At 37.6% G+C, this 144,179-nt stretch overlaps 3 protein-coding genes, 2 long non-coding RNA genes and 1 other non-coding gene across 9 annotated transcripts; 4 read left to right on the forward strand and 2 right to left on the reverse strand.

Annotated features, from left to right (window-relative positions):
- Window positions 1-39,704: 39,704 nt before the first annotated feature.
- LOC133801091 (LIMR family protein At5g01460) lies at window positions 39,705-47,574 on the forward strand. Its single transcript, XM_062239234.1, has 14 exons — window positions 39,705-40,445; window positions 40,555-40,640; window positions 43,543-43,655; window positions 43,800-43,910; window positions 44,255-44,353; window positions 44,458-44,580; window positions 44,911-44,973; window positions 45,060-45,124; window positions 45,758-45,867; window positions 45,959-46,073; window positions 46,173-46,238; window positions 46,714-46,824; window positions 46,917-46,983; window positions 47,092-47,574. The coding sequence occupies exons 1-14, from the start codon at window positions 40,096-40,098 to the stop codon at window positions 47,137-47,139; spliced, it is 1,527 nt and encodes a 508-aa protein (XP_062095218.1). The 5' UTR covers window positions 39,705-40,095; the 3' UTR covers window positions 47,140-47,574.
- A 114-nt stretch (window positions 47,575-47,688) lies between these two features.
- Window positions 47,689-78,296, reverse strand: LOC133801092 (GDSL esterase/lipase CPRD49-like). 4 transcript variants are annotated; one of them, XM_062239237.1, is made up of 7 exons: window positions 77,999-78,209; window positions 58,370-58,472; window positions 52,587-52,664; window positions 48,666-48,806; window positions 48,491-48,567; window positions 48,246-48,392; window positions 47,689-48,085 (listed from the first exon to the last, which is right to left on the reverse strand). In XM_062239237.1, exons 2-7 carry the CDS (start codon window positions 58,379-58,381, stop codon window positions 47,848-47,850), a joined length of 693 nt encoding a protein of 230 aa, XP_062095221.1. In that variant the 5' UTR covers window positions 58,382-58,472; window positions 77,999-78,209; the 3' UTR covers window positions 47,689-47,847. The 4 variants fall into 4 exon arrangements, with proteins under 4 accessions (XP_062095221.1, XP_062095222.1, XP_062095219.1 ...); XM_062239238.1 differs by lacking the exon at window positions 77,999-78,209 and adding an exon at window positions 62,133-63,526; XM_062239235.1 differs by lacking the exon at window positions 58,370-58,472 and having other exon boundaries at window positions 77,999-78,290.
- Window positions 78,297-78,508: 212 nt separating this feature from the next.
- Window positions 78,509-81,410, forward strand: LOC133801093 (uncharacterized). The gene is made up of 2 exons (XR_009876728.1): window positions 78,509-78,861; window positions 79,662-81,410. It is a non-coding gene; the product is annotated as an uncharacterized LOC133801093 (long non-coding RNA).
- A 28,269-nt stretch (window positions 81,411-109,679) lies between these two features.
- Window positions 109,680-111,095, forward strand: LOC133802454 (uncharacterized). Its single transcript, XR_009877348.1, has 2 exons — window positions 109,680-110,689; window positions 110,865-111,095. It is a non-coding gene; the product is annotated as an uncharacterized LOC133802454 (long non-coding RNA).
- Window positions 111,096-128,477: 17,382 nt separating this feature from the next.
- LOC133800301 (uncharacterized) lies at window positions 128,478-128,960 on the reverse strand. Its single transcript, XM_062238257.1, has one exon. It carries the CDS (start codon window positions 128,958-128,960, stop codon window positions 128,478-128,480), a length of 483 nt encoding a protein of 160 aa, XP_062094241.1.
- Window positions 128,961-133,227: 4,267 nt separating this feature from the next.
- Window positions 133,228-133,334, forward strand: LOC133803023 (small nucleolar RNA R71). Its single transcript, XR_009877757.1, has one exon. It is a non-coding gene; the product is annotated as a small nucleolar RNA R71 (small nucleolar RNA).
- Window positions 133,335-144,179: the final 10,845 nt, after the last annotated feature.

The following is a 144,179-nucleotide window of genomic DNA, read 5'->3' on the forward strand; positions in this document are numbered from 1 at the left end:
GACCTCCTTAAGCCCTCTTGCAGTACTAAGTTTCCTTCACGCAGCCATCCAGCACTCAAGAAACTCTAGTACTATTCTGACCACTGCGCGTGGTCTACTCGGCCCTGTTGGCCTTTGATGCATATATTCTGTTAGGAAAATATTGTTTTGCCTCAATGGAAATGATTATAATATTACAACTCTATGCAATAATATTACAAGTAAATATAGATTGATTAAATAAGGTTACAACTCTATAACTGAAAATACAAATAAACTAAAGAAAGGAAGAAGGTGATGATGAAGGAGAGAATAGTGAGAATACAACTCTAAGTAAAAGATTACAAGTAAAATAAAGTGTTTAGACCAAATGAAAAGATTACAACTCTTAAACAAAATATACAAGTAAATAGAACAAGAGAATAAGAAGAAAAGCAATAGAATAAAAAGAAGAACAGAAACACAATCAAACTCTCACTTACACAACCTAAGTGAAGAGGATTAGGGATCACCAACTTGAACAAGGTTTAAAACCTTTGTCCAAAAGCTTATTTCCCCCTAACTCAAGCACTAAGGGATCTCTCTCAGATATTGGAAAAGCTTTATGTAATTATCAAGCCTCAAGGTGTTTCTAGCCAAGTGCTCTAGTGGATAGAAAAGTTATGTCTTACAAGTAAGCTATAGGCTCTTATTTATAGTGTTTAGAGACACCCTTTGAATTTCAAATTCCACCAACCCCCATGGTTGTTACCAATGTTTAATTGGATTAATATGGAATTAAAAAAGAGAATTGGGAGTTATTTGGGTTTTTTGAGCCGTTCAACAAATATTGAAAAAACTGAAAATTTGTCCGTTTTTTGGCCTGTGGCCGCGGCCAGAGACAATGGTGGCCGCAGCCACTGGTCTCTGACCCACAGGCCGCGGCCACTGACTAATTTCAGCACAAAAAATTGTGCTGTTATCCAAACGGTTCCAAACCCTCCCAAATGATTTTGTAACTCCCAAAACACATTATTGGGGTTAAAATCATATCTCTTACAGTCATATCACATATGGCTTTATGAAATTCATCTCAATATTGTGTAACAACAATTTTACACAATAAAGGGTAATATTTGGAAGTTACAAATTTGTAACACAAAATATGTTACATTATTTGGATATATCTCATATATCTAAATATTGTAACTCTCTATTATATGTTACAATATGTGACACACTTTGTCACATTTATTTAATCTAAAACATTATATTATAATATAATATAATTTAACATTATATTATAAAATAATATAACATATTCCACAACTTAGCATCTCCTACAATGCCTTAGTGTTGCTCACACAAGCTAACATCTCTGTGCGACAACATGTCCCACTCCATTGTCTCGGCGCCTCCCTTCTAGGTCAGAACAAGACAACATGAAAACACTTCCAAGTACGACTATCCTATGACAATCGCAGCCACTGCCACCTTGGTCTCCATGTGATGCTATTTTGGCACACAAGTAGCAGCTGAAGCATTCCATGCTCATCTTAATTTGATTCCTCAAAGTTGTCCACTCTCGACCATTGTCATGACTAACAAGCATCTAACGGCCACTATCATGCTTCTACAGAAGTTCCCTTTTCAACATCAGCATTCCGTACGACTTACATTGTCACTCAGGCAAACCTGAACTATTGAACCAAGCATACAACCTTGACCTCTCGATCAAACCTTGTCTCTTGTCAATGAGTCCCAACTCTAATGCAGCACATTTCCATAATTTCCTATGGTTTTTGTCTTTCTAGCATCACTAAACTTTGATTCGAAGCAACTATAACTTGCCCCCTCTCTAGGATGTCCAGTATTCCCACGAAGAAGAACAACTAAGTCTCATCCCGTCTCAGCTTACTGATCCTTTCTAGGTGACTAAACGACTCAATGAAATATGTTCAAGCATCCAGACTTTTCTGGTCCTTCTGTATGCCTACATCTCTTCTAGGATGGGCCAACCAGGTTCATCCCCCATTTGAGATGAACCTGGCTCTGATACCAACTGTAATGAGCTGACATTTTGACAACGGAAATGCCTGTGCGACACCTTGACTCCTCTGATCCAAAGTCAGCCTTCCAACCATTTGAATAATAATGGGCACATTTTTTGCGCGACCATGTGCCTCTGCACACTTCCGTCTCTCGAACAACTCCCGCTGAGTCATGCTCTCAAGCATTTATGAGAGCAACCATGCATCAAGGCTATCTAGCTGAGACACTCACACTGTCCATAAGTTCTCACTATGGCAAGAAAAATCCCAACATCGATGCTCACCCAGACATTCGTAAGCCAAGGTAGCATGTGTGGCCAACACCTCCCATCATGCCCCATTTGATACTATCATAATAGCTCACATCACAGACCAAGGACTCTCATACATCCATGGTCCAATCCTCAAGGCATCATGCCTTCACTCATGTTGGCAAGCCCTCGAGACTAGCTGCCAGACTAGTAGCACACACTGGGCCTCTGTTATACTCAAGCATAGTGCACCCTCCAATGCTTGCATGCTAAAAAGTCCCACGATGTCTCTCAAAGGTTTGGGCCACGTTCCATCCAAGCGGCATCCCGGCAAGCCAAGGGAATCGTACCCATAAACCTCTAGTAGCACACTTCGACACACTACCGAAGCGACCCGATAATGTCCATGAGTACTCCTACTCATTGAGACATATGAGTCCCCCCGTGGTCCTTATATGCCTGCCCTACTAGTCTTCCCAACTAGTAGTAGCTCACTTGATGCACCTGCGCCAATGGGTGGTGGAGAGCTGACACCAGGTGCTCTCCCTACAAAGAGCCTTCTGAGCTTTTAGCCTTCTACGAGGAACATATATAATTTTTTATTGGGAGACATATTTGGCTCTCAGCTCGCCAATTCTCTGAATATTCCAAATCTGATCACACCATTGCGTTCATTGACCCTTCAATATAGGACCTACCAAGTCCCATCCATTTCCAGGCAATAGATATTTACGAAAATGCCACTGTTGTACAAACTAGGCATCAGCATGCTTACCAGCCTTTACCCTCGCATGCGCATCTGACCGAGCATCAACCTAGCTTGTAACATGCCCTAAAGGCTGGCATGTTACATTCAGGACCTTGTCTATTATGTCAGCAAAAGACTCCTCGGGGCAGAGTCTAGGTACCCGCTGATGGAAAAGTGAACCTTTTACTTAATAGTTGCCTCTCGAAAGCTAAGACCCTACTTCCAGGCACATCCGATTAAGGTCCTCACAAACCATCCCTTCAGACAAATCCTTCAGAAGCCTAAGTCGTTGGGAAGGCTCTTGAAGTGGTCGGTGGAGCTGAGTTAGTTTAACATCAACTATCATCTGAGGACTGCCATAAAAGGTCAGACACTCATTGATTTCATTACCGAGTGTAACGGGAACTGTGAGAGAACTGAGTGCACCTCAGTGGTTGGACCAACCTAGAATTTGTTCGTGGATGGGTCTTCGAATGAAAATGGCACCAACGTAAGACTTATTTTGGTTTCCCCCGAGGGGCATAGGGTGCATAGTGCCCCCCAATTTGGGTTTAGTGCCTATAACAATGAAGCAGAATATGAAGCCTTAATCGCTAAGCCCCGAGTGGCGCTGGAGCTCAACGCCGAAGGACTCAAGATCTTTAGCGACTCCCAACTCGTGGTGAACCAAGTTCACAGAGAGTACCAGGCTCGAGGAACAAAGATGGCAGCATACCTAGCAAAGGTCCATGAAATGCTACATAACTTCCGAGGACTCACTATTAGGCAGGTACCGCGAGAGCAAAATTCCAATACTGACACCCTAGCCAAGCTTGCCACGACCAAAAATGATAAGTTAATCAATGTGGTCCCAATTAATTACTTGGAGTCTCTGAGCATCTCGGCTCCAGACGAGGTGGAATCTATACAACCCCAAGATGCGTGGATGGAGCCAATAGTAAGATACCTCATCTCTGGGGAGTTGCACCGAGATAAGAAGGCAACTCGAAAGTTGTTGTATCAAGTACCAAGGTATATAATCATGGATAATAGGCTTTACAGGCGAGGTTATTCTTTGCCCTTGCTTCGGTTCGTGTCCAAGAAAGAAGTGAGTTTAATACTACGAGAGGTACATGAAGGTTTCTGCGGAGATCACGTTGGGGGGGCAGAGCCTCTCCAAGAATATCTTAAGGCAGAGGTATTTTTGGCCTACCATGAATGGAGACGTGATGGATTACATCAAGAAATGCGAAAAATGCCAACGCTTTGCCAATATCCCCCGAGCGCCTCCAAATGAGCTTACGCAGATGACCAGCCCATGGCCTTTTGTTGTCTGGGGCATCGACCTTATCAGGTCCCTGCCTACAGGGAAGGGAGGGGTGAAATATGCCATAATGGTCGTCGAATACTTCACGAAGTGGGTTGAGGCCGAACCACTCACTACAATCACCTCCAAAAAGGTTTTGGATTTCGTCATAAAAAACATCGCTTGCCGGCATGGGCTTCTGAGGAAGATAGTCTCCGACAATGGATTGCAGTTTGACAGTTGTTGACCGCGTTTTTGGACAACGAGGTGAGAACGTCAAAAACGATAGAACCTTCAAGAGAGATTAAACGACACTGACGGGTTTCAAAAGAAAATAAATAACACGCGCAATTTTTATAGTGGTTCAGCCCCAATATGTTGGTAATAGCCTAATCCACTTAGAGTTATGATTATAGATCTGTACTCAAGATCAGATGAACTGAGCCAACTGAGTTTCTTCAGTACAAATTACAAGAATACAAGAATTTTTCTAGATACAAGCACTTTGTCTCTCTAGAAAACTCAGACCCAAAATTTCCCAAAAGTCTCCAAAGAAGAAGAAGCCCCCTTCTGATCCCATCAGCCATATATTTATAGGCTTAGGATCATCATCTGATATCCCCTAGAATCGGGATATTTTATTATATTTATTACATTTAAATTACAAAAAACATTCAAAATGTAACAAAAACCCCCAATTTGTGGGAAGAATGAGAGATTCCCGCGCGTGCCAAGACCAGTTCTTGTTGAAGCCGTTTTTGGGAATCTTGACTTAGTCCTCCTCTATCTGGTCGACCCATATCTCCTACTGATCACCCATGCAAGTGCTAGTCGGACACATGCATGCTGGACATATGCAAGTGTTGGTAGGACATACACTTGCTGGTAGGACATGCAAGTGTTGGTAGGATATGTGCATGCTGGTAGGACATGCACTCCTCTCCTCTAACATGGCACTATGGTCTAGCATGCCATGTCTCTCCTCTAACATGGCACTCTCCTCTAGCATGCCATGTCTCTCATCTAACATGGCAATCTCCTCTAGCATGCCATGTCTCTCGTCTAACATGGCACTCTCCTCTAGCATGCCAGTGCTGGTAGGACATGTGCATGCTGGTAGGACAATGTCACTCCTGGGTAGCAATGTCACTCCTGGGCAGACAAACACGTGACTGGTCGGACAAGGTCATGCCTGGTCGGTCATGACACTTCTCAAGCAGTCAAAACTCTTCATCAGTCTACCGGGTCACTTTATCACAACTCTGAGGAGTCAATGTATTTATTGACTATTTAATGTGTCTTTTACAGACCATGTACTGCCACTTGTCACCTCTATTGTCACGTCATCGATCTCCAATTTTTGAGGATAACAACAGTGAAGTGTTCACAGACTTCTGCCAATGGCATTGTAACGCCCTACTACCCAGGGACCGTTACATTGTGCATTTTAAATAGTGTTAAACTCGTTAATCGAGCCATTTGGCCATAATCATGTAACTAAATGTGATTAACGGTTTAGGGTTAAAAATTTTGGTTAAAGATATAACGTTTCACTAAAATGTTTACTGTATACATTGGGATCGAAAAATATATTTTAAAGGTTAATTACAATAAAATATTTACAACCAACCGACCTAAGCGACAAAATAAGGTTTAATCCTAGTTCCTCTTTAAACCCTCAGCCGTGGTAGTCGAGCAGCCGCATATGTACACTTCGTCATCTAAGCTCTCCAACTTAAGGATGGTCTAGCTTTCTTTTGCTTTTACCTGCACGACATAACACTTGTGAGTCGAGGCTCAGCAAGAAAACTCAATATGCTTATGAACAGGTAATAACATGCCACTAAATCATAATAAGCATGCCTAGCAATAATAGCCCTATTCATGCATGCAAGCAAGTCCAAGTAAATGATTGTGGACCCTGGCCTCCTGTATGGATGACTATCAAGTTAATCCTAAGTGAATATCAATAAAGTAACGTCCCACGTCACTATGGCTGCTTCCTGGAATGACGATTGGCCCTACAAACCAACACGAGTCTTTCCAGCGTGATTTATCCTCACTCGCACGCTTCCTGGGAAATCTTTCCAGGAGGTCACCCATCTTGAGATTACTCCAGGTCAAGCACGCTTAACTTTGGAGTTCTTAAGTGATAGGCTACAGAAAAGAAGATGCATCTTGTTGATATAGGTAGTACCCATCAATCCATTTAAGCCCTCTTCAACTGTGTAGTCCCATACCTACATAGTCTTAGAATCATCACACTTGGCCTTCCCCAGGCAATGTGGGATTGTACAGCTTTACCCGATCTTTCCCCCTACGGATCACGGAATACTGACTATCATAATCACCCGCCTCAAGAGTCCAACGTCCCCGTCGACCACACTTCCGACTGGGTCAAGGCTCTGATACCATTTGTAACTCCCCACGTCACTATGGATGCTTCCTGGAATGACGACTAGTCCTACAAACCAACACGAGTCTTTCCAGCGTGCTTTGTCCTCACTCGCACGCTTCCTAGGAAAACTTCTCAGGAGGTCACCCATCTTGAGATTACTCCAGGTCAAGCACGCTTAACTTTGGAGTTCTCTAGTGATGGGCTACCAAAAAGAAGATGCATCTTGTTGATATAGGTAGTACCCATAAATCCATTTAAACCTTCTTCAACTGTGTAGTCCCATACCTACACAGTCTTAGAATCATCACACTTGACCTTCCCCAGGCAGTGTGGATCACACAACTTTACCTGGCCTTTCCCCCTATGAATCACGGGATACTGACTGTCACAAATAATGATTCTAGTAATCATGTTGAGGCTTGCAGCCAAATCAGATAAGTGAATATCAATAATGATTATGATAATCATGCTGGGGCTTGCAGCCCAATCAGATAAGTGACTATTAACTCATTCTCTGAATAGATGACTAATAAGTCTATCTCTAGGGCTCTACACCCTAATCAGATAAATGACTATTGAGTCACGAACTTGGGCTTCGCACCCTAAGCCATGTGACATGTCAGTCACCTTAGCCTTTTGGCTCTGGCTCTAAATAACTAGCCTTTAGACTAGACAAACGCTTTTGTTTTCATCGAACTTAAGGACGGTCAAGCATGTTATGCATATGTTAATAATGCTTATGTCGATTAGTTCTAATCTTTTTGGCTTGCATTAAACACGCTAACACCGTTCTTGACTCATAAGCCATTACCATACAACCAATGCTTAGTACTACTGCCGAACTTGACTAATAAGTCACAGCTTCACAATCAATACTGACACCATTATCGTTTCTGACTATGGAGTCAGTTCCACTCACAAGCAATGCACCCAGGTGTATATCATATGTCAATATCCAAATATAAGGCATTCAACATGCTTACTCAACATTCACTAGCATAATTATGATCATGCACATTTACAGAGACTCGAGCTCTGATCAATCTCATATTCATTATTTATGTCATACCCTAATCACATGTGATGCTATGCATTTACAATGCAATCAATGTCCATATATAGAGCATTCAACATGCCTCATCAATAACCATGCATGTCATATACCAGGTGCAGTTTTCTTACCTTTGGTCCAAGCACATGTTACCAATAAACGAGCCATAAGCACGATCCTATTTCCAAGCCCCTAGTGATAACCTAGTCACAACCATAATATAAAACCTCATAAAAATGAGTAAATAAATACTTCCAGACCCAACCCAAGCCTCCGGGACGTCGAATCCTACTCGACTGGGTAGTAGGATCGATCTCAGGCCCTTAGAGTTTAGTTCCCATGACTAAAAACCAAATCTGGGCAAAACTGCCCTTAAGCGTCGCAGCCCCCAAACTCTAAGCCACGGCCCACCTCCAGACAGAAGCCAGACCACCTCTCTGCCTACACCTCGCACCGCGGAGCACCAACGTTGCGCCGCAGCCCTACTTGCCCATCAGCCAACCTCATCCTCTTCATCAAGCCTGGGCCGCGGCACCCTAGAACAGGGTCGCGGCCCAACCGCGAACCAGCCAAAAACCTTCGTTTTCTTCATTTAAAAACTTTCCAAAAGCCTATCTAAACATCTCCAAATCCCAAAATCAAAGTTCCCAAACATCCTAATTAACCAAAACCATTAAAATCCAAGCTTCAAATCATCCAAAAACTCATTAAAATATAAAATCCAATTCAAGCTTAAAAACTCAAAACTTAAAACTTGGATTACCTCCGATTGAGTCGTTTCCCAACTAAACCCCCCAACTAAAAGCTTCTAATCTTCCCTAGAATCACTATGCCTCGATCCTTGTCTGAATCCGAGTCCTAAAACTCAAGTTTCCTTCATAAAATGTGATCAGTGTCAAAAAGGAAACGGGAGGGAGAGAGAACGTTCTGAACGTTCTTTTTATGTTTCTGACAGGTTACTTCAAGCTTAAGTAACCTCAAGAAAATCCTAATGCTTGGGGTCCCAAAAATGCCCCCGGGGGTAAGATAGTCAAAATTCCCATAATTCTCTCCTGATCTCACTAACTCCCAATTAATCATCAAATATTTATTCCCATTACCCAATATCCCGGTAATGTGCTAAATACCCCTTGACTCACTCTGAGTCAAGTATGAATCCCATTGTGACTTTCCCACTAGCTTGCCTCCTAGGATCGTCTCGTGCTATGTAACCCAAGCATAACCAAATAATAATGAAGTACGACACACATACCACATATATGCCAAATATACCCAAAATGGGAAAAAATATGAAACTTTCCCAATTAATCATAAATGGGCTCACATGCATATTTAATATGTAACGTCCTGCGTTTCAAGTACCTTTAAACGACTCGGGTCGAGATTTTTTTCCCCGAGTTAAGAATATTATTTTAAATAATATTATATTTGTTTGGAATTTATTTCCATGAGTTATGGCTAGCCAAATTATGAATTTTGTGATTTAAAAGTCAAGAAAAGATTTTCGGTCTTGGACCGACATGAAAACCCTGATCGGGTAAAAATCTCGGAAAAAAAAATGAAAAACTATGGCAAATATATTTTGGGCATAAAATTCATTCATAAAAATTAAAGTTTGGTCAAAAATAATAAACCTAAGAGAAAATGGAAATTTTAGGGCATTTTGTGTTAAATGCTTAATTTTACCAAAATGGGGAATTTTATTCCATGAATGGACCTTAGGTTAAATTTTATTGTGTGATTAATTAAATTAAATGTGAGAGACATTTAATTTAATTATTATGTGTTAATTTTTGTTTTTAAAACTTAATAAGAGTGAAAAAGGTTATAGAAAGTCAATTTGGATTTTTTTTCTTAGGAAATATTGATTCACCTTTATTAAAAAAATTAAAATTAAATAAAAAATAATAATATAAATGCATATATAGGAAGAGGTGGCCGGCCATGTGGGGTTTTAAATGGTGTGAACAAAATTAATTAAGTTTTAAATATTAGGGATAAGGGCAAGTGGATAGTAAAAATACTCAAGTGTTTTAGGATATTTTAGAGTAGTCTAAACCCTTCTAACCCCCCCCCCCCCCCCCCCTTCAAAATCTGACCCTCCTCTCTCTCACAATCACTCTCATGTTATTTGAAAACTCTCTATCAAGTTTTCTCTCCATCTTCGACCTCAAGAACACTAGGAAGGCTTGGAAGCTAACCCTTGGTCTAGAAAGGGTTTCCCTAAGGTGAATAAAAAAACTAGACTCTTGTAAAGTTTTAACCATAGATTTTTCAATAGCTGATTATATATGTTGTTGGGGGAGTTGGTTAAGGTTTTGAAAGGGTTTTGAAGGAGCCAAAGCTAATAGGAAGATCCAAACCTTAAGCAAGAACAACAAGAGGTAAAAAGTTTACTTTTATGGTTGTTATTGTATGGTTTTTAGTTTTAAGCATTATTTTGTATAGTTAATGTTTAAAGTTTCTTATTGGTGATGTAATAAGATTATGGCAGTTGTTTTATAATTTTTATGATGCTTGTGTGTTGATTTTTGAAAATAGGAACCAAAACCCCCAAGGGTTTTGTAGGAAACCCTAAAACAAAATACATGTTTTGAGCTGTGACTTCCAAGGGGTCAAGCATCCACTATATATTAATTTTGTAAAATTTAATTATACTTTGATTTTTTTGAGATTGAGTACATAAAATTGAGCTTTTGAAACACTCAAAAATGTTTAAAAATGAGTAAGTTATGCTATTTCAAAGTTTTGGTAAAAAAACTGTTTTTTCGTATTCTTAATTTCGGGACCAAGTTTTGACAGCCACTGTATAGGGAAAATGAACCCAGTATTTTCTAAAATTTGGTGGACATATTATTGGCATAATCTAGTATTCCACTGTAAAATTTGGTAAGAAAATACTGAACGGTTTGAAAGTTATTAAGTGTCAAAATTTGGAAAAAATAAGGACTTGAAAATAAGGTCATTTTTACCTCATTGTTGGAAAATAATTTCACCAATCAAAAATGTTCCTTTTGACCTAAGATTTTACAAAGACCTAAAAGGCATACCAAAAATGGAATTGGAAAATTTTGGTAACAATTGGGTAAGTAAATTTCAAGTTATGAACTAACAAAGTATGTAGTTAAAAATGTGAAAAATATGGTTTTCACACTTAGTGCAAAAATGAGATTTTGGAACTTAAGGTAAAAAGTTAAATTTTGCTTATTCCAAGATAAAAGCTTGACAAGTCTTGAAAACATATTTTGACCTAAAATACCACTTTGAGTTTAGTGGGAATTATTTTTTATTAAAGAATTTTTATTCTTTCAAAAAATAAAAGAATTTATTTATTAATAAGTTAATAAATTAAAAGAGGGTTTAAAACCCTATCTTTTGAAAAAATAATTGAGTGAACTATTTTTCTAGTAAGTAAACTTGATTAATTGACTTCGGAAAGATTAACTAGTCAAGATGGGAAAATTTTAACGGTTTTCCTAATTAAGATAAATTAGGCAATTTTCTTAAAACGGTTTTTAGAGATTAAAACTTTAAGAAAAATAAAAGGAAAATTAAGAGTTTATTTTCTTGAAAAATAATTAAAGAATTTAATTAGTATTTTCAGGATATAATACCGGCTAAAATCTTTTATATATTTTACTGACTCTTGAAAGTACGGGTTAATAGCAGAACTTTTAAAGAAAAATATTTTTAGCGGATTGTGGGAAACTACAATTGTGATACCCGAGCCTAGGTCTTAAGACCATAGGGTAGGTATTCCCGAGACTTATGGTTTAGTCTCAAATATTTTTGTATGAATTTCCTTAATGAGTTTAAAATCAAATAAGGATCTTTAATCCTTACTAATGATTTTGAAAATGACCAAGCTACCCAAAATATTAATAATGAATTATGAAGTGCCATAATTAATCCGAGTATACTGTATGGATAATTACAGTATTGGCTAAAGCATAATTGGACTATATATTAGAAGGTGAAATCCTGCTGAGAGAGAAGGACTCCAAGTAAGTCAACTTATATTGCGTGGCTGCAACATGAAACGACTATTGTATTGTATGTTAGTATAGGACACATGCACATATATACATTGTCGTAAAAAGTTGCTTAGAGACGTTAGTCTAGTGAGTGCTGATTTAGAAAATATGATCGGTAGATATTCGTCATATCCTAGACGGTTGATCCCCGTCACACTGCTTGATTTTATTATGTCCAGTTCATTACCGCGACGAGTGGGCAAGAGGTGAGGATTGCTTGTTAAACCTAGGGGCGCCAAAATGAATGGGACCTAGGGGCCCTCATGCTTACTTAATCAGTGAATGGTTAGAACCCAAGCAAGTGCTCTGATAAGTTATTCTCGGATAGCAGCCATGAATATTGGCCATTCAGTGAGAGTGCCTAAAGATATTAGGGGTTTCCAAGTTTGAGTGAGGCTGAACACCCTAGGGGCAACTGCTCACCAGCACCACTGATTAACATAGAAGTCTCCCTAAAACTGTGTAAATTCGATTACACTCTTGGATATGTAGTGATTCCCTAGGTAACTTGATGGTTACCCTTGTGAGGGATTTACTCTTAGATAAGTAGCTATGCCCTAGATAAAACGATGGTTACCCTTGATGGGGATATTTATTGGCTAGATCTTAGTGTTGAGACTCGGTTCTCTCTTACAGATTAGCATTTATGCTAGAGGGCGTGTTAAGCCCGAATTGTTGAAATTGTCGAGCGTTGGTCTTGTATTATATTGTGATATATTATATCTGCTTGCTCTGGGATTTTCTGAGTGCAGGGATATATTATTGATACGATATAGTTGTGATATAATATATCTACTTGTTCTGGGATTTTTTTAGTGCAGGTTTTATCTGTTTATATGAAATAATTTGTCATTGGTTATCAGGCATGACCATAGGTTTTCCAGGATGCTTTTGCGTTCTTGAAATTGATTGTGTAGGGTCTGTATGGATCCGGAACCCTAATTCTCTGCATGCTTTTGTTTTAAGGTTGAACTTACTAAGCGTTTTCACTTACCTAGTTGCTTTCTGTTGTAGGTAAGAACAAGGGCAAGGCAGAACAGTGGGCGCTGAAGTCAACCTTGCAAATGTACATGTGGACCGACCTTTTGGGAAGTCGTTTTATTTTGGGAAATGTTGTGTAATTTTCCTAAACTAGGCTCACTCTACTCTTTATAAAATATGTTTGTAATTAAATGTTAAGTATGGCCATACGACTTTTTAGAAAGTTTTTTTTTATATGGGTTTTTGAGACATTTTGTCGAATGAAAACATTTATATTTTTGCATTATCGAGTCTTAAAAATCCGGGTCGTTACATAATACACCTAAACATGCATATCAAGTCACATTATAATATTGTTCACATATTTGCATAATAATGCACACAAATATCATATAATCATATAATTCCATAATTTGTCATCCTGGCCCCCTAATCAAGGCCCTAAGCCTTATTATGAAATTTGGGCCATTACAGGCATGGTGTCATCAAGAGCTTCTCTTCCGTATCCCATCCGCAGGCCAATGGCCAATTGGAAGCAGTTAACAAGACACTCAAGTCCACTTTGAAGAAAAGGCTAGAGCAGGAAAAATGAGCTTGGCTCGAGGAGCTACCTAAGGCATTATGGAACTACCATACCACTTCCCGGACCTCCACCGACCATTCTCCCTTCTCGATGGCCTATGGGTATGAGTCCATGCTCCCAGTTGAAGCTGCAATCTCCACACAATGACGGGATACTTATGATCCGACCATGAACCATGCTTTACTTCGGGAGTCCTTGGACCTTGTGGAGGAGCAACGCAAAGCTTCTTAGCTACGAGTAGAGTCCTACCAACAGAAGGTGGCCAGATATTTTAACTCCAAAGTGAAAGATAGAAAATTTGGGGTCGGAGATCTGGTGTTGTGAAGAGTCACCTGAGACCCCGGTGCATGAGTGCTAAGACCCAACTAGGAGGGCCCATACCAAGTCAAGAGCATTGTATGTCTGGGAGCATACAAATTAGCCCAACTTAGGGGGGAGCTAATTCCTCACGCCTGGAATGCCGAGCATCTTCGCCGGTATTACCAGTATTATGAGCAGCAAACAATGTCTATTTCTGTAATACACCCTGTAGCCTTCAGGCACATGTAATGGAAACCATGTATATAAAACTATTAGGGTTTTATGCCTTAATTAAAACCAAATTTCTTTGTAATCTCATTTTATTATCAATAATAGAATAAAAATCATTTTTTTACTTGGTCAATCACTTTGCTCACATGTTTTATTTTCATGATTATTTGTTTAATATAAACTTCTATTAAATCTCGAGCATATAGCTAATCATATTTATAGAGCCGTAATCACAGTGGAATATAAATATGATTATATGTTCAAAATAAGTTAGTCCTAAGATTAGTTAGTGCACAAGATTTACACCGACTTGCCAATCTACGATATGATCTACTTACACATTGTGGTGTTATGTTCTTTCCAGAACATTAGCAAAGTAGATATGATAGGATGTATTGGTTACATCGGACTGGACCGATATTGACAATTGATAGGATAAGTAAACATATCGTTATTATCTATTCTAATAATATCATATAGTTGACCATAGGTCAATTCAATCTCAATTCTGAGTGGTTCGTATTCTAACTGATTGTATTATTTGAGTTCTTTGACTTGTTCGTTACTAGCTTATCCTACGGACTAGCTCATACTTACATCTTGGGAACTCGGTAGTATAATTGAGTGGGAGTGTTAATCATAGATATGAACATCTATAGCTTCTGATGAAAAATTGAAACGATGGTTTCCTTTTAGTTTGGTTCAAGGTGTTAAATGATAGAGATCTCATTTCCGTAAATAAATTAGTTTACTGAAATATTATTTACAATGAACTAAGTGTTTTAACGATAAAATACAATGAGGGTAAAACGGTATTTTAGTCCCATCTCATTGTAGACTGTCTATAGAGGATTGAGTGACAATTATGGTTGTAACAATGGATAATTAATAGTGTAGCTATATTTGTTATAAAGCATTCTATGAATTCAATAGTGCAATTCTGAGTCTTTAGTGGAGTCACGAGGAATTAATAAGTTAGTAAATTTATTTGTTAGATTTATGATAATTTATTGGAGCTTGATTTCATAGGCCCATGGTCCCCACTGTACCTTGGATAAAATCATCTTGATAGTCTCAATAAATTGATTTAATTATCAATTAGAATTATCAAAGTTGACCACGTCAATTTTGGATAGTTTCACAGAGTTATGTAATTTAGAGAAGAAAAGATAAATTATGACATATTTATTAATTAAGATAAATTGTTATCTAAATTAATAAATAATTTTAAATCAAGGTTCAAATTATAAATAATTAATTTGATAAAGGATTTAAATAATTATTTAATTAATTAAATCAATAGAAAATAATGCAGGCATTGATTTTAAGTTCAATGGGCTTATAATCAAATGGGAAATTTCACGGGCCTAAAGCCCATGATAATTTCGACCTAGGGCTGTTAATTGGCTATTATTTTATTGATTTTTTAATTAAATTAAATGACCTAATTGAGTCTATAAAAGGAGTGCTAAGTGAGAGATGAAATCAGAAGTCACAAGATGACAGACACTGGTTTTCTGATAGTTTTTTAGATTCTCTCCAAACACAAGTCTTTTTCTAAGCCTTATTGTTCTTTTCTCTTCTTCTCTCTGTAACTATCTCATGTGTTGAGAATTTCCCACTATAGTCTGGGTGATTCCATGGATACTTTGGAAGGTTGTGAAGAAAATTGAAGATTGGTTCAGTTTCTTGGTAATACTCTGCGACAGAAAGGATACAAGAGTTAGAGAAATTGAAAGAATGAATCATTCATTCCGCTGCGTATAATGTAAGTATTCTTATCATTATTTCTCTTTGAATTCAATTTTAGAAACATGTTCTAGGTTGTCTCATATTAATTTGTATAATATTAGATCTACATGAAAATAAATAAAGATCCTGTCTAAGTTTTCCCAACAAAAACATGGTAAGAAATTTATTGTTTGCTTATATTCTTTGGTTTCCTTTATATTCTATTAATGTTGTATACAGAGAACCCCCTCACTTGGGGGGCATGGAGTTAGGGCAGCACTACGCCTCACAGGGAACAACCTAGGAAACTAAACTTGTTAATTGTCAAGAGTAAGCCTAGTGTCGTCATCCCGAGAATAGAAAATCCTAGGAAACTCATTAGGTCTAGCCTAGAAGGCAGCTTGTTCCAGGAAGAACTAAGCTTATCACCTAGAAGCTAGATAACCCAAGTAGCGTGAGAATAAACTATTGTCACCTCCCGTGGACACCGAGCCCGAGGAGCTCTAACCAAGTCTCTTGGTCTCGAGATGCGAACGGAAGACTGAGTACCCCATACTTTGCCTCTAGAAATCCATGGCATAGGGAACTTGGCTAGTCGACAAGCGAAGTTCCCCTAATGTTACTTTATCCCATAGCTAGAAAACCCAGTATACTGCAGACTTAAGAACTCAGGTTACCTCCCAAGGACAGCGCGCACCTAGAGAGTAATAACCAAATCCTAATCTGCGAGATACGGGTGAATGTCCGAGCTGTTTATGCTTGGGAACCTTGTTAACATCATCTCTCGAAGAGATGTGAGATGATCTACAAGTGACGAGATATGCATTCAGATAGCGATCTTGAAACCCTTGGTCGACCTCCCGAGTAGGCACTACTCGGGGGGCAGGCAGTTTCACATGCAATGACTCCCAAAAGCCTGAATCTTTGGATTACAAGGGCATAGGACTATGAGCCTAAAATGGACTAACTGGCTAAAATGGTTTGAGTACTTGTTCTCATGACATTCATGTTACGTTGAATTTACAGCACCAACTGGTTAAAATGATTTGAGTTCTTGTTCTCATGACATTTGTGTTACGTTGAATTTACGAAACCAACTGGTTAAAACGATTTGAGTTCTTGTTCTCGTGACATTCGTGTTATGTTGAATTTACAGAACCAACTGGCTAAAACAGTTTGAGTTCTTGTTCTCATGGCATTCGTGTTACGTTGAATTTACAGAACCGACTGGTTAAAATTGTTTGAGTTCTTGTTCTCGTGACATTCGTGTTACGTTGAATTTACAGAACCAACTGGTCAAAACGATTTGAGTTCTTGTTCTCGTGACATTCGTGTTATGTTGAATTTATAGAACCAATTGGCTAAAACGGTTTGAGTTCTTGTTCTCATGACATTCATGTTACGTTGAATTTACAGAACCAACTGGATAAAACAATTTGAGTTCTTGTTCTCGTGACATTTGTTTTACATTGAATTTATAGAACCAAAAGCTTTTAAAATAGTTTGAGTTCTTATTCTCATGACAGTTGAGTTAACGTTGAATTTATGGAACCAATCGCCTAATTTTCGTGGTCATGAAGTTATGTTGAATTCAGAGATCCAAATCAAGTGAAAGTATGGAAAGATGCATTGAAGATAATTACAAGTGTGCTCGAGGGCTTGAGCATTAAGTGTTTGGATTATTTTAACCATCACTAAAACTTGGGAATCAATATACTTATAAATATTATTGAACCTATATTTTGTGGATTCTAATCCTTAATAATTTTATTTTACCATCTTGTTTGCAATTATTAATTTTGTAATATATATGGTCTTTAATTTCTTTATTATTGTCTTTTATCTTATTTTCATTATACAAAAAATATCATCAATCTTTGGAACTAGGTTAGAATTTATTAATTTTGGTTTAAAATAGTTTTCTTTTCGATTTTAGACAACTCCTTTGGGTTCGACATCCTTGCTTACACGATCACTATTCTATATGAACGATTCGTGCGCTTGCGATTTATAAATATTTAAACATACCCGTTTTGGGTCCATCAAGTTTTTGGCACCGTTGCCGGGGAGTTGCAAGAAAAAAGAAACGAAACTTATCTCAAGGTTAGTGAATTCTTCTACTAGTTATTTTAATTTTTTGCACTTAAAAAAAAACTAAAAAAATATATATCTATAAAAACTAAAAAAAAAAAGATAAAAAGAAAATTTGGGACGGTTCTACCACCCATAAAAAAAAACTTACTTATATATATTTATATTTATTGTTTTATTTTTTTAGTTGACGGCACTTGTGCCTCCTATCTATCTTTTTATTTATTTTTAGTCGATGGCACTTGTGCCTCCTAATTTTGTTGTAATTTTTATTTTTTTATTTTTGCAAGTTACTAGTTGATGGCAATTTTGCCTCCTAGTCTTTTATTTTATGTGTTAGTTGATGGCACTTGTGCCTCTTAATTTTTACCTTAATTTTGTTATGGTTGATGGCATGCTATGCCTCCCTACTATTGCCTAAATTTGGATAGTCTTATTTAATTTTGCCGTCTTTCTCTTTATCCTTTATCATATTGTTGTGAAAAAAAAACTTGAAAAAAATATACTTGAAAAGAAAAAAAAAAAAAAAACTTAAATCTTGTCCTAGCTCTTGTTTTCATTTCTTAACATTATTTTTGTTCTCTGTATTTTTTTTTCTTAGTTATCATCTTTAAAAAAAAATAGTTTGTCATTTAGTTTTTACCATATGGATCATTTTAATTATAGTTGGAATTCTGAGTACAACTATTATGAGCACTCAAATTTAAATTATGGAAAAACTAATGATATATACGATATTCATGAACCTTTTGGTATCCATTTTACCCCTACCTATAATCCAAATTTTTCATGGAGCCATACCCAATCTCCAATGAGTCAAGAGCATGAATTCAACATACCTAATCAAAATCATGCCCAATCCGACCTATCATATCCCATTGAACAAGAAACGAGCTCATCTTTAGAGGATACCCTACAACAGTTTATGCAATCAACCTACCAAATCTTACTAGCCCAATCTCAGTCAATCTCAAAAATTGAGACAATAGTAAGACACCTTGCAACTATTATAGAGTCAGAAAAACAAGTTTATCCCAACCAACCCATTCTCAATCCAAATAGTCAAATTCAAAGTGAAAAAGAGAATGAAGTAGTTGAAGAACTTGTAATATGCATCCAACCCCCTAATGAAACAAAAGAGTTGGATGAAATAATTTTCGAGGCTCATGAGGAAAATGAAAATGATATAATTATATCTCAAGAGCCCATAATTGAACAAATTTGTATATTTACTCAAAATGAAAAGGAGTCTAATATAGATATGCAATTTTCTTATTTTATTGATATTCCATTAAAATTGCACATTTCTAACTTTCTTGTAGGTGTGATGTTATCAATTCTTATTTATGGGATTTGCATCAAAGTTATAACTCATCCTACTAATGAAATTCTACACCATCGATTGGGTGTAGGTTAAAAGAAAAAAAATTATAGTCGAGCTAAAGACTATAAACTAAAGCGCTTTGTGGGAGGCAACCCATACTTTAATGTTTCATTTTATATTTCACTTTTTGTTGTGTGTTTTGTTTCATGTTTGTCAAAAAGCTTGAAGGAAACTTCTTGCCAAAAAAGAAAAGAAGAGAAGAAAACAAAGAGCCAAATCAAGGAAGCATACCTCAAAGGAAGTAATTCTTAATTTTTTCCATTTTATTAAACATTGAGGACAATGTTTCATTTAAGTTTGGGGGTAGTGTGTATGTGTTTTTCTTAGTGTTTATGTGTGTTTTCTTTGTATTTATGCATGTTTTTCATTTGTTGTAAAATTAAAAAAAAAAAATTATTTGTTTTTTTTTTTTTTGTGATTTTCATTTGTTATATAATGTTAAAAAAATATATATTTTATTCGTTTTGTTTGAAAAAAAAAAAAAGAATATTGGTGATTTTTCATTTTCCAATGATAATAATTATGATTGAAATTGTTTTTAGTTCTTAGAAAAATATAAATAATTATTAAGCTTTACTTTTAATTTTTAAAGTAAGTGTTGTTTAAATATATATTTTTCATAATATGCCATTTTTCTATTCTATTCAAATTTGTGATATTTGGATATAGTTTATTTAAACATTAAATTCTTTAAATCTCTAAAAAAAAAATTGAAAAATCTTAGAATTTGCTTGATTATCTCTTGAGATTTAATATATTTTTGTTTGTATAAGTTTGTCTAAATATTCACATGATGATTTGATGTTTTTGTGTTAAATATCTATTTTGAAAGTAATTTTAACTTTTTAATTAATTACATAAGCTTTACTTTTATTTATGATTTTCTTTGAACTATTTCCATTATGTAATTTTTGAGCTAAATATTTGACATCACCAATTAAAAAAAAAATGTGTTTTTAATTTTTCTTTTGCTTGAGGACTAGCAAAATATTAAGTTTTGGGGTGTGATAACTCTACAAAATAGAGTTATTTGACCACTTTTTATGTGCTAATTGTTGCTTAATTCTTGAGTTTTTAAGTAATTTATTAAGTTTTTAAGTAATTTTCAATTTATTAGGCTTATTTTAATTTTATAGATTTTTGTGTGTTTTCATAGTTATTTTGTTGTAAAATGTTATAGTTAATTATTTGAATTATTATTGTTAAGTTAGTGGTAAAAAAATTTTGTATTATTGAGCTTAAATGTTAAATATAAATTAAGTTATAATTAATATTTTCAAAAGAATTAATTGATTTATTTTATAGTTGAAAATATTTTATTTTGATTTAATTTATGTTTATTTTGTAGGGAAGTTATTTTAATTTTGGGCTTTGAAAAGCAAGGAAAAGAATGAAGAAAAGTGGCATTTTTGAGAAAAAAGAATTGAAAAGCTTGCATTTTTGAAGAACCAGCCCAAGCCCAACCTTGGGCCCGCTCCAGCAAGGCCCACCAACCCAAGCACACTCCCTCCAACTCTCCAACACCCTCTTCAGCACATCACCTTCAGCAAAACGTAGAATTCCTTCAGCACCATCATTTGGGCCCAAGCCCAACATCAGACCAAGTATCAGCTGCCATCTTTCCCTTGCTCAGCCAGCAGTCCACGCCTCTCTCCAGCTGCATTTCCTCCTTCAGCAATCAAAGCACGCCGCCTAACATTTACCAAAGCCACCCATTTGCATGCTATATTATTCTTGAGCCCATAAATTACTCAAGTGTACCATTTGTCTCCTATGACAAAAATATCACTTTTTACCTCACTTTCTACACATTTTACCCCAAAACATTATTATTACACCCTATATTTTACCCTTATTTGCCATATTCTAATTAATTAAATTAATTTAATCAATTTACTTAATTTAAATTGATTATTTTAATCATCATTTTTTGCTATAAATAAAGGATTTGGGGTGTCCATTTTAGGGGAGGTTACTATACCATAATTTCTACACATTCAAAACCTCTCAATTCTCTTCTTCTTCTTCTTCTTCTTCTTCTTCTTCTTTTTGGTTATTTTCTATGTATTTTTAGAGGAAAATTTGGGGGTTTCTCCTCCAAATTTTCCTATTTATGTTTATAATTTTTAGTTTGTATTTGTTATTCTAGTTATGTGTTTCTAATCTTTTTAAGATTATTAAGGTGATGATGAAACAATATGTAGCTAGATAGTATTTATTTTGTATGTTGATTTCCCATTTTGTGCAACAAAGTTTATGGAATTTTCTTCTTCAAATATCTTCTTTCATCTTAAATATCATGTATTTTGGATTGTTAGCACATATTTAAACTTTGTTCTTCATTAGTGCAAATACATAATATTCTTTGTGTAAGATGTGTCATTAAATTGTACATATCCATGCTTAGAACAAAAATATTATGTTTTGCCTTATAAATAATGTTCATTGATTTATTTGTTATTTCATTAGATTGATTTACACTAAATGCTTTGAAATTATAATTTTGAAAAGTAAAGAAAAATCCTATCTTTTTAGAAGTAATTTGTGCTTAAAATTATAAATCTATTTGGAAAATGGTAGTTTGGATTATTTTAACTATCACTAAAACTTGGGAATCAATATACTTATAAATATTATTGAACCTATATTTTGTGGATTCTAATCCTTAATAATTTTATTTTACCATCTTGTTTGCAATTATTAATTTAGTAATATATATTGTCTTTAATTTCTTTATTATTGTCTTTTATCTTATTTTCATTATACAAAAAATATCATCAATCTTTGGAACTAGGTTAGAATTTATTAATTTTGGTTTAAAATAGTTTTCTTTTCGATTTTAGACAACTCCTTTGGGTTCGACATCCTTGCTTACACGATCACTATTCTATATGAACGATTCGTGCGCTTGCGATTTATAAATATTTAAACATACCCGTTTTGGGTCCATCAGGCAGCGTGACAGCTAGTTGCTACCAGCGCCACCTCATTGTCACCACCGCAATGGGTGAAGCTGCCTGCGGTCATCTCACACAAAGATGTCGTTAGTCCCTATAAGAGTTCCATGTTGAGTGGTATGACCCTCTCTCCTATTCTCCCCATGAGGAGAGGTTCAAGTTCTTTGCGGCGAGGAGAAGAGATAGGTTCCTTCAGCTAGTCCTCGCGCTGAAACTCGGTCAACAGTCGAACACTCGTTATTGTAATGATCCAAATTTCCTAATAAGGCTTAGGGCCTTGATTAGGGGGTCAGGATGGCAAATTTTGGAATTATGTGATTATATGATATATGTGATTATGTGAGTTATATCATAATATGACTTGATATGCATGTTTAGGTGTATTAAATATGCATGTGGACCCATTTTCGTTTAATTGGGTAATTTTCATAATTTAGCCCGTTATGGGTATATTTGGCATAGACGTGGTATGTGTGTGGTACTTCATTATTATTTGGTTATGCTTGGATTACTAAGCACGAGACGATCCTAGGAGGCAAGCCAGTGGGAAAGTCACAATGGGATTCATACTTGACTCGGAGTGAGTCAAGGGGTATTTAGCACATTACCGGGATATTGGGTAATGGAAATAAATATTTGATGATAAATTGGGAGTTAGTAAGATCAGGGGAAAATTCTAGGAATTTTGACTATTTTACCCCCAGGGGGGCATTTTTGGGACCCCGAGCATTAGGATTTGCTTGAGGTTACTTAAGCTTGAAATAACCTGTTAGAATTATAAAAAGAACGTTCAGAACATTCTCTCTCCCTCCCTTTACCTTTTCGACACACGTTCACATTTTTTAAGGAAACTTGAGTTTTAGGACTTGGATTTAAGCAATGATTGAGGCATAGTGATTCTAGGGAAGATTAGAAGCTTATTAGCCGGAGGATTTAGTTAGGAAATGACTTAATCGGAGGTAATCCAAGTTTTAAGTTCTAAGTTTTTAAAGTTTTTAAGCTTTGATTGGATTTTATGTTTTGATGAGTTTTTGGATGGTTTGAGACTTGGTTTTATTGGTTTTGGATAATTGGGATGTTTGGAAACTTTGATTTTGGGATTTGGATATGTTTGGATAGGTTTTTGGAAGGTTTTAAGTGGGAGATACTGTAGAAAATGGCTGGTTTCGTGGTCAAGTTGCGACCTTGTTCTAGCAAGTCGCAACCGAGATGAACCAGGAGCCAAGGAGGCTCTGCCTGGGGGGCGTGCCGCGACCCAAGAGGGGCCAAGTCGCGGCCTGCACCTTGAAGCCCAGGCAAATGCTCTCTGACTTGGGGGCAAGTCGCGACCCTCAAGGCTAGGTCGCCACCGACTTGGGCATTTTTTCCTAGATTGTGTTTTTAATCGTGGGAACTTAACTTTAAGCACCTGGGATCGATCCTACCACCCTGTTGAGTAGGATTCGACGCCCCAGAGGCTAGTTTTAGGTTTGGAAGTATTTATTTACTCATTTTGATGAAGTTTTATATTACAGATGTGACTAGGTTATCGCTAGGGGCTTGGAAACAGGATCGTGCTTGCAGATCATTTATTGGTAACCTGTGCTTGAACCAAAGGTAAGAAAACTGCACCCAGTATGTGATGCATGCGATACATGTGATTAGGGCATGACATGAATATTGAATATGGAATTGATTAGAGCTTGAGTCTCTGTAAATGTGCATGATCATAACTATGCTAGTGATTGTTGAGTAAGCATGTTGAATGCCCTATATTTGGATATTTGACATATGATATATGCCTGGTTGCATTGCTTACTTGTGAGTGGCACTGATTCATTAGTCAGAAACGACAATGGTGTTAGCACTGGTCGTATGGTATTGGCTTATGAGTCAAGAGCGGTATTAGCATGTTTAACGCAAACCAGAATGAATAGATCTAATCAACATGAGCATTAAATGCTTGACCAACCCCAAGGTCGAAGAAAACTAAAAGCATTGGTCTAGTCTAAAGGCTAGTTACTTAAAGCCAGGGCCAAAAGGCTTAGGTGACTGAAACATCACATGGCTTAGGGTGCAGAGCCCCAGAGTGTGACTCATTAGTCATCTATCCAGAGTGTGACTCATTAGTCACCTATCCAGAGTATGACTCATTAGTCACCTATACAGAGTGTGACCCATTAGTCACCTATACAGAGTGTGACTCATTAGTCACCTATTCAGAGTTAAGGTGCAGAGCCCCAGAGTGTGACTCACTAGTCACCTATCTAGAGAGTGACTCATTAGTCACCTACCCAGAGATTGACTCATTAGTCATCTATTCAGGGAGTAGATCCCTAGAGATTGACTTAATAGTCATATATTCAAGAAGTAGGTCCCCAGAGATAGACTCATTAGTCATCTATTCAGACGCAGGACCCCATAATCATTTATTTGTACTTGCTTGCATGCATGAATAGGGTTATTACTGCTAGGCATGCTTATTATGATTTGGTGACATGTTATTATCTGCTTATAAGCATGTGTTTGAGTTTTCTTACTGAGCTTTGGCTCACGGGTGCTACGTGGTGCAGGTAAAGGCAAAAGAAAGTTGGACCATCCATGAGTTGGAGAGCTTAGGTGACGATGTGTACATATGCGGCTGCTCGACGATCACGATCGAGGGTTTAAAGAGGAACTAGGGTTAAACCCCATTTTGTGGCTTAGTTTGGTAGGTTGTAAATCTTTTATTGTAATTAACCTTTAAAATATATTTTGGGATCCCAATGTATACATTAAACGTTTTAGTGAAATGTGTTAGGAAAATATTGTTTTGCCTCAATGGAAATGATTATAATATTACAACTCTATGAAATAATATTATAAGTAAATATAGATTGATTAAATAAGGTTACAACTCTATAACTGAAAATACAAATAAATTAAAGAAAGGAAGAAGATGATGATGAAGAAGGGAATAGTGAGAATACAACTCTAAGCAAAAGATTACAAGTAAAATAAAGTGTTTAGACCAAATGAAAAGATTACAACTCTTAAACAAAATATACAAGTAAATAGAACAAGAGAATAAGAAGAAAAACAATACAATAAAAAGAAGTATAGAAACACAATCAAACTCTCACTTACACAACCTAAGTGAAGAGGATTGGGAATCACCAACTTGAACAAAGTTTAAAACCTTTGTCCAAAAGCTTATTTCCCCCTAACTCAAGCACTAAGGGATCTCTCTCAGATATTGGAAAAGCTTTATGGAATTATCAAGCCTCAAGGTGTTTCTAGCCAAGTGCTCTAGTGAATAGAAAAGTTGTGTCTTACAAGTGAGATATAGGCTCCTATTTATAGAGTTTAGAGACACTCTTTGAATTTCAAATTCCACCAACCCCCATGGCTGTTACCAATGTTTAATTGGATTAATATGGAATTAAAAAAGAGATTTGGGAGTTATTTGGGTTTTTTGAGCCATTCAACAAAGATTGAAAAAACTGAAAATTTGGTCAGTTTTGGCCTGTGGCCGCGGCCACTGAATGCTGGTGGCCGCGGCCGCTGACCAAATTCAGCACAAAAATTGTGCTGTTTTTCCAAACGGTTCCAAACCCTCCCAAATGATTTTGTAACTCCCAAAACACATTATTGGGGTTAAAATCATATCTCTAACAGCCATATCACATATGGCTTTTATGAAATTCATCTCAATATTGTGTAACAACAATTTACACAATAAAGGGTAATATTTGGAGGTTACAAATTTGTAACACCAAATATGTTACATTATTTGGATATATCTCATATATCTAAATATTGTAACTCTCTATTATATGTTACAATATGTGACACACTTTGTCACATTTATTTAATCTAAAACATTATATTATAAAATAATACAACAAAATGTTGTATCTTTAACAAAAAAATTTAACCCTAAACTGTTAATCACATTTAGTTACACAATTATGGCCAAATGACTAGGTTAGCAAGTTTAGCACTGTTTAAAATGCACAACGTAACGGTCCCTGGGTAGTATGGCATTACAGTTTCCTTCATCGATGCGAGCATTGTAGGACTTGGTGACCTCTCTTTGTAGACCTGAGCCATCGTCATCATAATGCTCCGAAAAGATGACCAACCGGGGATCCTTGGCTTGAGGGGGATCGGGAGGAATTTCTTTGTCTTTCCCGAAGAATCCATCATCTCGGGGAGAGGATGCCTCAAGGTCTATGACCTCGCTGGCAACTACTATGTTCAAGGTAAGGGTTATTAGAGTAACAACTGAGGGTGCTAGAACAGACGAAGGGGGCGAGGGCACTGTTGTCGGGGCAGTCGAGAGGTCGATCTCAGAAGGGCCCGAAAACCTTTGGCATTTCGAGCGCACCAGGTCTAAAAGGCCCATGTTATCTGCACAAAGGAAACACCCTGGTTAGTCCTGATAAATGAAAGGAAAACCGTAATAGAATAATACGTGCAGAAAAGAAAGAAAAACTCCTCGGGAGCCCCACCACGATCAGGCTCCTCGGAATGGAGGATGGTACTAGCAAATTTGCATACAAGATGATCCATCTCTTGTGTTAAATTGGTTTCGTACGAACAAAACCAAGAGGCATGCATGGCTATCGACTCGTCAAGAGGCACAAAGCCATGAAGGTGCCTTTTTCTCTTCGTGTTGTGGAGGAACACGTCCATGAGATCCTGGTAATCTTAGAACTCTTCCAGAGACCAGCGATGCTCCAAAACTTGGCCACATTCGAGAAGGGAGGGAGAAAACAAGATATGGTCAGAATTAGCTCCCTCCCCTACACGCCTAACATAGTGAAGAATGATCGAAGATTTACCTTGACGCGTGGAGGACGATTCGATCCCCTCTTCTAGCTCTGCCTCAAGCTCTTCATCTTCTTTTGCCTCCGTGACAGCTTTGATAGTAAGAACACTCTATGCGTGCTCTTTGCGAAGACATTGCTGGTATTGTTGGAGCGCCTTGGCCGCCATGAAATTCTTGTGTAGCTTCGCTTCCATCCGAGATCTCTTTGAGTCCCAAAACTGGGTAAGGACCACCGGATTTACGCTTTGCCCCGCCTGTAGCAACCCATACTATCAAAGACGGGCACTAGTGATGAGGAGGGAGAGCTCTAGTGCCTCGTTGGAGAGAGAGTTTATCACCCGAAGCCTCTCATCGAAGGAATCAACGAAAGGGGTACAGCGATACGGACCTGATTAGGAAAATATGAATAATGATAAGTAACGAGCTAAGTACCATCGAGCTAACTTACGCGAGTTCGATACTTACCAACAGTGGTGAAGTCCAGGAGGAAGGTGGGATTAGTCCTCGTTGGGAAATCGTCCGCTCAAAAGAACTGATCTTTATAAGCCCGAGCATGGTTCTCGTTGTCGCACAGAGCTTTATAGCCTTTCCCCGGACTTGTGTGTTTCATCAGGCTATAATATCCCCCCTTTTTCCCTTTCTTCGAGCATTGCCGAAAACTGTAGATATACAGTATTTTAGCGGGGGACGGAGTGGGCTAGTTCTTGATCTTGTATAGGATGTAGAGTCCAGCCAGTATCCGATAGCGATTCAGAGACAGTTGAAATGGGGCTATGCCGACGAATTTGAGGAAGTCGACATAATATTGGTGCAGCGGCAGGGCTGCACCCACTTAAAGATGTGAGGTGATCCAAGGTCTGAGCCCATGAATACTTTCGTGCACTCTCTCATCCACCCTAGCCAGGCGCACTAATATCTCATTGTCCTCTACCCCGTAATTGGTGAGTATTTTAGTCAAGGCACCCTGATGTCGTAGCTCACTCGGAATGTCTTCTGGTTTGAATCCTATGGTAGGATTCGGGGTATCTGATAGCATTGGACTAGCATTGGCCTTTTCCTCCGAGAGGCCTCACCGCTGCCGGCTCCAAGCTTTCTCGTTGTAGAGTCCAAGAAATTTACTTAGCTAGTTAGATGGTAGTAGTAATAGTAATAGCTAGTAGTAGTTATAGTATGTTTATTACTGTGGATTTTGGTTCAAGTCGGGACTTAGTTGGAAACTCCTAACAATAGTTATGGATTTTATAAGTTTAACCTATAGTTTAAGAATATTAATTATAACATAAGGTTTGATTAATATTGCTGGTTATTAATATGATAATTATTATAACCTAAGGTTTAGATAGAGTCGATAAGAATATGACACTTGTCATGAGCATAGTTATTCATAAGGTTTAGATAGAGCTAATAGGATTATGACACTTGTCATATGCATGATTATTAAGGAATTATTATTTTAATGATAAAATAAGAGAAATATAAGACTTAGTCTTCACTAGAATCTTTTAAGAGCATGACATTTGTCACAATTTTATTTATTTGTGGATTAGGTTGTATTTAGATAATTAAATAGATTTTTCGTAACTTTAGGGTACTGTAACTTCTTACCTATTTTTTACCTAGTTATGTTATGAATTTCGAAAAATATTATTTCTAAAAAGTTGTAGATAATTGAATTATCTTTCTAACGGTATAAATATGGTCTAAATCGGAGTCTTATAGCTTCAGTTATGTTAATTTTACTGCAGGTAAGTTTAGAGTTACGAGATTTAGGGAGTTAGTAGTTAGGATTCTATTTGTTTTTATTATTTTTGTTTTTAAAAATCAAGCTTTGACTCCTTAAACCTCTTTTTGAAAAATTTGACCAAGTCCTAAGCCTTTGACTGAAGAATATTCAAATATTTTCAATTAAATTCATTATTTTTATTCATAGTCAAAAAGAAGATTTTTATTCCTATAACTCTATAAATAGGACCTAGCACTAAGTCTTTTCATTCATTCTTCAAGCATTGATCAGAGCCTTCCAGGTGCTAGTGAGACTATAGAGTGATAAACACTTGGGTTGGGGTTATAAGTGTACGCCCTGGTTTTCCCACGGGCTGGTTAGCAGGTCGGGCCTCGGACTAATCAAGGTTAGTCCGTAAGCCTCCCCAGGTCAGAGATCTGGTTTTCCAGGTCGTACCCACTTAGCTCGAGGTATCCTCAAGAACTCGCCAATGCTGCCTAACACTGGGGGGAGGAGTCCTTCAGGCCGAAGGTTGGGTCAGTGAAGCAGCTCGTTGTGCGAGCTGATGCTCGTGGATTCCTGATCCTTTGTGAAGTCAACACACGCAAGATAAACATGCCTATATCTGACATCACGTGTCCGATATCTCCCTGACTTTCTGGGCACGCATCAGGAACGTGCGCATTCAGACACCCACGGCTGGGTTGGGCCGTGCGGCCCATTATCTCCTTACATACTGATTAGACCACACTTATGTGTCAGGTTTAGGAATTAATCATAAATGTTACAGAGTTGATATGACCAATTGTAAGGTCACGTGATGACCTCCCTACCAACTTTCAAGTGCCTTCTCCTATAAATATGGGGACCCTGGGAGTTGATAGGGGTTGGAAAAAATAGTCTCTGAAGAGCCATATACTTTGTAAACCAAATACCCAGAATACATCAATAATATTGACTAGTGGAGTAGAAGGATTTTAACCTTTGAACCACTTAAAAAACGTGTCTTGAGTCACATAGTTCATTCTCTAAGATTTCATATCTGTGACGGTTCTACTTTCAGCACTAATCCCTTTCTCTTCTTCTCTTAATTACCTGTTGGCGAAGAACTGCGTCAACAATAAGCTTTATCATTCTAAGCTTATTAGACACTTGGGAAGTAAGGTTCATAGTGTGTATTTCGGTTTCGAGGTGTAGTTCGGTCATAGCAATTTCAAAGGTATTACTATTCTTAGTTCCTTTTATGTATTGTTTCATTAGTTCTTATAGTTTTTCTCTACTCAATTCCTAACTCAGTCTTCTCTATTCTTGGTTAGGCATCTAAGTTCTTAGAACTTGAGATTTCTTGTTGGTAAGTATCTTCTCGATGGTTTAGTTCATTCCTTTTTCTTTTAGAATACTCACCTTTCTATTAATGGTTTTTAGGAGTGTTCCAAAATCCCGACCTTGTTCTCATCATCCCGGTATTTTGGTAAGGAAAATAGGATAGTTCTTATGTGATATGTGCTATGTTTATGTAAGATGTTATGATTATGATATAGTATGATTTTATGTGTATGATATATGTATGTTTGGGGCTTATAGTTGTTATATAGAAAACCCTATCACATTTATGTTTTGGGGCTTATAGTTGCTATATAGCAAACCCTAATAGTTATATATTTTTGGGGGTTATAGTTGCTTAACTAGCAAACCTCATTATAGTTTGAGGCTTATACTTGCTTAGTTAGCAAACCCCAATAGTCACCATGTACATGGGTTAGAATTATGATATATGTTATAGTATATGATATATGTTCATAGTTTATGTGTATGATTATGTTTCATGCTTGTAGTAGAATTTCCTTGTTGGGCATTAGGCTCATTCCTTTATGTTTTATATGTGCAGGAAAATAGTTATGGCGGCGGGAAGATTCTTGGCATCTTGGGAATGTGTATTGAGGGAGAATAAAATCGGTGGACTACGCGAACAATTCGAGGATGGAGTTGTTTAAGTCTTTTAAATTATGATTTTTTATGTATTTTCGCACTTGATATTGTAACCATTTTATTTAAGATTTAAGTTATGCTCTATTTTATTTTCAAAATAATGGGATCCCATATCCTACTATGAATCTTATGTATTTTAACTCTTTACAGTTTTAATAAAGTTATGGTTATTTCATATATATGTTTTCTTTAGATTAGTGTCTGTGTATAGTAGTTATTAATGGTCCAAAGTCTAGAATAGTTGGGTCATTACACTCGTACGGTAAGAGCTTGGCTGCTTCCAGCCACTTGTTTCCCCTTCTTGGGGTGTTATTCTGCCTCTCATGCCATCTGGAGGATTTCGTTGTCGAAGGTGTAGAACCCTTGTTGGTGGAGCTGATAAAGCTCCTCGGACATCTGAAAAAAAATCCCAAGCAGTTAGCGCCTTGACCCAAAGGAAGTTGGGCCAAAAACGTGAGCCCCTAAGACAACTGCTCAGGGAGGAGAAAGAAATAGACTAATGGCTCTTGGGTGTTCTCGGAGCCAAATACTTGACACCGGAGACACCGCTGGAAAAGATGAACACCATCAAAGATGATGAACATCGCCGAAATCTGGAAATTTTCCAGATTCCGGCTGAAGACACAGATTACTAAAAAATGCCCCAGAACACTACATAATGCTTAAATGAGCCTTTTAAACCCTTTATGACCGCAAATAAGGCAAAAACAGCCTCTGAAAGGCTCGAAAAACAACTCCTAAGCATACATCTTAAACTCTCAAACACGCTTGAAAATAGAAAATCACAGTTCAGGGATACTTACTCAAAATGTAGCATTGAGAACAGTTTGTCATTCACCCAGAAATACGAAGCTTCGCACCAGTCGTCCAGAGTGACAAATGGGCTGGAGAGAAGGCAATGCCGGAAAGAGGTTTGAGAGGTTAAGAGAAGTTGAGAGAATTTGAAGAGTTTGAAGTCATGAGAAAGTTGAAATGGGATAAAGTAACATTGGGGATTTGACTCTCAACCTTTAATACACCCAGTGCTTAGGAGCGAAGTAAGTTCACCCCAACCGCCGGATTATCTAGGACATTGGTACTCGAGAATGATCCAAGGGCCTAAGATCATAGAGGTGCAGATCATGATCATTGGAATTAGAAAAGGAAATCTCGAGTATAAGCTGAAAGGACGCCTAGGGTACGAAAAAGACATTTTGGGCCGTGGAATTGACATTTCATTAATGGCACGGATTGGTGGGCCCAATAATGGGGTTCCAGCACGTAGCAGTAAATCTTGTAGTGACATCAACATAAGTCCAAATGTTTACTATCCGAGGACTTTTTAGAGTCTTCCTCAATTTTAAGTCTCCACTATCTGAGGACGAGTAGAGACTTGGGGGGCAAACGTTGTCTGTATTTTTGCCCAAGGACACGTGATCGTCTGAATAGAACATGTGGCAGCCTGAGCAGGACATGTGCTTCTTTTCATGAGGCCACACCCCGAGGATAATTCCTCATGAGGTCGGCTCTATAGTCGGAGATAATTCCCCTCAGATAGAGGGAGGACTTCGACTTCTCCCAAGGAACATGTCCCGAGAGCTACGAGCGCCTTCCTAAGGCTATGTCCCAAGGGTGCTTGGTATTCCACGGGTTGGTTCCTGTCTTCAGTTATATTCCAGGGTGAGGACTTTGTCCTCAGGATCTAGAGGATAAGCCAGATGTCAGCTAATGTGGGTTAGCAGCATCAGAGGAAGACCTGACAAACCTTTATGGCTGATCCGTCAACAGTGTTGTCGAGTGTACGACTCGAAAATTCGCATACCCATTGCGCCGTCTGACATGGAAGTACTTGCAGCACGACCTGACAGTACCTTGGGCATGTTCCCTATAAAGTAGGTACCTTTATACAGTGGACCCCGCAAATCTCGCTTGGGCCATGGTCTCTATTCAATGCAGCCCAATGCATTGAAGTGGTATTAATCCCCCAATAATGGGAATAATCTATTAATTACTGATGATTAGTATTAATGACCCCAGCCTCTATAAATAGGGTTAGGATTCTCATTGTAAAGGGTTGGTTTTTTTAGAGAGAAAACACCTTGTACTCAGAGCAATCTAAACACTGCTTGAGAATACTCCATTGAAGCTTAGCCTCACAAGCTTCCAAACCTTTTAATACCAAAGACTCGTGGATTAAGGTTCTTTTATAACCTGAACCACATAAAAATCCATATTCACTTATTTCTTGAATCTCTCTTCTTAGGGTTGATTGCGAAAAAAGCAGTTAACAAATATAATTAATTAAACAAATTACAAACTATTAAATTAATTGAAATATAATTTATCAAACAAAATTCAATTTTAAACAATTAATTTAAAGTAGGTTGTTAAGTTGTTAGGAATGATAAGAAATTTAAAAAAATATATTTTAACTAATTTTAAAATATAAAAATATCTTAACCAACTAAAAAAAATTCCAAAAATATCTTAATATATCTAGATTTATCAGATAACCAATGTTAGACATCTTAAACAATAAAAATATCTTGAATAATCAGATAAGCAATTTTAAAATTTTAATGATAACAAAATAAAAAAAATATCGTAAAATATCATGAATTATGAAATAACCAATTCAAAATATTTTTAATAGTTAAAATATTTAGAATAATCAAATAATCAATTTTTAAATATTTTGAATTTAACTGCACAAAATCTCCAACTTAAAAAAATTAAGGTGTGAATAGTGCCATCCGTACGACCCTGAGCCCCGGCAGCCTCCTGTGTGCGCATGTCACCAGCCACCCTCGCGGTGCACCGAAACAGACCAATTTTTTTTTTTAAATATGTGCAATTTTTCAATCTCATAAGCCAAAAACAACCAAATTATTGCTAAATATACATTAAAAAAAAACATAAACATGCATCAAATAACATGTGTCATTCAATTAACACACTAACATATCAATCAATTTCATACATATTCAATCATGAAAATAAACTAGCAACCTGTGGCTCTGAGGCCAGTTGTAGCATATACATATTACATGATCTTTGTTTATTTTTCATGTAATTCACATATTATCAAACAAGCATGCAAATTCCAAGAACATGCTTCTATGAAATTGACATAAACACAAAGTAAAGTTATTAAAAACTTACAGTGCACAACAGAATTGGAACAACTCCTTTCTTCAGATTCTCTAACCCTTGAATCCTAGTAGTAGCAGAGTATAATCAAGAATTTGAACTGGATCAGCAACACAGTCTTCCTCACCAAATATTTGATCAACCTAGAACTAGTGTGGGCTTATTCTCAACATATGAGATAATAAATAGATAAGAAAAGAAGACAAAGTGAAAGGCTATGAATGGATGCTCTAGGGAATGGTTCTTCTGAATTAAACTTACCCAATTCAATTTTGTACCAAACCTTAAAGTTAAGTATCCTTTTATAGACTTCACTTAATCATTACTTAAATAATTAATTAATTAAATTTTGTACCAAACCCTAAAGTTAATTGAGACATTCTAGATGATTTACTCAAAGGTGATGCGGGGACCATAAATCCATGAAATCAAGCTCCAATAAGTTACCGTGAATTTATTTGCGAATAATTTCACTACTTTATTAGTTCCTTGTGACTCCACTATAGACTCAAAATTGCCCTCTTGAATTCATAGAACACTTTACACCAGATGTAAATATGTTATCCATTGTTACAACTATTACTGTCATTCAACCCTCTATAGATGATCTACTAATGAGACGGGTGCTAATTACTGTTTTATCCCTCATTTGTATTTTATCCTTAAATACCACTAAGTTCATTGTAAATGATATTTTCGTAATGAGATCTCTATCATTTAATGCTTGAACTAAGCTATAAGGAAATCATCATTTTACTTCTTAGGCAGAAGTTATAGATTTCATATCTATGATGAATACTCCCACTCAATTATACTACCAAGTCCCCAATATGCAAGTATGGGCTAGTTCGTACGGTAAGCTGGTAACGAACAAATCTAAGGACTTGAATAATATATTCAGTAGTATATTAATCACTCAAAATTGGGATTGAATTGACCTATGGTCAACTTTATGATATGACTAGATTAGATAATAACGTTACTTTTCTTATCTATCTATAATCTATATCGATCCAGTCTGATGTAACAAAATACATCAGATCTTATTTACTTGGTCAATGTCCTGGATAGAACATCACACCAGATTGTGTAAGTAGATCATATCATAAATTAACAAGTCAATGTAAATCTTGTCCACTAACTTAATCTTAGGACTAATGCTTTACAACATATAACAACAATTATAATCAACTGTGACCAAGTCACTATAACTGTGACTATCCATATGTTCAGGATTTAATAGATGTTTATATTAAATAAATAATCATGTAAATAAACCAGTGAGAAATGTGTTTGACAAGCCAAAATTGATTTCTATTCTTTATTGATAATGAAATGAGATTACATAGAAAATTGGTTTTACACGGGGCATAAAACCCCAAAAGCCTTATCATCAATATATAATCTGTATGTTCATCAAAGTGGATTTCAAAATGACATTCTTAAATGGAAATCTCGATAAAGATATATATATATATATATGGAACAACCGGAGAGTTTTGTTCTAAGGGGAAATGAACATAAAGTATGCAGGCTTGTTAAATCATTGTATGGATTAAAACAAGCACCGAAACAATGACATGAGAAATTTGATAAAGACATAGTTTCAGATGGCTTTAGACACAATAATGCAGACAAGTGCTTATACTCTAAGACCTGTGATGACTATGTCTTCTTGGTGTGTCTATATGTTGATTTTGAGTAATGAGATTAGAGGCATAATAGAAACGAAAAGGTTTCTATCTTCCACTTGAGTATGAAAGTGCATTAGGGAGTTTAATGTATGCCACTTATTGTACAAGAGCGGAAATTACATATGTGGTTAGTACACTAAGTAGGTTTACTTGCAATCCAAGTATCGAACACTAGAAGGAAATTAATAGAGTTCTAGGGTACCTTGAGAGGAACAAGAAGCTAAACCTCCAATATTCAAAGTTTTCTAAGATACTATGTTGAGAAAGTGCTTGACAAGTTTATTCATCTTAAAATCAAAGAGGCAAATATACCATTTGATTCAAGCATCAAGCTCAAAGAGAATAATGGTAGAGTAGTGGCTCAACTTGAGTATTCAAGTGCATTAGGGAGTTTAATGTACGCCACTTATTATACAATAGTGGATGTTACTTATGCAGTTAATAAACTAAGTAGGTTTACTAGCAATCCAAGTATCGAACATTAGAAGGAAATTAATAGAGTTCTAGGGTACTTTGAGAGGAACAAGAAGCTAAACCTCCAATATTCAAAGTTTTCTAAGATACTTGAGGGCTATTCCGATGCAAGTTGAATATCGAGTGTGAGAGATAATCTCTCCACAACTGGTTGTGTGTTTATGCTCGTAGGAGGAGTTGTATCTTGGGGTTCAAAGAAACAAATATATTTCACACTTAACCATGGATGCTGAGTTTATAACTCTAGCATCAACCGACAAAGAGGCTGGGTGGCTTAGGGATCTCATGTTGGATATCCTAATTTCTACAGATGAGGTATTGATAATCTCGATACATTGTGATAGTCAAGCCACAATAGCTAGAGCCTATAATGGCATATATAATGGGAAGTTAGACATATAAGTATAAGACATGAGTATGTGAGACAATTGATTCAAGATGGAATCATATCGATCTTATATGTTAAGACAAGTGAGAACTTAACATATCCATTTACAAAACCTCTTGAGAGAAAGAGGTTATAAGTTCCACTTCAAAATGGATGAGACTGAAACTCCTAGAATATGAGATTCACCAATGATGGCAGCCCAACTCCAAACTTGTGAACATCAAGGTCAAGAGTTCAATGGGTAAGAACAAGTCATTGATAAGTGAATGGTTTCAACACGAACATAATCGTGAGTTCCATCCAAGGATGGTTAGTTTTGGTTGCTACAGAGTGAGGGACAAGCCTAGGGCTTTTAATGAAGTTTTGTTGTGTGCAACAAGCATCTCTAAAGGTAGCAAATATACTATAAGAACTTCACCTATGTGAACTTAGAGATGGTGTCACCTCTCATGAGAGTTGGAGTTTCTACCCGGAAAGTTCATGAAATGGATGAGCACGTGGCCATATGAGTGCTAAGCAAGAAAAGTGGGAAAATGAATGGGCAAGTGGAAGTGTGTGAGGTGTTACCGGTTTTATCACTAAGGAGTACTTAGTTCAATCTTTAATACACCAATAACTTCGATAGGGCTTTGTAATGCTTTCACTAATGTATAAAGTTCAAATCAAAATATACTTTATTTTATGTACCAATACTATCTGAGCTAAGAAGATAGGATTATATTTAACCAAGTCGAGGAATGTTGAGATTGGTTAAATATAATGGTTAAGTTATTTACACAGTGTGGTGCAATCCTGACTAAGCATTTTACATAATCTTGGGTTTGGAGTTAATATTAGTCACCACCCCTGGTCGCGATTTTGAGTTTAGGTCGTAAAGGTAATGAATTTCTGCATGGCTAGGAGTACCCCACTGATGAAAATGATAAAATAAATTAATGCATGCAAGATCCTATATTTATTCGACATGAGTTGGAAAGGTATAATCCAGAAGTAATCGCAAAAATATTTGAAATAAACATTCAAAGGAATGATCACTCCAACTTGGCAATGACAAGTCGACCAGGCACTAAAAGCACCTCATGAAGCATGGGTGAGTTACTCTTTATTTGGTCACAACATACAAATATTGGACCTAACAACTTGTGTCTTATGGTGACATTGTTTAAAGCCTTGTTCTTAATAGTCGAGGCTTCTGCGACAAAGTCCAGTTCAAGAGGTCTGTGTCAATCTCTGGTCGAGCCTCATTGAATTTTGGTGATCGTGAGGATTCTAACGCTTATTGTTCCAGGTCATTGTCAATTGGATGAGACTTTAAACTAGTCGTCTTATGAGCAACTCATTTTGTTAATGTCATAGTTGGATGAGCTAAAGGTGGGATGGCAATGTTGACATGAGGAGTAGCTTTTGGGAAATTAGTTTAGGAACTTTTTGGAAGAGGGTATTGGTTTGATTGTGTACTGCCATGGTTTAGTTCAAAGGTAGAGAATACATGCAACCTTCTCAAAGTTTCTCGATGTGCCTAATGTAAGTGTCCTAGGTGAAAACATCTTCGTATTCTCTTTGTTGTTGTTGGAGTTTGGTCGCTAGGTTTAGGGATGATGGTTTAGGTTTTGGTTCTATGTTGAACATCAATTGTAAAAGGTCATCTAGAACTAGTCACTCACCTCCCCAGTGGTTGTCATAATTGAAGGATATTTAAGAAGAAAACATGGGCGGTGAGGACGTGTGTGAGCATAAGCTGCGTGCCTAAATATTTGCTCATGTATAAACAAATAAAGTAATGTGACCGAAGCAGTACTAATATCAAAAATGGGATTTTTTTAAGAGAAAGCTTCTTAAAGAATCTTTGGTGTTCTTCATGCTCTTGAAGAACACAATTTTTTTTTTTTGGTTTTCCAAAATTTTATAGAGGGTGCTTTAGCTTAAATTTTTCAGAAATCAACATGTAAACTTTCAAAATCGAGGTACCGATAACCTAAAATCTACATTTAAACTAGCCCTAAAACATGCATATTTGACAAAAAATTAAGAAATATCAAGATTTTACATTCAACAGTTTGAAGTTTAAAGGTTCTACCTAGATCATACATTACCCAAAAATCAAGAAAAATAAAGGGGATTAACTCATAAAATACGAAGTTGAGAAATAGATGCGAGAATTTTGGAACTGATGGGAAGAATTTGTCTTCAAGAAAAAAAAACAGGCTTTGAGTTATTTGGGTTTTGTTTGTGAGTTCTTTGTCTAAAAATGTCGACGATAAAATTTAGAAAAGTGAGGGCTTTGATAATTATAAGCCTCTACTTCTTGGATATTGTCTAACTGTTGGTACGATTAGGGTAATGATCTGTGTTACTTTTTTAAAAAGGTGAAAGAATCCTAAGAGACTTTTTGGGTTTGTGTGCTGCGAAATTAAAAAAAAAATTTCTTTTCTAGGAAGCACTAAGGAGCTACCATGTGTCACTTATAGTCGAAAGATGAATGTATTGCTCGAGTAAGTTGCTGCTTGTTTAAGTCCACTATAGTGCGAGCACCAAATGGATTTGGGGGAATATGTTATCCTTGATTATGATGATGTGTCACAATTTAGGAAGCTGACTTGGTAACATATGTAATACAAACGTGTTGACATGAATGAGATTGAACTTGGTTGGTGTGCAACGAAGAGATGGATCTGGTCAAACATTAAGAAGATTTTTTTAATACTCATAATAGGTTATTGCACGAACAAGATAATGAAATACTTGAGGTTTGGTTGTGTAATTACAGTATTAGATGCATAGTCGAGTAGGAAAAGCCTAAACTTGCTTATTTAGATAGTATTTGAATTCAAATGTAATACAAGTGAGCCTATAAATGAGAGATTTCAATGTACTTAATTTTTATGAGTGATTTACATGTTGAAAAGGCTATAAAATTATAGATAGAGAATTTTGTGCTTAAGAAAACTCACTTGGCCAAAATTGATTGATTCTTGGTATTTGAGTTGCAAGATCAATAAGAGTATTTCATGAATGTAGGTCAATTTTTCAGACTAAAGCACATAAAAGACTTAAAAGTGTTGTATTTTATTTCTTTAGTTTATTAGCTTAAACCATCCTCGTTTCTTCTAAATATTGTCGTAACACAGTCAACAAATATAATAACAAAAATATAAGTTTACTTTTCGTGTTTGTTTATTTAATTATTATCTACTTAGGTATTGCGCAAATATTTTATGAAATTTATTGTATTAATAAATTAGTAACAATAAGATTATATGTACTTAATTAATTTATGTTCTCAATTTAATTTGTCAACGCTTAAGAAATGTTTAGGAAAAAACACTTTATTACTAATTTATTAATCAATGAAAACTTTTAATTGTTTTTTTTTACAAAATAATAACTAAAAAAAAGTTTAGAACACCAATTATAAATATATATATTTTTTTAAAAAAAAATCTAAAGAGACCAAACGCCGCGGAGCTTACGAGCGAGAGCCGTTCTTACAAGGTCAAGGCCTCCTCTCCAGCGCGTTTGAAAACAAACTATTGTCTCAACAGGCTGTTCGAGCTTTTTGTCCTGAATTTACATTCAAACCCCCAAAACACTTTTTCTCTTTCCACTACTAAATTCTCCCGCAAATAAACCATTTGACCAAGGGTATTACCGTAATTTTCTCCCACATGTCAAAACAAACCCACCTCACCGGAAAATCCTTGTCCAAAGCTCCAATCTCTCTTTTCCTCTCCATCCCAAATCGATCTCTCCCCGCCATAGACAGATCCACGAAACCCTAATTATAATTTGGGGGAAGTTGAAGGAGACCCTAGTATTGTTGATCTAGGTTAGGTGTTTCCGATTCGAGGTGATTCGAATCGAGGGAGCTCAGGATGGGCGATTTCAATCTCGCGCTCGTAATCGTCGCCATTGTTGTGTGCGTTATTGTGTTCCTCTTCAATGTTTACCTTCTCGTTAATTATCAGCACCCTGATGACGCTAACCAGGCGTATTTTCCCAAATTCGTCGTCGTTTTGGGGCTCTCCGTCGCCGCCATTTCCATACTGATGTTACCGGCGGACGTGGCGAATCGGCAGGCTTGTCGTCACGCGATATACAATGGTGCCTGTAATCTCACCTTGCCGATGAAAGATCTGTGGCTTGCTATTTATATTCTTGATGCGGTGCTTGTGTTCTTCGTGATTCCCTTTGCAATGTTCTACTATGAAGGGGACCAGGACAAGTAGGTGCTTTGGCTTTTTTTTGGTACATATATATATTTTTTGTAGAATAGGGAAAATGTAAGGCGTGTGTTTATGGTTTTGAATGCTGATGGTGGTGTTTGTGAGCAGGACCGTTGGAAAGAGGATTAAAAGTGCGTTGATATGGGTGGTGACGACCGCCATTGTTTGTGCTCTCGTGCTGGGAATCTTATATGGTTAGTTGATTTATGGCTTTTAGTTTCATTTCGGTGATTTGTTTTTGAATTTTTATGGTGGTATAGTAGTTTGAAAAAAACCCGACATTGAGTCTTAGGTAGATAGAGAGTCTTGACTTGGAACTTCTTTAAGATTGAGGTTACAAATTAGTAGTTTATAAATATTGCATTTAGTTAGATGCGTTTTATTTGCGCTTGATCATTGTCGATTGAACATTTGTAACACTGAATTTTCCTGGCTAAAGTCTCTAGCCTTTTCCTTCATGGTTATGTTCACGAACGTTTTCACTATCGCGAGTATTTGACAGTATTAAAATGGTGTAGCTTGTGTGCTTTTCCTGTGGGCTGCCTTTTGTTTCTAGTCGAGGGTGGCTAAAATTTCCTACTTTGTTTACGAATTAAATGTTTGAAATAGGGATAAACTCAATTATATACAATTATACATCACAAGCCAACATTAATTAAACTCTGGCCACTCTCGAAGCTTGGTTTCCTTTGTCTGATTGGTGTTTTGCACCTTCATTTTATGGTCAGTTTATGGAAGCAATAGTGCATTATTTTTTTTAAATAATCTTGTAGAGAAGTTGAGAAATTTTTTTCTCTACTTCCATTATTTGCAGTCATGTTCATTTCTACTAGAATTTGTATAAACGTCTTTCAAGTTGAACAAGTTCTCTACAATTGCATGATTTTGTAACCATTTAGTTTGGTTCCATTGTATTGTTATTCGTCATGGACACTCACGGTGGCTGATATTTGGTGTACTAATAAAGAAGTTGTTCATGATTTCAAGGCACTCAGTGATTGGCTTGTGTGCAGTTGAGTTATTTCTCTTATTTTCTTGTCATTAGAGAAGCAGTCTCCATTTTTGCTGAAGGATTTCTTTTTAAAATTGGTTTCTGGTTTTGTGGACATACTTTGCTATGGTGTGTTCTAGAGGTTAATGTTTTTGAGAGAGTATGTTGTGGATATATGCATGGTTTTAAAAAACGGTTGAGGCGTACGCCTCGAGGCGCGCCTTGAGGCGAGGCGGTAAAAAAACGCCTCTGAGGCGCCGCCTCATGGAGTGGCAGTGAGGCGCACGCCTCACATGAGTGAGGCGGACTGAGGCGGACGATTTTGAGGCGAGGCGGGCTGAGGCGGACTGAGGCGTATGCCTCATGTTTCTGCACTTTTTGGCTGTTTTATTGCCTCACACGTGGGGCTTTCTTTAAATAGTGTTTTGGGCTTTTCTTTTAACTAAATGGGCTTAAAGTTTGGGCTTATTTTATCAGATTTTAAGTTAAAAAAAACCCTAATTTCTTCCTAACCTTCTCAGGGCAATCCCTCTTTTCTTCTCTACCATCATCTCACAGCAGCATCTCCCCTAATTTCTCCCCTCTCTCCATCATCTCACAGCAGCATCTCTCCATCATCTCATCTCAGCTCTCCCTCACACTCTTCATTTCTCTCCTTTTCACGCAAGAAGCTCTCTCCTCACTCATTTTATGCATTTTATGCTCTCTCCCTCACACTTTTCTTCTCCACCATCATCTCACAGCAGCATCTACCGATTAGTGCATTTTATCTATATGATTTTAAGACTTATATAACTAGTACTTTTATGACTTTGATATGGACTAATGTGTTCTTTGTTATGAATTCTATGAATTTTATAAAATTTCATGAATTTTAGGATATTTTATGAATTTTATTATATTTTTAAAATTTTATTTGTTCTTATAGTTGAGGCGTACGCCTCGTTGCGTCTCGAGGCTTACGCCTCGCGGTACTAAGAGAAAACGCCTCGCCTCGCGATTTCGCCTTTTAAAACCTTGGATATATGGTTATATTGAGATCTTGCCTGGTTTCAAATATTCTTCAGAAGCATTCTTGGTAAATTTGTTTCATCTGCATTTTTTGAATTCTGTTTCCTCCACCCAGATTTTTACTCTATTTTATCAATCTTCAATGTTTGTGCCTTAACAAAATGGTTCAAATCTTTGATGTAAAATGTATTTTATTTGATTAGTCACAAGTTCTTTTGTTAAAAATAGATTAACATTTATTTTCATTTGTGTTTTATTTTTTGAAGGGAAATTTGCAACAAAAATAATTAAGCAGTTCAAAAGATTGCACTTCAATCACTAAGTAGTTTTTTTTGTGGTAAAAGTCAGGAAGTTGTCTGAAAGATTGCACTTAAGTCATTAAGTAATTTTTTTGGCGACAAAAGTAAATAAGTAGTCTAAAATGTTTCACTTAAGTCACTAAGTAGTTGTTTTTGTTGCAAAAGTCACATTTTACACAAATTTTATCTTAATTTTAATTAATCAATAAATGTCTAAAAATATATATATTCATAACATCAATATAATAAATTGAATCTCTTTTAAAAATAAAAAATGATTTAAAAATTTTTAATATAAAAATATCATTCAATATTAGTTAAATTAAGTTTTAGAAAATAATACAACTTAAATTAACTTAAAACTTAGTTTATTTAAAATTAAATAATTTTTCATGTTATAACTTTTGAATTTTTTTTATTTGTAAAATAAATTTCAAATAAATTTTCAATGTTAGAATTATATATTTTTATTAATTAATTAAAAGTGAGATAAAATTAGTATAAAATATGACTTTTGCAACTAAAAAAATACTTAGTGACTTAAGTGTAATATTTCAAATTACTTACTAACTTTTGCCACCAAAAAATAAATTTAATGGTTTAAGTGAAACCTTTCAGCCTACTTATTAACTATTGCCGCTAAAAAAACTACTAAGTTACTTAAGTGCAACTTTTCAGACTATTTAATGATTTTCGCTGCAAATTTCCCTCTTTTGAATTAAGGTTTTCTGTTCTGACTTGTTCGATGTTCTGTTAATTTCTTGCTTTTTTCTTTTGTTATGGTCTGTTGATTAGGGCTTATTGGAGAGGTGGACTTTACTGTTAGGCACCTTTCTTCTACCACAGCTTCCTTTCCTAATACTTGGCAATTCTCTAGTACTCAACCATGTATAGGTTCTGCACGCCAGGTTTGATCTTAGACTAAAATTGAGACATTTTTTTATTTGTTCTTCTTTTAATACATTTTTTATTTTTTGTGATGCTATATGCTATTATTTGGCATGTTTTCCCTTTAGTTATCATTTTACCCACTATTTTCCTCCATACTACAGTGTTCTGCATATTCTGCTGATGCTGCATCAGAGAGGACATGGACCATGCGTACAACCTTCCCAGAATATGTTGTTGCTCTTGCTACCATTGTTGGATCAGTACTTTTCTCTGTAAGTTCTTTATTGTATGTTTTATTACTTTCTCCCCAGCCCCCTCCTCCTCCTTTCTCTCTCTCTCTCTCTCTCTCTCTCTCTCTCTCAATAGATGTGATAAATTATGATTTTTTCAAATGGTAACTTTGAATTTTTAGAGATAAGATTCATTTACATGTAGGGGCCATGAAAGTTATTTTTTCTTTGGCATGTGAATATCGTGTGTGCGATATGTAAAGCAATGTGATATTATTTCTGGTCTTTTGGAGCAAAATGTTCTGTCAATCTGATTATGAATATAAACAACCTTTTCTTTCCGCTTGCTAAATTTTTTTCATTCACCATGTTTCTCTATCTTTCAGATATTTGGTGGGGTTGGTATTGCATCTCTACCACTGGGGCTCATTTTTTCCTTCATTCGGCGTCCAAAGGCTGTTATTACTCGGTCACAATATATAAAGGTACTTCATTTTTCTCAATGTACATAAGCAGAGATTTTGAATGACTGCTCATATTATTTGCATCTTGTGAATACTTTTTTATATTTGGTCTGCATATACTCTAGGAAGCAACTGAACTAGGTAAGAAAGCGAAAGAATTGAAGAAAGCAGCTGATGCCCTCCATCAAGAAGAAAGAAGTGGGTCTAAGGGTAGAAAATGGCGTAAAAATGTGAAGGCCGTAGAGAAGGTATATCCATAAATTTTTAACTATACTTAACATTCAGGCATAAGCTTTTCTTTGTGCGCCATTGTCTAATGCAACACTTGTCATTCACATGGAGAATGTGAATGACATATGGGTTCTTGTAGAATACCATATATCATATGGGTTCTTGTAGAATACCATATATCATATGGGTTCTTGTAGAATACCAACTATTGCTATGGCACTTTGGATAGTTGGATGAGTACTGTTATTAAGAGTTTGGACTTTGGAGATTGCTTGCTGTGACTTTTGAGGGATGCTTTTGTCCTGTATGATTATTGAAATCTAAGTGTTGCTTGCTTAATTTGACAGGAATTACTTCAGTTGGAAGAAGATGTAAAACTTCTGGAAGAAATGTATCCACAAGGAGAGAAGGTAATGTAATGTCGACTTGTGGCCAGTGTTCCCACCTTTTTCTCAATACTTTTTCTTCATTTGCTGATTTTCTTCTTCAAATTCAGGCTGAGACTTCTTGGGCTCTGACTGTTCTTGGTTACTTGGCAAAACTTGTCTTGGGGATTTTGGGGTGAGTGCTGATTCTGTATTTGGTGTTTTGAATGGTTCTGCTGTTCTTGGCTTTCCTTTTATATTTTTCAGGGTTTACTTTTCATACATTTTCAGGTATTTTACAAAAGCTAGCGATTTATAGCCACGTAAAGCATGCTAAATCATATTGCATATTAAGTTCATATGAGAGCTTTTAGTTAGAAGCTTATAGTTGATGGTATTGATTATTGGAATTTAATTGAAAATCACAGTAACAGAATTAAGAGAGAATAAAAAAAAATGAGAGAGAGAATACGAAAAATCATTGTAGGAGAGGGGTAGAGGGAGGAAAGGAAGGAATATTTTTGTTCTAAACTTTGGTTTCTGAGTATTGTAGAGATTTTATAATTATGTGGGATGGTACTATTTTATTTATAGTAGGTAATATAATGTTGAAGCAGCATTTGATACAGTATGCATATGTATCCTTTTGGACATTAACAACACCATGCCAAATAAATGAGTGAAAGTTATTCCAATAAAAAAAGGAAAAACAGGATGTAGTGACATGATTATCATTTCTTTTTATTTTGTACTACAAGTATACCACTGCGGTCAATTTCTTTCTCCTTTGATGCAGCTCTATGATTAATCTTCTGTTGTCACTTGTCAGGTTGATTGTTTCTATTGCTTGGATTGCTCACATAATCATCTATTTGTTGATTGACCCTCCTCTTTCTGCTTTCCTGAATGAGGTTTTCATCAAGCTGGATGATGTTTGGGGTACATAATATACATCCCCATTCTTAATTTTATTGCTTATTTATTGAGTTTATTCATCCTTATGTTTGGCATGATGATACTTTTCAACCAGGTCTTTTGGGAACTGCGGCATTTGCATTTTTCTGCTTCTATCTCTTGCTGGCTGTTATTGCTGGAGCAATGATGCTTGGCCTCAGACTGGTTTTCATTACAATTCATCCCATGAAGTAACGAGATTTTCTGTTCTTTTCTAATTTAATTTATATTTGTTACCAGAGTTTATTCAAGTTTCTTTGCTAATAATTCTGGTTTCTTATTTTTCCCAGGTGGGGAGCTACACTTATGAACTCATTTTTATTTAATGTGGCACTAATTCTCCTATGCTCGATCAGGTAGGCATGTTAATCTATTTTTACTTTCATTCATATTAAGCTCTGCTGGCATATTGTCATAGATTTTCATTATATATGCTGGACTGGGTAGTCTTGTTCTAAACTTTTGCTGTAAAAGTCAACTACAACAGGACAAGTATGAGTATGAATACTCCTTTGCTACTCGAGGTTAGCTCAAGATAATAATAATGATAATAATGTCTATCATGTTAAATTTGTAATATTCAGGTATCATGAGTTTCATATTGCCAATTTATTTAACTGTCCAAGGATGCCTTTCCCTGATTAAACAGAAGGCATGTTTTTTATAATGCCAGGGTATTTGATTGTATGCCATGGTTTTTAGAAGATATAATCAGTGGGTTTAGAGAGTTAATTTTGTGTAGTGGATGGAGGCAGTTGTTCTTCAGTCATTACGTAGCTATTTTTTTTTACCAGAAGTATGATTGCTTATCTTGCTGCCTCTCTTTTTCAGTGTGATCCAGTTCTGTTCTACAGCATTTGCTTACTATGCTCAAGCAACAGCTGCTCAGGAAATATTTGGTCACACTTTGCAATCTCTTCGTGGAATTAAATATTTGTACAAGTGAGTTACAATAACTGTGATGCAGTATAAACCCTTCTTGTCGGGTTTGTATGATTTACTGATTTGAATGGACATTTTTGTTAATTTCACAGGTACAATGTATTTCAAATTGCATTTATCGTCCTGGCGGGTCTGACCTTTGTGTATTATGCTGCCTTCGTAAGATTTTAACATTTTCCTTCTTTCATATGCATTCAACATGCCTCCCCCAGTTTTTAGTTAATGGCCTTATGTTGCTGATTTTATTTAATTCTCCATGAAATGCAGGGATGGAGAAGAAGAAAACCCAGCGGCAGGTTCCAACTTTCCTCTTAAGCTATGTTTTGGCTAGAAAACCATGCACCCATATGAAGGACCCATCAGAATTTTCAGTTTTAACATATCTTTTTGAGTGGTTTGCATTGTCGGATGGCATCGTCTAGTTTTGTTCTTTGATGAGAGATTTAACGAAGTGGGCAGATTTCATCTGATTCTGAGTCGGGTTAGTGCAGTGGGAAAGGCATTTGATACCACTGTTTTTTCTTCTTTTTTCATATGCTTTACTCTTTCTTGTATCTATTATTCCTTTGTTTGATTCGTGTTGACATTGGCTTTGGTCATGTAATTTAGTTATCCTCTTCACACATGCAAACTGGGTTTATTGGAAATATCCTTGATGTAATATAACCATGAAGAACAACTAGCTGTACTTTCACTAGTTTCATGTAGTTGTAACCATTATTTTATCCAAGTTTAATTTGTTTGTTCAAATATCAGACTTTTTTTTTTGCATCTAAAGGAAACTTGTGTGTATGATGTATCTTTCTCATTTGGATTGTCATAGCTTATTACATTGATTAGATTTATATGAAGAACAAAAGTATCTTGAGTATTGAATGATCACCTTATCAATTAAGATTCTCAAATTTTAAACAGGAACTTTGGGAGTACACTTATTCCAGCCAAATGTGTGTATCATCTTTTGGCTTAGTCACCTCTTTCTTGGGTATTATCAACTCACAAGAGCTTTAACAATCTGTATCCTTAATTCTCATCATCATCATATAATTTTAGCCGTTGGATGATTACGTCAGAGTGATTATCGGATATGTTAATAGTCGTCTTTCCATCAGCACTGATAGGATCATAGGGTGAATCTTCTCCAAATTGAGCTGGCAATGAGCGAAAGTGTAAGCTTGGTTCCCAGTCTGCCTCTTTGAGCACCTTCAATATCTCCTTCAGTATAATCTTACTAGCCTCAAATGTAAAGTGTATTCCATCTCTGAACAAGCATCCAATCCAGGTATTAGAAACCAAAAAAAACCAAATTGGAAAGGTGGGAATAATTTTTTCCCAGAGAATTATGAATGAGTAGGATACTATTAGATTGAATTAGTTATATATGATTAGTAAAAACCCAACACTCAATGAAGTGAACTCACGTGAAGCAAGTAGTTCGCCAATTCTTCTTTTTCTGGATTGAAGTAAACATATCAATGGCCTTGATATCCATCTCTTTGCATAGCTCTAGGCAAGCATCTGAGTACTCTCGGCACAGCTCATTTGTTCGACCCATATCTTCAAATTCACTATATTTTGGTTATAACAAAAAGAGGACAAAAAAAAAAAAAACTTAAGATTGTGACTTTAGTAATAAATAGAAATAAAAAAAAGAGAGCATAAGAACCTATAGAATTCAAGAATTTGTTCCTCGTTTACAGGAGGAGCAGTAAGAAAGATTAAGCGAGTTTTTTCTGAAAGGCCCTAGAAATTTTGAAAAAAAGAAGAGTAATAAAGTGTTAGAAAATGAAGACAATGGTGAGAAAATACTAAATAAGAAAGTTTAAAAAGAAAAAGAAAACCTTGAGATGGGTAGCAATTTTTTTCATATTATCAACATATTCAGGAAGTGGGACATGAGGGCCTAGTCCAGATGGATGTGGACGCAACGAGTCATTACCTCCAAAGTAGACTATCACCAAAGAAGGTTGAATTGCTGCATCCTATATATATATATATATATATATATATATGTTCATGTTCCATTGCAACATATAATACACAGGTTCTAAGCAATGACATTTTAAATAAATATTTACATTATTATTCTTTACGATTGATGACTAGAAGATGAATCTATATGTCATTAGTTATAACAAATTCAATAATTATAATTTGTTTTAAATAATATAAATTCTCATGTATACATATATATATAAAAATTATAACATTAGGTATATAAAAATATTTATTTGTTATGGAACAAAACCCAAAGTCTAAGGCCTTTTCCTCACACGAATTCTAAGGAGTTCCGATGCAAGAGAGGTTAGGCGTCCTAGATCTCGTTTCCATTTTGAGATGGCTTGAGCAAATGAAGTGGAATGCCATGAGGTGGTGGAAATGATGTGGGGTCATGAGACTGCTCCAACTGTGATGGCCCTGAGTGATAAGTTGCATGGCCTGACTAGTAAACTCAATGCATGGAACCACTCATCTTTCAAGCGTACCAGAGTTGCAATTAAAAAATAGAAAGAAGAGCTGTTAGCTATGGATAATACTTTGGATGCGACTTCTTGGGGCAAGTATAAAGAGGTGGAAAAAGAACTAGATGTCCTTATGTATAAAGATGAGAAGTATTGGGCTGCTAGAGAAAAGGATCCTTGGCTCAAGTTGGGGGATAAGAATTCATTTTTCTTTCACCAAAATGCATCGCAGTGGAAAAAGAAAAACATGATTGAAGGCATCTTCAATAGGAATAATGTTTAGGATCTGAATGAGATAGCTAATATCTTTGAAGATTACTTTGGCAGATTTTCACTTCGCACCAACCGTTACATGAGAGTTTGGACAAGGTGCTCAGTACTGTTCCTAAACGTGTGACCACTGCTGTGAATACCAAACTTACGCGTGTTTTCACTGATGATGATGTTAGAGTGGCCTTGTTTCAGATGAACCCTCGAAAAAGCCTAGGTAAGGATGGGGTGGGGGCTGGGTTCTACCAGAAATTTTGGGATGTTGTGGGAGTAGATGTGTGCAGGGCCTGTTTGGAGTTCATTCATGGCACATGTTCTGTGGAGTGCATCAATGATACCATCATTACACTGATCCCGAAAGTAAAGAATCCTACTAGTACTATTGAATATCGTCCATAAGCCTGTGCAATGTATTGTACAAGATTATTGCAAAAACACTTACTAATTGGTTAAGGGAGCGCTTGGGTAACATCATTTCAGAGGAACAAAGTGTTTTCATTCCTGGGAGGTTGATTACTGATAACGCCATGGTGGGTTTTCAACACTATCAAACGAGATAAAAAGGGCAAGATTGGGTACTGCGCATTCAAAGCTGATATGGCAAAGGAATATGATAGAGCTAACTGGAACTTTTTGTGGGGTATGATGGAGAAATTAAGTTTTGACCCTGGATGGATTTTCTTGATATGCAAGCGCGTCTCTTCTGTAAAATATGCTATCAACGTGAACATGGAAGTTATTGGAAATATCACTCCTACACTAGGCCTGAGACAAGGTGATCCTCTATCACATTTCCTTTTCCTTATCTGCGCTAAGGGTCTCTCTGCTTCGCTAAAAATGAGTTAGATGGCGAAAACATAGCAGGATTGACATGGGGTCAGAATAGTCCTATGGTGTCTCACCTCTTCTTTGCAGATGATAACTTCTTTTTCCTAGAGGCTAGTGTATAGGGTTGTGCTAGATTCAAAGAGGTGCTTGCTAGCTATGAGAATGCTTCTGGCCAACTGGTAAATTTTAATAAATCTACAGTTCGTTTCTCACCTTAATTGAGCTCCCAGCTTTGTGATGACCTCACTGCCACACTTGGGGTTCCCCTTGTCCCTTGCCATGAGAAGTATTTGGGGCTTCCTTGTTTTGCTGGGAAAAGTAAGAGTGGGCTATTTCAATCAATCAAAGACAAGGTGTGGAGTAAGTTATTTGGCTGGAAATCAAAATTCTTTTCAGTACGTGGTAGAGAGGTTATTCTAAAATCAATTATTCAGGTGATTCTAACCTATGCAATGAACTTATTCAGATTGCCAGCATCTTTGATCAATGAGCTTCATAGACTGTGTGCTCAGTTTTGGTGGGGAGGCAATGATAAACAATGGAAGATACATTGGTGTAAATGGGATAGGTTGTGTTGGCATAAGTCTGATGGCAGATTGGGGTTTCGTAACCTGTTTCTCTTCAACCAAGCGCTCCTCACTAAACAAGCAGCTAGATTATACAACTCAACCCAATCTTTCGCTGCTAGAGTAATGGATGGCTTGTACTTCCCCACTACATCATTTCTCAATGCGAAAGTTTCTCAAAGGTCCTCTTTTATGTGGCGTAGCATCATGTGGGGAAGAAAACTCTTTTTGAAAGGTTCTAGATGGATTGTGTGTGATGGTCAGTCTATAAATATTACTCAAGACTGCTGGATCCCCAAACAAGGTGGTGGCAAGGCTCTATCTTTCTCTGGTACAGTAGACATGGTTAATGTTAGCTCATTGAAGATGCCATCATGGGAGTGGATTATAGATTTGATTCACCACTCTTTTGGCACTGAGGAAGCTTGAGTTATTCTTTCTATACTAGTTTCGATCTCTCATGGTCATGACTACCTTGCATGGCATCACAATTAATCAGGTATTTACACTGTTAAGAGTGGTTATTGGTTTGCTGTGAGGGAGTAAGTTCTCGGGAAAACTTCTCCTTGACAAACTTGTCTAAATGGTGGCAATTTCTGTGGGTCGGGCCTTGTCCATTCCGCCTAAAGTCAAAACTTTGAATGGAAAGGATCCCTAGATTTTATTCCCACCTATGTCAACTTGTCCAGACATGGAATTCCTTATGATATTATCTGCCCTCTTTGTAGGAGAAAACTTGAGACAACTCTACATGCTCTTTGGGGATGTTCCTCCCTTAAGAGTGTCAGGAATTCTTGGCCAATTCTTGGTTTGGAGAGATACATAAAGGGCTTAGACTTCTATGTGATAATGCTAGAGTGTATGGAGAGCCTTACTAAACTTGAGATGGAACAAACACTCACTCTTTGTTCAAGAATTTGGTACAAGCGGAATAAGGTCATCCATGATAATATATGACTCACTGACCCTAATGTGTCCTCATGGGCGTTGGATTTCCTCAACAAATTTCACGATGCCCAAGTGAAGACCACGAGTGGTGAGGCTGAGGAGGTGAGACCAGGATCAATAGACCTAAATGATGAACCAATGGAAGAAGGCACTGTCATGTTGCATGTGGATGTTGGCACGGATGAAAAAAGTATGAAGATAGGGATGGGTGCTGTTATTTTTGGGACATCTCAACGAGTCATTGCATCTGAGGCTACTCCCTTTGTCTTAACAATGGCACCTCATATGGCGGAAGATTCATCTGTGATACAAGGCCTCACTCTCTGTCTCAGACTGGGATACAGGAAGGTCCACCTCAGAACATATTATTTAAGGGTGCGCCCGACAATTCTTTATAACCCAGTTTCTGTCTCAGAGTTTGTTTTGTTGATTCAGGACATTATTAGTTTGGGTAATAAGCTTGATATTGTGTCAATCAAACATTGTATTCACTCAAACAATAGTGTAGCTCATTCTCTAGCCCAGTTAGCCCTCTCTATGGAGGTGGGCAAAGTTTTGTGGCCAATCCTTCTTGTTTGTCTCTGGCCTTAATCCTTGATGATTCTCTATTGTTTGATTGACAAACTTTGCCTTAATGAAATCTCTTTTTCACTAAAAAAAATGATTATCGTGTCATTTTATCTAATACCTTAGGAAAAACTTGATCCAAGACAAGAAGAGCACGTCTTGAGTTCCAGCCAGAGTAGCCTCGCAATATGATGTCAGCCTATATATAGCAAACAAGGAAAATTAAGTAAATTACCAATCTTATTAATTACACTCTTTTATTTTTATTTTTTTTTATGTGCTTTAAGAAACAAAGATGTATTTTTTTTTTTTAAAAAATTATTAGCTAAATTTGTTATTTGTTACGAGATATTTTCACTTCATGTAGTGAGAACGACCTTGCCATTATCAAAGGAGTATAATCAAGTAAGATGCGACCAACTCGTTTCAACAAGCAAGTAGCATATAAATCGCGACTAGACATAAAATCATTTTTTAATTGTTATTAATGGTTGTAATTTAATGTTATTTTGTAATAAATATAAGCATTTTATATATCATAATAGTTGTTAGAGGAATTATAGTAAATGGCCAAAAACAGTGACATCAAGAAGCTAATGTTTATATTTTAAAAGTTGTAGAGAAATGACCTTTTTACATTGTTAATTACCTAAATTGCTCTTGTCATCTAAGTCTCTCATTTTGCATCTCATTAAAGCAATACCCATAACAAATGACCTCTTATTTTTTAGGATGATAATTAATAAGTGTCATTTATTTTTAAGTTGGAAAAAAATATTTTAATTTTATTATATATTTATTTTTCCAATTTTCTCTTTTCTATCATTTATTTATTTATTTAGAAGTGTATGACTTTAATATAATAGTATATATATATATATATAGTTTTGTTCAGTTAGTTTTTATTTTAAAGTTATATTGATTTTTTTTATAATTTTTATGGGCCAATGTATATTTTCCAACTAATGTATATGTTTTTTGTGGTATGGTACATCATTTTTTTTTTTTTATGATATTTAGTTTCTATCTTGTTATACATAATGGTAGTATATAATTTATATCATGGGATATACATTTAAATGGTAGTATATAGTTTTGTTAGCATAATATATACATTTTTTGAGTAATAATTTTGTAAAGTTTTGTTGGTATATTATTTTTCAACTCAATATATGTATTTTGTGGTATGTTATATCATTATTTTTTAGATAATATTTAGGTTCTACCTTGTTATATATACTGATGATATATCATTTTGTTAGCATGGTATATACATTTTAATGGTGGTATATAATTTTGTTAGCATGTTATATACATTTTTTTAGTAATAATTTTTTAAGTGTTGTTGGTATATTATTCTCCAACTCAGTATATATGTTTTTTGTGGTATAGTATATTATTTTTGTTTTTGTAAATGATGTTTACTTTTTTTTATATATATAATGGTGGTATATAATTTTGTTAGCATTGTATATACAATTTAATAGTGATATATAATTTTGTTAGCATTATATATACATTTTAATGGTGATATATAATTTTTTTAGCATGTTATATATATATATATATAGTTTGAGTAATATTTATTTTTCTTTTCATTGTTTAAGTATTGGTATATTATTTTTCAACTTAGTATATATGTTTTTTTTGTGGTATTATATATTATTTTTTTATATCTTGTAATATATAATTATGATATATAATTTTATTAGTATAATATATTAATTTTAATGGTGATATATATTTTTGTTTGCATGATAGATACATTTTTTTGAGTAATAATATACCAATTTTAATTTTGTTAAAAAAAATTATAGTGTATATAATTTTATTATCATGGTATATTGATTTTTTTTTTATGGTATATAAAATTCTATCGTACATATGGTATATATGTTTAATAGCATGATATATCTATTTTTTGTATTATGATATATCAAATTAATATACCATGCTAGTAAACTTATATACCATATTTAAAAAAAAAAACAAAAATCAATTATATAAAATAACAATAACAAAGTTTAATATATTGTAGCATCAATAATACATATATTGTGTCAAAAATAGTTTAAAAAACATGCAATCTTTATATAATATTAACCATACAACTTTGATACACCATCCCACAAAAAACATATACATTAGTTGAAAAATGATATACCAACAACCCATAAAAAATGAAAAAAAAATCAAATAACTTCAAAATAAAAACTAATTAAACAAAACTAATATACATATATCATAATATTAAAATATTTAGAATGTAATAATATCAATGTAATTTGCTAAATGACATATTTGGTAATATGTAATATTAAGAAGGTGGTTAGACTATTTTACTCTAAAATTGATAAAGTATGGATATTTACTTACTTTCACAAATGCTAAAAATTGTAATGTTTCCTATGACCTAAGTGACCTAATTCTAAGAAATGCAAACAACAAAAAATACTCTCAATGGACATAAACTTTATTGGCTGAACACTTAAGATTTTGATGTTTGCATGATCAAATAAGTTTATCGCAATACTCGCATAAATTGTTTTAAATATTGTTAGTTATTTGAGTCATCATAATAATCTTATATACTCGAATACTCACAATATTTGTGTTGTTACCAAAATCCCCCAACAACAATTGACACTAGAAACAAGGTTGTTCTAGCAAAAATCCCTTCAAACTTGTAGTAATTTTTTTTTACAATTGGCAATGGTGGAAATGGAAGAAATTAGATTGTGCATGGAGGAGTGAATTCCCTCAAATTTTTTCCTTGGTTTTAGGGAGTGGCTCTGACGCCCCTAGAGATTTAATTGCTAGCCACATAATTCAAGACTCTGTAGATAACATTGAACTCGATGAATGAGGTTTTGAGATGGCACAAAATCCACCTTAGGCACATAATTTTCTTATGGTACCACTAAATTAGCGTGTTGCACCGTCTAACCTAACACAAGTGTAGTCATACCAGGGGAATGCCAAGGTTTTCCTCGAGGAAGCCAATAGAATGTGTAATAACACCAACAATATCGAGGAGGATCTTGTGACAATGCTCAACGTTCTCCCAATACTACTATGAATGTGAACTCACAAACTACTCATATGGATGGTCTTTCACATGCTTGTGGCTGACAACTTTGAGAGAGAAATAAAATCACGGGAACGATCAGTCCTGTGCTTGTGGTTGGGTTTAGTCAATTCAGGGAGAAACAAGTCAAAAAATACTATAAAAAAAATGAGAGAACGACTAGATAGAAGAAGGAGGTCACCAAAAAGTTTGGCCACCTTAGAGGCACAAGAATGAAGGCATGGTAACATTAACTTAAACAGATATTCGAAGAGCTCTTAGAATGGTTGAAGAGCAAAAGAATGAAATCTTCAAAGGAGACGTGTCCATATTGTTTATCACTGAAATACGCAAGGACAAATTGCTCAAAAGATTCCACATGCCAACAAATTTCCATTATGATGGAGTAAACAACTTACTTGATGATCCATCTCAACGATTTGATGGAAATGGACCAAGTCTTAACTCCTACAAAGTACAAATGCCTCACAATTACTTTAACTAAAAAAAAAAGTTCAAAAAGTTTTCACGGGCCTCTATTATTTCTTGGGACTAGTTCGTGGCTGCATTTTTAAAGCGATTCCAAGTGACAATGGTTTACCCAACACCGATCACTAATCTAGCAAATATTTGTCTGAAAAAAACAAGACCTTGAGATCCTACTTGTAAAGTTCAACACTGAAATATTAAAGGTGAGTAAGGCGTCTAGTGATGTGATTATGCTCTTCTTCATCTCTGGAGTTTACCCAAGGATAGATTTATGGAAGGAACTGCAAACCAAGGAACTTAGCAGAATTTTACGTGAAGGCAGAGCCCCACAAAAAGATTAAGAACTCGGTAGAGGTATTAACAAGGGCCATGGAGCCTAAACTGCAACACGTCAAATGACAAAGCAACACGTTACAAACCCTTGATCCTTGTGAGGTTTTCTAGCTACACATACTTGAATGCTCCCTAAGATCATATCTTCCCAGTCACTAAAGACATGAGTATTTAAAATGCCACTCCTATTTAGAGTAGATCATACAAAGCAAAGCCCTAAGGAGTACTACAAATTCCACAAGGAGATAGGCCATAACACAATAGATTGTTACATGTTGAACTAAGAAATTTTGAATCTCATTCGATGTGGATTCCTTGTAGAATATGTGGAGCAGTGAAAGAATCAAGTGAACAACAAACCTGCAGAAGAGCAAGAAAAAGATAGGCTACTGCAAGTGATGTTTGAAAAAATTTATCAACCATTTTTTGTGGGCTAGAGATTAAAAGCAAGCACATGATTGGTATGTTAAGGAGGAAAATGCGCGATCACTCACCAACGTTAACCACTTAAATGAGCAACCATTTAAGCTATTCAAAAGAGAAAGTGTGGATATAACTTTCATCGAAGTACATGCTCAATAGGTTCATCACCCACACAATGATGCCCTAGTTGTAATCGCTAGGATATGAGTTATTAATGTTCATCATATCTTAGTAGATGATTGGAGTCCTATCAACCTCTTCCCATATTCATTTCTTACCAATATGGGTCTCCATGATAAGAATTTGAAGCCGGTGATTTCCTCACAGTATAGATTCACATAAGACTCCATGATGCCAAAGTGTTTTATGAAGTTGTCAATCACAGTAGGAATGGCTTATTCCTATATAAGTCCAGAAATGCTGTAGTTTTCTTTAAAGTTCGTAGAAATGAAAGAAATTTGCAATATGATTAGGTCAGATGAAGTGGCAAGCTCAGGGATATTAATGATCAAGGAAGTCCCTTGCAAAGAGAGTTTGAACTTGGGACCTCACTTGGTTGATGAGACAAACAAAGTCAATATAAGAAACCATAATGGTGCTTTGGAACGTTGGATCCTCCGAATTAGGTTCAATTATAACAACTTTAGTTTCGCCAGTCTTAGGCATCACCACAGTTTTTTCAATGACCATAATTCTTATCGCTTCATTCATCACAATCAGGTTGGTCTGCATAAGAGTTTCCTTCTCACTATAATTTAGATGTCGTGTTTATGCAATTTGAGCTGCATCATCGTCGAAAATGGAGTGGTTAAAGTCCATCAACTTCAGGAACATCAAGTACAAATATTCCTCAACCTCTTGGTCGTATGGTTGCTTCCTTATTCTCTTTCTTCGCCACCTTAAGGTTTTTTCCAAGGGTTTGGTTGATGACCTTTAGTTTAGTGACCTTATCTGACAGCTTCCAAATTTGAGTCGCCTTTTCCATTGTCTTGTCATTCTTTTAGGCAGCAACGAGCTTTGCTTTTCAATTGATTTGTTTTATGAAAGGGGCTTCCTCGATAGTAGTAGAATTTTGATTTTAAGTTGAAAAGAATTAGTGGGCATAACAAACAAAGGCAGGAGTTGGCAATTTTAAGCACTACGACCAACTATCAAATGGGGAGAGAACTTCGATCCTGTCCTAATCATCGTCACTAAGAAACATGTTCATTAGGTTGGTAGGAACTTGAATGCTAGTTGGTGGATAAACCAAGCTCATGCTACCATTTTTTTTTTGTTTATGAGTAGCTTGCTAAACTCACCTTAGAATTTCAAAAAGATTCACAAGTCTCACTTCAGTAATCTTAGCCAGGGGAAACTTCCTCTTTTTAGAATTGGGGTTGGAGCTAGAAGGTTAGATAGTTGGAGTTTTAGATGAAGTCTTTGTTGGGGCCAGTGATAGGCTTCTATGACGTGGTAAGTTTCTTTCATCCATTCTTGAGAGCCTTGTTTCTAAAGGGGAGGGTCATGTCTGCAAATAGAGAAAATGAGCTCATTGGAATTTTAAAGGTCATGATAGAATATAAAGCGACAATCTTGAGCAAGTAGTTTACCTTTGGAGGCATTGGTGTTTTTCCTTAGTTTTATGGTGGATGGTTAAAAAGCTCATGGCTCTCGTGGAAGCATTCTTGGTAAGACTAAAGCGAGCTAGAGTTTCTGCAAAAGAAAACCAAATAATTAGCAAAGAAGAGAATAATTGCAAGGGGTTGAAAATGAAAAGTAAAGATGAACACACAACATCGACCATACTTGCTATCTTAAATTCCCTAGCAATTCAAGACATAGAAGAATTTTTTCTTCCACTCGTCCATATTGTTTTTCCTTCTAATGGCACTAAGGCCAAGGTTGTTCCATTTGCTCTTGTAGTAAAATTCATGATCATCAATGTTTACATTTTAAAATATAAAAGTGCACAAATTCCTCGTTTGTTGGGTCAAGGTAATTGCTTAATTTGTAAGAGCCTGAGCATATCACGATAAGAGTCAAGAGTTAGTTAAAAGAGTGAGACATTGTAGTATTGGAAGATGCTCGAAATACAAAGGTGAAAAAAAGGGATCGTGATTCCACAATGCATTGCATTAAGGTGTTGGAGAAGGTAAAGGCTTTTGGCTGAGCAAATGAGCTTGCTGGTTGGTGAAGTTATTGGCAAGTGTGTTAATCTCGCCATGTTTTATAGTCGAAACAAGGTCTCAACGCATGGGGATTCATAGAAGCAAAGTTGTAATGTCCCAAAAGCCCTAATGTGGTTTAAAGCTTGGATTAGGAGGCCAGGAGGGCCATAATTGATTTATTATGCAATTAAATGATTATATGCATGATTATGGGAGTTATATTGTTATATGATAATAAATGCACGCATGCAGGTCCACTTTTCATTGTAAGGGTATTTTGGTAATTTGGCCCGTTGAGGGCATATTTGTATATTGTCATGCATGTTTATGACTTATGGATAAGACCACATTATAATGTGGATTTTTTCAAGCTATTCGGCATGAGACGATCTTAGAATGTAAATTAGCGGTTTGGTCATAACGGGATTAATTTCCGGGCTCGGCGTGAGTCTCGAGGTAATTTGATGATTAGTACATTATCGAGAATTAAAGGGTAATGGGATTTGATTTATTAATTATTGGAGAATATTGGAAATAACGAGAATTGAAGGACGTTAATTATGATTAACGGTATTAGAGGAGAAATGACACTTTTGCCCTTGGTGGCTGTTAAGCAAATAAGTTTGGCTTAGGGGTATTTTGGTCATTTGACCTTAGGATATATTTAAACTAAATAGATGGCTATAGAATGGTAAAAGCTGAAGCAAAATAGAGACTCTTCTCTTCTCCCACGATCATCTCTTCTTCTTCTTCTAGGTTGGAAATTTTTAAGCTAAGATTGAGGGAATCAAGGCTTGTGAGCTTAGGATATCAGTTCAGCTTTGGAAGGGGTTCAATTCAGGTCAGGGGTAAGAATTCTAAGCTTTATTTTTCTAGTTTTGCTCTGTTTTGAAGTTAGTTTTTGAGCTAGAATTTTTTTATTATAGAAATGGTTATTTGAGGTGGTCTTAAATGGTTTAAAGCTTGGATTTTATTGGTTGAATGATGGGTAGGATGTGGTAATGCTTGGGGGTGATTTCTGGGTTGTTTGGTGAAGGTTTTTGGCTGGTTTTAATAGAGAAAATGGCAGGGGTGTTGTGTTCGTGGGGTCAAGTTGCGACCCGCCCCTGGTAACCAGGCAGAGTGCTCTTTGACTTGGGGGCGCACAACGACTCACTAGGCTAAGTTGCAGCCCACCCCTTCCTTTTGTGCCAGGGAGGAGTTTTCAAGGGTTTTAGGCTCGGGGTTTCAATTCTTAAGGCTCGGGATCGAATCTACTAACCGTGTTAGTAGGATTCGAGGTCCCGGGAGTGAGGTTTAGACCATGAACCTTTTTTGATTTATTTTATTGATAGAATTCCATATTTGGTTATGACTAGGCGACCACTAAGGGACCAAAGGATTGATCGTTCTCAAAGGGTCGTTCCTTTATTATTTCACGCTCAAAATAGAGGTAAGAAAATTGCACCCAGTATGTGACATGCATGGTTATTGATGAAGCATGTTTAGTGCTCTACATATTGACATTGATTGCATAGTATAGTAGCTTTGCTTATCTGTGTATGGCATTGACCTATGAGTCAGGAAATGGAAATGGTGTCAGTATTAATTGTGAAATTGTGACTTATTAGTCAAGTTTGGTAGTAATATTGAGCATTGGTCGTATGGTATTGGCTTATGAGTCAAGAACGGTATTAGCGTGTTTAACGCAAACCAAAAAGATTAGATCTAATCGACATAAGCATTATCAACATAAGCATGAAATGCTTGACCAACCTTAAGTTCGATGAAAATAAAAGCGCTTGTCTAGTCTAAAGGCTAGTTACTTAGAGCCAGAGCCAAAAGGCTAAGGTGACTGATATGTCACATGGCTTAGGGAGCGGATCCCCAGAAATTGACTTATTAGCCATCTATTTAAGGAGCAAAACCCTAGAGATGGACTTATTAGAGATCCTTAGAGGTTGACTTATAGTCACCTGCACAGTGTGTGACTCAATAGTCACTTATCTGATTGGGTTGCAAGCCCCAGCATGATTACCAGAATCATTATTGATATTCACTTATCAGATTGGTCTGCAAGCTCCAGAATGATTACCATAATCATTAATTGATATTACATACATGCTGTAATAAGTTATCTTTTTGAGCCTTAGCTCACAGGTGCTATGTAGTGCAGGTAAATGGAAAGAAAAGCTCACCCAGCATTGAGTGAAGAGCTTAGGTGGCGATGTGTACATATACGACCGCTTGACCATCACGACCAAGGTGGTCCTCAGAGGAACTAGGGGTTAACCCTATTTTTGCCGCTTAGGTCGACGGGTTGAAATTTTTACACTGTAATGACCATTTTAGATTGTAAATAACTTTGTAAACACTTTTATGGGCCCAGGTACAATTTTATATTTTAAATAAAATATATCCATTAATTTTGATCAATATTTTTCACCTTAGCCTATTAATAACACCTATATGCACATTTATAATCAAACAACTCGTTTAACGAGTTAAGCACTGTTTAAAGTCTACAATAACGGTCTTGGAGTAATCAGGGCGTTACAAAAGTCATTATCGTCTAAAAGAGAAACCTTTTCTTCAATTTGATCCCTCATTCTATCTATGTGCTAAGATTAATTTCCTTGAGAAGCGGCCTTGCCATTTGCTTTGAACTTCTCAGTTTCTTGCAATTATCTAGCAGGCTCCTTGATGATTCAATCTAGCTACTCGTCCCCAAGTATATAGTCACCAAATCTGCTCGAGGTGTAAAAGTTCCTAACTTATTCCTCCCTGATTTGAGAAGGGCCATTGTCAAAGGCCTCTTCCTCTGGAGCAATGCTTTGATTATCTTTACTCGACATCGGAATCAATGAGCAAAGTTTAGTGTGTGCTTACAAGGTGTTAAGTGTTGCAAAAATTTAAATTTAAGTTTTAGGACTCGTGTGAAGCCTGAGGTCATTCTTTAAGTTGTGGAAATAAAGGAAACATATGAGCGTTCAAATTATTCTAGTGTTAGAGTGCGAACATTCAAAGAGTTGATACTATAAAGGTGGGAGCATTCAAGGAGTTCTAACATAATCACGTGAGTATACAACACATATAAACAATATATAAAAAAAAAAATGCACAAAATTACCTAAACTTTCTAATTTTCTATCACACATCTTCAAGCATGCAACAAAGAGTAGCGAAAATGCAAGAAATGGCACTAAGAACAAAGAAAAATACATACCTTAAAATGTAGAAAAAAAAAAGGTTGCGGCGTTTGACAGTACCAAAAAAGTGGTTCCAAGCTTCTGAATGCTTTTGATTCTGCACAGAGAGATTGATTCTCTACTCTAGGTTCGGGAGCTTAATTTTAAAGGAGATTGGAGTAAAAAGCATAGGGGATTATTTGGGATTTTAGAAAATAAAAATTGGAAAGTGCATTAGTATTTTGGGAGAAATGAAATGAATAGATTTTTTTTTCTTTCAAAATGTTTACTTATACTCGAAGGCGGCCCATTGATCACTAGACATATGGAATGGAAAGACTACTAGTTTCTTTATCCAATCCAATGGGTCAACACAGGGCCAACCATGAGCTAAGGCGGACTCCCTTAGTCCAATGGCCCATTTTTTCAAAATACTTTTGAAAAATACCATAAACGTTTAGAAACTTTATACAAAAGGACCCTTAATCTTTAATATTTCCTAAGACCCAATCTTATTCAGGACTGACCCTGCATCAACATTTAGGCAGGAAAATTTACAATAAGAAGACGAACAATGATCTCGTTAGAGTGAAAGGATGATTGAGAATCAATTAATGCAATAATTGTAGATTTTTATGGTCCTTCTTGCTCAAGTAGTTCGTGCTGGGTGCTTGAGCAACTTTGAAAAACTCAGGGCAATTGTTATGTAGCAAGAAGAGAAAGAATGAGTTTTCCATTCTCGAATAAGTGTTCTCACATAACCGGGGGCCGGGGCACTATCTTACAAGAAGATCGATGCGATCTACTCATTTCAAGAAGATGTATTTTCTATATCGTTCCTAGTAATTGTTCAACTAATGGACAAAAAATTGTAACAACCTTATCAATTCCCTATAAATAGGGGAACCTAACTTTAGCAAAAAAAATACTCTCACAAGTTATCAATTCCCTATATAAGACCTTGCAATGGGAAAATTTGATAACTACCCATTTTTAAAAGTAGTTAACTAAAATTAGACACTAAATATATTTAGTTGAATTTTACCCATTATTATCATGAGACTTCCAAAATTACCCTTATTTGAACACATGGTTCTAAGTGTTGTTGTAATGTGTATTATATGTGTCATATTATAATTAAATTGGAAATGCATTCTAATTGTAGGGTGTTTAAGGAGAAAAAAAAGTATGTAATTGAAGGGGTATAATGGGTACATTAATTGAAAATTTGGGTATTAAAATAAGAGTTAAAAATAATGAATAAAAATTAAAGTTCATCATTTAAAATAGGTACTAAGTCTAATTTCCACCCTTGCAATCTTATACTAGTGCACTCGCAATATGTGTTGTTACCAAAACTTCCAACAATAATAGTAAAATAGTTTAAAAAAAGTACAATTAACTATTAACTTGTGACACGTTCTAATTAAAGTTTTTACTTTATGAAATTATTATTTTTAGTTAGATTGTTTAACATGTAGAGGGTAAAAAACAAGTAAATATAAAAATAGTGATAATAGATAAAAAAAATTATTTTTAACTATTTTAATTATTATAATTTAGAGTTTGTTTTATGTAGTCTAAAAATGAGAGGTTCTTGTAATTATTATTAATTAATACCTTCATACGTTTTTTTTTTCAATTATAATGTTTTTTAAACACTTATTTTATTATACTAACATATAACATAAACATACATTATTAATTATTTTCAATAAAGTTATCGTTGCTGAAAAAAAAACTTATAACATAGACATCAATTGGCACACATTTAGTTTTGGTAACCCCTCTTTTTCTATTAAAAACCATTTATAAGGCTTATAAGTGAATATTTAACTCTTAATATTTTTTAAAATTATAATATTTTATCAATATTAATATTATTTTTAATTAACAATAAATTTATCAACTAAAGGGTGGTCATTTATTTCTTAATTTATCCATCTTATTATGATTTATTTGGTTTATCGTCATTTAAGTGGAAACTCTATTAGTAGGATATAATTGAGCTCAAATAGTTTGACGCTTTTTTGTCTTTTCAGGAGTACTATATATATATATATTATATATATCTCATATTGATTGTACGCCCTGGTTTTCCCACAGGCTGATTAGCAGGTCGAGCCTCGGACTAATCAATGTTAGTCCGTAAACTTCCCCAGGTCGGACCCACTTAGCTCGAGGTATCCTCAAGAACTCGCCAAGGCTGCCCAACACTGGGGGAAGGAGTCCTTAAGGCCGAAGGTTGGGTCAGGGAAGCAGCTCGTGGTGCGAGCTGCTGCTCGTGGATCTCTGACCCTTTGTAAAGTCAACACACGCAAGATAAACGTGCCTATATCTGACATCACGTGTCCGATATCTCCCTGACTTCCCGGACACGCAGCAGGAACGTGCGCATTCAGACACCCACGACTGGGTTGGGCCGTGCGGCCCATTATCTCCTTACATACTGATTAGACCACACTTATGTGTCAGGTTTAGGAATTAATCATAAATGTTACAGAGTTGATATGACAAATGGTAAGGTCACGTGATGACCTCCCTACCAACTTCCAGGTGCCTTCTCCTATAAATATGGGGACCTTGGGAGTTGATAGGGGTTGGAAAAAATAGTCTCTGAAGAGCCATATACTTTGTAAACCAAATACCCAGAATATATCAATAATATTGACTAGTGGAGTAGAAGGATTTTAACCTTTGAACCACTTAAAAAACGTGTCTTGAGTCACCTAGTTCATTCTCTAAGATTTCATATCTGTGACGGTTCTACTTTCAGTACTAGTCCCTTTCTCTCCTTCTCTTAATTACCTGTTGGCGAATAACCGCGTCAACAGTTTGGTGCTTTCATTGAGAGCAAGTTCAACTAGTGCTGCCACAAACATCCAACTATGGTGACCACTCGATCCAGGCATGGAAACGAAACAGAACAGCATGATGGGCAGGAGGCCCACCATGTTGCCATCCCTGATGAGAAAATTCCTGAAGTCCAGCAGAGGTCAGGAAAGCAGCCGGTGGGCCAGGACGACACTGGTAGCTCAGCACCCCAGCCACCTAATCTGAACCCGTGTTATTATACTGCGGTGGAGATGGAAAATGCTCAACTGAGAAGCCAGTTAGCAACAGCCAGTCGGCAAATCCAGGATATTCTGGCCCGACTACCCCTTCTCACAACCAACGTTAACGTTGGAGAGAGGCAAAGTGAGGCTCCTAAGTCTTGCCGGGGTAATCGGTCCAGACATAGCCGTTCGGATATACTTCCTGCAGCCAACTCTATCCCTTCATCACACCATCAAGAGGCAAACTTTAGGGAAATGCCTGGGGTCGGACAACAACAATACAGCCGTTCGGTTAAGACGTCAACCCCTAGCTCTCAACCTTCCTCGAGGGCACCTAGGAGAGCTCAAGGAAACTCCCGAAGGAGATCCGGGGCGGGCCAGCAGCGCCAGTCCGTCCCAGAAGACCGTACTGCGCCTCGTCCAGCTCGTCCAGCGCAGGACCAGCAAGCTGGCAGGGCCAAAGACCCCCGCCAATTTGATCCGTCCAGACGGAACTAGGATCGCCTCCCCAGTCAGGCATCCTCCTTCTCCAATCAGATACCCATCTCCTCAGCCCGTTCGGGACATCCCGGTCTACGGGAGTAGTAGGAGAGACCCGCTGTCGGCTGGGCCTTCCTGGCGCAGCAGGGTGCCAGGGGAAGGATCAGATCGTAATCGCCAAAGACACACTCCAAGCCTATCCAGCAAGAGCCACTGGACCGGTAGTCGCCGGAGTGATCTCTCGGGAGGAGACCTGCGTCAGCGACTGAGTTCGGCACAAAGTCACCAGACTACACAGGGAGGCGACCTCCGAGATCGCCTCAACTCTCACAGAGACGATAGAACCGGGGATGGTAGGCAGGCCCGCTCGGCGGGAGACCGATCCGAAGTACGTAACGGAAGGAATTTCCCAAATAACCTATCTCAAGATAGGAGGGGCAACAACCCACCTAATATGTACAATGGGTCCGGAGCTGTGGAACAGCCCCGGAATAACCCAGGATCTCAGGACAAAACCCTCGAGTGCCTGACTCAGATGGAGGAGCTGATGAGAAAGCTCCTAACAGAAAAAGAAAAAGACGAGTATGATTCGGGCGACGAAATGGAACTCTTCGCCCCCAATATAGCAGCAATGGCCTACCCATCTGGTTTCCGTATGCCCCATTTGTCAAAGTTCAACAGGGACGGGGACCTGTCGGCTCATTTGGGGATGTTCAACACCCAAATGATGGCTCATAACATTGGCCCAGAGCTGCGTTGCTTGATCTTCCCTTCCACACTGATCGGACCTGCCATGCAGTGGTTTAAGCAAAGTAAAAGACAGTCAATCAGCTCCTGGAAGACTTTTTCAGCTGACTTCAAAAGGGCATTCCGCGCCTCCCAGGCCGCCCGAGTCCAGGCCGACTCCCTAGCTAATGTGAGACAGCAGCCCGGTGAAACGCTAAAAGCCTACTTGAGCAGATTCGCGAATGTCGCTGTTCGAGCCCGAGACGCTGACGATAGCTCTAAGCTCATGGCCATGAGAACCGGAATCCTGGTCGGAGGAGACCTGTGGAAAGATATTCAGAGGAAGGGAGTCAACTCGGTTAACGAATTCCTTAACAGAGCCCAAGAGTGGATAAACTTAGAAGAAGCTGAAGCTTCAGCTGCGGGGACCGGCCAGGTTCTCGAGAAGCCCGCTGGAGCGGGGACAGAGATCGTAGTGGCGATTCCCGACGTCGCGCAGAACAACCAGCCCGGCGGTGGCAAAAGAAAGGGAAACGGTGAAAACAGCCAGCACGGTCAAAAGAAGAATAAGTCTGTGAATAAATTCAAGCCCGTGTTCACAACATATACCGAGCTCACCCAATCCAGGGAAAATATTTTCCTGGCCAACGCTGCTCGGGTCCCTTGGAAGAGGCCAGAGCCATTGAAACACCACAAGGGAAAGAGAGATACTTCAAAATTCAGCCGTTTCCATAACGACGTCGGCCACAATACCGACGATTGCAGGCATCTAAAAGATGAAATCGAGACTCTCATCCGAGCAGGCCCCTTGGCGCAATATTCACGAAACGAGGTCCCAGCGGGTCGACCAACTCCAGAAGTCCCAGCCAATCAGCCCGGGCCTCAGGTAGATCAGGACGTCCCTCCTCCCGTGATCGAGGGAGAGATATCCACCATCTCTGGAGGACCGCATATGGCTGGCACGAGTAGAGGCGCCCAGAAGAGATATGTGAATAAGTTAAAGGCCCACAACGGAGCGGAGTTCATCCCGGAGCAACGTCAGTCAAAACAACAACGGTTAGAGAAACAACCGATAACTTTCACGGAGGAAGACGCAAGCCATGTCCAATTCCCTCAGTCAAAACAGCAACGGTTAGAGAAACAACCGATCCCTTGGTCGTAGCAGTCCAGCTCGCCAACCGGAAAGTAAGGAGAGTGTTGGTGGACAATGGGAGCTCGGTGAACCTCCTATTCCGATCCACCTTAGAAAAGATGGGTCTGACTGTCGCCGAGCTAAAGGCAACCTCGATGATGCTATATGGCTTTTCGGGAGAAGGATCAGCAGCGATAGGGACGATCGAGCTGGTGATCACCCTAGGAGAAGAGTCTCGGACAGTCTCCAAGCTACTTGAGTTCGTGGTCATTGACTGCTCCGCTGCCTACAACGCCATTTTGGGCCGACCTGCGCTCATAGCTTTCGAGGCCATCACTTCCGTTCGACACCTCGCCATGAAGTTCCCTACTTCAACAGGAATCTGTACCATCAAGGGCGATCAGCTTGCTGCCAGGGAATGCTACAGCATTTCCATGAAGGGAAAGTCTAAACTCGGGCAGCTGGCAATGGCCATTCAGGGCGAGGAGGAATCTCAGGGACCCTTGGCGGCTCCTGAGATTGTAAAACCTCAGATTTCCGAAGAGGAAAAGCTCACCTTAAGTGAAGACATTGACCCCCATGTAGGCGAGGAAAGACCCGAGCTCCAGGCTATTGAAGAGCTCGAGGAGGTGAACATTGATAAACAAAACCCATCACAGACGGTTAAGCTTGGGAAGAACCTCTGTGACCAAAGAAAGGCGGAGCTGACTACTTTTCTACAGAAAAACCTGGATGTGTTCGCATGGTCGCACAAGGACATGATAGGGATCAGCCCGAGTGTCATTATGCACACACTCCCCCTGGATAAAAGTGTTCCTGCCAAATCCCAAAAGCAGAGGCGTTTAGGAACGACCCGAGCCGAAGCCCTTGAAGAAGAAGTGGCCCGGCTCAAAAAGTGTGGCTTTATCCGCGAAGCCAAATTTCCAATTTGGGTCACTAATCCCGTGCTGGTTCCAAAGCCCAACGGGAAGTGGCGGACCTGTATTGACTTCTCCGACCTGAATAAAGCCTACCCCAAGGATTGCTTTCCATTGCCAAGGATCGATCAGCTGGTGGATGCCACGGCGGGACACGAGCTCATGTCCTTCATGGACGCATACTCAGGCTATAATCAGATCGCGATGAACCTGGTGGACCAGGAGCATACCAGCTTCATGACCCCAACAAATGTCTATTGCTATAAGGTCATGCCATTTGGTCTGAAGAATGCCGGAGCTACCTATCAGAGGCTAGTAAACAGAATGTTCGCGAACTAGATCGGAAAGAACATGGAGGTGTATGTTGATGACATGCTTGTAAAATCAAAGACTGCCGACAACCATGTTTCCGACCTGGAAGAATGTTTTAAAATACTACGGGAATACGGCATGAGGCTCAATCCTCAGAAATGCACGTTCGGTGTCGCATTAGGTAAATTCCTGGGGTTCATAGTCAATACCCGAGGAATCGAGGCAAACCCCGACAAAATCTAGTCACTGCTCGAGCTTCCTTCCCCCAGGTCGCGGAAAGACGTCCAAGGCCTCACAGGAAGAGTGTCAGCACTCAACCAGTTCATTTCCAAATCAACCGACAAGTGTTTGCCCTTCTACAACCTGCTCCGGGGAAACAAGAAGTTTGAGTGGACAGTAGAATGCGAAAGCGCATTCCTCGACTTGAAGGCGCATCTGGCTGAACCGCTCGTGCTGTCCAAGCCTAGGGCAGGAGAACCTCTTTTCCTCTACATGGCCGTCACTGAGGATGCAGCAAGCGCCGTGATAGTATGAGAAGAGGACCAAGTTCAAAAGCCAGTCTACTACATCAGCAAGAGACTCCTCAGAGCAGAGTCACGGTACCCACTGATGGAAAAATTGATGTTTTGCCTAATCACAGCCTCGCGAAAGCTCAGACCATATTTCCAGTCCCACTCGGTACACGTCATGACCGATCAGCCTCTAAGACAGGTTTTGCAAAAGCCTGAAGCATTGGGACGTTTGTTAAAGTGGGCGGTCGAGCTCAGTCAGTTCAAGATTTTCTATACTCCACGAACTGTCATAAAAAGTCAGGCCTTGGCCGACTTCGTGGCGGAGTGCACGGGATTCCAGGAGAATCCATCAGAAGGCTTGCCTTAGGTCGCTTCCCCACATTCATCGTGGAAGATCTTCGTTGATGGTTCATCTAACGAGAACGGCTCCGGGGCCAGAATCATCCTGATATCCCCCGAGGGACATAGATTCCACTCGGCGCTGAGGTTCGGGTTCAAGGTGTCTAACAACGAGACAGAGTACGAGGCTTTGTTGGCTGGGCTGAGGGTAGCTAGTGAGCTAAAGGTGAGCTCCGTCCAGTGCTTCAGTGACTCCCAGCTCGTGGTGAACCAGGTTCTGGGAGAGTATCAGGCGCGGGGACCCAAGATGGCTGCCTATTTGGAAAAAGTAAAAGCCGAGCTGTCCGCATTTGGGCGAGGGTCGGTCGAACAGATACCTCGGGAGCAGAACGCCAACGCAGATGCTCTCGCCAAACTCGCCACCTCGGGAGAGACAGAAACCCTGGGGTTGGTGCCAATAGAATTCTTGGAAAAACCAAGTATAGAAGGAGATCGGGCAGAGATCGAGATGATTGATATTAGGCCGACCTGGATGACTCCCATTCTTGAGTATCTCGTCGAGGGCAGGTTGCCCGAAGAACGTAATGACGCACGGTGAATCCTTTATCAAGCTCCTAGATATACGCTAGTCGAAGGAGTGTTGTATCGACGTGGGCACTCCCTACCTCTCCTCTGGTGAGTTCTTCCAAGTGAAGCGAAGGCCATCCTGCAAGAAGTTCACGAAGGATTCTGCGGAGACCACACTGGGGGGCAAAGCCTGGCCTTAAAGGTTCTCAGGCAAGGTTATTATTGGCCGACTCTGTCCAAAGACTCAATCTCGTATGTGAAAAGGTGCGACAAGTGTCAGCGATTCGCTGTGGTTGCCCGAGCTCCTCCGGTCGAGCTAAAAATGATCTCGGCTCCTTGGCCATTTGCCGTTTGGGGAATAGATCTGGTGGGCGCCCTGCCCACCGGAAAGGGCGGGGTCCGTTACACCGTGGTAGCCATTGACTACTTCACCAAGTGGGCCGAAGCAGAGCCATTGGCGACAATAACATCGAAGAAAGTACTCGACTTTGTGGTGAAAAGCATCATCTGTCGATTTGGCCTTCCTAAGAAGATCGTCTCCGGCAACGGCACCCAATTTGACAGCGATCTGCTCACCGAATTTTGTGAAAGGCACGAAATTGTGAAAAGCTTCTCGTCCGTGGCCTATCCCCAGGCGAACGGCCAGGTTGAGGCTGTGAACAAAACTCTAAAGGCAAGCCTCAAGAAGAGGCTAGATGAGGCAAAGGGGGTCTGACCAGACCAGCTCCCCCAGGTCCTGTGGGCATACCGGACCTCGCATCGAACTCCCACGGGTCGCACTCCTTTCTCCCTAACCTTTGGGAGTGAAACAGTCCTCCCCGTGGAGGTTAAAGTTCTGTCGCATAGAGTCCAGTCCTACGACCAAGATCGGAACCACGAACTCCTATGCCATTCCCTAGACCTAGTTGATGAAAGGCGGGAGGATTCACAACTCCAACTCGCCCATTATCAGCAGAAGATCACTCGCTACTTCAACACTAAGGTAAAAAAACGTGCCTTTAGCGTTGGCGATTTGGTCCTAAGGAGAGTTTTCCTGGCCGGAAAAGATCCCAAAGATGGGGTTTTGGGACCAAACTGGGAAGGACCATACCAGGTCATCGAAGTCATCAAGGAGGGAACTTATAAGTTAGCTCGACTTGATGGAGGGGCGATCCCGCGGACTTGGAATGCCATCCACTTAAAGAAATACTATCAGTGATCCACTTGTAAGGCCTGGAAGGCCACTTTCTATGTATAAATAAGAATCAAATGTTTCTTTTTATTTGCAAGTGTGATTTTAAAGTAACCACGAAAGACCCTTTCCCAGTTACTTGGGGGGCACATGGTACCTGGATATAACCAGGTCTCCTTAACGACTTAGATGTTGACTCTTATCTATGGATAAGGGTTAACGCGAACTAAGTCCTATCCTGGTTTTAACCGAGTCATAAAACTTAGAAGTTAACTTAAATTTATTGATCATGGTTCTTCTTAAAGAGCTCGGGATATGGATAAAAGTTAACACGAACTAAGTTTTCAAAATAAGTTCCTAGTTTTAACCGGGTCATAAAACTTAGAAGTTAACTTAAATTTATTGATCGTGGTTCTTCTTAAAGAGCTCGGGATATGGATAAAAGTTAACACGAACTAAGTTTTCAAAATAAGTTCCTGGTTTTAACCGGGTCATAAAACTTGGAAGTTAACTTAAGTTTATTGGTCGTGGCTCTTTCTTAAAGAGCTCGGGATATAAATAACGGTTAGCATGAACTAAGCTTATATAAAAAAAATAAAAATAAATATATATATATAAGTTAAAATGGCCAAGTAAATCGTCTCGAGGTGAAAACACCTCATGAAAAGGTTACAAAGACAAAATAAAAATAATTAAAAATGCATAAGGAGAAGTGCCCTAAGCCCCATCAGCTGGTTTTTTGGAGGTCGCAATCTCGCCCTGCTCTGCTGTGCCAGAGGCTTCCCCAGTCTCCGAGGGCAGTACCTCTTTGTTTAGGCGGGCTTGGAGCTTCGGCAGCAAAAGAGCCCAGAGGTCCGGTGGCATAAAAGAGAAGTCAGCATCCGGGTTATGGGCCCAGCAGTGATAGAACAGGTCCTGCATGGATTGCTCCGAGATGGCCCGCTCGGCTTCCAAGGTGGCCTCCAGGGCGGCCTGGGCCTCGGTCTTTGCTGCCTCGAGATCTGTTCGCGAAGTGGCAAGGGAGGTTTCAAGTTCTTGGTTCTTTGAGCGGCTCCTCTCTAGCTCGGCCTTCGAAGCCGCCAAAGCATCTTTCGCCGCCTGAGCTTCCTGAAGGGCGGCCTGGCGCTCAGCCTCCATCTCCTCGAGCTTAGCCTTGGTCCTGGCGATACCTTGATGTACGGCAACAATGCCTTGCAAGAAAGGAAGGATAAGTTGGCTAAGTGGAAAAACAAGGCGTTGTGTAAATGTTAAAGCTTTAAAAGAGTGGGGCAGATTACCGTTAGGGTCATGTCCATCGAAGACTCTATGACTCGGACCGGGCTCGTTGCTTCGATAGCCCGGAGATCCTTCTCTTTGAGCTTGTAGAAGCGGCCGACGGCATAGCTCGCCGACTCATACACCGTCCCCCGGAATGCTTCCGGGATCTTTCCCAGATCCTGGGGGTCGACCGGGATGCGTACGTCTGGGGCTGCCACAGCCGGAGTCCCGACCTCCAGTACCACGTCCTGGGTGGCTGATGGAGATCGCTGAGGCGGCGGGGGCATGTGTCCTGCTCCGGCAGCAGGAAGGATTGCCCCCTCGACCTGGGATGGCGGGGTTTTTTCCTTCTCCTTAGCCGGGGATTTGGTGGAGGCCCCGGCCGCGCTCTTGGACTCTCGGAGCCTTTTCAACCTTGGCCCTGCTGGGGGATTCCCGCCGAAGACTACACCCCGCAGATTACCCCCGAGCTGAGACATCTCTTCTGCCAAAAACAAAAACATGGTTATTACAAGTTAGCAAACATGCAGAGGTTAAAAGAAAAAAAGTATACAAATATTAAGGGAGCCCTACCCCCCGAGCTGGAAGAGCCTAGGACAATTATCTCACGAACTGGTGCTGGTTCTAGGTCCGGTTCTGACTCGGGGCTGGACTCTTCTACATACTGTCTAAACCCAGGAGCATAGGCACCCCTCTGAAGTGATGGCCATGTGCGTAAGTTGGTCCCATACTCCTAAAAAAGGATCGACCTAAAAGCTATGGTGTTATCTACTACTACAGTACCCCTAGGCCGGCTCTCTTGGTGATCTAGCACGAGCCGGTCAACACAATGGAGCAGGAGTGTATTCAGGTCCGGGTCCCTCCCGTGACGATGGAAGATCTGCCTAGGATTGAACCTAACCAGCCGGGGGTCTGCAGTGGCCCTATCTACATTCTTAAACAAATAAGGGTTACCTTGGCCGGAAGGACCCGCGGCTGCTCTGGTTTGGGTCCTCTCCTCGTCCATCCCCCGAGCGACCTCCAAGGTCCTCTTTCTATTCCTCACGAGCGGAACTTCAGCTGTTTCGTCCTCCTCATCCTCCTCTTCCGCGACCTCCTCCACGGTGATAGGTCTGTTTACGCGAGCTGGGGGCGGCCCCCGAAGCCTCTTCAGGTTCAGAGTCTGATTTGGAAAAATCAGTTTGCAGAACACCATCGTCTCGTCCGTCACGAGCACGTGGTAGTCCTTTTCACTGGGGGGCAAGCCCGCCAGTGTTTCATATTGACCCCCGAGGGTCGCAGACTTCTCGGTCCTCGCGTAGATGGCTGCAAGATTGGGTTGGAATCAGAATGAAATACGGGAGGAGCTAAAATTAAACAACACTTAAAAGGCGAGCTAGGGTCAGGGTTCACTTACGAGGACGATTGAAGTAGTGGTGCTCACAGTTCCGGAACCCAGTTGACATGAAGAACTGGTCCTTGAAGTCATTTGGATGGCTCGGCAGCTCGATGACCGCCGCCGTATTAGGAAAACGGGTTAAATAGTAAAACCCATCACCTCGCCCCCGCTGATCCGGGCTGGCTTTGAGGCAAAAGAAATATAAAATATCAGCAGAAGTAGGGACCTCCCACTCCTGCTTCTTGAACAAGTACCTCAACCCTGCCAGCAGACGATAGGAGTTGGGGGGGAGCTGAAATGGGGCCAACCCCACGTAGTTCATAAAGTCAGCGAAGTACTGGTCCAGGGGGAGGAAGGCCCCTGCCTTGAAGTGCTCACCGCTACAGGCCGCGAACGATTCGTCTAGCGGCGTGCAGCTCCGCTCGCCCTCCGCAGCAGGTCGGGCTATGACTGAGGCTTTCCCCAATGGGATCTTGTGGGTGAGGAAGATCTTGTTGATCTTCACCTGATCGGTTACCTTTGAGACGATTCTCTCCGCCTCAAAGAATGCGTCGGGGGCCACCTCGACCTGCTTCTCCACGGCCGGCCCGAAGTGGGGGATCGGCGAGCTTGGCATCACCGCCTTTCCTTTCTCTTGCTGGGAGATCGAGCTTCCCACGTTCTTCTGAGGCAGATTCCTTTTTGGAGCCATTTGGTCGCCTATCAAACAAAAGAAAACACTTTAGAAAAGGTGACCCAAGCAGAAGGACGAAGCAATTATTATTTACACGAGCTGAGGTAAGCCCAGCCCGTGGAGAGTGGAACCACGCGGTTCAATGAACACGCGCATATGCTCCAAATAGATCCCAGATTACTCGGAATTTGTGTGTCAGGGGGTTCAGAGTAAAAAGTTGCCTTGGGGGGGAAGTTTTAGCAGGCAGAACGTTGCAAAACCGCTTTTGAAGCGTATCCCCTAAGCTACCCGGTTTTGCACCCAAAATTCCTGAAGATCCTAACCAGAAATTGTTCCTGAAGAAGCATCTTGAAACCCATACTCTAAGGCGATTTCCTACAACAAGTGTGCCCTAGCCTAAAAGGGGTTGTCACCCTCCTACCCACGCAACCCAGAAAACCCTTGCATGCGGCTACAGTAAATTTTTTTACCTAAGCTACAGTGGCATGTTTTCAAAATGAGCAGGGTCAGAAAACTTACAGTATATGGCTGGATGGTAAACGAGAGTGTTGCGTTGATAGGAGCCTCGTCAGTGCAGTAGCTTCCAAAGCTTTGGAGGAACTCGTGCGCCTAAGCTTCGTGAACTAGGAAAATGGTGGCAGTAGAGTCGAGGGTTTCGTTCTTCTGAAAGTCAGAGAAGGAAGAAGGAAAGAGATTTGGGAAATTTTTGAATGAAGGGGTGGTCCGTGCGTAGGATGGCCACCCCCCTTTTATATAAGGGAAGGATCACGTGAAGAAGGCTCTTGGATGACCCTAGTGAGGGATCCGAGGCCTTCCACTCGAAATATGAAACGACGGCTGGGCAATAGGCTAGGCCATTAAATGCGATTCTCGTAAAACGTACCGTTACCACCCACGGCGTTCCACGTATCAGACGCCTGCACAAAAAGTGGAATGTGAAAAGTTGTGGGGGAGTCTAAAAGCCCCTACTGTGGTCTTCTATATATGACGGCATATACCACGAGCAGGAGCTTGGGGGGCAGATGTACGCCTTGGTTTTCCCACGGGCTGATAGCAGGTCGAGCCTCAGACTAATCAAGGTTAGTCCGTAAACTTCCCCAGGTCGGAGATCTTGTTTTCCAGGTCGGACCCACTTAGCTCGAGGTATCCTCAAGAACTCGCCAAGGCTGCCCAACACTGGGGGAAGGAGTCCTTAAGGCCGAAGGTTGGGTCAGGGAAGCAGCTCGTGGTGCGAGCTGCTGCTCGTGGATCTCTGACCCTTTGTAAAGTCAACACACGCAAGATAAACGTGCCTATATCTGACATCACGTGTCCGATATCTCCCTGACTTCCCGGACACGCAGCAGGAACGTGCGCATTCAGACACCCACGACTGGGTTGGGCCGTGCGGCCCATTATCTCCTTACATACTGATTAGACCACACTTATGTGTCAGGTTTAGGAATTAATCATAAATGTTACAGAGTTGATATGACAAATGGTAAGGTCACGTGATGACCTCCCTACCAACTTCCAGGTGCCTTCTCCTATAAATATGGGGACCCTGGGAGTTGATAGGGGTTGGAAAAAATAGTATCTGAAGAGCCATATACTTTGTAAACCAAATACCCAAAATATATTAATAATATTGACTAGTGGAGTAGAAGGATTTTAACCTTTGAACCACTTAAAAAACGTGTCTTGAGTCACCTAGTTCATTCTCTAAGATTTCATATCTGTGACGGTTCTACTTTCAGTACTAGTCCATTTCTCTCATTCTCTTAATTACCTGTTGGCGAAGAACCGCGTCAACATTGATAATTGAGATTATATATTTTTTGGCAAAATAATAAAGTTATTTGGATATATTTCATTTTTCTGTAATTTTTCATTTTAATTGTACAGCGATACAATCACTATATCAGATATATATGTATATATATATATAAATATTCATTGTAGATTTGCAGGTTCATATTCATGTTTATTAATGATATACCTACACTCACATACTACACTAACATTTATATTTACTGACATAACGAATCCTACTTCAATAACATTTATATTGAATATAAAAATAAGAAATTTATGTCGATTATGATATTTATAGAAAAATATACACTATATATATTTTTGTTTGAAAAAAAAAATCATTATTACTATGTTTGATGAATATATTTGGTATATATGTTCAATATATATTTTGTATTATAACTAGAAAATGTATATTTAAAAATAAAAATATTGAAAAATATATATTTTTTAAATCTAAAAAAAAAACCAGTGTTGGACCACCGAGATAGTCATAAAAAAAAAAAAAAAAAAAAAGACATGATGAGTTTGGGGCCTACTAATTAAGTACTAACTTATGTTTATTAACGATATTATCCAAACGTACTACTAACTTTATTTTGGTTTCTTATTAGACTCTAAATTTAATCATTTTGTTCCTTAAAAAGAAAAAAGAAAAAAGAAAAAAAAATACTCCATTTCTTCACCACTTGGCTAAAAAGGATTGAAGATAATTCCAACTTATAATTTATCATATATTTCATGGAATAACAACAAAACCCCAAATAGTTTTCATGGCTTCTCTTTTGGTTAATTGCAAATCACTTTATTCTCATTTTCTTTTCTTTTGGGGAGTATAAAACAATATTATATTTGAAAAGAACATGGTTAATATATATGATTAAATTAAAAAAAAATATACACATGTGAATATCTTTTTAGAATTTGAAACTTCATGCAAATGCAACTAACCCCAAGTTGTGTATTATTATTATTATTATTATATATATATATATATATATTAGTAAGGACTGACACTTATAGGTTATAGTGTGAGGGTAATGGTATATACATATTTATATTTATATGAATGTATATACAACTGTTAAAGTAGTGTATTTTGAATCATTTGTTTATCTTGTTTCCTAGTTATGGATAACACTTAATTTTATCCATTAAAAAAAAGAAATTCGAAAAAGAAAAATTGAATAAAAACAAAGTTGGCACATTTTTCATTTAATAAGAAGTTTAAAGCAAGAAAACGATATGACATTAATAATATTAAAGAGATGTGGAAACCCACCACTACACGTATTAGTTGGAAATAATTCATTGAGTAATGTTTAAAAATTCTAATGAATAATAACAATAATTTTGCATCCATAATTAATGGAAAATATATCATATCATTTTGAATAGCAGCACCATCACCATCACCACAATACACAACAACAACCACACAAAAATAACAAACCCTAGAAGATAATTATAAGTGGAACATATATAGATTATAATATATGAATATGTATATATATATATATATATAAAACCTAGAAGAGAAAACAGTATCTAGAATTTTAAGAAGAAGTGGCTATAGTAGATTAGAGGTACCTTTCTAGAGTATAAATCAGCAAGAATGGAACCCCAACCTTCACAACCGAAGCTGAGCTGAACGATAGATGAACCAAACAGAACAAACTGAGGCCTCACTGGTCCTACCATCTCTCTCTCTCTCTCTATTCTATTCTGCTAGTTTATAAGAAGACTATATATATATATATGTGTGTTTATATATATATATATGTATATATTACAGGGGTAGATGAGCTCTTCTGTTTGGAGCCTTTGCAAGAAACCACTAGCACTACTACTACAACTCTCTCACTCAGTTGAAATTTGGAACCGAGGAAAGGGAATCTAAAGCTTTTATAAAAAGAGAATTTTATTGTTTTTAATCCAAAAAGAAAAATAAGTTACTCATTATACTTGGTGGGGTTATGGAAAGGTTTTGTAATTTGCGAAGTAAAGACTATATATACAAGTAATTGGTATAAATAGTACTATATATATGTAGGTATACCAACAACTAAATTTTGGGTGTTATTTTTATGTGTCTAGCATTATTAATATTGATATAATAAATGATTTATCTTTATCCATACAAAAAGACAATCAAATTATATTGGGAAATTTCAACTTAATGAGGGGTGTTAAGTGAACAAAAAATATTAGGTTCTTTAATCATTTCAAAAAAATGCCAAAACTTTTGACAGTACCCAAAATATTAGATTCTCCTCTCTCTCTATCTCTCTCCACTCTCTTGGTTCATCTTTCTCCCGCCCAAAACCCATTGAGAACCATCGAACCCAATCAGAGAAGCTCGTCTCGCCACCATCGAACCACCGTTTGGCCTCCGTTGACCTTCGTTGAAGCCTCCCTTTCTCCATTTCTCCATCGATCTGCCATGTACAAAGGTAAGTTCTTGACATATTTTTTATTTGATTTGTTAGTGTTAAAGTATATGATTGTTTGTGTATTTTTTTTGGTTTTGTGTATGGATTGTTGTTTGTGGTTGGGATTTTTGTATGGATTGTAGTGGGAATCGTAGAATGAATTACTGGGCATTTCTTTGGGTTTCATGAGGTTGCACGATAGGGGTTTGATGCTAGTTCGATGGGGGGGATTAGTTTAGCATTTAAGGGATCTAGGTGCATGCTCGATGGTGATTTGATACAAGCTCGATATTCATTCGATGGGGTGGCATTAAGGGGTTCCAGATGCATGGTTGATGGGGTTCGATGTATGCTCCATTTGGGTTTGATGGGGTAGGCATTTAGGGGTTCTAGGAGTGGGTTCGATGGTGATTCGATGCATGGTTCGATAGGGTGGACCTTAGGGGTTCTAGGTGCATGGTCGTTAGTGTTCAATTCATTCTCGATATAGGCTTGATAGGGTAGGCATTTAGGGGGTTCGATGCATACTCGATGGGACTTTGATGGGGGTGTTGTCTAGGTTCGATAGGGTAGGCCATTTTGGGTTATAGGATAATGCTGTAGTGGTTTGATGCAAGCTCAATAGGGGTTCGATGGATATTGTAGGCTGGTTCAACGGGGTTGTTTTTTTGATGGAAATGGCCAGTTTTCCGGTTCGATGGGTACTCGATAGGGGTTCGATGGTTGCATGTATGTTTATTGATGGATTTTTCATGTGATTCTGTTTAACTGTATTATATATATATTTTTGCAGATGTCGAAGTTTCTTTTTCCCTTGACAGATCACTTTCCCGGTCGAGTCACATATAGGGGTAATGATTATTTTAAAGCAATCAAGGACAAGTTTGAGGAGCTTGAGTTGATAGAAAGGGTGAATGAATCCCCTTTCAAACAATTTTTTGTGGCTGAGAAGTCCGACTTCTTTGCATCTCCCATACCTTAATTAATGTTGCGCAAGATCCAATGCAACAAAGGGGATGAGTTGCATTTCCATTTGGGATCTATAGCCTATAGATTTGGTAGAGGCAAGTTTGCTCTGGTTACGGGGTTGAACTTTAGTGCTGGGCCATCTGAGACTGATTTGAAGAATCACCTGACTAGTGACCACTTAATCAAGGGGTACTTTAATGATGAAGAAATGGTGAAGATAATGCATTTTGAGGCTGCTTTAAAAAACTGCACTATTGTTGAAGATGCCTACAAGTTGGGCCTATGTTTCTTTGTTGAAGGGGTTTTACTTGCACGAGAGGACAAGTTAAATGTCTGGATAGATTCGCCGAAGATGGTGGATTACACTGAGTACTTCTTTACTTACCCATGGGGGAAGGTGTCTTTTAACAAGCTTTTGGATGCATGTCAAAAAGACATGCATCATCAGAAGATGAACTATGAGAAGAAGAAGGAAGTTAAGGGGAAACAAAAAGAAGCAAAATATAGTTTGTATGTGTTATACCCAAAAATTAGAGATCAATAACGTGGCAATAAAGGTGACAAGTGGCATTGCATGATCAGTAAAAGACACATTAATAGTCAATAAATACATTGACTCCTCAAAGTTGTGATAAAGGGACCCGGTAGACTGTCGAAGAATTTGGACTGCTTGAAAGATGTCATAACCAAGCCAAGTGCACCTTGGTCCGAGGAAAGCTAAGGAAAATGCATCCTAGGAGAGCTAAGGAGAGTGCATCCTAGGAGGCTAAGGAGAATGCATCCTAGGAGGCTAAGGAGAATGCATCCTAGGAGAGCTAAGGAGAGTGCATCCTAGGAGAGCTAAGGAGAGTGCATCCGAGGAGAACTCAAGAGAGTGGTCCTAGGAGACCCCAAGAGAGTGGTCCTAGGAGACCCCATGCATCCGAGGAGAACTCAAGAAAGTGGTCCTAGGAGACCCCAAGAGAGTGGTCCTAGGAGACCCCAAGGATTTGGTCCGAGGAGAAACATGGCATGCTAGAGGAGAGTGCCATGTTAGAGGAGAGAGGTTCATGTCCTATCACCATGCATGTCCTACCACCATGCACATCCGACCAACAAATGTTTGTCCTACCACCATGCACATGTTCGACCAGCACTTGCATGGGTGGTCAGTAGGAGGTGGATCAACTAGCTAGAGGAGACTAAGTCAAGATTCCCAGAAACAACTTCAACAAGATATGCGGGAATCTCTCATTCTTCACACAAATGGGGGGTTTGTTACATTTTGAATTTTGAATGTTTCTTTGTAATTTAAATGTAATAAATATAATAAAATATCCCGATTCTAAGGGATATCAGTTGTATGAACCTAAGCCTATAAATAGAGGGCTTATGGGATTAGAAAGGGTTTCTTCTGCTTCTTCTTTCTAGAGAGAGAAATTTGGGTCTGAGTATTCTAGAGAGAGAAAGTGCTGATATTTGAGAGAATTCTTGTAATTTTGCAATCTGTACTGAAGAAACTCAGTTGGCTCAGTCCATCTGATCTTGAGTACTGATCTATAAATCACAACTCTAAGTGGATTAGGCTATTACCGACAATCGGGGCTGAACCACTATAAAAATCTTGTGTGTTCTTTATTTTCTTTATTAAAACTGTCTGTTGTCATTTACATTCTCTTGAAGGCTTGTCGTTATTGACGTTCTCACGTCCTTGGCTAAAAACGCAGTCAACAGTATGGTTATGTCCATGCACTGCAGTATTGGGAATATGAGGTCATTCAACAATTTGCATGTGAGTATGGTATTAACTATGAAAACTAGGTTCCGAGGATGCTCAGTTGGTCAAGCAATAAGGAGCGTCCTATTTTGAAGGCCGACCTTGACCCGATGTTCAAGAAGACAAGTGTAAGCTCTTTTATATTATGTCAAAATATAGTATGCTTTGGTGGTTTCAAACTAACTTAATGCTTTGTGTTTGATGCAGTTGATTGTGTTGTCCATGTTGAAGCCCCGACCTTCGGAGAAAGATTATTATAGCACTTTGACTGAGGGTGATGCTCCATTGTATCCTAGGTTGGGCCACGATGAAGAGGATGAAACTCCCACTGATTTTGAGAAGGTGGCAGAGATAGCTGCTGAGGTTGCAAATGCAGCCAATATATCTTTGAGTTTTCCCTTTCTTTCACCCACTGTATATAAGTGCAAACATCATGACCTACCTTTATGGATATTTAATTATGTCAAAAGTAATGATTTTTGTTTCTTAAAATTTAAGTTATTAAAAAAATATATGTACATGGGGGGAATCGAGCATGTATCGAGCATGCATCGAACTTACATTGAGCATGAGAACATCAAGTATCATCGAGCATACTGTTGGAAAAACATTCAGAGTATGCATGGGATTAGGCGTGGCGGGCCCATTGTGTAGAATAACAATAAAAAATTTCATCACTCATATAAACAATTTATATGAACAAGAAAACATCCAGACAGAAACGTTAACATACAATATTACTAATCATGCAGCATATATATAAATATACAATATATTTATATATAACATAAAATCACATAAATATTCAAGAACATGAACAATTACCTTTTGAAGCCTATCAAGTGTCCTTGAGTCTTTTCGTATATTTATCGATCTTCCTATCCAATGCTTTGAGTACTCAAACCACGATCTTCCGGAGTGTTCTCTACACCTCAAGATGTGTATGGGCACATAGAGAACATATGTTTGTACTTTAGGAATCACAAGTATTTCTCAACACATGAGAACTTGGATTATGGTCTGGGAATGGTTAGAATAAAGAAGAAGATGATAAACTTTTTGTCTGACAAAAAATTCTGAGAACTATTCTGAATTGTGTTTTTTTTCTATGTTTTGTATGTTGTATATCTTCTCTTTATTCTATATCATATATATATAGATAATTCTATTATCTTATTATTCCTAATAATAATAGTAATATAATAATAATATCATAATGAGGATAAGGATTGATTTAGGTAAATATCTAACTTACCAAATTTGAAAAGCTATTTTTGAATTATTAATAAATTAAATAAATTAAAATAAAAACAATATGGATACAATATCAGTGCAATGGAACACGCATGGCACAGTCTCTGGACTGTTGTCATGCGTGGACTGCTATTCCCTTTTCAGGGATTTTACATTATTCTTTTATTTATTTATTTAACTAAAATCAATCTTCCACAAAATAAGATATTTATCTTTTTAAGGAAAAGATGACAACTATATTTCAAAATTTAAATTTTAAAATTCAAAATTCATATCGATGATCATCATTATCATTATATTTTAAAATTCAATAAATAAAAAACTATTTTTGACTTACCAATTTTATTTTCTCCCACTCAAATAAAATAATTAATTTAAAAAATTGATTAATTTATTTATATATATGAATTTCAAAAATTATATATTTAAATTAATAAATCTATTTTTGAAAATTAATAATTGATTCTAAATTAATTATTCAACATCAATTATCATATAATTGTATGCTTGACCCAAAGAATAAAATTCATCTCAAATTTCCAAATTATAGTTATACCCTTGTATCAATTCTTACATTGATATGGTGTTGATAGTGTTGGCAATTGTGCCCTGAAAGGATATGTAGTAGACATTGTTTTTAAGAAAGAAATAAATAAATAAATTGAATTTGGTATGCATATATTTTATGGACTATATTATTTTGTGATAATATTAAGTAAATATCAGAAAAATTCCTATGTTCATATATGTGATCTCAACCACGTATTGGTATGGGAGGATTGTGATTGAGATAAATGAACTTGAATAGTTCGCAGTAAAATAAAGTTAAGGAATCTTTAGATTAATTACTGCAAGTACGGTCCACTAGTATTATGAATACATGTGATCTAGATCCGAATTACTAGTGTAGCAGGACACTTTAGTGGAGGTGCTTTATATATTAGAGAATATATAGAACTGGAACAGATATGTTTATTAATACTTAGTTAAATATTGTTTCGAAGTATTAACACTACTATAAAAAAAAGTCATTTGCATCAGTTTCTAACTGCCACAATTGAGTTTTTGCGTCAGTTTTATATGTGACGCCGAATCTCATGACGCAAACCAGGCTGACATTTGCGTCAGTGGGGAACTGTCACAAAACCGACATTTGTGACAGTGCCCCACTGACGCAAATGTTATATTAAAAAAAATGCTATGAACCCCGACCAGTGTTCCCAACCCCCAGCCACCCTATGCGACCCCAGCCCCCTTGTACCCAGTCCCCAGCCAGCCACCTCACCACCCCCCACGACACGTCCACGACCCTAGCCACATACATGACCCCTGCGAACCCAGTCAGAGAAAAAATCAAGAGGAGGGCTTTTAGAGTTTTGGTTTTTCAAACAATATAATCTTCAAAATCAGAAATCTATACAAAAAATAAAAAAAAACTATGAATAAGGTTCATAAACATATTATATTCATCAATTTAACCTTAGAATAAAAAAATGAAAAAAAAAACTCACCAAAATGGGTCTAGGAAGTCGGAGGCGTCGCTGGTTCTTGAGAGAAAACCTAAGTTTTGAATTTGGCAGAATGAGGGGCTCGGGGTCAATGGCTGGGATTTAATACTGGGCGCACCGTTTGCGCACATTTTTCTTAACCATTTGCGCCAGTGCCCCACTGATGCAAACACACCATTAGCGTCAGTTGCCCACTGACGCAAACGGTGCATTAACGACGTCAGTTGGCCACTGATGCAAACTTTGCCAATTAACAGCGTCAGTGTTATCACAAACGCAAATCGCCCATGCATTTGTGGCAGTGCTCAACTGCTACAAATGCTGATTCTCAGTCAACGGCGTCAGTCAACTGCGTTGACTGACGCGTTTGAATGACACAAAAGGGGTATTTTGGTGTAGTGTAATAATTAAATATATCAACGGATGATCATATACAAATAGATCTTAATCCTGAAGTTACTATGAACTCTTGTTTATGTTATATGAGTTCTTTGATTCACTCGTTAGGGTTTGTCAGAATGATCAGGCTAGAAACTTTTATTTTGGGAACTCATTAATGTAAGTGGTTGGGGACATAGTATAAAGATAAGAAATCTATACTTTCCCGTAAGAGATTGAATAATGGTTCTCTTAAGGGTTGGCTTTTGGGACTGAAAGGTTATTGAGCTCAAATTCATAATGTGGTTATGAATTAACCTTCACTAGTAAAGTCGATGGTACTTAAGGAAACAAGATATAATTTGTTATCCCCAAAAATTGGAGATCGATGACGTGGAAATAGAGGTGACAAGTGGCAGTACATGGTCCGTAAAAGACACATTAATAAGTCAATAAATATATTGGCTCTTCAGAGTTGTGATAAAGTGACTTGGCTTAGGAGTAGCTCAGTATGCCATGTTAGACCAGATATGCCATGTTAGACCAGAGATATGTCATGCTAGACCAGTGTGCCATGTTAGACCAGAAAGGTACATGACCGACCAGGAATGACTTGTCTGCCCAGGAGTGACTTTGCTGCCCAGGAGTGACTTTGCTGCCCAGGAATGACTTTGCTGCCCAGGGATGACTTTGCTGCCCAGGAATGACTTTGCTACCGATCGGTCATGCACATGTCTGACCAGCTATCCCCAAAAATTGGAGATCGATGACGTGGAAATAGAGGTGACAAGTGGCAGTACATGGTCCGTAAAAGACACATTAATAAGTCAATAAATATATTGGCTCTTCAGAGTTGTGATAAAGTGACTTGGCTTAGGAGTAGCTCACTATTCCATGTTAGACCAGATATGCCATGTTAGACCAGAGATATGTCATGCTAGACCAGTGTGCCATGTTAGACCAGAAAGGTACATGACCGACCAGGAATGACTTGTCTGCCCAGGAGTGACTTTGCTGCCCAGGAGTGACTTTGCTGCCCAGGAATGACTTTGCTGCCCAGGGATGACTTTGCTACCCAGGAATGACTTTGCTGCCGATCGGTCATGCACATGTCCGACCAGCTAGGTGCATGTCGACCAGCCAAGTGCATGTCCTACCAGCCAAGTGCATGTGCTACTAGCCAAGTGCATGACTACCCAGTCAAGTGCATGACTGCCTAGTAGAGGTATGGCCGACCAGAAGGTGATATTCATCAACCAGATAGAACAGACTACGTCAAGGTTCCCAGAAACGGCTTCAACAAGAATCGGTCTTGGCATACGCGGGAATCTCTCATTCTTCCCACAAATTGGGTGTTCTGTTACATTTTGAATATTTTTGTAATTTAAATATAATAAATATAATGAAATATCTCGATTCCAGGGGAGAACAGATGTATGATCCTAAGCCTATAAATATATGGCTTATGGGATTAGAAAGGGACTTTTGGGGGAAAGTTTCGGTCTGAATTTTCTAGAGAGAGAAAATGCTTGTATCTGAAAGAATTCTTATATTCTTGTAATCTGTACTGAAGAAACTCAGTTGACTCAGTTCATCTGATCTTGAGTACAGATCTATAATCACAACTCTAAGTGGATTAGGCTATTACCAACATATTGGGGCTGAATCACTATAAAAATTGCGTGTGTTATTTACTTTATGTTCAAAATTGTCTGTGTCGTTTAATTTCTCTTGAAGGCTTTATCATTTTTTACGTTCTCACGTCGTTGGCCAAAAACGCGGTCAACATAATTAAAAGGGTAAAACGATAATTTTATTCCCGGTTAATTATGAACCATTATTAGATGGTTAATTTGTATGTAATGATTATATCAATGAATGCTTTATTGTTATAAAGGACTCAGTAAATGAAATGTCTATAATTACAAGAGTGCAATCTCATATTTATAGTGGAGTAATCATGAGATTAATAAATTAAGATTATTTAATTAAAGAGTTTAATTACTAATCACAAATTTATTGGAGCTTGGAATTATAGGTCCATATGTCCCCACAGCGGCTCTATCAACACTATTCAAGGCAAGAGTTGATATAAAGGGTAAAATGGTAAAAAGACATATTTAAGAAGAATTTTGTTCTTTGGGCCAAATATGTAATTATGTGATAATAGTGATTAATTAATTCATTAATTACATATTAGTTGTAATTATCAAAATTAATTAATAATTAATTATTGTATAATTTGCGAAATTATATAAATAATTAATTTATTATAATTTTCGAAATTATAATAAAATGAATATTAAAATTTTGAAATTAATATTTAATTAAAATTTATTTTATTTAGTTAGTAGAATTAATTAAATATCTTTATTTGAGTGGAGATAATAATCTGACAAGTTCAAATTTGATTTGAATTTAAAAAGATTAATATTTATTCAAATAAGTAATTATATGTGATAATTAGTTAAAAAGATAATAGATTCAAATTTAAATTAATTATCAAGTTGTTGGATTTTATCTAATAAGGTAGTTTGAATAAGTAATTAAATAATTGTGGAAAAATCACATTCCCTTATTTTATAGGGTGCTGCACGACACACACAGTCCTTGGACTGTGTGGCGTGCAGCTATAGAAATCAGGAAATGGATTTTTCACTTTTAGTTATTTAATTTATTAATTAATTAATGAAAAATTCAAAAAGACAGTTTTGATATTGTCATTAATAAGATAATAAATTAATTAAAAGATAAATTATAATTGGTTACATACTTATTTTTTAAATTTAAATATTTTCTATATAAGTTAGACTTATAAAAAAATAACAGATATACTCAATACTCAATTATTCGCTCTAAGAAAAGAATGATACTTATCTCAGCCCTATTCTCTTTATCTCATGTGTTGAGTACATCAAGTTGAATCAGAAATATACCATTCTTTATTCTCTAAGTGCCCACACACTTCTTGATGTGTAGAGAATGCTGTGGAAGATCTTGGTGTGAGTACGTGGGAGCAGCTTGGATAGGAAAATCGTTTATTTTATGAAAAGATATCAAGGACACTTGATAGGCATCAAGATGTATGTTCTTTATTCTTTTCTTGTTTATGATTAATGTATGTATATTAATGGATCCGCATATTTAAAAGTAGTTTAAATATGTTACAAAATTTTTGTTGTACACTGGGCCAACCCATCACACAATTCCGCTGCGTATTAGGAAACTTGTTCCTAACAGATAGAGCCACCATGGGGACCTATGGACCTATAATATCAAGCTCCAATAAATATTAGATTATTAATCAAAGCTCTTTGATTAAATAATCATATTTATTAATCTCATGATTACTCCACTATAAATATGAGATTGAACTCTTGATAATTATAAACATATATTTACTGAGTACTTTATTAAAGAATAAATTGTCATTTGATATAATCATTACATACAACATTAATCCTCTATTAATGGTTCATAATTAAAAGGGAATAAAATTACCGTTTTACCTTTTTAGTTATATCTTGTTCCTAGAGTACCATTGACTTTACTAGTGAATGTTGTATCACAACAAGTTTGCCACGTGAGTGCTCATAACCTTTTTAGTTCCAAAAGTCAACCCAATAGGGTACCAATATTCAATCTATAAGAAGGTATAGATTCCATATCTATTAAACTATGTCCCCAGCCATATATATCATTGAGTCCCCAAAACAATTGTTCTTAGCCTGATTATTTTGACAAACCTTAACACATGAATCAAATGATCATATGACATATATAGGAGTTCATAGCAACCTCAAGATTAAGATTATTGTGTATATGATCATCGTTTGATGTGTTTGATTAATACTATGAAATGGTGTTTAAATAAGTATTAACAAATCACATCTGGTCCAGTTCTATATATCACTATATACAAAGTACCTTCACTAAAGTGTCCTACTACACTAGCGACTCGGATCTAGGTCACTTGCATTAATAATACTAGCGAACCGTGCTATCAGTAATTAATCTAAAGATTCTATAACTTTATTTTACTGCGAACTGTTTTAAGTTTATTATCTTAATCTCAATCTTCTCATACCAATATGAGATTAAGACCACATAGATAAACTTTGGAATTTTATGATATTTACTTAATATTATCAACATAATATCGAACATAGTTTATATATATGATAATTCAATTCAACTATTTATTTCATTTAAAACCTTTTTCAACTACAATTGCTTTAAGGGCACTATTCCCCACACATACATCGAGCATGAAAATCATTAATGACAGTTAGTACTAAAAATCCAAGCGTCGAGTAGCCGTCAAGCATGCATCGAGTTTTATTCATTAATTTAGCTAGTAACAGAATTATTAGGCATCAGGAAATACACATGGACAGTCATCGAGCATGCTTTGGTGGCCATCAAGCATGCCTTGGTTGACTATTTGCAATTGGATATAAATGACCATTCGCATCCAACGCAACGACACATAGCATATGGCCATCGTACTTGTTCTTCAAGAACATGCCATCCATACATATCACAGGACGACAAAATATGAATCCCCTTCTACGAACTCCAGGGAAAATAAGCAATATAGGAAACTTCCATCTTCAGTGACAAAATTAGTAATTGTACCTGGATTCTTTTGCTGCAACATGTGCAAGTAGGATGGTAACTTACAATAAGAATCTTCATATGCCCCCCTAACATACGTAAGTGCCTTCTCTCTACATCTCCATGCCTTTTCATAACTCATATCAATACCGAAATTTTTCTTCATATCCTCCTTTATGTTATTTTCCATGTAGCTGGTCCCATCAACTGCGTATTTGTTCTTTATGAGGTGCCCAACGACCCACGGTGTGGCTTGACGATGACCTTTTTGTCACACTTCTAGTGAGCATGTGTGTACGCTCTTGTACACCGTGATCTCAAACATGAGGGACATTGGTAGTTTTTTCCCTCTCAATCTCCAACAACAGTCAGGATATTTGCATGTGATATACCACACCGCAGTACCATAATTTTTCACCACATACTCAAAGTTATTCATCATTGAAAATAGAGCAGTTTTGGTTTTTAAATCAATCTTGTCCTCAAAAGTCTTCCCAATATATATTTCTCCCATTGGTGCACCAGATGATGAGGTATGGGTTTTAGCAGATGCCTCAATATCTTCTTTTGTAAACATTGGGGCAATCCATCTAGTGTGATCCTCTCTTGATACAATTGTCTCCCTCTACCTAGTTATCTTTTGCCCTAGCAGGACGATTATTGCTTCTGGCAGGTGTTCGGCGTCCTTGAGTTGGGAGGTGTGCCTATGTAAGAGGCATTTCTGGCTCTTCTTTTACTTGTTGGGCTTGGGAAATGTCTAACTCCTCATTTGAAACATCTGCACTATAATACAAGTCATCCTCAGAACCATCATCATTATCTTCAAAGAAATTACCAACTGGATCGTCATTCACATAGGGATCGTACTCATATGACTCAAGCACACCAGTGGGACCTCCATGTGGTGTATTAAGTTGAACAGTAGCCATCGGATCGGTAACTAGAACAAAAGTGCCCACCTCACTAAGATGCTTGTAACCGCTACCTGCAAGAGATGGATCAACACTGGTCGTGTCTTTTTTGTTCACACTAGGAGAAGGATCTGATATGACATTCTTCTTAGCTGGTGCCACACATAAGGCTATCCGTTCTTTCGAGCTTATTCCTAAGAATACATGAACTTGACGATCATTCCTCAATTGAACTGGTGCAAATGGTTGATCGCAACATACATACATCACCTTGAGTTTCAATTCATACACCTCTCTATCCACCTGAAATGTCTCGTGCAGTATGTCAAGTAGTTGCAAGTAAGTGGATCATTCTCTATTGGTATCACTTAACCTTCAACATCCTTAAAAAACCATTTCCTACCATGTGTTTCCCAAACACCGTTGTAAGAAAAAAATACGTAAACAGTAGAACCTGAAATAAAAAAAAAATACAATTAGCTGAAAAACTAGAAAAAAATATTAACAAGCATGCATCAAGGATGCCATCGAGCAAGAAACAATACCCATCGAGCATACCAAAACCAAAATGAAAATACACACCATCGAGCCTGCATCGAGAAAACATCGAGCATGCATGAAAACATGCAAAATCACACTACCATCGATCTTATATCGAGCAGGCATCGGGTAACAATCGAGCATGTATGCAATTGTGAGAATGTACATGACCATCGAGCCAGCATTGAGCATGCATCGAGTAACCATCGAGCATGCATGAAATCATGAGAATGCACATTTCCATTGAGCATGCATGTAACCATACAAAATTAATGTGCGATCGAGCTTGCATCAAGCAACCATCAAGCACAACTCAAACCCAGAAAAAGTGTAGAAAATGCAAATCGACAAAAAACAAAATATATGTGCAAATATTGCTTAGATATGTTTGAAATTCCCAAAAATTTTAAAGGAAACATCACTAATCCAAGTATTTAAGAAAAAAATTCTTACCCATAAGTTTTTACTCCAAGATTCCTCAAAATTTACTTTGGAAATTGTCTTGATCTCTACAAATATGTGAATTTAGGGAGGAGCTCGGCTTTTGGTAGTACCAAGGTTGTCGACCGTGGTGCTCTTAGTGGTGCCGTGGGGTGAGGTGAGTGAGAGAGAGTGAACCAAGAGAGAGAGAGAGGGGGGGGGGGATGAGAAGAGGGAAGATAAGATGGTAGGGGAATTATGAGAGGGGCATTTTGGGTATTGTCAAAAGTTTTGGCATTTTTTTTAAATGATTAAAGAGCCTAGTATTTTTTTGACTTAATACCCCTCATTAAGCATCATAAAATTTCAAATTTCCCATTATAAATGGTGAGATGATTATAGATTATTTTAGAGAATATACAAATTTTGGGAGTAGATTTGCATTGTTTCCTCAAGTGTTAAGTAGTACTTATCTTTGTGTTGACCCTAGTTTTGGTCAACTGACACGGAGTCAAAACGCTTGATGTGGATAGATGTGCTGGAATGAATATAATGAAAAAAACAATAAAGGACACTAGAAATTATAGTGGTTCGGCCCCAGGAACTGGTAATGACCTACGTCCACTTAAGTTATTATTGATAGAAGATCTCAAACGACTGATCAAAGAACTAGGGTTCTCTGAGTTTCACAAACCTGAGAGAGATAAATAGTACAATCGTAATACAATCGTAATACAATCGTTCTAATTCTCTCGTAAATGTGTAATTTTAATTAAGCAAAAGCCAAAAGTCCCTTCCTTGAGCTATCTTTTTCTATTTATAGGCTCAAGGAGGATTACATGAATTTGTTACATATATTCTCTCCTAATTAATCGGATAGTCAGGAATTATTGGAGATAATCTCATAATTGATTATGATCTCCACAAGATCATCTTGAAATATGCGGAGTATACGACCATGCTGGTCGTAAGGAAAACTCAATCGCTACGCGAAGAAGGCCTTACTGGTCGATGTTCGAACAGAACTCTGCCAGGTGTCAGCCATGTGTTTAAAAACGCCTGCCACATCACCCGTGCCTGTTCTTTGGATAACATTTGCCCCCCAAGTTTATTTATTATGACCAAAAATAAATAAACTTTAAGGGAAACGACTCTTCGATTAACCCACCAGATCTGCCAGAGTAGTTCGTGCATCCTTGGGAAAAGTAACCTACCCCTGTCTAATCATGGCTTTTCGGTTCCCAAGTAACCGATTGGTGGCTATCACCCTTCCCCATGCTTCGAAAAGAGGAAACTGATGATTACTTCTTCTTTCATGCCACAAAAAATATATATAGCCTTCTCAGAGTCTTCTTTTCCTTTTTACGCAAGTTATTTCTCCTTTAAGAAACCCTAAAATCAGAACCTTCATTCTCTCTGAAGACCATCTTTTAGCATTTCAAGAACCAGCCGTCCGTTCGTCTACACTTGAAACTCCTTCAAACCTCCACGATCTTTGCTTTGGTAAGTTTCAGAACTTTTCTGCTTTTTATTTTTGTCGTGCATGCCTCTGTGAGTTAACTGTTAAGTTCTGGTGTTGTCTGTGTTCCTGGGTTGAGATGCATGAAAGTAGGGGATTTATCGGGTGATACTAGATAGGATGATGTTTTCTTTTCCATTTAGGAGTTACGAGTTAGTTTGATAACCGAGATCATAAATTTAGGACGTAAAGCCGAAGTAAAAATTAGATTTTTATGCTAGTTGAAAAACTGAGTTTTTCACGCCCTTAAAGGAGTTGAAAAAGCTTTTCCAAAAACTTTTTATTTTCACTTTTTGATCTGCCTTTCAAACTGTTCTTATGAAAAAATTAGTTTTTTGTTAGAATGCTGTTGTATAAAAGTTTGACTTTTATACACGACCAGTGTTATTCTAACCGACTTTCTAGATTCTCCATCCTCACCTCCCCATTTTTATGTTCGCTGATTTTAATGCCAGATTTGTGGGGAGGTGAGCGGCCAATCGAAGATGATCTTCTTGCGCAACTGCTTGAGGGTGAAGAACAGCCGGCTCTGCATGTTCACGAGATTCCATTCTCAAGACTTTCTTTTTCTAGACCTCAACCATCACCACCTAAAATGGCCCGCTCTAAATCTCCAGGCAAAAAGAAACCAAACCCTGAAAACAATCCAAATCCTCCTACCCAGCTTGATTCGCAGGCTAGGGTTCCCTCGACCAGTGGTCGAGAAAACGTTGTCCCGGACCCTCGCATTCAGGTCAGGGCTTGCCCTCGGCATTCAAACCTTCCTGATGTCGAGTGGTATCTTTCTCCCCTCAACCAGGTGACTCCCAGGATGCTTTCCAATTACCTTAGGAAGTATCCTCTCACTGGGTTCAATCTCAAGATCCCTGCTGCTGACTAGAGGGCTAACTTGCCTGGGGGCGTCTACAGCGCCTGGTCGAGGTACCATATAGAGGCGGGGGCTACCCTTCCTCTACATCCGTTCTATTAGGGGTGGCAAACTACTTCAGTGTTGCCCCTTTTATAATTACTCCAAACGGATATAGAATGCTTGCTGCACTCTATATCCTTAATAAACTCAAAAAATGGCCAGAGCCTACTCCTCACGAGGTCAACTTCCTTTTTGACCTTAAGTCCAACCCTCAACAGTCCGGGACGGGCTTTTTTCATTTTTGTCATCAGGAAACAAACCGAACATTCCTGAGTGACACCACCCATATCTACAACGTGGGGAAATACAACCAGGAGTATTTCCTCACGCCCGACATGACTACGAAAAACTTGGCCTTCGCTCGAGGAGGTAAATGTCCTTTTCCACTGGTCGCTACTTTTTCTTAGCAAATTTCTTTGTACTTCTCTAAAGTATCTTGTGCCTTTCAGGACCATGGCTATGTCCAAACCCAACACCCATGGTGTTGAGGTCCAACGCACTGGCCAGGATGACTGACGCTGAAAAAAGCGTTAAGTCTCTGGTCACTGATGAAAACTTGAGGTTGTCTGGCCTCCTGACCCCTCATCAGGAAATGAGGGAACCCGTGGTGGCAGATGCCATTGCCGAGGGGCATTCGGAGTAGCAACCCCCAGCGTCCCCTCCTTGAAGGAGACCGACTGGGGTTACGATCAGGGAATCGACTGGCGCCCCCTCAGCAGAAAGGCCTTCTGCCCCCCAAGGGAAGGGGAAACAAAAGGCAGCAGAAGTTGTCGTATACTTGGATGAGTCTTTGGATGAAAATGGTACTGTTATTTCGCTTTTAAATAGCTTTCCAATTCCCTGTCACTTATTTGATGGGGACAAAAATTTTACGTATACTCCAAATCTAGGGCCAGACTTCTTTGTGCCAGAGAGTGAGTGTATGACTAGTCGAGTCAGTAGTGTAGCGACAAGTAGTAGTAGCTCGGGTATTGGACTTTGTGATTTTCCTTACTTCTTTTCTGATGTACTGTAATTTGTCATCTATTTTTTTCTTACTATCTGCATGCTTATCTTTTTCTGCAGAAATGGCCTCCCCCAACGTTTTCGACTTGTACCAGACTCAGGAGGAGGAGGAAGTTCCCCTGGTCTGACTGAGGAAATTGGCCAGGAGACAAGATGGCGAGTCCAGCCAAGCACCTTCAACTAAGAAGGGTCGAGCAGTTGATCCTTCAAAGGATGGGCCCTCTGGCCAACCTTCTACTCAACCATCTGCTCCTGCTGAGAAGGAGGTCCCGCCTGCCACCACAAATCCTTCGCCTGCAGTTCAAAAAGAACAGGCCCAGAAAACCGAACTTCCTGGGGCCAGACTCTCGAGCCGCTCCCTGCGATCAGCTAAGGATCGTCTTGCTCGTATCCTGAAGCATGACCGTTGCAGGGAGGCAATGGCTAAGGCTGAGAACATAGGGGTCGATCAGATCCTCAACAAGGCTCTTAATGAAGTGGCCAGTGTAAGCACTCTTTCTCTTTTTGCAATCTTGGTTTTTATTTTTCCTTCTCGTAATATAGCCTAACTCTTTTTCCTTGACTGCAGGCCATGCTGACAATGACCGCTGTTCATACTCGCGCTGGTGCCGGCATCGAGTAGTCTCGGCCGAAGGTCATCGAGGAGCTTCAAGCCGCAGAGGCTAGGCATGCTGGGGAGTTGGAGGTGGTCACCCAGTAGAAGGATGCTTTGGTGGCAGAGCTGGCAGAGAAGCAAGCTTATGTGGAAACTCTCAGGAAGCAGAGGGATGATTACCGGGATTCCACCCGAATCCAATGGCGTGAAGTCAAAAAACTTAGGGAGGAGCATCTCGCTAAGGGCGCGACCATTGCTGTTCTTAAAAGCCAGGTGGAGCAGCTTAAGCTCACCAATGCCAAGGACCTGTAGAGGTATAAGAACGCGACACTTTAGTGTTTCTACGATTTTTGGAAACACAACCAAAGTGCCGATTTCAGTTACCTCCCAGAGGACGCTAGGAAGGACGAGCTAGCCCGTTGTACTACTCGGCTAGCTGCCGAAGAGAGAGCTAAGGTCCCTGCTTCCCCAAGCATTCAGCCAGCCGCCGGAGTGGAGGGAGGAGAAGCTGGAGGGGATGTGGTCGATCAAAATGCTCCAACGGATCCTCCTGCTCCTCAAGCTCCTTAGAGTTTTTTGTTCTTTTGCTTTTCTTTAATTACACGACCTACGGGTCGTGATGTAAAGATAGATTTATTTTTAATTTTGCTGCATGGGCAGCATATTTTCCTTTTACTTTTGAACAATTACATCCAAGCAGTATTGCTTGCGGTGTAAAAGAATTCCCTTTGATATTATAATATTTCTGATTATTATAGCATCTGTTCGCATGACCGAACTTAGCATAGTACTTTGGCTTGATTTAACAAAATATAAATTTTGAAAAATACTCTAAGTACCGTAGCATGCTTTCACTTATTTTGTTCATGTGTTTACATACCTCTTGGTATGCTTTGCTATCGATGTATCTTATATGCCCCCCAAGTGACTGAGGAGCTTTAGGTCCTTGGTCACTTGCCTTGACCACGACCTGTACGAACATTACTGCTCGGTATAAAATGCAACACTTATAATACAACAAAACAACACACGTAATGAACAAATACCTGTAAATTTTTTTTACAAAGGTTGGCAAGAATGACTGGCTGCGCACAGTCCCTTATAATTCTCGTATTAAAATGGACTAAACATGTCTTACAAGTGATCTTTTAAAAAGATCTTATACTTATAAGCGATTAGCCATATAACATGACTAACCCTTTTTCAAAACTTGTAAAAAGTAAAAATTAATACAAGCCAGTCCTTTAAGAAGGACTGTTTATTGATAATACTTGCACAGGTGTTCTCCATTCCAATAGCGCGGAACGAGATATCCATTTAAGCGTGCAAGTTTGTATGTGCCTGGGTGAAGGACTTCTTCAATCTGGTAAGGTCCTTCCCAGTTTGGTTCGAGTACTCCAGCAGCTGAGTCGCGAGTGTTTAAGAAAACTCGTCGAAGTACTAGGTCTCTGACGTTGAACTTTCTTTCTTTTACTTTCGAGTTAAAATACCGGGCGACTTTTTTCTGGTACGCAACTACTCGGAGTTGGGCTTTTTCTCGTTTCTCCTCAAGCGAGTCTAGGGACTCCATCAACAGTTGGCTATTCTGGTCTTGGTCGTATGTGATTCTTCGATGTAAGGGTGGATCTAACTCGACTGGCAGCATAGCCTCATACCCGTATGCTAAGGAAAATGAGGTATGACCTGTTGCTATTCGATGAGAAGTTCTATATGACCAGAGTACTTCGGGCAGCTGTTCCGGCCATGCTCCTTTAGCTTCTTCGAGCCTTTTCTTCAGGGTATCCTTAAGTGTTTTATTCACTGCTTCAACTTGCCCATTTGCTTGTGGATGTGTGACTGAAGAAAAGCTTTTGACGATTCCATGCCTTTCGCAGAAGTCTGTGAATAGGTCGCTGTCAATCTGGGTGTCGTTGTCTGAGACAATCTTCCGAGGCAATCCATATCGGCAAACAATGTTCTTGATGACAAAGTCAAGAACTTTCTTTATCGTTATGGTAGCGAGTGGCTCAGCTTCGGCCCATTTGGTGAAGTAGTCGACTGCTACAACTGCGTATTTTACTCCACCTTTTCCCGTTGTCAAGGATCCAATTAAATCGATACCCCATATTGCGAAGGGCCATGGACTTTGCATTTGCTTTAATTTGTTAAGAGCTGCACGTGGGATCTTGGAAAATCTCTGACACTTATCACATTTTTGCACAAACTCCATTGAGTCTTCGTTCATAGTGGGCCAGAAATAACCATGCCTCAGAATCTTTTTCGATAAGCTCTGCCCCCCAGCGTGATCCCCACAGAAGCCTTCATGTACTTCCTTCATCAGCTCTTTAGCCTTCTTTGGTGTAATACATCTGAGCAGTGGCATCGAGTATCCTCTTCGGTATAGAATACCATCGACCAATATGTACCTAGCAGCCTGCCTCTGAAGAGTTCTGGCTTTGTTTCTATCTGCTGGTAGTACACCATTCGTGAGATACTCCAAGTAGGATGCCATCCATGTATCTTCTATCCGAATTTCCATACTGGTTTCATCTGCTCGTATGCTCGGCTCGCGTAGTCATTCCACTGGCACTATATTTAAAGCGTCAGCATCTTTCGCACTTGCGAGTTTGGCTAAGGCATCTGTGTTTGAATTCTGATCCCGAGGAATTTGCTGGAGGGTATACTTCTCAAATTGCGCCAACAGATCTTTGGTTTTGTTCAAGTAGGCCACCATTTTCAGGTCCCGTGCTTGATACTCTCCTAAGACCTGATTCACTACCAGCTGTGAATCACTGTAAATATCCAGCACTTTTATACTCATGTCTTTGGCCAACCTTAGCCCAGCGAGGAGTGCTTCATACTCGACTTCATTGTTTGACGCGGTGAAATCGAACCTAATAGCGCAGTGAAATCGATGCCCTTTTGGCGTTATCAATATCGCTCCTTCTCCTGCGTCAGATTCGTTAGACGATCCATCTGTGAATAACTTCCACGAAGGAGCTTCAACTTGGGGCTCAGGCGCACTAGGTTTTTCACACTGCTCGTTGTCTGGGAGCTCAATGAATTCGGCGATAAGATCAGCCAAGACTTGTCCCTTTAATGCTGCTCGCGGTGAATATGTGATATCGAATTGCCCAAGTTCGACTGCCCATTTTAACAAACGTCCAGCCGCCTTCGATTTTTGCAGAACTTGTCGAAGGGGCTGGTCAGTTAAGTGTGATGGGATGGGCTTGGAAGTAAGGACGTAACTTCCTTGAGGCCAAAATTAAGCAATAGGCTAATCTTTCGATGGGAGGATACCTCAATTCGACACCGATTAACCTCTTGCTAACATAATAAACTGCCTTTTGTACGCCTTCTTCCTCTCGTACTAGCACCGCACTAGTAGCATATTCGGTGATCGCTAGGTAAATGAACAAATTTTCTCCATCTATAGGCTTTGATAAAACAGGAGGCTGTGCCATGTGGGCTTTTAAGGCTTGGAAAGCCTATTCGCAGTCTCCAGTCCACTCGAACTTCTTGTTGCCTCTAAGTAGATTAAAGAAAGGGACGCATTTATCTGTCAACTTTGAAATAAATCTACTGAGTGCGGCAATCCTTCCAGTTAAACTTTGCACATCCTTGATTTTCACTGGAGATTTCATGTTGATCAGGGCTTTGATCTTCTCGGGGTTGGCCTCGATTCCTCTTGAATTAACAATGAACCCCAAAAATTTCCCTGATCCTACTCCGAAGGAACATTTGAGAGGATTTAGCTTCATCTGATATTTGTTCAAAACATCAAAACACTCCTGTAAATCCTTCACATGTCCTTCTACCTTTATTAACTTTACCAGCATGTCGTCCACGTACACCTCCATGTTTACTCCAATTAACTCCTTAAACATGTGGTTAACCAATCGCTGGTAAGTCGTACCGACGTTTTTCAATCTGAAAGGCATTACTTTATAACAGTATAACCCTGTATCAGTCTGAAAGCTAGTGTGATCCTCATCAGGGGGATGCATGCTGATCTAATTGTATCCCGAGTATGCATCCATGAAAGAGAGGATCTCATGTCTTGCAGTTGCATCGACCAACTGGTCGATCCTTGGGAGTGGGAAGCAATCTTTTGGGCAGGCTTTATTAAGGTCTGTGAAATCCACACAGGTTCACCATTTTCCGTTAGGCTTGGGAACGAGTACTGGATTAGAGAGCCATGATGGATAAAACGCCACCCTGATGAACCCTGAACCCATTCTCCTTCAATCTTTCAACTTCCTCTTTTAAGGCTTTCGATCTATCCTTATCGAGCAGCCTTCTTTTCTGTTGCACAGGTGGAAAACTCTTGTCAACGTTCAGGACATGGATGATCACTGCAGGATCTATCCCAGCCATGTCTTTATGTGACCAGGAAAAAACTTCCTAGTTCTTTCTAAAAAATTCCACCAGTGCGTGCTTTTTTTACCGACCTTTACAACTCTGGTCGGGTCTTTTTCATCAAGTAGGACCTCTTCAAGGTCCTCGACGGGTCCAACATCTTCCTCAAAATCCCCAAAGTGAGGATCTAAATCTCTATCCTCACTTTGGGCAACACCCTATTTGGTGAATCCATCACCGGATTGGGCTTGTGTATCAATGGCCATCTGCAACCTCTCTGGGGGAGTGCTCTTCAACGTTCCCTTCTTTGCCTTTGTGATCGAGGCATTGGAGCACTCCCTTGCTTCCCTCTGATTTCCCAACATACGTCCTACCCCTGCGTCTGTCGGGAATTTCATGGCCAAGTGCCATACTGAGGTGACGGCCCGAAGGTCAACCAGTATGGGCCTTCCGATTACAACATTGTACGTTGAAGGACAACCAACTACTATAAAAGTAGCGAGTAATGTCCTGGTAGCAGGCGCTGTACCTGCTGTTACCGGAAGTCTAATTGACCTTATTGGGGCAAGTCCCTCTCCAGAGAAGCCGTAAATTGTTTGGTTGCAGGGCTCCAAATCCTTGACGGACAACTTCATGCGTTCAAGCGAAGACTTGTACAGGATATTTACTGAACTTCCTGTATCGACTAGCAGTCTCTTCACCATCATGTTGGCAATTTGAACATCCACGACCAGCGGATCGGAATGTGGGAACCGGACATGCTAGGCGTTGCTATCAGAGAAGGTTATTTCACCATCCTCTGACCGAGCCTTCTTTGATGCCCTGTCCTCCACAGTCATCATCTCGATGTCCTGGTCGTGGCGTAGGTTCCGAGCATATCGTTCCCTTGCCTTTCCGCTGCTTCCCGCAAGGTGCAGGCCTCCACAGATGGTGAGTAAAGTGCCAGCTACGGGGTCAGGCTGCAAAGGTGGCGAGCGTTGGCGTGCGGGCGCCTGGTCGTTGCCACCTGGAGCCTCTCGTTGGGAAGTTCCCGAGGCCCGTACGTATCTCCTCAAGTGTCCTTGTCTGATAAGGAACTTGATTTCATCCTTTAGCTGGCTGCACTCATTTGTATCGTGTCCATAGTCGTTATGATAACGACAGAACTTGGTAGTATCTCTTTTCGAAATATCCTTTCGAATGGGAGCGGGTCTTTTGTAAGGCACACTAGAACTCGTGGCCTGATACACCTCTCCTCGAGACTCGACAAGGGCAGTGTAGTTAGTGAACCACGGTTCATAACGATTGCCCTTAGCGCGTTTGTTTTCAGAGGTGGAAGGTTCATTATGGGACTGCTTCCCCCCATTCTTTCCATTGCCATTACCGTTACCGTTGCCTTTTCCGTTGTCGTTGGGTTTTGACCCATTGGCGGTTTTGGCGGGCTCTGCAGTCTCCTTATCTTTGCCTGGGGGCTTTCCCTCGCTGGCGATGGCATCCTCGAGCTTGATGTACTAATCAGCTCGATCTAAGAATTCTTGAGTAGTCTTAACTCCATGCTTTCTAAGGCTACTCCACAAAGTCGTGCGACACCTAACTCCTGCAGTTAGGGCCATCATCTTGCCCTCATCTCCCACTGTTTTAGCTCCAGCCATTGCTCGCATGAAGCGCTGGACATAATCCTTCAGTGGCTCTCCTTCTTGCTGGCGTATCTCCACTAGCTGATTCACCTTAATTGGGTGCACATGACCCGCATAGAATTGTCCGTAAAATTTCTTTACGAACATCTCCCAAGAAACAATACTTGCAGGAGGGGATTTGAAAAACCACTCCTATGCAGCATCAGAAAGTGTTGCAGGAAAGATATTGCACCGAGCATCTTCAGACACTTTCTGAATGTCCATCTATATCTCAAACTTGTTGACAGGAGATACCGGGTCACCATACCCGTCAAAGTTCGGAAGCGTGGGAATCTTAAACTTGCTGGGAGTTTCTGCCACAACTATCCTTTGAACGAAAAGAGTGTCCCTTCTCCTGTCGTACTCGATATGAGACGTCCTTCCCCCGACTAGCTGTTGTACTGCCTGGTTTAGGACATCTATTTGGGCTTGCACGGCGTCAGGAATCGTTGGGGCCTCTGCTGCTGAGGGAATGTACTCATCATGTTGTTCCCGGTGGTCGTTGAGTACATCTCTTAAGTCTTTGTCTCTTCACCGCTGCTCGCTTGATCCGAGCCGGTTAAAGACGTTATTTTGTCTGGGCTGCCCCTCAGCGTTACGCCTCTCGGGTTGGTCTTCCCTAGGTGGTGGGTTTCTGCCCCCACCTCTCTCTTCATTTCTTCAACCGGCATTTCCTCTGCCTGAGTCAGCCTCATTGTACCCATGGCCATCTCTAAACTTCGATTGGCTATGGTGGGATCGAATGTCTCGTCGATTGCCTCCTCGGGCTGGAACTTCCCGAGCGTTATAGGGTGGCCTGCGGTGGTCGGTAGGTCCCCGTGCATTATCATGCTGTGGGGGGCCCTGGACCGCAGAGCTTATCTCTGAGTTCCTTCTTGCCAGAAGGACGCTGCCCCCTTCTCGGTGGGTTCGGCACTTCACCTCTATGGCGTCTAGGACTACGGGGCTACTGCCCGGCCCTATTCTGCCTTGGCTGCGGGGGATTGCCTCGACCAGCCTAGGATGGAGGCTGCGCTTCAGGATCCCTTGGTGGGACATCATCCTGAGGCATTGGTGGCTGCTCGGGCCTTTGGGGGCTCGAGGGTTGGATCAGCGGGCTAGGATTGGGACCCCTTCGGGGTGGCCCATTTGCGGGTTGATCAGGCTGTGAGACAGGTGCAGCCTGATTCCTAGCCAACTGCAGGGCTGCTTCGAGGGCTGCCATGGCCTCCCTCTGACGACGGTCCATCTCCTCCTGTCTTTCACTCAGCTCCTGGCGCTGTCGCTCTATCTCTTGTTGCTGTCGCGCCATAATCTCCGCAGCACTTTCTTGGCTGCCCTCAGATTGGCCAGTTCATCCTGCAATACCCCTAGGGTATTTTTCAGCATCTCGGAATCCTGTTCTTCCTCATCAAATTCCAAATGTGGCTCATTTTCAGCCATGTTTGGAGGAGGAGGCGGTTGAGATGGTGCAGCGCCAGCTGTCTGCCTAGTTTTCTTTGTTGTTTTCGCCATTACTGCTTCAATAATTTCGTATCAAGCTCTCAATGAAATCACCAGAATGTTGACCCTAGTTTTGGTCAACTGACACAGAGTCAAAACGCTTGATGTGGATAGATGTGTTGGAATGAATATAATGACAAAAACAGTAAAGGACACTAGAAATTATAGTGGTTCAGCCCCATGAACTGGTAATGACCTACGTCCACTTAAGCTATTATTAATAGAAGATCTCAAAGGAGTGATCAAAGAACTAGGGTTCTCTGAGTTTCACAAACCTGAGAGAGATAAATAGTACAATCGTAATACAATTGCTCTAATTCTCTCGTAAGTGTGTAATTTTAATTAAGCAAAAGCCAAATGTCCCTTCCTTGAGCTATCTTATTCTATTTATAGGCTCAAGGAGGATTACATGAATTTGTTACAGATATTCTCTCCTAATTAATCGGATAGTCAGGAATTATTGGAGATAATCTCGGAATTGATTATGATCTCCACAAGATCATCTTGAAATATGCGGAGTATACGACCATGCTGGTCGTAAGGAAAACTCAACCGCTACGCGAAGAAGGCCTTACTGGTCGATGTTCGAATAGAACTCTGCCAGGTGTCAGCCACATGTTTAAAAACGCCTGCCACGTCACCCATGCCTGTTCTTTGGATAGCCACTACACCAAATACCCCATTCCATAAAAAATAAATATAAGTTTATTAAAAAAGTGTCATACTATCTAATGTAAAAATAAAAGTGGTAAATAATAAATAGTTAAAAAAAGGCGGGTTAGGAAATTGTTATACTTTCCTTTTCCCTCTTCCCGTTGTATTCTCTAGACCTAAACCCAAAGCTCTCGTTTTTTTTCCTCTAATCTAAAAACCCTGTCTCTAAGCCGGTCTCCTCACTTACTCTTCCCCAATCCCTCTCCTTCTCTCTCTCTCTCTCCTGCTCCCTCAACTACGACGGTGAGGGGATATACGAGGCTTCAACCACGGTGGAGGTCGACGGGGCTGACAGAGGCTCAGCGGGACTGCCAGAGGCTTGACGACGTGGACTCGGAGACTTGTTGGTGCAGGTAAAGATCTCTCTCTCTCTCTCTCGTTCTGTTGGTGGGTGCAAGATTAATATTAATATATAATAATATTACATGATTCAACAATGGCGGAGATCACATGCGAGTGCGACAATGTCCCACCTTCTAAATACCAGTGCCAAGCTCTACTTTGCCCCCAGAGCCCATCTCTTTACCTCTTCTTCTAGCTTTACTCGTAACCCTTTTCTCCGAATCCCTTCTTCCATTCCAAAGTCCCTTTCTCCTCTCATTGCTAGGGTCTCTCTTTCTTCTAAAGCTTCCAATCCCACCATGGGAGACTCTGCCGACGCTGGAATGGACGCTGTCCAGAGACGCCTTATGTTTGAGGATGAGTGCATTTCTGATTACCCTTTTTCCCATTTCTTCTTCTTTTTTTTTTTGTCTTCTGGTGTGCTTTGTTTGGTTGCTTGGATTTTGAATAGGAAAAATTGTATTATTGATTTTTTGGGTTATATACTTCGTGAGTTTATTAATTTTTTGTTCTTCATTGCTTTATTTCAATTATTGTACTTTGTTTGTTTGATGTTCTTCTTCTTCTTCCTTTTTTTTTTTTCCACTGTTGAGGTAACGAAGTATATATATCATGGGGCTTCATTTTCTTCCTTAATCTTGCTTCATTACCATGATTTGTTTTATTTTGTGTTTGCTTAATTTTTTTTTGGTGCTACAACATTGCTATTATCAGTATCCCCTTTAAAATTTCAGCCAACCGAACTGAACAATTGTTGTGGTTAGAAAGCATCAAGATATTGATTTTAAATCTTATATCTACAAATATGTATTGTGTTTGTTTGTTTTTGGACAGAAAAGTGAATTATTGGATTTTTTTTTTCATTGCTTTGATCTCTTATTGTTCTTGATATTATAATATTCCTTTTCTTGCTCTCTTTGCCTGTTCAAAGTATGAGAAAATGAAAACTTGGGTTTCATTTCTTTGTTGTTTGTTTTTGGTAAGAAATAAAAATTCAGTGACTGAGGTGATACTTTAATTGAGTATTAACTATAATCAAATGAGTTGAGGTCTATTTTGAGGAAAATATTCATGTGGTTTTGAGATTGGAGAACATTCAAACTAGTTCAGTTTTTTTTTTGGTTGTAGTGATTTAATTTAGGAATATTTGGTTTTGATGTTCCTGTACTACTATTAACATCTTGTGCCTTATGTCACAGAAAGCAACCAAGTGGTCAGAACGGAAAGAGGCTGTTGCAGAGCTAACCAAGCTTGCTTCAACAAAAAGAATAGCACCCGATGATTTCTCAGAAATCTATCGGACACTAAAAAAGGTACATTGTCTTTTTATGTTTGGGTATTTCGTTTGCATCGTTTATACCTCTATCTATTGCCAAGGATCTTTTCAATATTGCATAGTTAAGTGTTCAATCTGCTCCATTAAGTTTTAACTTCATGCTTTATATTCTTACTTTTGTTATAAGTTTATACTTGCTTTTTGAGTTGATGAATAAAAATCATTTAATTCTTTTTCTGTACAGCTCATAACAGATGTTAATATCGCTGTAGCAGTCGAGGCAATTCAAGCTATTGGCAATCTTGCTCGGGGTTTAAGAACTAATTTCTCTGCAAGTTCACGCTTCCTATTGCCAGTTTTGCTGGTATGTTCATTTTTTGCTAGCTAAAAAAATAATATTATATCAACTTAAAATGCAAACAGACTGTTTGAATGTAACCAAGCTGTTCAAGTGTTCATTTACTTTTTTCCAGTTACTTACAACTGAGCATGGTGGTATTTTTTTTTTTGGATTTTGACTTGTACATTCATTTTTCTTATTAATAAAAGTGCACTTAGTCATACGAGTAGATTCTTTTTTAGAAGTTCAAATGATGTTGATCGTAGCTTTGATTTGTATATAAAGTGATTTTTTTTATTCAATTTTACTTTTAATATATATTTTGATCTGGTTTATCTCAGATTTTTCTTAGAAATAATTTAATAAAGATTGAAGAAGGGATATTGGTTTATTGCATTTATCTAACTCCTTTGATTTATCTCTCTCTCTCTCTCTCTTATTTTTTTTTATAAAGGAAAAATTGAAAGAGAAAAAACCTGCCTCTACTGAGGCACTAAATCAAAGTCTTCAGGCAATGCATACAGCAGGGTGCTTAAGTCTAGCTAGCATTGTGGAAGGCATGTATATCTTTATCCTACGATGTAGTTCTTTAATTTAGAATATAGTATTGTCATAGGATTCCTTACTATGTTTTTGGTTTAAGTTTTTTTTTATTAGAGATTAGATGACATAAATTCTTTGCATTTGAGTGTTTGTAATCGCTTTGATAGGTGGTAATTTTGATTTTTCCCAAACTGTAATGGATGTTGTTTATTGCAGATATTAAGACAGCTGTAAAAAATAAAGTTCCTCTTGTACGGTCATCAACTCTTAACTGGGTAACATTCTGTATTGAAACAAGTAACAAGGCTGTTATTTTAAAGGTGCACAAGGACTATGTGCCTATCCTTATGGAGGTAAGTGCATTTATGTTTGTAGTTGTAATATATTTCATATTTTTGAACAAGCAGTTGAGTAAATGCATTGTTTACCTATTTATGTAGTTTCTGCTTTAATAGTTGGTGTAATTTGTTTTTGTCTTTTCTGTATATATACTCTTTTGTATCATTACTTCTTTAATGAGAATTGATTCTATTAATTCAGTCACTAAGTTTGTCACTAAGTTTGATTCTATCTGCTTTTCTGAATTCCATTGAGCAAGGAAGTTGTCTCGTTTTGCTTACCTTTATGTACATGTTTCTCTTGAAACTTTACACAAAAGTATTGTTTTCAAATTTTTTTTTTCAGCTGGTCTGTGTTTTTTGCATAATAAAAGAAAGGGAAGACATAAAGCATAGTAAGAAGAATAGCATTAGAAAAGGTAATATTTCATCTTTGATTTTTTATTTGTAAGCTGTAAAGTTGATTTTACTGTATTTTCCTTTTTAATGTTAGTGGGTTTTACAAATGGTAGTATCCTTTGCCCTGTGATGGAAAAACTCAAATGTTGGAAACAATGCCTTGGCCTGATGATTACTTTCCTTTTTTTTCCACGGTTCTTTAGTTTGTTTCTAGATTACTTTGTGCCTGGTGATGAAAACTTTTATTTTTGTATTGATATGTGCATTGATTTCATTTTGAGCCTCCATCTTTTCTGCTCTCACCATCTTTGGTACTCACCATGATCCATTATTTTATTTTATTTATTACTATTTTCTCATGTTGGCTGTGGTGATGATGATCTGTGTTTGCTGTCGGTGGTGGTGAATGCCAAAGGTGATGGTTGAAGTGGTGGTGTTTAAACCTTGAAGATGTGATTGGTTCTTAATGAATTTTCAATGTTCATGAAATTTCTAGCATTAATCTCTGAAGGCATTTATATATTAAAATGGTCTCTTTTTACAGCTACAAAATATATATTTTATTGCCTTATGTAATAATATGAAGATATTGTCTTTTTTTTTTGGTAGTTTTCACTTTCTTTGCATGCTTATTTGCCCTGTGATGGAAAATCTAATTTTCAGAAGCAGTTTCATGGTTTTGCATTATAAGCCTTGTCTCTCTCTCTCTCTCTCTCTATACATACATATATATTGCTCTCTCTCTCTCTCTCTCTACTTTTTCACCAGAAAAAGTCTATTTTACAGAATCTATTGTGAGTGCTCTTAAGGCTTATAATGAAAATTCTCATGTACACTGTTAATGACCATATTAGCTTATGAGATCTGAGGGCTTTTGAATATCTAAGTTTGTTATTCTCTGTTTTATAATGCTTTATTTGCTTTATCACCTGTTAATAGATTAGAGGAAGAATTATTTAAAGATTACCTTTATTATTAATCTGTTTTATAATGCATGTTTTTGAACACTACTTGACAATGCCTTTGATGCTTTTGTATCAAGTAACTTGGACCTGTTTGCAGTGCATTCTTGTTTACATTGGATTTGATTTTGTCGATATCTATTTTGGCCCATCTTTGCTTCTTAGATTATGAACTTTTTTTTTGGCTTGATGATGATATTTGTCCTCTGTTTTTGCTAGTCTACTTAGTTTTGTTTCCTCAACTGAATATATGAGTACTGCCCTGTTTTTGTTTCTCAGGCAAGTAAAAAAGCCTTGGATCCAGTTGCTCCAGTTTATAAGTACTGCCTTATATCAGTATCTAACATATTAACTTCAACATGCCAAAATGAGGTTAGCTGTCTCCATTTTCAGCGTTCAAGTCTAGCGCTAATCCATATTGCATTTTTTTTTTCTACTTTTGGGTATAAACTTATATATTAAGCTCTTTGAGGGCTCATTTTAACTAAAATCTTAACTGGAACTTGTTCACTTTCTTTCAGTTTTTCATAAATTTTAGGTAGCATAATATCTCTGTTTTTTTTTTAATTCCATTTGCAGCTTAAAAGTCATCCTGGTTTCTCTGAATTGTTAGCCCAATATTCATAGAGCGGTTATAGGTATTAAATTCATTTTTGTTGTAAATCAAAGCATATTGATTCATGATACCATTATTGAACTTCTGAAAAAGTTTTGGAGCTTATTTGTTTAATGGTCATTAACTACATGAGGTGTTCCTCTTATTTAGTATTTTAATTTATATTAGACTGAGCATAAACTTCTTAGTTGCATGAGTGATCTTTTTGAAAGTTTTTTTAAGTTATGATAGGTTTCTTACATTTTGTGGTGTATCTCTCTGTTTAGAAATAGAGTTCATCTCTTAAATTAACATAATTTTCCTTTAGATTAGATTGTATTAGTGTTGATAATCCAAAAGTATGTTAGTAAAAGCTTTGTCTTAATTTGTTATTGCTTTGTTTGTCTTTATTTTGTTATTTTATTTTATCTTGTCTATAATTCTCTGGTTGTGTAGTTCCCTCAAGCCTTGTTCACTTATATGACCCATCCTTTGGTGCCATAGTTGCATCTCATTTTCTTGAAGTTTAATAGCATCAGCTTCAGCAATAGATACAGTTTACCCATCTAACACATACAATCCATTTACTTTATTCCATTTCATAACTAGCAGTGAACCTTTAGTAATCTTTATGATGCCAGGTTGTACTGTTATGGTTCATCTTCATGGCTGCCAGATTATTGTTTAGCCGTATCCATACATAGATATATATATACATAATTTTAGACCTTATGTTATAAGCTACTGCATTCATACATATATATTTGGATATAATTGTAGATTTTCTATCTGTTATAAGCTACTGAATTCATACTTATATAGGTAGGTCTCTGTGGTTTTCTTTAGTGGACTTGTAAAATGTTTTTTGATTTCTTATGGCAGACATGTCAATTTTTTTTTTAAAGTGCTTTTTTTCTGTATAAATTGGCTGCGTTTTATTTTCCTGTTACTAGCACAAGTTCTCTGTTTTGTATGCTTGATTCTATGAGCACATTCTAGAATTTCCTATATGTATTGAATCTGATTCAAAGTATTGTATTGCAATGTTTATTGGTTTGAAACTTTGTTTGTTTATTTGTTCCATGGCTTAAACACAAACCTTTTCTCAAGCAGAATTTGGTAGCTTTCATCAAGTTTGGTGAGGACTGCATACTTTTCTGGGGTGTAAATGATCACAGTGAAAATGGTGTTGAAAAAAAACTTCTGGGTTATTTTTGTTCTACTCCTTTTAGGATTTGCAGCTAATTTGCACACTGCAAAACGCGCTCCTCGGCCTAGGGCTCGCCGGATTCTCTTGGATACAGATGTTGATACAGATGATGTCTTTGCTCTGCTCTACCTCTTAAAGCTTAACAGATCAAAGTTTGAGTTAGAGGTAATTTAAGTCTTCTTTTGGTAACAATAATCTTTTCAGTCTTCATGATTTGTCCATTACAAAGTTGAATATAGTATATCCAACTCAATTTAGCCACTTAAAGGTTGGACAGCAGCACAAATATGAAAAAGTACATCTTTTTTCCCTTTCTATATTGATTCAATGAGTAAATTACGAGTAGATTATTTCATATTGTCAGTTACGTATTTTAATCCTTGATAGCAAGTCATTGAGTTTTCTTTCTTTTCTTTTTTTTTTTCTTTTTCTTTTTCTTTTCTTCTGGTATTGATGATGATAAGTAGTAAAATAAAAAACCCTGCTTTTTTCTGGACCTTAATCTATCAAATATTTGGTCCTACTAATATTTATGTATATATGGTCAAAGGATAAAAGAACTCTTGGCCTTAGGACCATAATGTCGGATCAAATAATTCAATGCTGGCAGTTAACTTGGTCCTAGTGTTTTACCAATTACTATAATAACATCTTTTACTTTTAAAAGCTTCTTGCTTTGCTTTTTCTGACTTTAGCTCCCAAAGTCTCCAATTTTTTGAGCTCTCTTAATTCTCATTAAAAAATCTCTCTCCTCAAAAGCTAATTTATTTTCGAACCATATATAGTACATAACCAACTTACAACATAGTGACACATAAGAATTTTCTTTTTCTTTTTTATTAGGGTGTGACTATCATCACAAATGCCTGGACTGATGCTAGACATTCTGTGAATCAAATCTATGACATCCTTTACATGATGGGGCGCGATGATATCGCTGTTAGAGTTGGCGGCGAAGGTGGAATACTAAAAGATGGTACCATTCTTCCTAATGTTGGTGGATATCTTCCCATAATAGAACAGACATGAGCTCATTGATTGCCTTCTACATGTTTGATTTTTGTTTTTCCTCATAAAAAAACCTAGTACATTGCCATAACATGTATATCATACAATCTCAGTTAAAAGCCACTCTAATTTGTGTTTAGTTTATGTATGTCAGGGTGTTACAACCACTGGGGGATGTAGATATAGACAAGCTATCCCAGTAGGTATTGGAGGTCGTCTGGATGTTGATACAAATTTTGGCATTAGAAAAGCTTTTCTTCCTCAGGTATATATAAACTTTTATTTCCACTGATCTGTTATGCTTATTCTATGTATGATAAAAGAGATGTTTGCTTGAGTTGAGTTGAGTTGCTTATTTAAACTTTATATGCTTACAGGTGGAAACTAGCTTAAGTCTTATGTTCTTAATAATAAAAGGACTTTTTTTTTACAATGTGCAGGTATATTGAGATGATTTCTTTGGAGCAATTCTTGACAACATTTGTAGTTGAGGCCTTTAGAATGGAAGAATGTATTTCACTAATTTTTGTATACATTTCTTGTTTTGTATTTAGTGATAAAGGAATCTGAATTGGGCATAAATTATGTTGTAATATGATTTCTTAAGCCTAGACTAGTAGACTAAATATTGTAATTACATTTGAGTAATTAATAAAAATCTATTTATGTTACCTTATTTGGCTTCAACTTTCATATTTGTTTTCCTAGTTTTGTATAAGTATCTAAGCTAATATAACACATGTGTTATACTAAAGTGTAGCATAACACAAAAAATGTGTTATACTAAAGTGTAGCATAACACAAAAAATGTGTTATACTAAAGTGTAGTATAACACAAAAAAAGTGTTATACTAAAGTGTAGTATAACACAAAAAAAGTGTTATATAATCGACTATAAATAACATAATTAAACACTTATCTATATATATTAAAATAACACAGAAATTGTGTTATCGTTGACAGTACAATAACACATATGTATAACACTGATAAAGTGTTATGTAAAGTACCCTGACCTACGATAACATAGTCGGTCTTAACACATCAGAAAGTCTTATCGTATGTTTTGATAACACATTTTCGGTGTTATTAAAAGCATTTTTTCTTGTAGTGAACACTTTGAAAGAGTCTTATCAATGTAGACAACACCAAATGAGAATTAATGGATGTAAAGACTCATCTATATTAGTGTATAGTGATAGAGACTAATTATATATATATATTTTTTAAAATATTTTTTCCTTTTAAATGGTTATATAAAATTCTTATACAAAAAGAAAAATTATATATGTGCACATAATTATTAATGCATTATTTTATTATATTATATTGCAGTGAAATCATCTCACAATGAATCAAATTCCTAATAAGAGATTGTGAATAATGATTACGTTTTATTATTTTGATTGATCATGTTTGTAGACTATCATGACAACACATTTGTAAATGGTAACAAAATTATGAGTTATAAATGGGAGAGAATATTATAATTCAAAAATCAAATAATATTTAATTAATAATTCCTATACTACTACAATGTGCATACGTACCTAATTGGTAAAAATTTTGTGGTGAACAAGCATATATCCTTTAGAGTGGACATCTCTATCTATCTATATTCAAATTTAACGATTTTTTTTATAAAAAAAAAACCAATTTATTAGAAAATTAAAGAAAGGAATAAGCCACAATTGGGGGCTCCTACCCTCTATTTATTGGAATTTCAAAAGCAGGTGGTCCTTGTACAAGTAGACCACTTGGCTATGGCATCAAGGCCATTAACTAGCATTGTTTTGACATGTGGGATTTAAAAAAAAAAAAAACTAATTATACATGTATTTTTATTTTTAAAAGAAAGAATAAAGTTTATTAATTAATGAGAAATATCATCAACCACCTAATGGACAATATGACCAGAAATTATTGTTTTTAGAAGTTATTTTCAAAAATATAATTTTGATCGAGTTTTTAAAAATTGAGATTTTTTTTTAAATTGTAAAAATACTGTTTCCAAATTTAATATTAAAATATATACAATATATACTAAAATTATAAAATATAATACTAAAAAATCAAATATTAAAAGAACTCGTTAAGAACACATAAATACACAATCTGTCACAAAATTAAAAATCATAATTTTATCACAATCACTATTTTTTTTCATTATTTTATCATGAAAATAACTAACTAATAAGTTTTTTTATATAAAAAAAATAATTTTAGGGGAATTTTTTATAAACTGGTACGATTGTTGTGCGTATTCTTTGCAAGCGAAAATTAATAAAGCATACAATATATGAGAAGTTATACTTGCTTGAATAGTATGGAGTTTGATTCCTTATGAGCATCTTCAAGAGTACCATTTGGGTGCAAAAAAACTAAAATAGTATGAAATCTTTGCTTTAAAATTATCAAGTTAGGTCCAAGGAATATAATATGTGCATTAGGCTATGCATCAAACAACAAAACTTATAGATTATTAAACTTGGAATCTAATATGATAATTGAATCAAGAGATGTTGAGTAAAGAACCTATTCAAATTAGAGAGTCTCAAGAGTAGACTCCTAAAATGGCTGACGAGCAACCTTTATTGCCTAGAAAATGTCAAAGGCTTAAAGACTTAGGATCAAGTGAAAAATGTTTTCAAGTAGAGATTATATCTAGTAGAATGAAATAATGAAGAAATTACATGAAAATAATTAATAGTACTTCAAATAAAAGATGATCCCAAAACTTTTAAAGAAGCTATGTCCTTAAGAGACTCCGCTTTTTGGAATGATGCAATAAATGATGAAATAGATTCAATTATATCTAACCACACTTGGGAATTGGTTGACATTCTACAAGGGTCTAAACCAATTAGGTGCAAATGGTTATTTAGAAGAAAATATCATACCGATGGCACCATACAAACCTTTAAGGCTAGATTAGTAGCCAAGAGATTTAAACAAAATGAGGGAATATATTACGTTGACATATATGCATTGGTAGCAAGGACAACTTCTATTAGATTATTATTTGCCTTATCATTTATATATAACATTTATGTTCACCAAATGTACGTCAAAACTGTTGGTATTAGTTTAGAAAATTAGGGACGCAATAGAAGGGGTGATGGTTTTAAAAATCATTAATATCGAGCTAGGATTAATACATATACTTATATATTGAATCAATACATGAAATAAGAATAGAAGAACATCTCTTGTAGCCTATCAAGAATCTTTGAGTCTTTTCGTACAATCAAACAATCTTCCTATCCACGCAAAAACCCACACCAAAGTCTTCCAAGTTGTTCCTCAAACACACAAGGACGTGTGTGGGCACATGAGATTCACTGGTTTGATTATTTAGGCTCTCTAGATGTTCTCAACATATAAGATCTAAAGAGTTTGGAGAAGAGAAGACTTTAGAGAGTTCTAAAAAAAAAATTCAGGCTTAGAAAATTTTATTGACTTCTTGCGTCTGATTAAAGATTGCTTTTTTTTTTTAAAAAAATATTATAAAACAATGGTAAATGCTTATTTGATACCCTATGTTTTATTGAAATACAAACTTGGTATCCTATATTTTCAATAATGCTCATTATATATCTTGTAATTGCAAATTGTACTTATTTGGTACCCTAAATTTAAATTTGGTCAACTCATTTTTTAAAAATAACCAAACTACCCTAAGTTATATTTGTTGGTTTTAAATATGAAAATCAGAATAGGCAGTGGAATGAGATCTTTTAAAAAATTATTAATACCAGCCAGGATCATACATATATAGATATATTAAATCACATAAAAATAGATAAAATATTACATCTTGAAGCCTATCAAGTATCCTTGAATCTTTTTGTATAAATCAACGATCTTTCTATCTTTATTACGAAAGTTCACACCTTAGCCTTCCAAGTCAATCCTCAAACACACAAGGACGTTTGTGGGCACGTAGGATTCAAAGGTTAATTTAGACTCTCTAGATGTACTCAACACATGAGATCTAGAGAGAATTGAGAAGAGATGGACTATAGAAATTTCTAGAATTTCAGGTTTAGAGAATTCTATTGTTTATTTTCTTGAGAGATTCTGATAGTCAAAACAACTTAATAAATCTTAATCTGAAAGTATTGCTTCTTTAAGGTTTATAAAGATAATTAACTAATTTAATTCATCTTTATTTTATTTAAAATAAAATTGATCGGTTACAAATTATTTAATTTTAAATCATATTTAAAAAGAATAATTAAATAAACATATTAATTGAAATTCAAAATTCAAATCCCAGGGATAGAAAATATCCCTGTGTGGCGCCACTCACTGTACAATACAGTGAGTGGTGTGAGCAATATTAGGGATTTCCCTAATTTTCTCATTTGTTTGTTTAATTAATATTTAAGACAATATATTTATCTCAACATAAATATCATTAATTCAAAATTAATTTTATCTTAAAATATCAGTTTTAAATAAATAAATAAATAAATATCTTATAATAAGATAATTATTATTCTCTCTCTATATTAATCCAAACATGATTAATATTTATTTTAACATAAAGTTTTTCAAAACAAAAGCTATATATTTAATTAATTAATTAATTGCCCATAACGATCACATAATTATTTCATTGCCCCAAAAAATTAATTCATTTGCAATTAAGTCATTCTCTCTACAATTCTTCCTTATGAAACCCTTACTCTTGACAGTGTGGGACAGAAGTGACCTGAGGACCATAGACCTACAATACGAAGTTCCAATAATGTAACGCCCCACGTCACTATGGCTGCTTCCTGGAATGACGACTGACCCTACAAACTAACATGAGTCTTTTCAGCGTGCTTTGTCCTCACTCGCACGCTTCGTGGGAAAACTTCCCAAGAGGTCACCCATCTTGAGATTACTCCAGGTCAAGCACACTTAACTTTAGAGTTCTCAAGTAATGGGCTACCGAAAAGAAGATGCATCTTGTTGGCATAGGTAGTACCCATCAATCTATTTAAGCCATCTTCAACTATGTAGTCTCATACCTACACAATCTTAGAATCATCACACTTGACCTTCCCCAAGCGGTGTGGGATTGCACAGCTTTACCCGGTCTTTCCCCTTACGGATCACGTGATTCAGACCATCACAATCACCCCCCCCCCCTCATGGGCCCAACGTCCCCATCGACCACACTTCCAGCTAGGTCAAGGCTCTGATACCATTTGTAACGCCCCACGTCACTATGGCTGCTTCCTAGAATGACGACTGGCCCTACAAACCAACACGAGTCTTTCCAGCGTGCATTGTCCTCACTCGCACGCTTCCTGGGAAAACTTCCCAGGAGGTCACCCATCTTGAGATTACTCCAGGTCAAGCACGCTTAACTTTGGAGTTCTCAAGTGATGGGCTACCGAAAAGAAGATGCATCTTGTTGGCATAGGTAGTACCCATCAATCTATTTAAGCCTTCTTCAACTATGTAGTCACATACCTACACAATCTTAGAATCATCACACTTGACCTTCCCCAGGCGGTGTGGGATTGCACAGCATTATCGGGTCTTTCCCCTTACGGATCACGGGATTCTTATTGTCACAAATAAACTAGATTATTAATTAAACTCTTTATACTAATAATCTTATTTATTTATTCCATGATTACTCCACTATAAATATGGAATTGCACTATAAGTATTTATAGAATTATATTTATAGAGTTTTCTTTGTAGTCCATCGATATAATCAATAAATGTAGTTCTGTCCTCCAACTATTGGTTCGATAATTAGAGCTGGTCAAAAATTACTCTTTTACCCTTCTAATTACCTCTTGTTCCTTAAGTACCATTAATTCACTAGCGTATAATTAATCTATAATCAAATTATAGATTTGAGTTTAATAACCAGAATTAACCCTTAAGGGAACCAATATTCAATCTGTTGGGAAAGTGTGGATTCCATTATTGTAAATCATGTTCCCAGCCATTCATGATATTGAATCTCTAAAACAAAAATCATTAGTCTCATTATACTAAGAAACCTTAATGAGTGAATCAAAATATCCAATAAGCACAAACATGAGTTCATGACTACTTAGTATTTAGACTGATCTACAAATGATCATATATTATGATAAGAATTAAATCTTTATGGAAAATGTTAAGTTTATAAAGATAGTTAATTCATATCAGTCCTATCATATATAATCTCTATTATATACATTACATTTACCAAGATGTCTATCCACATCAGTAGTCTGAATCTAGACTACTTGCATCTCATATGCTTAATAAACATTACTAGTAACCATTCATTAAAGATTCATTACTTTAATATGTTACTGACTATTTATTCATTGTATATGATCTTAATTCTCTCGTACTCATACAAGTTCATATCCTCATAAATGAATATGAAATTTTCTTGATATTCATAGAAATTATTCAAATAATAATTATAACATTCAAATATAATAAAACTGTACTTTTATTTAAATCAATAAAATGTCTTTACATGCTTTTATGGCATAAATTCTAACAATATTAATAATCAATTAAAATATTATATTAAATTTTTTTATTAAAAAAACCCTAACACATGTTTTCTTTTAATTGGGTCAGTTATATTTAAAAAATAAAATAAAAAAACAAATAAGAAATATATTTTAATTCAAACAAAGTAAATTAAAAGAAGAAAAAAAGAAAAAAAATCGATCTCCTTTTCTCTCTCCCCTTCTTCCCTGTCGTCCCCAATTTTTTCTCTCTATCTCACTCCTCTTCTTCCCCAAGAGCTCTGACTACTTCCTCTTTTTTCTTCTTTTCTTCTCTCTTCTTCTACACCTCCAGCATAGACCCAGTCTTGAGACCCCCAAATAAATCTCCGGTGAACTTTGACGAATGTTGGACTTGAAGATAATATCGTGGATCTCCGATAAGATCCAAACCCGAGATCTCCGTTTGAAGGGGCTGGGCGTGAGCAATATGTGAGTTTGCAGGGGCAGCACGTGCTCGAAGACCACTATCTGCAAGTGCTGGGCATGGGTGGGCTATTGCAGATTCATGGGCGTCATGGAGGTTCATGGTCCATGGTATGTAGAGGTTTATGGAGGTCTATGGCTACTAGTTTATCATTGTATTTGGTTTGTATTGGGATTTTCATGGTTGTTTCTGGATTGATTGATGAATGTTTCAATTTTAGGTTTTTTTTATTTATGTGTTGATTTTTTTATTTGAGATTTGTTTTTATGATAAGCTTTTGTGTTCATCATTGTTGGGGGGTTCTTGCAAAGAAATCAAATGTAGGGATTTAGCTTTGGAATTGACTTTGAGATTATTGAGTGTAATATACAAGGTTATTAATTTCTTATAAACTCCTTAATTTTGACCATAGGTTAGTTTTATTAGTTTATAGTTATAACTTGAGTGGTGGAATTTAAAAAGATTGATGTAAGTTTAATTATTTATTTTAACTTAGAAAATAATTATAATTTAGATAATTATAATTATTATGGTTAATATTTATAAGATTTTATCATATGATCAAATTAGTGTATAGTTTTAAGTTTTTATAAAAATTATGTGCACAATATATTTGGTGGTTTAAGAAGTATACATATGACATTAAAATTAAGTCTCAATTATTGGAATATACTAGCATAGCCGAATTTCTCTATAGTTTTATTAGGTGAAGTTTTTCATGATTTAATTAAATAAGTAACAAAGCTGAATTGAAGAACTAAGTTGAAGACCAACCTAGTCATAGATGTGTGGAGCTTATTTAGGATGAGTTTTGACTCATTTTGAACTTAAGGAACTAGGCATCACTCTAAGCTTGAAAAAAGGAAACTAAGTGACTAAGTTGGTGTGGCTGAAACCATTTGAAAGCTTTTGAATTTGAATATGCTAGGTGTAGGCGTGGGAGACTCTTTGGGAAGCTAGTTAGGAGTTTGACTACTTATGGTTACAAGTGAGTATGTGTTGCATCAAGTAAGTATTTTTAGCACATGGAATAGGTAAAAATAGAGCTGGCCGAAACTACAATTAGGGAGGGAGTTTTGGAATTTTGAATATTTGTTGAATGGATATGAAGAGTATTAAGGAAAGGGGTTGGGGTTGGAGCCTATATGTAACACCCTAAGTTGCTAATAAGGTTTAGGACCTTGATTAGCGGCACGTTGAGTGCAAGGCCGAGTACGGCAAGGGGCCAGGAGCAGCGTTGAGCATGTGGAGTGCGAGTTGTCAGGGTAAGACCCTAAAGGATACCTGGGATATCCTCACGGTGTGGACCGCGAACCCAGGGCCTGGTAAAGCGCCTGGGACGGCATGGCCGTATGTGCTTAGCCTATTGGTGGCCTGATTGTATGCTAAGTGTTTTTTGTGCATATGTTATCTGCTTGTGAGGGTTTTCTTGCTGGGCTTCTGCTCACAGGTGCTCTGTGGTGCAGGTAAGGGCGAGAGGAAAGTCAACCAACCATGAGTATGGAGAGCGTGAAGCGGCGTGTACATGTTTGGCCTGCCTGGCTGCCACGGCCAGTGGTTTTGGGAGATGGTTGTATTAAAACTTAGATTTTGTCGTCTAGTCGACTCAAACTTGAAAATTTTATGTTGTAAATATTTCTAAACAGTATCTTGGGATCCCAAGTGCCAAACACTCAACGATTTGTAGTAAATGGAATTATTTTCAAAGTTTATTTCACTATTTATGACTTAATTACACTTTTGACCTAAAAACCTCGATTAGCGAGTTAAATGCACGTTTAAAACTCACTTAGTAACGACTCTAAGGAAGTAAGGCGTTACAACTTGGTATCAGAGCGACCCAAGGTTTATTGGTTCTGGAGATTGACCGAACATGTACGCTCGCTGTCAGTGACAAGCTCGACTCAGGGTTGGTTGGTGTGAATGATTGATATGCTTAAATACGTGTTTAAATGCCCTGTTTGCTTGCTTGTTGATATGGAGCATGATGAATGAGTTGACATACGCATGAGATACTGATAGGGCCTGGCCCTTGACTATTGCATGATGAGATTAAAGCATGCTGAGTGTATGTGGTTAACTACCTAGATTGAATCGATATGTTATTTCTGTTTATTGGCTTGTATGAAGCATGATGAGTGTGGATATACTTAGTTGTGATAAAATTTGGTAGCTGAATGCATGGCATTGTGGATTTGGCCTAATATGCTTTGTGTGTGCATGATAACTGTGATTATTTGGATTTAGTTGTGGATTGTTTCAGAGTGTGAACCCCGGGGTTGAGGAGTGGGGTCGGCAGTGGCAGATGAATTCAAGTTGTTTGTGCTTTGGATGGTTAAGTGGACTTGGTGTTGTTTTGTAGGGGGATTCTAGATAATAGTTGGAGTTAGAGACCTCCATCTACCCCTGAAAGCCGCAGCAGATGATTGCTAGTGTGTGAGCAAGCTATGGAGTTTAATAGTTGAGACGGGATAGAGGAATAACGGACTTCTCTAGGAAAGAGCTGTTTTATGTGCTTTGATGGTAGGGTTACCAGTGTTGGGTTATTGTGAGGATAAGGACAGACAAGGGTATTATGTGGAAGGCCTAAAGAGTGTTATTCTTTGATTTTGAGGGAAGTTTAGGTTGATAAAGAATTGGACAGTGGATGGGCAAAGTTAATTCCACCCTTGGTTAAGAGGATGAGAGATTATGATTAAAGGGTTATGTTAAATATTGTGGCAGAGGGGTGCCTGGAAATGGTACTCGGGCGGAGGTATTGGCATGATGGGTTGGAAAGAACTCAGATGGTGAATTTATAGAAGAAGTTATAAAGACATGGTTTGAACTGTGGAGACTGGTGGGCTTATAAGCTTGGTTTGGAATGATAGGGTAACAACAGTGTGAATCAATGGGTTTCGTGAATTGGGTAATTCACTTTGGGAAATTGATACTGACGGATGTAGTTGGAAATGATGATGACCCATTTATGGATTGAACTCTGGAATAGTCCAAAGTGTTCAGGCCACTTCGATGTAAGAACTTATCGTCTGTATGTGGGTGGCGGAGAGGGCCATGTTGTTCAAAGAACCAAGAAAAGATGTATAAAGCATGGGTGCCAGAGCTGCAAATAGCAGTGCTTCCTTTAATGATAGATTCCTTTAGTGCTTCCTTTAGTAAGGATAGATTCTTGGTAATCGAGGCAGAAGAACCCTGGATAACTTTGTGGCTCCTGGTGTTGCCAGAAAGGGGGGAAAATCTGATTGATAAGATAGTCGTCGGGATAGTGATGGAAACCAGTGAAGTTATTTACTATGCATTAGAGGTAAGAGATGCCCCCTGGGAGGGTGTCAGGTAAAAGCATGACTGCTACACAGAATGACTCGGTATGTTAGGATGGATTTTCCATGGCTAGGGGATGGAAGACTGGAATGCCTTGTTACATTTGAAGCTAAGGCTAGTTTTCAGAGTTGACTGGTTAACTGGAAGTTCAACTTTCTGGTTATATATAACGGGCTGGAAGAGCTCGGTGCTGGGAGTGTGTCAAGAAAGAATTGGACACAAAGCATATGTTTCAAGATACTTTATGAGGGGCTGGAAATATTAAGAAGAATTATGAATTTCTGGAAGAGGAATTGGGGCACAGGTAATAAAGGATCTCGTGGTGAGAGCAATAGAGCTCGTCATGTGGAAGTTTTGGCATGAGTCAGAATGGGAATAAATTTGTTAAGAAACAACCATGGGTGGTGGAGAAAATCGATTGGACTACTTTGGTTGGATGGTATATTAACTAAGCTGACTAGTAAGGGTTCAGATAGGTGTACAAGGGAGGACTGGGCACGCTCCATAACTTGGCTACAGATAGGTTCGGTATCAGGGATACTATGAAAGATGATAATGGTTTGACAAGGAAAAAAAAAACTATTGAAGCAGTTGAAGAAGTTGGATCTTGGGGTGAATTAGTTAGGGCATCGCATTGTGTAAGTTGTTAGTAGCATTTGATATGGATAAAGAGATTATATGCCCGGATACTAGACAGGACAATGTCTCCAGGAGTTGATCTACGGTCTGGTTATCACCAGCTGGGGGTCAAGGAGAGAGACATTTTAGGAATCACAACTTATACCGGGTAGGGTGTGATGGATTGGTAACAAAGGTTCTTAATCGATTTAAGTGTTAGCGGCTAAGGTGAGTTCTATAGGTAGAAGGTATAGGAACTGCACGGACAATCTCCTTCAAGGTTTAGAGACGGTATGAGGAGCTGCTCCAAGTCAGAAGTAGAAAGCTAACAACTGCGCTGAAGATGTTAGCACTAAAGAAGTAGGGTCACAGGTGAAGCTCCATGAGGTGTCAGTTGGGTCTTGTCAGGGATATTCAGAGTAATGCTACAAGAAGAAAAGAGGACAGGTATGTAGAGGTTTGGTCTAAAGCCACAAAGAAGCTACTTAAGAACGTCTGAAGGATAGAGAGCACAACAAGAATGGTAAACGCGTCATCCACTACACAAGTGTTTTTGCAGAAACCTACTCCGGAGATTGGGGGAAACATCAGAACTTGAAGACAGACTGGATGGACAGTGTTAGATCAGGAGTTCAGAGAACATAGTAAGAATTGATTGGCGCTTGGTAAAGCGGGGATATGCGTGTTTTGGGTGGAATAAATTGTTACAATGTGAAGAAGCTAACTTTTGGTGAAGGTAGGAAACTGTGAGGGGTGCATCACAGGTTGGGGCACGCCCAGGCCTAGACTGATGAGAGGATGGATTAAGCCTCGTGGAAGGTAAAGTGAGAACATGGTAAATTGGCTTGATTAAATGAGTAGGCAGAGTACGCACCGTAAATAGTAATGAGTATTTGGTCATTCGTAAGAAAGGTAACGCTGAGACCCAGATTTAGTGAAAAGTAGCAGATGGGTGATTGGTGTTTGAAATCCTCTACGGTACGAGGGGAAATTTAGTTAGAAGCGGAACTCCTAACTGGGAGACGTGTGTCAGTTAAAGAATTATGCCATAGATTGTAATTGGGTGGACAAGGAGGACTGAGGTCGGTGTTGTGTTAGTGTGTAATGATAAGCAGGAGAGTATCACTGAGCTATGGAGCTCAAAGTGTTGACTTTGGTTGAAACGGGGAGGAACCCTATCAAGGTGGTACAAGTTGGGATACCAGAATTGGATGAAAGATCCAATGAGAACTTGGCATAGAAATAAGAATTCTGAATGAATATCACTCCACCTCCGAGGGTATGTTGTACCGGGAGGGCTGAGCGGGTGACAGAATTTAGTGTCTTCCTTTGGACACGGAAGGGCAAAGTGATGTGGTGGTGTATCATAGGAGTAGACCGCATTAGAATATAAGCAAGATGTGTGGACATGAAAAGTTTTAACTCAGCTGAATGAGTTAAGGTAGTTGGTTCAGGTGAACCGGTAACAGGGTAGAACGTCGATGGTACTGAACTGAGACCCTATGATATTCTAAGTTTTGGAAAGGAACTAAAGAACAAAGAGAATAGAGTGGGAACCTAGAATTATTGCTTGAATGCAGATGGAATGACAGTCTGAAAGCTTAACAGATATCTTAAGGAATTTAGCGCTGGGTATGCGAATACTTGAGATATCAAGGAGAGTGTAATCCTTGATAAGTTAGTCATGGTGACAAAAATCGGCATCTAGCTAAAGTAATATGACATAAGACATGGTAAGAGGTGAAAGATAGAGAGTACTACGGTTTAGTATTGGTTCAGAGAGAAAGCCGAAGAGGTTGTTGGAATTCTTAAGGCAAGAGTGTCTGCCTATCTAGAGGAATAAGAGAGCTTGTAAATTGCTAAATTTTGGAAAATAAAGTTCCCGATAAGAGATTGGTGTCTCTCTAAGTAAGCGCAGACAAAGAGAAGAATGGTGTTTAGAGAAATAAAGGGGAGTTCTGACCCCTGAAGCAATATAAATTCTGGAATTGTACCAAGGGTTAGGCCAAGGGCCTATAAATTGGTCTCACCCTAGTAGGGGTGATGGCTTATGGATATTTCTGGAACCAGGAATAAGACAATGAGGTGGTCATTGTGAGCTAAGCGGACCCTGAAGTTTCGGCATGGTTATGGTGTAAGCAAGGGGCTTACGAAAGTATGGCTATTAGACAAGATCTTGTAGAACAAAATTGTTACTCTTGTAAGAATATGGTCAAGGAATAGAGTAAAAGCGGTGGACTTTGTAAGTTATAGTCAGAGGTACGGGGTGTACAGTCTTGCGGAGCAAGACCATCGCCTTGATTAAAGTGTTGTGGGGGAACAGCAAGGTTGAAGAGGCGACGTGGGAACTTGAGTCCGGTATGCGGGAGCGGCATCCCGCGTTGTTCAGATAATTTTGAGGACAAAATTCTTGTAAGGAGGGGATAATTGTAACACCCTAAGTTGCTAATAAGGTTTAGGACCTTGATTAGCGTGCCTGGAGGGAAATAAGTGAATTAATATGCTAATATGTGAATTTAAATGAGTATGTGATTAGAATGCATGTTTAGGTGGTATAAATATGCGTGTGGGCCCCGTTTGCATGATAGGGGTAAATTGGTAATCTTAGCCCGTTGAGGGCATAAATGTGATAATTGTATTATGTGGTTTGTACCACATGGGTGTGGTGATATTAATGTGATGCACGTGCCGAGACGGTCCTAGAGAGCTTGATAACTCAAAAGTCACAACGGGATTCTATACCCGGCTCGGGAGGAGCCTAGGGGTACTTTGGGGAAATTTCATGAGTTGGGTTGTGAGTTTGTGGTTAATGGTTATTGGTGATTAGGTAACCTGAGTAACCATTAGTAACTGCTGAGAGTAACAAGTTATGATGGGAAAGTGGTAGAATTGTAAAAGAAAGGAAATGACGAAATGAGCCTTGAGGTTTAGTTAGGAAAGGGTTTCTATGAGGGGTAAAATGGTCATTTTGGGTGGATGGATATGCTCAATTTGAGGGCTGGGGACTCTAGAACCATTTAACAAAAGGAAACTCAACCTCTCTCTATCGATGCTCTTTCTCTCCCTCTCTAAGGTGACTGAATTTGAAGGATTCTAAGCTAGAGCTCAAAGGATTCAAGGCTAGAAATTTGGGGATTGGTCTACTAGGCTCAAAGGTGAGTTTTACTCAGTAACTTGATTGAAATCTACAGAGAAAAGCTAAGTTTAAGAGCTGATATATGTGTTTCTGTTTGGTGGATTTGGGGTTGAAGCTTGGCTAGGTCAGTTTGGGAAATAAGAGGGATATGCTTGGAATTGGACTTGGAGAAGGCTCAGGGACGAATTTCAACTTGAGGTAAGGTTCTATGCAACTCTGATATGTTTTAGTTGAGGTAGTTTAAGTTTCTGGTTTATTAGTTTAAGTTTCATAAAGTTTCAAGCCAATTGGTGAATTAGGGATTTGATTGTGTGTTTGGGTTTATTGTTGATGTTTCTGAGTTGTTAGATGGTCTATGTGGGGTTTTGAATTGATTTTGGGGCTTAGGTACTTGCTTGGGATGATTTGGAGTGGTTTTAGCTCGGGGAAAACGCAGGGAAAAACCCAGAATTCTGGGTTCGCGAAGGAGCGCCGCGGCGCGAGGCTGCTTCAGGTCAGGGGGAGGCTCTCTGACTTGCTGGGCGCCGCGGCCCTCTAGGGCAGCGCCGCGGTGCTAGGCCAGTTTCAGGGCATAGCAATTTTGCAATTTTGAGCTTTTGCACCGGGGGATCGAGGGATGTTTCCGATGAATTGCTTTAGGAATTTGGGGATTCCGAGAGTGTGGGATTGGTTCCGGGAAGTGGTTTTGGATTGATTAGTAATAAAGGATGTTTTATATGTGTTGTGACTAAGTCTTTGGAGAGGCTCGGGTTAGAGGACCGTGCTCGTGGCTTTGGGGCATCGGAAGCTCGAGATACAGGTAAGAAAACCACTGTTCCCACAGAGCTTGTATGCAGGGCTATGCCCAATGTGTTTGAATTGCAGGGCATAGCCCTTTGATCGAATTTGTTAGTATTCAGTATATGTTTGTTATGCTATGAATACGATTATGTGAATGTTCGGCGAGAGCCGAGAACGGCGTAGGCCATGATCGGCAAGGGCCAGGAACGGCAAAGGGCCGGGAACGACGTTCGACACGTTGAGTGCAAGGCCGAGTACGGCAAGGGGCCGGGAGTAGCGTTGAGCACGTTGAGTGCGAGTTTCCAGGGTAAGACCCTAAAGGATACCTGGGATATCCTCATGGTGTGGACCGCGAACCCAGGGCCTGGTAAAGCTCCTGGGACGGCATGGCCGTATGTGCTTAGCCTATTGGTGGCCTGATTGTATGCTAAGTGTTTGTTGTGCATATGTTATCTGCTTGTGAGGGTTTTCTTGCTGGGCTTCGGCTCACAGGTGCTTTGTGGTGCAGGTGAGGGCGAGAGGAAAGTCAACCAACCATGAGTATGGAGAGCGTGAAGCGGCGTGTACATGTTTGGCCTGCCTGGCTGCCACTGCCAGTGGTTTTGGGAGATAGTTGTATTAAAACTTAGATTTTGTCGTCTAGTCGACTCAAACTTGTAAATTTTATGTTGTAAATATTTCTAAACAGTATCTTGGGATCCCAAGTTTCAAACACTCAACGATTTGTAGTAAATGGAATTATTTTCAAAGTTTATTTCACTATTTATGATTTAATTACACTTTTGACCTAAAAACCTCGATTAGCGAGTTAAATGCACGTTTAAAACTCACTTAGTAACGACTCTAAGGAAGTAGGGCGTTACACTATAAATAAAGCTATTCCCATCACCATTTTTCACACAAATCAAAGCCTTCAAGTGCTCTCCATTTTTTAAATTTATATCTCCCAAAGTTCTGATCTTTTTGCTCCATAAACACACCATATAGTCGAACGACTATAGCCTTTGTAGTGCTTGGGAAGTCTTTTTCTTCTATTTTCTCTATAAATCTCAAACAATATAAGCCATTATAAACCCTATACAGCCGAAACATTAAACCTTATCAAACCTCTATATAGCCGAAATTACCAAGTATCATGCTCTTAGTATTATTGTTGGATATAGGAACTTTTGGTGGAGGCTCGAGATTTTAGAAGTATTGATCTTTTGGTTCTTGGTTAAAGGTATGACTTTTATAAGGTTTAGCTTTTTTTTGGAAGTTTAGTTATATTATAAGTCTCTACTCTTAAATCTTTTATGTTATATATAAGGTTTTGGGCGAGATCTATTAGCACAAGACATCTTTTTTTCTCTTTCTCTTATTCCACACTCAAGGTAAGGAAAATTAGGTAGATTTAGTTATGGCCTTTTAAGTGATTTGTATGACCCTAACATTTTAGATACAAGGAGATAAGTGTGGCTGGACCTTGTGTTCAGAATTGCATGACAGACCTAGGTTGTAACGTCCCAAAATTACCTAATAAGGCTTAGGGCCTTGATCAGGGGGTCGGGATGACAATATATGAAATTATATGTTTAATTTTTATATTAATTGTAATTATGTGGATTATGTGATAATTTGATTAAATGTGCATATTTAGGGGTATTAAATATGCATGTGGGCCCGCATCTTATTAGAAGGGCGACTTTGGTAATTTGGCCCGGTGCGGGCATAAATGTGTATTTGCATGCATATATGTAATATATGTGAGAGACCACATTATTATGTGGGTTTATTTGGGTTACTTGGCATGAGGCGATCCTAGGGAGTAAGTTAGCGGGAAAGTCATAACGGGACTCGATACCCAATTCGGGGCGAGTCAAGGGGTATTTTGGGTATTAGATATTTAATTGGTTATTGGGTTATGAAAGTAAATATTTGGAGATATATTTGGAGTTAGAGTGTTTAGGTGGGAATATTGAGAAAATTTACCATTTTGCCCTCGGGGACTTTTTTGGGTACCCGAGCCTTGGGATTAACTTAAGTCACTTAAGTTAGATAAGACAAAACAATAGAATACCTTAGGAAGCTGCCCAAACCAACCTACTCCCTTATTCACTCTCCTTTCTCCTCAAAACTCTCTTAAGCTAAACCATTAAAGAATTAAGGAATTTTGGAGCTAGAAGTCAAGGAATTGAAGCTCAAATTTGGGGATTAACTCAGTAGCAATTTGGTGGATTCAATCTTCAGTAGAGGTAAGCTTTAAATTATGGTTTTAGTATTTAAATTCTGGAATTGATGGCTTTTTTAAGGTGCTTTTGAGCCTTTGAGTTTCAAATATTGAAGTGGTGGTTTAGTGAGTTTTGGGACTAGTTTTCTGTTGGGTTTTGTAGCTAGGAGCATACTAGAGTTGTTGTATTGATTGAATTATGTTATTGGGTTGATTTTGGGTTAAATTGGGTGAGTTTTGGTTGCTGAAAGTGGAAGAATTTCTCGGTTCGAGGGGTCAAGTCGCAACCTTGTTCTTGACAAGTCGCGACTTAGCTTGAACCAGGCACCTTGGGAGGCCTCTGCCTAGGGGGCGTGCCGCGACTTAATAGGCCAAGTCGCAGCCCGTGCCTCTGAACAGAGAGGAGGAAGAGGCTCGTCGAGGGGGTGCGCCGCGACCCACAGGGTGGCAAGTCGTGGCCCGCCTGGGCAGTTTTTCCTTGGGAGTTTGTTTTCAAAATAGAACTTTTTCCTTAGGGCTCGGGATTTTTTCCACTGTCCAGTTTGGTGGAACCCGAGGCCCCGGAGGCTAGAACTTTATGGTTTTGACTTAGGGTATCCCTAAGGGCTCAGAACTGGGATTGTGCTCGAGGGTCGCTCTTGTTTACGCTTACTTGGACCTAAGGTAAGAAAACTGCACCCAGACCTGACGTTGTTTTGTTTTGTTTTTTTTTTTTTTTGAAAAACTTCGTGTGCCATGGCCTGCGCAATACGTGCCGCGGCCTACCATGCCCTGAAGCATTTTTTTTTTTGAGAAAAGGGCCGCAACCTAGGAAAAATGGGCCGCAACCTGAGTCCCTTTTTTTTTCAAACTTTTTCATTTTTTTTCATCATTTTTTTTTCACGATTTTCACAGTTCTAATTACAGAAATTATACTAAAATTTCCTCAACAAAAAAAAAATAAAAACATAATGTTCAATTTAAATAAAGAAAATAATAATGAAAATAAACTAATTTACAAAGTAGCTAAGTTTATCGTCGCTAGCTCGACTTAATGCTTCATTCATCAACATATATCGAGTAAATGAGGTGAATCACAACAGCTTGTTCTTTCTCCATTGATTCATAATATGGCTTTAATCTCTGACCATTCACCTTGAATGAATTTCCAGTACTTGGACTTACAACTTCGACCGCTCCATGAGGATAAACCTTGGTAACAATGAATGGACCTAACCAGCGAGACTTCAACTTCCCAGGAAAAAGTTTAAGGCGAGAGTGATACATGAGAACTTTCTGACCTTCCACAAAACTCTTCCAAAGAATATGTTTGTTATGAAAAGCTTTGGTTTTCTCCTTGTAGATTCTCGAGCTCTCATATGCTTCATTGCGTATTTCTTCTAGCTCATGCAATTGAAGCATTCGTTGTTGTCCTACAGCAACCATGTCCATGTTACACTTCCTTACAGCCCACCAAGCCTTATGCTCTAGCTCTACCGGTAGATGGCAAGGCTTCCCATACACCAACCGATATGGTGACATACCGATAGGTGTTTTATATGCCGTACGATACGCCCATAAGGCATCATCAAGCCTTGTACTCCAATCTTTCTGGTTTGGATTTACAGTTTTATCAAGAATCAATTTGATTTCACGATTAGAAACCTCCGCTTGCCCGTTGGCTTATGGATGATAAGCAATTGTCACCTTGTGAGTTACACTATAGCGTTAAAACAATGCTTCTATACTCTTGTTACAAAAATGAGTGCCTCGATCACTAAGTATAGCCTTAGGTGTACCAAAACGCACAAAAATGTTGGAGCGAATGAATTCCACTACTGTTTTCGAATTATCCGTTCTAGTTGCAATTGCTTCCACCCATTTAGACACGTAGTCTACTGCCAAAAGAATATATTCATAGCCGAAAGAGGATGGGAATGATCCCATGAAATCCATACCCCAAACATCAAAAATCTTAAGAATTAAAATAGGAGTTTGAGGCATTTGATCGTTGGCTGTTATGTTACCAACTCGTTGACAACGATCACATACCTTATAATAAGCATAAGAATCTTTGAAAATTGTGGGCCAATAGAAACCACTGTCGAATATCTTACGAGCTTTCCTCTTAGGTCCAAAGTGTCCACCACAACCATAAACATGACAAAAAGCAAGGATGGAACGAAATTCAGATTCAGGTACACACCTTCGAATGATTTGATATGACAATGCTTCCAAAGATATGGTTCATCCCATATGTAGTGGCGAGCATCATGCTTGATCTTGTTCTGTTGTGCTTGTGTGAGATCACTTGGTAACTCCTTTGAAGCAAGGTAGTTTACAATGTCGGGATACCAAGGAATAACTTCTTGCATGGCGAGGAGTTGCTCATCCAGAAATTTTTCTTCTATGGGAAAATTATCTTCATCCCGAATAAGACGACTCAAGTGATCGGCCACCCTATTCTCAAAACCCTTTTTATCTTTTATCTCCAAATCAAACTCTTGAAGAAGTAGAATCCACCGAATCAACCGAGACTTGGCTTTTTTCTTTGCCAATAGATAGCGAAGAGCAGCTTGGTCGGTATAAACAATCACTTTAGTTCCAATCAAGTATGACCGAAACTTTTCCAAGGCAAAAATGACCGCCAAGAGCTCTTTTTTAGTGGTGGAATAATTAAGTTGAGCATCATTAAGAGTGCGAGAAGCATAGTTTATAACATGAGGAAGCTTGTCAACTCGCTGCCCAAGAACAGCACCCACGGCATAGTCACTTGCATCACACATGAGTTCAAAAGGTAGCTCCCAATTTGGTGGCTGAATTATAGGAGCTGTAGTCAACAACTCTTTTAATAAGTTGAAATCCACTAAACATTTTTCATTAAACTCGAACTTTACATCTTTTTGAAGAAGGTTGCATAATGGTGTGGAAATTTTAGAGAAATCCTTGATAAATCTCCGATGGAACCCAGCATGCCCAAGGAATGATCTTACTTCTTTCACACTAGTCGGAGATGGTAGAGAACAAATTAAATCAATCTTTGCCTTATCGACCTCTATTCCCTTGACTGAAATCACATGACCCAAAACTATACCTTGGTTTACCATAAAATGGCATTTTTCCCAATTAAGCACAAGGTTAGTTTCAATACACCGCTGGAGTACCAAAGTGAGATTATGAAGGCAGTGATCAAATGAGTCACCATAAACACTAAAATCATCCATAAAAACCTCAATGATGTTTTCAATATATTCTGAAAAAATGCTCATCATACATCGCTGAAAAGTGGCAGGAGCATTACATAACCCAAACGGCATACGTCGGAAAGCAAATGTACCAAAAGGGCATGTGAAGGTTGTCTTCTCTTGATCTTCAGGAGCTATAACAATCTGATTATATCCTGAATAACCATCAAGAAAACAATAATAAAGATGACCCGCTAACCTCTCAAACATTTGATCAATGAAGGGTAATGGAAAGTGATCTTTACGGGTTGCCGCATTCAACTTTCGGTAGTCTATACAAACTCGCCACCCGGTTTGCATTCTTTTTGGTACCATCTCGTTTTCATCGTTCTTTACCAATGTGATTCCAGACTTCTTTGGCACTACCTAAACAGGACTCACCCATTGACTGTCTGAAATTGGGTAGATAATACCCACACTAAGGAGCTTCAGTATCTCCTTTTTCACAACCTCCATCATAGGTGGATTTCATCTCCATTGCGCCTCATGTGTTGGTTTAGACCCTTCTTCAAGTAAAATTCGGTGCATTCACATAGAAGGGCTAATCCCCTTAATATCAGCAATAGACCAACCAATGGCTGTTTTATATTCTTGGAGTACTCTCATTAATTTTTCTTCTTGGACATGATTAAGATCTCTTGCAATTATAACTGGAAGTGTCTCGTTCTTCCACAAGTAAACATATTTGAGATGCTCTGGAAGTGGCTTTAATTCAAGCGTAGGAGCTTGAACAATTGATGGTTGCAATTTCTCATTAGAAATCGGCAAATTAAGAAATGCAACCTTTTGAAAAGTCTTGTCAAAACCACTATTGAGTGTGGTTATGACATCCATGATCTCATGAGACAAATCTTCATCGGTCAACACAAGATGCTCTCTCAACACAACCTCCAAACAATCTTCACTATGCAAATCTAAAACTCGTTGAGAAAGGATATCCAACACATCAAGAGAGTAAACAGCATGTTCATCACTTGGATATCTCATAGCCTCAAAAATATTAAATCGAATAGTCTCCCCATCAAATTCAATGGTCAACGTACCGTGATGCACATCAATCTTAGTTCTTGCAGTTTTCATGAATGGTCTCCCCAACAAAATTGGAGTGGAGCATGGAATAGATTCATCTTCCATATCAAGAACATAAAAATCAGCCAGAAACACCAATTCATTCACTTGAACTAAAACAGCTTCTATTACACCCCTGGGATAAGCATTCGACCTATCAGCAAGTTGAATAATCACCCATGTTTCTTCAAGTGGACCGAGATTCAATGAAGCATAAATGGAGAATGGCATGACATTGACAGAGGCTCCCAAATCCAACATACAACGCTCAATTCTTTTATTACCAATAGTGCGAGGGATAGTAAAAGTACCAGGATCCTTACACTTTGGTGGAAGCTTCTTTTGAAGAACTGCGGAAACATTCTCCCACACACTAACTTTTTCATTACCCCTCAACTTACACTTATTAGTGCATAACTATTTCAAAAACTTGGCATAGCGCGACACTTGTTTACTAGCGTCATGAAGAGGAATATTCACTTCTACCTTTCGGAATGTATCAAGAATATCCTTGTCAACCTCTTCCTTTTTAGTCTTCTTTAGTCTGCTTGGGAATGGAGGTGGAATGACAAAAGTAGGCTTAGGGCTTAGTTGTGTAGGGGTGGTTGGCTTTGGAGGAACATCTTCATTAACTGAGCAATCAACTTGTGGCTTGGATGACAATTTACTGGGCATTGGAGGACTAGGTGGATCGTATTGCATCCCACTTCGCAAAGTTACTACACTAGCATTCTCCTTGGGATTCATCTCAGGTTGTGAAGGCAATTTATTTGACAGATGAGCTTCCAACTTGTTATATGATGCTCTCCAAACTTTTGATGGAAGCTTGGGTGGTTTGCTGAAATTGAAGAGTATTTGTAGCAAGTGCATTGATTAAATCCTCAGTAGAAGGTTTGGCAGTTGGTGGTGGAATAGCTTGCGGTGCTTGTGATGGTCTAGGTACAAAATTATTTTGAGACCGTTGTTGCATAGTGAAACCAGGTTGTCTCGCTGATGTTGGTTGTGGAGCAATTTGTTGTTGATTCCCATAACGAAGATTTGGATGATCACGCCAGCCAGGATTATAAGTTTGTGAAAATGGTTCATAATACATCTGACGTAATTGACCAGGGAAATTTCCTACAGCGTTAACACCCTCAGTTTCTCCCTCAACTAGAGTAGGGCAAGTATCAGTAGCGTGCCCCACAATTTGACAGATTCCACATGGCCTCACTTGTTGGCCTAAAGCTAGTTGTTGGACCACTGCAGTTAATTGAGCCAATTATTGACCCAGCTGATTAGCATTAAAGGTGCTCACTTCATTAGCTGATTTGGGTGGTGGAATAGGATCTTGGCGAATGAAAAACTGTTGTGAGTTAGCAGCCATATTAGAAATCAAGCTCCTGGCTGCAGCAGGAGTCTTGTCAACTAGTGCACCCCCACTGGCTGCATCAATCATACTCTTATCCAGTGATTGTAATCCTTCATAAAAGTACTGAATGAGGAGCTGTTCACTTATCTGATGATGAGGGCAACTAGCACACAACCGCTTAAATCTCTCCCAATATTCATACAAAGACTCTCCTGTATATTTCCTTATACCGCAAATCTCTTTCCTGATGATTCCAACCTTAGATGCTGGAAAGTATCGTTCTAGGAACATATTCTTCATACCATTCCAAGTTTCAACAGTACCAGGTGGAAGATAGTACAACCCCTCTTTAGCTGCATCCTTTAGGGAGAAAGGAAAAGCTCGCAGCTTAATTTGTTCCTCAGTCACTACAGCGGGTTTCATAATAGAACAGACAGTATGAAACTCCTTCAAATGTTTATTCAGATCCTCACCAGGCAGCCCATGGAAAGAAGGCAATAAATGGATGAGGCCCAACTTTAGCTCAAATTTTACATCCAATGGTGGATACTGGATGCATAGTGGTTGTTGGTCAAGATTTGGTGCTGCCAACTCTTTCAATGTCCTTTGCTGGGCCATTGTTCTATAGGATCGAACTGAATCGTCAAAATCAGATTCGTTGTCAGATGGTAATGTCACTTTAACAGGATTGACTTGTGGAGCAAAGCGTTGAAAGAGAGGATTATCGGTGATAGTCCTTGAAGAATGAGAAGCTGACGATGACTTAAGATATTGTTTAAGCCTAGATAACCTTTCTTGAGTATCGTCTTCACCAGACATATACACCTGATAATTCCACAGTAAAAACTAATTAGTCACAAATAAATAAATTTGAATAATAAAGAGAATAACAATAATCCCGGCAACGGCGCCAAAAATTTGATGGCTGTCGTATACCACACAAATTTAACAATGATTTTTCTTTCAATACTTCCAATTATTTCAGTATAATAGCAAGCACAGGTCGAACCCATGAGGACTATCGTTCACTTTATTATTCAATAATTAACACTAAAACTTAAAAAGGGATTTTGATTTTAACTCAAAATTAAATAACATAAACTAGAAAGCAAATAAAGATTGGTATTACGATATTAAGAAACAGTTAAAGGTTAATCTCCACCCTCAACAATCATTCGTAATCACTAATAATAAATATTATTCCAATTTCTCAATTAAACTATTAACCCCGCAGATAACGCTGAAGTAGTCAATTATCCCAGTCTCCCTATTATAAGTAATCAAGGCGAAGCACTCAATAATTAACTCTTTTATCTAAGCAATAAATCTATGAAGCATACAATCTATCTAACTTAGATAAAGCATTAAGTCCTATGGAAACAAGTTAATCTAGGCAATAAATTAATGAAGCATATAATTCATTTAACCTAGGTTCTATTTTTCATCACAATCAACAATTCTTTTGACATCACTATCAATTGCAATTTATCACATACACTTAGAATCCTAAACTATTAGGTGAGTAGTAATTCTAAGATGACAATTGAACAATGTAAAACCTTAATTAGTTGGCCACCTAACAAGAAATCACAAAATTCATAACATTCAATTGGAAAAATAGAAACAATTTAATATTGAGAGAAATTAAAGAATGATATTCATTATCAACAATCAAGAATTCATGTCTTGGGTTTTGAATTAACCCTTAACCTAAAAAGAACCTACTCCATAATAGTAATCATAATCACAAACATAATTATAATTAAAATTAAAGAGATTAAGGAAAGAAAAGAAACTAGATTGATGAACAAAAGTAATGTAGTCTTGTAGTCTTCTCTTCAGCCCTTTCTCAGTATTTTTCTCTCCTAAACCGTAATAAAAATCTTCCTCAAATTAACCCTAATCATCCTTTATAGTCTCAATTAAATTCTAATTAAAAAGTAATAAAATATCTGAAAACGACGTCGCAAGTCGCGGCCTGGAAAATGCGAGCCGCGGCCTAGAACAAAATCTGTGCATAAATCTATCACTTAGGCAGTGGCCTGAAAATTATGAGCAGCGGCCTGTCTGGAAAAAAAAATTATGAAACTCCAATTCCATTTAAAGTGCCGCGGCCTGAGTTTTATGAGTCGCAACCTACCTCCAATTTCTTCAATTCTTGATCTTAGAAAGCTTGTACGTTGTCGCCACTTCAACATTTCAATCCCGAAAGCTTGGAATACTCCTAAAACATTATTTTAACTACACTTGCCATCAAAATGTCAAATTTATCATCATAAAACGCAATGTAGAAAATAAGTTGTAGAATCAAGAAACTTAGTTAAAACTATTAAAAATGCTATCATAACACCATCCAAGCATAGAAAAACTTAACAAATATTAATACAAAAATGACCTTATCAGTCACTCATTCATTGTTTTAACTTATTTGTCTGCTTGAATTGAGTTGTAAATGCTAGGCATGTGCCTTATGATTTGATGACATGTTATTAGTGTTCATGAGCATATTGTGTTTTCTTGCTGGGCTTCGACTCACGGGTGCTATGTGGTGCAGGTAAAGGAAAAAGAAAGCTGGACCATCCTTGAGTTGGAGGGCTTAGGTGGCAATGTGTACATATTTGGCTACTCGACCGCCACGGCCGAGGGTTGAAAGAGGAACTAGGGTTAAACCCTGTTTTGCCACTTAGATTGGCTAGTTGTAAATATTTTCTTGTAATAAACCTGTAAATTATATTTTTGGGATCCCAATGTATATAATAAACGTTATATCTTAACCAAAATTTTTAATCCCTAAACTGCTAATCATACTTAGTTACAAGATTTTGGCCAAATGACTCGATTAGTGAGTTTAGCACTATTTATAAGGCACACCTTAACGGTCCTTGGAGTTTAGGGTGTTACAGTAAGTATGCCAAAAACTTGGTAAAAAAGTTTGGGGTTGATACTGCAAAACATATCAAAAATCCCATGGTAACAACAGTTAAATTAACAAAAGATGAGAATGGAGGTAGACCCCACTTTATACCGTTGTATGACTGGTAGTCTCTTGTATCTCACTACTAGTCTTCCTAATATATGTTATATTGTTGGGGTATGCGCTAGGTACCAAGGAAATCCCATGGAGTCACACGTGACTGCTGTAAAAAGAATTATTAGATATGTTCACAATACTTTAGAATATGGGATTTGGTACTCTAAAGAAACAAATTATAATCTTGTGTGTTTTAGTGATGTCGATTGGGCAGATAATGCAGATGGCAGGAAAAGTACAAGTGGAGGGTGTTTCTATCTAGAGAAAAACTTGGTGTCATGGCATAGCAAAAAGCAGAATTCCATATCTCTTTCTACAGCTGAGGTCGAGTACATTGCTACAGGCAGTTGTTGTACTTAGCTACTATGTATGAAACAAATGATGTCTGACTATGGGTTTCAATTAGACACTTGGACCATTTTTTGTGACGATACGAGTGCAATAAATATTTCTAAAAATCTTGTCCAACATTCACGCACAAAACACATTGATATTAGACACCATTTCATTAGAGAGCTTGTTGAAAATAAGACACTAATCTTGGAATACACTGAAATAGACAAGAAAATTGCTGATATTTTCACAAAGTCCATTGATTCAATTCGATTTGATTTCCTTAGGAAATCCTTGGGGGTTTGTAGTATGTAATTATTTATTGTCTCACGAAAATTCCAGTTGTTTATCTCTTATGTGCCTTGTACTGTTAAACGATTCTCAAACAATTGCAAAACTTTTGTGATTACTTTTTGTTAGATTAATTATTTATGAATATATGACATGCTAAGTTTATTGATTTTAAAATAAAAATTTCTTCACAATTTATTTTTGGGAAAAATTTCTTCTAAGAGGGCATTGAGCTAAATTAAAAAATCTTCTTCAGTTTCAGGTTCCTCTATGAGAATAGAGCTACCTATGCTAGTGTGTGAAAGCCAACTTTTAGTAAGTTGAGACTATGTACCATTGAAAAGGACTACCACTGGTGTAGTGTGATAGCATCTCCTTCGGGTACTACAGAAAAAGGCCAAAATTGCCAACATGGGCAATTACCCTATTATTTACACTTCACACACAAATTCATGTTCTGTATGAAGAAAAAAAAAATGTAAGTCTCATCCTCTATGTTAATGTTTTTCCTAAAAATACTTTATGCTCAAGAAAATTTTATTTTTGTTCCAACACTCTGAAGCATGTTATATAGATCAAATAATTTTTCGAACATTATCAGTACTCACTTAATTTTTATATTGGTTGATTATTGTTTTTCACGTTTCACATTTTTTGATAACAGCATAAGTAAATATTTTGGCTATTTTTATAATATATATATAAAGGAATATCGAAAATAAATTAATAATAATATTAAAAAAAACAATTGAATCTCGTGGGGTATGGTAAATTTCGGTGCTTATTGTTTATTTGTTGGGTCCAATATGATTTTGTGTTATTTTTGTCATCTTTTTCTCTAAAGTTAAGGTTGTCTAATTATTAATTATGTAAAATGTGAAGAAAAAGGACAATTTGAAAAAAAATTCCTTAAAAAATATATTTGTTGCATTTTTTGGTTTGGTCACAATTAAGACAAAAGTTGCCTTTTTTTTTTCTCTCATAGTCAAAAATGGGTAACTACCCATTTTTTTAAGCCTATATCCCACGTTTGGCCTCAACTACCACGATAACTCTTCTACTCTCACACTTTATTTATTTTTCCTTGTTTTCTGCTTGTTTGCTCTCTCAGTTGTCTAAGTGTGCAGGAACCCATTGCTCGAACTAAGACCACCGGAGGTCCCAAACCTTCAGCTGCTGCGAGTGGTTCTACTCCATCAGCTTCACCTCCAGTGGCTTCATGATCTTCTTTGAAGTCCTTTGTCAAGACTAGGGCTCGCAAAAACACTTTCCCTGTGTCCACAACCTCTTCGTTAGTGCTTCCATCCCTGTCTCCTGCTCTGGTGGCTCTGCCCGCACCACCATCTAAAGAGGTGGTGCCTACCGAGACCCTTCCTTCAACAACTGAGCCACCTGCTCCAAATCCTAAACCCTCAAAAGTCGGGGTTGCCACATCAAAAGGATCTTTTGCTATTGCACAACTTGTTTCTGGTATGTCACCTGCTTCTTGGACTCGCTCCAAAGCAACTGCCTCTAGTTCAACGACAGTCGTGAAGAAAAGAGGATAATGAGGCAAGACATCTTCTCCAAAGAAATCTCCTCCAACAAAGAAACTCAAAATCACTCCACCTGCATGTTCTTCCTCTGAGGCTAATCCGTCTAAAGACCCATTTGGTGAAGCAGCCAATCCTTCTGACCCCTCGAGTTCTGAAAGCACCAAATTGTCATAAACTACCCCAGAATTTGAAGATCTAGTTGCCTCTAAAGAACGAGTTGTTGAATCAAAGGATGGTTCTGATGCATCAGATACTTTGTCTGAGCCCTTTGAACCACTACCTTCTGATTCCAAGGGAAAAAAGCCCATGGCCTTTCCTAGTCCAATTGCTTGCAAGGTTCTAACCAAAAACATTGATTCAGGTTCATCTTTTGTTTCTCATTCTCATCATTTTTGCTATAATGATCATGAAAGGGATATGGTTTCTTATGCTAACAGTAAGGTTATTTGTAAAAAAAAAAATTGATCTTGCTGCTCATAGGGTGTTTGGGGTGATTGGTATTTTGCAAGAAAGGGAGTGGTTATATTCTTTACAGGGCTATTCTAGGTATGTTGATCAGGTTATCAAGGAATTTTATGCTAACATTACTGATGATTTTCTTAATCATAATTCCTTTATGTATGGCAAAGTATATGTTTGGGGTCATTGGTTTTCTTTTACAGTTAAAGATATTGCTACTGCCCTAAATTTTCAAATTGGTGTCAATCCGGATACCCTTGAATTTGAAAAGGACCTAGTCCTTTCGAAGCTTGTAGGACAAAAGGTATCATGGAATCCAAGCACATCACTCTCCATTACTGATCTTACACATACCTATGTTGTGCTTATGCGGTTTTCTCTATCTAACTGGATGCCCTCCTCTAATCCAGTTGTTGTGTCTCCAGAATTGGCATTCTTTTTGTTCAAGATTAGCTATGGTGCACAAATAGATCTTCCTTCCTTAATTATGGACCAAATTGTTTATCTAAGGAAGGCGAAAAAGAAGGGGTTCAACCTATTGTTTCCACAACTCATCTTTAAGATTTTCTCATCTCAGAAAGATGTTCTGATGGCAAATGAGTTAGTTGAGATCACTTCTCCTGGTCCCACATTCAACCCATTTGAAGGGAAAGATCAAGTATAGAAGAATTCCAAATCTGTGGCCCTCTATTTCCACTGCCACTGCTGCTGTTCCATCTGGTGTTGGTCCTGAGACATCAGAAATGCTCGTTGTCAAGACTGATCTTACAATGGTACAAAATCTTCTTGGAACATTGGAGGCCACTCAACAAGCAATCATTGCTCAGCTGACGACTTTAGCCAAAGGGTTTTTAGTTTCTATTTTTAATTTTCGTTACTATTTTTATTTTGTTTGCCCAAAAGAACATGCTCCTTGTTTTCTATTTTTAAATTGTGTTACTTTGGCTCCTTGATAGACAAAAAGGGGGAGTAGTTGGATGGTTTTTATTTGTATGGTTTATTTTGAGTACAACTTTGGACCCTATTTTCAGGGGGAGTTGTGTGGTATGTCTTGTTAAACTTTTTTTCAAAAAGTTGACAATTCTTTTCTTTGTTAGTATGCTTGTTTGTAGGGGAGTTCTTAGAAACTTTTATTTTTTCTAGCAAAGTGTTTGCTGCAGGTTTTTGAGCTCATATTGCTAAAAATATATTTTGTCTAAAAAGTTGTCAAAGTGGGAGATTGTAAAATCCTATTATTGGCTAACCTTTTTAATAAATATATTTTACTATTTAAATAGTATTTTTTGAAATTATATATTGGGTATTTAAGTGTGATTGTGTCTCATTTTGGTAAGAATCAATTCTTTATTAAGTGCATTTTATATATAGTCAAGTTTCCTTAAATATTAATGGTAACATTGTCTATAATGAGTATGTGTATTAAAGAATTATTCTCTATATATTTTCCCTTGATTTTATCTGTCTAAAATAAGGAAATTGAATGAAGCTTGTGCCCAAAGGAAGGGAGTTTTGAAATGAACTTGGTGGGGTTTAAAGTCCAGGTTTGTCATTTTCCTGATGCTACAGAATGGTTGTCTGTCACATCTGGAAATTCCTCCAATAAATGAAATGAGAAGTTATTTTGAGTAACTTCCCGATTTGGTCTGATTTAGGCCATTAATGAGATTAGCTGGCTTAGGGGTTTCTAAAACTCTATAAATACTAGACCTAAGCAGCAGCCATTCTCACATGCTTTTGAAGAGCTGTTTTATTTGTAAAGAGTAGTTCTTGTTATACTATCTCTTTGTTTGTTTGTGATTTCTGTTGTTTATTCTTGAACAGGTTATAAAGCTTGTGGACGTGACATACAAGTCTTCGGGAGAAGATTTTCATAAGTCTTACTTCAGGATGAAGTAAGCACTCATCAAGATCAGAAGGGATTTCGTGCTCTTGGTGATTGCCAAAATCAGATTATTAAAGTGGAGTACTTCAAGATTGCGACAAAGTTTTAGAGGGAGTCTAAACTTGTATAAGTCAATTGTTTTTTGTACTCTTGAGACTTTACTAATTGATTTTATCTCTGAGCGTGGCCCCGTGGACTAGGTTTTCCGAACCACGTAAAAAACTTCTTGTGTACATTACTTTTAGTTTATTTACTTTATGTTCATATATTCTGATTCATCAGCAATCTGTCTTAATACATAAGAATATATGTCTGTTCAAATAATTGTTTAACTATTCCACATTAATTAAATTGTTTGCTAAATTCAGTTGGTAATATTAAAAAATAGAATTTCAAGTTGTAACATTTTTTTAATCAAACACCTTGTCTATTGTATTTTTTGCATAGATTTGTATTTTTCTTTTTCCTATTTCCATTGAATAATATAGAATCTCTAACAATCAAAAACTTATTCTTTCCTTTTCAATGGAAGGAGAAACATAGAGATCTTATGAGGATCCTACTGTAAAAGGTGGTAAGATAAGGTAATGATCTTCTTTGTTTTTCTTAGAAGATCTAATGACTCTCATGTGATGATAGAAATTAGAAGAAAATTTTATGAATGAGGTACATTGTTTTTCTAATCTCCTTTGCTTTTGCAAATATAGTGGTTAGATTAGAAGACATTTCAACATCTTGGGTTTTAGCTATATATATATATGTGTGTGTGTGTGTGTGTGAATTATTTATATTAACATAGTGTATTCTATGATAATTGAAGTAATAGGAATGTGTTTATCCTGTTATGTTGTGATGAGTCACCATTTATTTGGTAAATAATTAAAAATTATTTGAGAATCTTAATTTTCCCATTTAAAGAGATGAGCATCTCATTTGATGAGATAAGAAAAGATGAACCTAAGGGAGTTACATCTTTTGGTGGAAGTATCTTGCTATTACAAGAAAATATTGGATCAAGGTGGATGCAAAATTTTGAGATAACATATTGTCCAATAGACTTGGAGTCTAAGGTGTGGTCAAATGAAAATATTTAAGAATTATTCAGTGACAGTAATTCTTAAATATTCAATGTCTCAATGAGGAGACATTACAAAATCGCAGAAGCAATTTTGAATCTTTACACTAATGGTGAATAGATTGAAGAGAATTTTATTCATTTTGATTAAAGATGGTGATATGTTTAAATTAATCTCAATGAGGAGATAATTTTAAACTAAAGCATGAGAAATCAAAGAGTTTAAATAAATCAATGAGGGTTTATTTTCTTTTATTTAAAGTGTTTATAGTTGTCATCTTTAAATTGATTTTGATAAGAAAATCAATAGATGTCAAAGTGGTGTTTTCAAAAGAATCTCAAAGATACTCTTAGAAGATGCACAAAAGTTGTTTAAGTGGTTTTGAGATTATTTAGACAACTAAAAGTAAATATTAGTGATTATTTTCTTGAGAAATTTTAACATGGTATTTGTGTTCACATATTTCATTTTATGAAATATAAAAGAAAGAAAACCAAGTGAAGGTTACTTTCAAAGGGAGATGTCTTGCTTTTGCAAGTAAATGAGTCAAAATAAACTAACATTGATGTTTTGTTTATCTTGATCTATTGAGAGTATATCATGTGGCTTAAATGACTCATGATAAACTTTGTGAATTATAAGTCTAGATTTATCTTGGAGGATAAATGACTTAATAGGAATGAAGAGATTTCTATTTTAAAGTGATATTTTGTTATCACTTTATATGAGAAATGTGGGAGTGATGCTCCAAAGTTAATCAATTTATTTTGTTGATAATGATTGCTTAATTTGGCCATCGTATCAAAATATATATACATACAAGTTATGTGATTTGGATTTCACATTATAAAATTACTTTAACTATATATGTATAGAATGGATAAATCTAGACATACTTGATGTCTAAAGTTCTTGTTTGTAAATATTTTGTTCAAGAAGGAATCAATTTAAAATATAAGGGGAGTATTAGAAACAAAGAGGTTTCTAGAATTAATATTCAAGAAAATGTGTTTATCTTGAATATTGAAGTATAAAATAGTGGGGGTGTTAACTATGGTCAAACTCACTATTTTGATCAAACTATAGCTAGCACAAGGTTTGAATAAAATAATGAGAGTGATTTAAGTATGCATACATGAGAAAAGAAATGATTCAAATGGAATCTCTACATCTCAATGAGTGGAACTTAGACTCCCTAAAGAGATTCACGGTTGACGATAACCTATCTTAATACTAGTAAACAAACTAGTATTAAGTTCAATAGGTAATAACAAGTCAATCAAGCGAATATTAGTAGTACTCAGATTGTGTCCCATCTGAGATATGAGTACTAGAGTCTTACCAAATTAGGGTTAAAACTGAAAGGTTTTTTAATAGAACTCGGTCTTGAAAAGACAAGTATTCTAGGGTAACAAAATACTATAATAGTTCTACCTATATAGACCTAGGGGTGGTGCCACCCCTCATGAGAATTAGGAGTCATTCTCAAGAAAAGTCTATGAATTGAATGTGCACATGGCCATTAACAATGCAAAGCAAGACATTGAGGTCTCAAGTGAAAATAGCAAAGGTGTGTGTGTTATCATCGGTTTGTTATCAAGGGATAGTGGTTCAATGCTTCAGCAACCGAAATTTCAACAAACTTTGTGATAATTAAACTAAGGAAAAATTCAAGTCGAAAGACATTTTACTTTATACACTAATGCAATGGTTCCTATAGAGAGAGTAATTATTTAATCAAGTGGGGGAATATTATATTTTAATATAAATGTTTGATTGATTAAATAAGTATTACAAAAAGTGATTATTTAATCTAAGTGAGGGAATATTATATTATTTTATATAATATAATGTTAGATTAAATAATGTGACAAAATGTGATTTATCACAACTTGTAAGATAATATTGAGAGTTACAAAATTGGACATATGTGTGTGTCCAAGTGTAACATATTTTGGAGTTACAAAATCAGTTACAAATTTGTAACTCTCAAATATTACCCAACAATGTGTAGATTGAGAGTTACACACTATTAGTTTAATTTCACAAATTTATTATGTGATATGGCTGTTGAAGATATTATTTTAAATCTCATTAGGTGAATAGAGGTTACAAAATCATGTGGAAATAGATTATGATGTTTTTGGAAAAATTGAAATTTGGAGGCTGAAATAGCCTGGTGGCCGTTGCCTGGGGTGTTATCTGCCAATTCCAATTTTTTCAGTTTTCTCTAAATTGAACAGTTTTAACATTCCAAGTAACTTCCAAATATTCATTTTAATTCCATAAACATCCAATTAACATCCATGGAGGTTGGTGGAATTTGAAGTTCAAAAGATGTCTCAAAACTCTATAAATGGGAACCTAATGCTCACTTGTAAGACACGCCATTTTCTATCCAAAAAGCACTCTGCTGGAAAATACATCAATGAGATTTGATAATTCTAGAGAGTTTTTCCCTTGTGAGATGCCTTAGTGGTTAGGATTTAG

This window comes from Humulus lupulus, chromosome 9 (assembly GCF_963169125.1).
Source record: "Humulus lupulus chromosome 9, drHumLupu1.1, whole genome shotgun sequence".
Lineage (NCBI taxonomy): Eukaryota > Viridiplantae > Streptophyta > Magnoliopsida > Rosales > Cannabaceae > Humulus > Humulus lupulus.

Bases quoted from the DNA above. Each gene is read 5' to 3' on its own strand.
- LOC133801091 (XM_062239234.1), top strand. From the start codon at position 40,096: ATGGGCGATTTCAATCTCGCGCTCGTAATCGTCGCCATTGTTGTGTGC. The intron at 40,641-43,542 runs GTTAGTTGATTT...TCTGTTGATTAG, and splicing joins CGTGCTGGGAATCTTATATG to GGCTTATTGGAGAGGTGGAC. The intron at 46,984-47,091 runs GTAAGATTTTAA...CATGAAATGCAG, and splicing joins TTGTGTATTATGCTGCCTTC to GGATGGAGAAGAAGAAAACC.
- LOC133801092 (XM_062239235.1), bottom strand. From the start codon at position 78,109: ATGGTAGGACCAGTGAGGCCTCAGTTTGTTCTGTTTGGTTCATCTATC. The intron at 48,568-48,665 runs GTTTTCTTTTTC...CAAAATTTCTAG, and splicing joins AAATTGCTACCCATCTCAAG to GGCCTTTCAGAAAAAACTCG. The intron at 48,393-48,490 runs GTTCTTATGCTC...ACCAAAATATAG, and splicing joins CAAATTCTTGAATTCTATAG to TGAATTTGAAGATATGGGTC.
- LOC133800301 (XM_062238257.1), bottom strand. From the start codon at position 128,960: ATGTCACCATATCGGTTGGTGTATGGGAAGCCTTGCCATCTACCGGTA.